Source organism: Calonectris borealis, chromosome Z, assembly GCF_964195595.1.
Source record: "Calonectris borealis chromosome Z, bCalBor7.hap1.2, whole genome shotgun sequence".
Taxonomy (NCBI): domain Eukaryota; kingdom Metazoa; phylum Chordata; class Aves; order Procellariiformes; family Procellariidae; genus Calonectris; species Calonectris borealis.
In genome coordinates this window covers 73,598,668-73,742,846 of record NC_134352.1, presented here as the reverse complement: position 1 = coordinate 73,742,846, position 144,179 = coordinate 73,598,668, and the positions used below count along the sequence as shown (strand labels likewise).

The 144,179-nt window shown below is 41.8% G+C and overlaps 5 protein-coding genes across 11 annotated transcripts; 2 read left to right on the top strand and 3 right to left on the bottom strand.

Moving 5' to 3' along the window:
• Window positions 1–2,802: 2,802 nt before the first annotated feature.
• Window positions 2,803–18,832, top strand: IL7R (interleukin 7 receptor). Of its 2 annotated transcripts, none has more exons than XM_075138059.1 (8): window positions 2,803–2,982; window positions 8,610–8,748; window positions 10,066–10,220; window positions 11,856–12,010; window positions 13,074–13,251; window positions 14,112–14,202; window positions 16,084–16,159; window positions 17,523–18,832. In XM_075138059.1, the coding sequence occupies exons 1-8, from the start codon at window positions 2,892–2,894 to the stop codon at window positions 18,024–18,026; spliced, it is 1,389 nt and encodes a 462-aa protein (XP_074994160.1). In that variant the 5' UTR covers window positions 2,803–2,891; the 3' UTR covers window positions 18,027–18,832. The 2 variants fall into 2 exon arrangements, with proteins under 2 accessions (XP_074994160.1, XP_074994161.1); XM_075138060.1 differs by having other exon boundaries at window positions 2,915–2,982; window positions 8,515–8,748.
• A 916-nt stretch (window positions 18,833–19,748) lies between these two features.
• On the bottom strand, window positions 19,749–37,897 carry CAPSL (calcyphosine like). 3 transcript variants are annotated; one of them, XM_075138064.1, is made up of 5 exons: window positions 37,615–37,897; window positions 33,566–33,702; window positions 32,575–32,752; window positions 31,508–31,717; window positions 19,749–23,190 (listed from the first exon to the last, which is right to left on the bottom strand). In XM_075138064.1, the coding sequence occupies exons 2-5, from the start codon at window positions 33,700–33,702 to the stop codon at window positions 23,089–23,091; spliced, it is 627 nt and encodes a 208-aa protein (XP_074994165.1). In that variant the 5' UTR covers window positions 37,615–37,897; the 3' UTR covers window positions 19,749–23,088. The 3 variants fall into 3 exon arrangements, with proteins under 3 accessions (XP_074994165.1, XP_074994162.1, XP_074994164.1); XM_075138063.1 differs by lacking the exon at window positions 19,749–23,190 and adding an exon at window positions 27,498–29,374 and having other exon boundaries at window positions 37,615–37,892; XM_075138061.1 differs by lacking the exon at window positions 37,615–37,897 and having other exon boundaries at window positions 33,566–33,723.
• Window positions 37,898–58,111: 20,214 nt separating this feature from the next.
• On the bottom strand, window positions 58,112–87,548 carry LMBRD2 (LMBR1 domain containing 2). 4 transcript variants are annotated; one of them, XM_075136874.1, is made up of 19 exons: window positions 87,250–87,547; window positions 86,766–86,846; window positions 79,835–80,064; window positions 79,297–79,376; window positions 77,317–77,412; window positions 76,404–76,571; window positions 75,419–75,629; window positions 72,482–72,556; window positions 72,021–72,134; window positions 71,247–71,430; window positions 70,198–70,379; window positions 69,297–69,430; window positions 68,975–69,080; window positions 68,132–68,229; window positions 66,257–66,360; window positions 65,004–65,050; window positions 63,083–63,185; window positions 61,713–61,842; window positions 58,112–59,784 (listed from the first exon to the last, which is right to left on the bottom strand). In XM_075136874.1, exons 3-19 carry the CDS (start codon window positions 80,006–80,008, stop codon window positions 59,724–59,726), a joined length of 2,067 nt encoding a protein of 688 aa, XP_074992975.1. In that variant the 5' UTR covers window positions 80,009–80,064; window positions 86,766–86,846; window positions 87,250–87,547; the 3' UTR covers window positions 58,112–59,723. The 4 variants fall into 4 exon arrangements, with proteins under 4 accessions (XP_074992975.1, XP_074992974.1, XP_074992977.1 ...); XM_075136873.1 differs by lacking the exon at window positions 86,766–86,846; XM_075136875.1 differs by lacking the exons at window positions 58,112–59,784; window positions 86,766–86,846 and adding an exon at window positions 60,334–61,369 and having other exon boundaries at window positions 87,250–87,548.
• Window positions 87,549–87,602: 54 nt separating this feature from the next.
• Window positions 87,603–100,454, top strand: SKP2 (S-phase kinase associated protein 2). Its single transcript, XM_075136880.1, has 10 exons — window positions 87,603–87,714; window positions 88,689–88,957; window positions 90,557–90,668; window positions 90,952–91,095; window positions 91,644–91,778; window positions 93,100–93,198; window positions 94,774–94,901; window positions 96,541–96,592; window positions 97,288–97,395; window positions 98,603–100,454. Exons 1-10 carry the CDS (start codon window positions 87,707–87,709, stop codon window positions 98,814–98,816), a joined length of 1,269 nt encoding a protein of 422 aa, XP_074992981.1. The 5' UTR covers window positions 87,603–87,706; the 3' UTR covers window positions 98,817–100,454.
• An 861-nt stretch (window positions 100,455–101,315) lies between these two features.
• NADK2 (NAD kinase 2, mitochondrial) lies at window positions 101,316–140,476 on the bottom strand. The gene is given in 13 exon segments (XM_075136879.1): window positions 101,316–104,172; window positions 106,867–106,990; window positions 107,442–107,495; window positions 107,579–107,634; window positions 109,805–109,948; window positions 112,339–112,417; window positions 113,409–113,545; window positions 116,016–116,099; window positions 117,430–117,511; window positions 119,018–119,106; window positions 119,464–119,552; window positions 139,946–140,368; window positions 140,370–140,476. Coding segments are annotated over 13 exon segments (1,590 nt in total). The 5' UTR covers window positions 140,460–140,476; the 3' UTR covers window positions 101,316–104,033.
• Between the last annotated feature and the right edge of the window lie 3,703 nt (window positions 140,477–144,179).

Sequence of the window (144,179 nt, the reverse complement as noted above, 5' to 3'; positions counted from 1 at the left end):
CAAGCAACTTTTGAAGCAGAGACCTAGAAGTAAAACAAAATCCACTTTTGGTTCAGGGTTTTGCTCTATACTAGTTTTTTTTCTTTTCATTGTGGTCCCCCGTTTCCCCACCCAGACAAAATGCAGCTATGACAACATGGAAATCCCCTGAGCAGCACAGCTCTGATAATAAGATTGTTCAGGTTCAACCAAAATATTATGTCTGAAGAGTCTTTTTCTTTTAGTTTGCTCCAGCTGAAACAGGAAAAAAGAAAAAAAAAAGATCAAAGTGATAGCCCACTCAATTATAAACAAGACAAATTTAAAGTGAGAAGGTGTCATTTCCAGATAGCGATCAGTTTGCACAGGAGAGCCCTCCTTTATTGATATTTCTGGCTGAAAATGAGGTAGAAATTAACCTGAGGGTTTCTAGAATAATATGATACTGAATATTATTAAGCCAGGTCCTGAAATCCTTAAATAAACTTTTCTAAAGCAAGCCAGGGGTAGGCGTTAGGGGTGTGAAGTCACTGGGACCCAATCTCATTGATTCAAGTTTGGCTTCAATGAGCTTGAGTCAAGCATAGGAAACTCAGGAGGGAGAGATGAGGACTAACTACTCCTAAAGTTCCACCTGCTGACTCAGATCTCTGAAAGAGAGGATATCATGTGAATGGGGCAGTGACCCAAATAATTCTGTAAGCGAAGTCAAGTTCTTGAGCGAGGGTCAGTCAGGCCATGGTGCTGCTGTCTTCAGTGGCTCCTTGGCCCTGGAACCATGTCCAGCTCCTGCTCTGCTTTGTATGGGTGGTCTCTGTGGCCTGGCAGGTCCTTCTCCTGTTTATGGGTGGGAGGTGTTGTAGAGGTCTGCCAAGCAGAGATCTACCCTCTGCTTCACCTTGTGCTCTTTTTGAATTCAACAGGGAGAAATGAATGTATTTAGGGGTTTAGATTTCATCTTTTGAATGTCAATGTTAGGATGAGATGAATCATGATCTCCGCTGGCTAGGGGGAGCAAAGCATGAAAAGCTCTGACATAGGAGTATACATTGTAAATACCTACATGTTGACCAACGAATCCAAACCCATTTTTCTGTATCTACCTAGGTTTAGTGCACCTTCAGGGAATGCTTTGGTGGGGACCCTCAGGGTCCCACAAGGAGGGACTTGACACAGGTGTGGGAGATGTCCGTCTTCCGGGCAGCCTCGCTGAGCTCTCATGGAAAGGGACCCATTTCTTCTCATTAAAATAGGGCAGGGGAGACCAGAAACACCCCCTTGGCTACTCACTGCCCCCTGCTCAGGGCAGCAAGTGGCACTGGAGGACAGACCCTGATGTTCTCGCAAGAAGGACACTTTTCTAGACACGAGGGCTGAGCTTTCATCATTTTGATGAGTGGTTTAAATTATTTCCTTGCAAACAAAAAAGCTGCTGTGACTTCCATATTGAGTATCCTTATTATAGTGTCCACATTTTTCTGTTTGCTTGGGCATTGTTACCAACTTTGCCCTCGGTTTCCTTTATGCCTCCGACATAAAGCTTTTTTGGTGCAGGCAGGGCTGTGCCAGAGCTTGCTCTTCTCTTTCAGGTCTTCAGCTCACTTATAGTTAGCCACATCAGTCAGCCGTGTACATAACCCTGCATTACGCTCTAGTGTGCGTTGGTGTATACAGCCACAGAAAGTGTGCGAAGGAAATATTTAACACCTCTTTACCTTCCGCTTTCTGCCTCTGCTTTGTCCAAAGCCTGAAAAAAATGTGAGATGTACCACTTTGTTCTCAGGAGCTAGGTTTTGCAGGATTAGTCTTTTAAATCACAGCTTCTCTGGGTCAGCATTGTCTTATGTGGGACTTCATAGAATCACAGAATGGTTTGGGTTGGAACAGACCTTTGAAGATCACCTAGTCCAACCCCTCTGCCATGGGCAGGGACATCTTTCACTAGGTCAGGATGCTCAAAGTCCCGTCCAGGCTGTTCTTGAACACTTCCAGTGATGGGGCACACACAATTTCTCTGGGCAACCTGTTCCAGTGTCTCACCACCCTCATTGTAAAAAATTTCTTCTCTATGTCCAATCTAAATCTATCCTCTTTTAGTTTAAAACTGTTGCCCTTGTCCTGTCACTACAGGCCCTGGTAAAATGTGTCTTTCCATCTTTCTTATAAGTGCCCTTTAGATATTGAAAGGACACAGTAAGTTCTCCCTGAAGCCTTCTCCTCTCCAGGCTGAACAACTCCAACTCTCTCAGCCTGTCCTCATAGGAGAGGTGTTCCAGCCCCCTGATCATTTTCGTGGCCCTCCTCTGGACCTGCTCCAACAGGTCCATGTCTTTCCTGTGCTGAGGGCTCCAGAGCTGGACGCAGCACTGCAGGTGGGGTCTCACCAGAGCAGAGTAGAGGGGCAGAATCACCTCCCTCGACTTGCTGGCCACGCTGCTTTTGATGCCAACACTTAAAGAATAAATAACAGCAATCACACGTAGTGTTTCATAGCTGGAAGATGTTTCTCCCTTGGACCTGTGTACCTCCATTGAGAGGAAAGTGGATGAGAGGACCAAACCATCCTCTCAGGGAAATCAACAGCAAAAATCTGACTAGCCAAACCAGGAGCATGGTCCATGAAACGTGCTCCTGACCCACTGGACTTGACCAGATTTGGCCCAATGAATCAGTGGGCCTGATGCAGAAGGTCCTGAGTTTTGAAGTGGGAAGCACGTTTCAAAGTAAAAGCTCTGCAAATATCTTCACGCTGGCTTCCTGCTCTCTGCCACTAGTCAGCCTCGTCGGCGTGTTTACATTTCCCCTTGCCTGCGGTCTCTTTATCATGCAATGGGTTTGTTCTGCGTCTAGTATAAAGTAAGTGAGCGCAGGTTTCGCACACACATGTACTGCACACATGCAGCGTGCTCAGGATGACACAGATGAGTACAGTATTGAGCATTTTCATCTTGTTTCTCCACACCAGTTTTGGGGAAAGTGGTTGCACCTCAGCAGATGGTGATGGTGAGTCATTTCATCTTCATCTTTCCACTCATGTATGATCTTGAAAAATCTGAGTTAAGAGCTCCAAAATACAACTGCTGGGTTAAATACGTTAGTGTTTTAGCCTCCAGCCTCTTTCTTTCAGTGCCAGTTCCTGAGGCGGATGTGGAGCTGGAGGATACCTATTTAATTGAATTCCTGAGTCTGCTGTCCTTGTAATGTCCAAATTTGTATGAAATGAGGGAGACCATAGCTGTATGCAGAGGACATGCAAGATCAGACCTATTAATTGTCTCTCGTTGTATCTAGTGTTCATGTGAGGAGTTATGCCTGGGAGCGGGGAACCGCTTCGCTCTTCTGCAGTCCGTGGTCACTCTGAGCTGCCAGCAGAGAGGGGTGAGGTTCTGGCTTCTCTTGCTCTTGGCAGTTTCCTCCAAAGAAAATGTTTCAATGGGCCTCAAACTTGGCCCAAATTCTTCCACTTCAAAAGCCAAACTTTTTCTCTTTTTCTTTAAGCAATTGCATCAGGTATATCTGGGGGATAGTCCCAGTCTCCCTCGTAGTAGGGCTGAAGCAGCAACTCAACCAGGGGGTTGAGTTGCCCATCACTAAGAGCATTTCATCCCTTACTCAGCAAATAATTATAAATTAATTCAACAGTTTAAATTTAGGCTTATTTGAGATTTCATTATCTCATCTAGAGAAGTGAAAATTATTTAGCAGTATCAGTTTCAGTCTGCTATTCCTTTTCTCAAAAGGGAGCTGAAAAATTGGATTTACAGATTTAGTCCCACATCTGTTAAACTCTTACTTGTGTAATACTAAACAAACAGCAGTGACAGAGTCTGTTGCACTGTGTCTGAAGGACACGGGCAGTCGCTCAGTTACTGGTAGTTTTAGGGCTCCAAAAGGGAGCAAAAGATTTTTTGGTTTTTAGGAAGGTAATGGCTGTGTTCCTATGCTATCTCACAGATAAGGAATCTCATTTTCCCCAGTGTGTCACGTACACATATATACATACATATACACAGAGATAGGATATGCATGATAAGTTTTTTAGTTAGAAGAAAACAGGGAGTGGCTCAGAACCCCATCTAAGAACCTTGGGTTTTTTATTTGACTTCTATTTATACAAATTGCAGCTGTTTAGAGCCAGCTTTGGCAAGCAGTTACAGTGCTGAATGGTCAATGCTAATGATTTATTGCTGGCGTCACTGAGATCTCAGGGCTTCCCAAAAGCAGATATGACTGGACCTTTCCTTGTTTTGTCACTCACTTCCAGTAAACCATAATTTGCTTAGAATTAAAGACAAACATATTCAGAAAATCCCCACTGAGCAATTAGCAGCTTTTATGATTTCTTTTATGAGTCTTGTGGGTTTGGCCAACAATTTAAACAATTCAGGGTAAAATCACCCATGATGGATATTTGGCTCTCACTCTTCGCCTTTCCGACTCGCCCTGCGTCCTGGCAAAGTGCCGCCAGCCGACACAGGCATGAGCTCACCCCTTCTTATGGGCAGAGGAGGGAAAAGCTCATTGCTGCACTTGCCTTCATCTCCTCCTCTTTTCTGAGTGGCAGACTGCCTCCCAAGCGCTGTCCTCCCACCTGGCAGAAGTGATGGAGATCCCCAAAAGCCCTAAGGGAGCTACAAGCAGAGCTAAGAAGGGGCAGCCGTGGAGGCACAGGAGGGTAGGGGCAGGGGGAGCAGGAGGCAGCAGGTTGCGGGGTCTCATGGGCAGGACGGCTGGCTTCAGTGGTCCTCCTACCCAGACTTGTGTGGTTTGTCCAACCCACATCAAAACTGTTGTGATTAAAACGAGTTCTGCCTGAATCATATCAACACTAGAGATTTCACATTCTCTGTCCACGGAGACAGTCACTTCATTGACTTTGGAAATTCGGTCACTGATCCTGCAGGTGGTTAGCGATGTCTTTGGTTTCATGTGGTGTTGTTAGTCTTGGTGGCTTCAGAGCTTAAAGCTGAAGCATGTCCATAGCCTCTGCTAACACTCTTTTGGTAAAGGCTCATGAGATTCCTGCTGTGATTTGAACCATCCTGCTGGGTGTTGTCCAAACTCAAGAGACAGCCATTTCTGTGAAGGACCTGCGATGGCTGTAGCTACGAGAGCAGTTTTTCTCCTACTAGAATCGCCTCTTCTCAAGCCCTGCCTTGATTTCAGCAGAGCCAGGCTCAGGGATCTGCCTGGTCTGGGCTTCTCAAGGAAAAAATTATAATATTGTAAACTTTTAATTGTGTAAAGAGTCCTTAGCAGTGTGAGTCATGTTGGAGTCATCAGAACCATTTATGTAGCAAACACATTCGTGCATTGTGGTTCTGAGGTTTAGGGAAGAAGTGTAACTGAGACTATATGCATATTTATGTCAGACAAAAAGATTACTGTCAGCCCATGGAGGAACCATACCAGAAAAAGCATTTCAAATTGCTTACTTAACACCATTAACAAGGTTTAATTATCATATATTCTATGGTTAGGATGTTATTTCCATGAATAAGGAACCACATAATCAGAATGTGAAAGTTCAGTGTCAAAAAGGTGAAGACATCTTTCTTTCCAGTGCAGCATCAAAGGCGCACTACACTGGTTAAACATTAAATGGCTGTTTGAACTGCAAGACAAAACCTTTTTCTTTCTTTTCATTTTGCAGTCAGCCTGATAGAGAATGAATTAGAATGTCTGTCACTTTTTAGCAAAGCAGAAGCGGACAGCTGAAAGATTTTTTCTGATATGCCGTTTATTAATATGATTATTTTTTTGTGTGTTTATGCAAAATCTGGTATATGTAGTTTACATATAGAGAGAGCACCAAGCAGTCTCTCTTTCTTATGTAAAGGAAGATCAGTCATCCTAATTCATAAGTTTTAATGCTGTCTTGAGGTAGCTATAGTATAAACAAGCCAGTCTCGTGGTAGTTACAAGTAAAGTCTTAGAGAGGCATAAAATGTCACATACCTGCGCGTGTGAGCTTTGGGTGTATTTATCTATATAAAATATGGGGTTTTTTCCATTTTATGCAAATTCATTTCAGCTTATTTGTTATCCCCTGAATTTTGAATATATTTATATCTATATGCACACACTTTTTACCCACAAATATGTAACTTTATGTAATATATGTTTCTGTACATGTGTATCTGCCCAGATGGCTCAGGGCTGCGTTGGTCAAGACTCTCACCTGTGTGAAACTGCTGCAGGGCTTGTTCTAGGGTTGCGCTGACCTCTGTGTCTCTCTCTTGAATGTGATGGTCAAATAGAGCAGCTTTGTACAGCACCTGCTTTGTCCGTGTCTGTGCTGCACACGCTATCCCCTCAAAGCAGCAGCGCTGGTGGAAGACACCGTATTTCGTTGTCCTTCAGGGAGAGCTGGGCTCCCCTTGGGACAGACTCCACCAGAGCTGTGGTGAGAAGGGAAGACCAGTAATTGCTTCTTAGCACCAGTTGCTCATGGTGGCAAATGGCCAATAAATGTTAGCTCGGGGGATAGATCTGTCTCTGGGTTCTGGATTAGTGCAGCATCAGATGTTCCCGTCCCTTCTGCTGCCCGCCACGGGTGCTGGTAGCAGCAGCCCCCTTCCTAGCCCCTGCCCGCACTGCTCTTGCGTTATTCTGTGCAATCCTGACTGACTTCTGAATTTCTTCTCTTACTCAAAACCTGACTGCAGATGCACCTCAGCTCCGAGGTCAGGCGGAAGCACTGTTGATAGTGACCCTGTGGGGTGATGCTCTTTAATTACATTGTAAAGCAATCAAAAAAACTCTCCCCTGCTTTCTCCCTGTTGTCAAACCATGACATTTTGGATCTTCAGATGTGCTCCCATGCCGGACAAGGTCTCGGCCTCCCTGTACGCTGGCAGGATTGGCCAGGGATCATAGGACATCACCGGCAGGACTACGAATCACGGTATCCACGTAGCTGGTCACCCCTCAGAGATTCGATTCACCTGGGTGACAGCAGAGATGACCATCATTTTCTCTGGGAGGGATTTTCCATTGGAAATGTTTCCACATTGTTTGTGAGTGTGAATCACTGATATCCCTAGAGCAGCCAAGGTCTTGTTCTTGCTGTGGCAGGTGCCCCACACAGCAAGGGCACGTCTGCAGAGTCGGGTGGAGAGGACCACACAAGGCATTGGGAATAGTCCCTGGACATGGGGAATAGGGTTATGTATCATCACAGCTACCCTTAACCACCGATAAAAGGAGACAGAGGCATTCCTGCCCTGAGGATCTGCTCAAGGGGTCATGGCAATAACCCTTTCCCTGTGCGCTCGGCTACGGTGGGTGAGATTTCATGAAACGAAGCTGAACTGGCAGTTTCCGCTGGAGAGGACTCCTCTCAGAAGCATCAGTTTTTGCTTCACTGACCTCATACCTGCCAAGTGTAGGACTTGAGACAGAAGCTCTTAGTCAAATCGTGATTGTTTTATTAATCATTGAAGCAAATTTGCAGGAAGCCACGCGTTCTAGCAGAAAGTCTGAGCTTTCCCTCCTGAGCCCAGATTGGTGACATTTCAGAAAACTTTGCAGTGCAATCAAAGTGGGGCTTAATTGCCTCATGACACCAAAATACTCTTGCTTTCCTAAAACCACTCGTACCATTTTCCAGTCTTCTCAGGAACCTGGTGACAGGCCAGACCTTCACAGCATGGGCAGGGCAGAGCAGGGGAAGGAGGACACTGCTCGGGTGCTCTCGGGCGTCTGCAACACGGCTGGTCCTGATGCAGGTGCAGCAATGGCAACTGCCGAGCATGCATCCTCGGCTGTGGGTCTCTGCTTCGGAGCTACGAGGTCTTTGAGGTACTTTCAGGCTGTCCTGAGTTGAAACTCCCATACAAACAACTCCCGTTGAAACTAGCCCTTGCTCTTGAGCAGACATTAGCCCTGAGCATCAGCCCCAGACACCTCTGGCAGTAACCGCGAGGAGTATACCCCCAGTGCATGTTTCTGTTCTGTTTATTTTCAAGAGTGTTTTAGTCCTTGGCTTGAATATTCTACTTTTCAACAGGCATCATGAACATGTCTTGCTCCCTTTCGCATGCCCAAGGATAGCAGCATTTGGTGGTTCCTAGTAGGAAAACCTGTTTGAGAAAGTTCTGAGATGATTTTCAGATGGAGTAGGTCCTGCATTTACCTTGGTATAAATTTTAGCTGTAACTTTTAAAACGAGAATTCCCCTGTCCCTGACTCAAACTTAGGAGGAATTAAACTGCAGAACAGACGATGTATTTTCTCTGTTTTGCACTTGACACTGGGACTTTTTCACAGAGGTTTCCAGGTCAACATCAGCGACCCTCTTTGCCTATGATTAATAGAAGAGAACAGACATACGGTGTCTCATCTGACCAAACCATCTGTGATGCTGTGTCTTTTTATAGTTCACAGACCGATGATACAGAATGTACCCTTGTGGGTAGGCTGCATTGGCATGCAGAGTGGGCCACCTTGAAGGTGCAAGTGGCTTTTAATTTCATTTTGAACAAGTTTTCTTTGCTTCTTACAAAACAGGTGGGTTAATCTTCTTCCTTTCAGGCAATGCGTAAAGAAACAACCTCCTATACAATGGAGCTGCAAATCAGATACACTCAGGGGTTTGCTTCAGTAACATCCTGTGAATCTCTCCTTAGGGACTTTTGGAGATGACGAACCAGACAGTTTTGACATCGACTGCTTCAGCCAGCTGGAATTTAAGGATTCCTATAGCAGCCTGACCTGCAATTTTACAGAGCTGCCTCCTCACAACATTAACTATACTCTGGCCCTGTGGTAAGTGCTGTCAGTCCGTCCTTTGGTAAACTTCTGGGAAGCGAAATGCTAAGCACCAGTGAATCATGTTGACATATGCTGGGAAACAGGAGCAGCAAAGCTAGACAAAATTCTGTTTCAGAGTGTTTTACGAAGTTTGAATACTATACTCAGCAAAGAAGAAGAGTTTACTGAAACAGAACATAACTTCCTAATAAGAAAAAAAATCAGCTCTAAAGGGCATTATAATGTCTCCAATAGTCCTGATCTTGCCTCTGTTGCTCTGGAACACCTGTAATTAGGGATGCAGCTCAGCATGAACTGAGAGCATTTTTCCTTTAAATTAAATGATATTTAAAAAAAAGTCAAACCTAGCCTTTATCAAGTGAAAAGTAAAAATGTTTTTGAAGAGACAGATCCTTTCCACAGAAAATTCTTTTCCAAGAAGGCTGATTTTCCACTGCAGGGAAAATGCCTTTATCTATGTCAAGACAAAAATTATGCAATTGTCTTCACACGCACAGACATGCAAAACACACACTAGAATGAGTATACAAAAACCCAACAGTTACCAAACACGTCAGTCATCTCCACCTCTCATTGAGGCCTTTTGAAACTCTTTTCCACCTTTTTTTTAACTGATGAACCTAGCTGAAGAAGCTCAGCATACTTCAGCTTTTCCCTTTGCCTGTTTTTCCTGAAGCTGAAAGTTCTGTGGCAGCCAGAAAAAGAAGTGGATATTTTTTTTATCTTGCTATTCTAATCGCTACTTAATTTTTTTCCACCTAGTTTACTAGAATTCTATTTTCATGGGATTTATTCTGGATTTTGACTGAAATTTTATAGCAGTCCTCAAACACAGAAGTCAAATGGAGGAACACACAGACATATTTCCACCTCTGAAACTGTGCCATATGACTCCTTCATGGCCTGGCTGACTGTTAACCCTGTATTTACTACCACTTCAGTCAACAAGCAATTTTTCTTTATCTTCAGTGAGCATCCAAACCTATTGCCCTATATTTAAAAATGGCAGCACTAAGATAATTTTTAAAGATACAAAGGTTTTTAACACATACATCTCCAATTTAATAACTGCATTTTTTTCTTGGAGAGCTCCAGGACTCTTACTGTGACACATGTCATTTGATTATTGTGCTCTAAGACCATGAGGAAAACCACTATCAACCTTTTAAATTCCTTATTTGCATGGCATTTTTTTCTTATTTCACATGGAGTCTCACTTCAGTTAATGTGAAATGAGCAACCAGGATTCGTCGCTTACTATGTTATAGCAAGACTGAGAAAAAATTAACATTGTGTCACTTTGGCCAACAGTACCAAGGAAGACAGCAATTACGTGTGCTTCAATATGGAGAAGCAGGAAGATGCATATTTCTTAAAATTCACTGATATACTCTCAAATAAAGACATTTGCATGGACTCTGAGATGAAGAGAAGGGTCTGCAGGAGTCTGGTTGTAACTGACATTGGTAAGACACTTAACGTTTTGGACATTTTTAAGATATAGGGGTTACTGGGGAATAAAACAGCCCAGCGTAAAGCCTAAGCATCAATCTGGATGACATAGAGGCAGCATAAAATAGTGTCTTAGTCGGGCATGCAGCCTGGACCGGGGTGTTGGCAGAGTGTGATGTTCCCCTTGCTTCAAAGCCAAACATGATTAACCTCCATTCAAAACGTGCAGCTGAATTCTGGCTTATTGTAACACTCTGCCCAGACCTGAACATAGACCGAACCATGCATATGGGCGAAGCAGCTGTTCCTGAGCGTGGGTGAACTGTCAAGCAGGGACGTTTTGTTCATCTCTTACTAGGGATTGTGCAGTTTCAGGACTGACCAGCGCAAATCTAGTGTGAGCTTAGCAGCACAGGGACTGCAAGGTTGCAAGATCTCACTTTTTCATACGTTGCTTCTCGGTGGAGCCTGTTGCCTGAATGACGTGCTCAGGCATCATGCAGCGCAGAAGGGACACCAAGAGCCCATGAATGGGCTCATCAAAGACACGTTGGGGACTTGCCTAAGCCAAGAAATAGGGAACTCGGGGGAAGAGGAGCTCCTTAGGAGTTATCCCTCTTGGGGATAACTTCTCTGTGGCTCTGGTTCCATTCAAGGGCTGCAGAGAAGCCTGTGTAGGGCAGCTCTGTTCTGCTCTGGTGCCACATTGCTTTGCCTTCCTTTGGCAATAGGCACTGAGACATCCCTCTCTTATGAAACATTTCTGCCCCAGTCCAATAGTTCATAACAATCTTACATTACCTCTCAGTTTATGGGCCAGCCTGGACCATCTCTGGTGGTCTCTCCTTTAGAAACTGTGGGTTCTGCATGGAAGGATTAAGTATTTGGGGGTTGCAGAAGGAGTGGGCATAATTCCTGGCTATATGCATTTTCCTGAGAGGAGAGAGGTGGGGGCTTTCTGTTCCTGTGAGGCTGAGGTACTTCACATGGTGCATTGAGGAAGCCTCAGTGGCACGGACACAGGTCCCTGCAGACCTCAGGCACAGCGTGGGGAGAGTCCTGAGGGCTGCATTTTGGACTAGATGTACTTGCACGGATGGTCATTTGACACAGTCTCCTGCAGACCAGGTCAGGTGTGGGTTCATAGCAAGGGCCTGGAGCCACAGCTCCCTCTGCTATATCCGTCATACTTCGTCCCACTGCCCTGATGGCCACCGGCAATTGTACCCCTACCCAGTTCACTCCCCAGTGCCTTCCTCCCAGAGCAGCAATGGGTTTTGCCATGGGGTCTCCACCTCACCCTGGTTAGAGGGACTGAATTTCAGGTCTTCAAGCAGTGCTACTGCAGGGGTGGGCATGCTCAGGAACTGCTTTCCAAGACTAAATGTCACATCCCTAGGAAGCGCCATCCCTGCTGGTCACACTGCTGCTCCAGGAGGTCAAAACCAAGCCCCTCTCAGGACCAAGGTGTAAGGATGAGCTGGGGCTCAGCATGAGGCTCGCCCAGCTCAGGCCAGTCCTCGCTCAAGATAGGTCACCCTGCAAGGGGTGTAACTCCAAGTGGACTATTTTTTTACTTTTCAAACCCTGTTTATTTAGTAGTAACATTGTTCTACTCCTGTTATATCCTGGTTTGTTATCATTTGCAGTTAAACCTGAAGTACCATTCGATATAAACATCACATACCAAAAGGAGGCAAATGAATATCTTATTCATTATAGTACACCACACTCATGGAAGAAATACTTAAAGGACAAATTAATACACCAAATAGCCTATCGGCAGGAAGAACATACTTGGAAGGTAAGTGATGATATATTGGTGAGCTTACACTAATTTCTGAAATTAAACGTTATCAGAAATACCAGTTCCATGTAAAACCCCTAAAATCTGCATTTCTCCATCTGAAAAGTTGGAAAGGTGCAATATTTGGCATTTGGAAATTTTGTCAGTTGAAACAATTCCAGACAGCCAGCACCCATGTCTGTTAGACACTTCTCCGGGCTAACGAAGCTTCCTTCATTTGGGCTTTGCAGTGGGAAGAGAAGACGTAATGTAACAAACCATCCTAAGTGTTTGGATGGCTTGCTCTTCGCTATGGTTTTGCTGTTATTTTCTGTGCTCATCAGTCAGTAAATCGTATGACCCCTTTTCTTCTTTAGCAGCAGTTTCTTCATGTCCCTTTTTCTCTCAGCCTCTCCAGGCTTCGTGTGCAGCCCTGCAGCTCTCCCACCCTCAGACCATGTGCCGGGCTGCAGCTGCCCGTGAACTGGATCTGGTCTGGGCCGCCCAGCTGCTGGGACCTCTGTGTCCCCTGTCACAAGAGCAGCAGTGCAAACACTGGTCCAGATGGGGGGTGTTTGAAAGCGTGGACTATACCTGTATTTTACAGAGGGAACACAGGAGAACTGTAACTAAGAAAAGAAAAGGATTCAGGCAACCAAATACATTGAAATGAAGAGCACCAGAGCTGCACTATGGGATTTCAGCTTCTTTCCTGGAGCTGCTCTTTCAGAACTTATCTTTTTATGCTGCACAAATTTTTTTTTCCCCTCTCTCTTCTAAGCCTTCCCAGGGAAGCATGTATTTCCCACTGCAGTGTTGGCAGTAGCAAAGCACAGTTAATAGTTCCAGCTGTTTTCCAAAGAGCTTTTACCCGGCATCAGTCTCTCTTCTCGATAGTGTCTGGACTACCTGGCTGTTAAACTAGACTGTGATGCCGTGATGACCACCTGTATAATAACCAAAGACTCAGCGCAAACAGCACAGTACTGCAGGGATGCACCTGACCTTGCACATTTTGCTGAAACTTTGCTGATACTTTTCCTGTGTCTTCTAGAAAAATAATTGGATTTTGTGTGTTCAGACAATAGAGTCGCCATACCTTCAGGTAAAATTACTGGGGAAAAACCTTGAAAATGATGCATCGTATGAGGCGAAAGTGCGTTCGCAGCCCAATGGAGATTATTTTAAGGGCATGTGGAGCGAATGGAGCACCTCCAAGAGCTTCAGGACCGCAAGGGAGGAGCACTCCACGGAGAGCTGTAAGGGCAGAAACCACTTTGTTCCACCTGGAAGAAAGCAGAGCTAGGGGTCCTCGGCTCCCTGGCCAGCTCTAGCGGCAGCAGTGACAAGAACAGGGGGAGGGAAGAGCCTGCGGCCACAGCAGGGTCAGCCCTCACAGGCACCGGGCACCCCAGAGGAGATGACCCAGAGAGCGGCTGTATCGCTCTGGTCTGGGGCCGAGTCTCCACGTGAAGTTAAATCTCGCTCAAGGGCAGTAAGATCAGATGAAGTGCCGCTGTAAGGGCATGAGGGGGGTGCAGCGGGAGGTGAAGGCTGAGTCACTGCTGCTTGCTGCCTGCTGGCGTGCAGGGAGAAGGACCAGCTTGCACTGAGCGTTTTAGGTAAGGCGTAAAGAGCGGTGAAACATGACCCATTTTAGGGCCCTGGATTTGTGTGTGAACATGGCACTTCCATCACAAGTACAAGAAGAGATAAAATCTCACCCTTGCACTTGTAAATATGAATAATCCTTCTGATCCTTGGGGTCCTTTCAGTCCCCAGGGGCACTTCGGCATTATGTGTGTTTGAAGTCACTTCAGTGCTGCTGTAAGGACGCAGCGAGTGGTGGCTTCAACGTGCTGGAGATGATAGCAGACTTCCAGCTGCTTTCATCCAACCTGGGAGCCCAGCTTGGAGCTCAGCCAAGTGCTGATGCTCTGGCAGCCTACATCTTTCCTCCTTCAGGGAGACAGGAGAAATGCACCACTGCACCAGTCCGATGATAGGCAAGTGCGATGCTTGGCATTAATTCTTAATTTATTGTCTGAGGAAACATTACAGTTACGGTGGCTTAAAAGTGAGACATTTACATGCATTGGCTGATGTTCTTTTTCTTTAGATAGCAGCGTGGTCATGGTTATACTCTCCATCCTGGGATTCATGCTGTCCATTGTCATGATTGTCCTGATTGTAACTTTTTGGGAAAACAGGTAATCTAAGTCTCTTTGTAACAGAAAAAGTGTTGGAAGCCAATCCTGTTCTGACAGTCCTACTGCTTTCCCTGTTATACTTGTGAACTATTCTCTTTCCATCTCTGGACCTCTATATCAAGCCGAAGGCAGGCAAAGACTAGAAGTGGGCAATACAAGAGAGGATGTTGGCAGGCTTCAGTCATGGGCTCAAAACACTAGGGCCTTTGGGGAGCTGAAGTCATCACGAAACACGGAGTTGGTGTCTCACTGGAGGCAAATTTGACTCAAAAGCTTCAAATAAGATCCAGAAAAGAAAGCAACCTGTGGGTTTTAGTAAAGTCCCAAGACGTGTTGAAATGGTCTACTGGGGAGATTGCCTCTTTCCCTTTCATAGGCTGAGTCAGCAGGATGTTTGCTCTGCAGTGCTTTCGGAAGGGCAGAGCTCTCTGCAACAATGCCTTGATGGCGTCAGCCACCAGCCCAGCTGGGTCCACATCCAGCCAGCCATGTGGCGAAACCAGGCTCTACATCCCCCACCAAAGCAGTCATGGCAGAAGTGGGACTGCAGATAGATTCATTACACAAGCAGTCCTTTGTCTGCATTGGGTTTTTTTCATATATCGGCTACACAGCAGTAGATAGATAGCTGTAAATATATTTTTAAATACGTGGCTATATATGCTTACATAGAATAGATAGTTGACAAATTTAAGAAAATGAACAGATATGTAGATAAATCTGCTGAAATCAGGATCTGAAGTGAAAAAATCCCAAGTTTAACCATAGGAGATCTTCACAAGGTAGAAAGCCCAGGGCTGTTTGGTGGCATTCAGAGCAGCCCATCCATGACATCCAGCTCCAGAGAGACGGCTGCACGCGAGCTGCTTTTTGGGGACAGCGCTTGGGCTGTGCTAACTCCTGAATTACACACGGGGATTGCCTGGGAATGTGCTAGTTGGCCCCAGTCAAACCATGCCAAGAACAATTTTAATAATTAAACATTTTAGACACTGGAATTATCTGCCAGGGAATGCTCCCTGGTGCTATTTTATTTGCAAGTATAGATGTGGCTTGAGATTTCTAGCTCTTGCTTTTTACTGTTGCTGAGCACCTGCAGTTCTCTAACTTAGCTGGAAGTTCTGCTTATGTAAAACTGCTGAAAAACAGGCTTTTAGATGGTGAGACTTTTTGAACTCAGAGATTTCCCTTTTAAAAAGAAGAGGGTTTTATACATGTGTGTATATATACCCACATATACAGACACATACATAAAATATATATTCATATACATTTACAGCTGTATTTAGATCACTGCAACATTGAATGTCAGTCGGGCAATATTCTCTAGATGCATCATAGTTGAAGGTTTCCAGCAGAACAACATGAGGATTTTGCTAATCAAGGCAGTAAAAAGGAGACCTGTGGGGTAAGGCTACAATACAGGTATCTGAAGCACAGATAGCTGGCCAAGGAAGGGGACAATATGCCGTTCTTTGACTTATGTAAACATTCAGAGGCAAGTATCAGCAAATTTGCACTTTAACCACAACATCTTTTTTCACTTGCAGAAATTGGTTTCACCTTGCAAAACCCTGTTAACACAGCTGGATGCAAATGAGCTCTTCACCAGCATAATTTGCTGCTTTTCCAGTACTTGGTGAAGTGTCTTCCTTTAACTGTGACAATTTGTGCGCTCAAAAGAACAATGACTATTTGGTGACCTTCATAACTCCTCTACTGCCTTTGTTTTATTCTGAAACTTCTCTGTCATTATTCCGGGAAATGCACGCCAGGCTTTGTGAGAACTAGTACAAATAATGCAATATGAAGCTCTGATATCTCAACATGTCCCTCTTCTGCTGCTGTTGAACCCCTTTTTGTCTACTGTTGCTGTTTCAGGATCAAGCCTGCTGTGTGGCCAAACCTTCCTGATCATAAAAAAACACTGGAGCAACTATGCAAGAAGCCAAAAAATGTATGTACTTCCACTATTGTTTTCACCTGAGTATAGACTATTGGGAACAAAATTAACACTCATGAGAGACAGTACATGCATTTGCTGCATGAACTGGGACATCTTTCAGAAATGACTTCTACATTTCACCGAAGAGAGCCCACATTTGCACAGGCAGATGCTAGTCAAGGGTGTGGAAATAACAGACGATTCAACTAGGGCCTGAGCTTTGACTTGTGCAAGGTAACTACAGAGGGCTGGAGAACTTGATACATGGAGAAAAGTTGAAGGAATTGAGTTTGTTTATAGAAAAGAGGAAGCTCGGGGTGGGGACTACTAATCACAACCAAGTAGAGAGATGGTGGAGGTACTCTCGTCACAAGGCTGCATGGTGACAGGACCAGAGGCAACAGGCATGTGTTGCTTCAGGGCAAACTTCATCTGGATATAAGGAAAAAATCTTTCTCCGTGAGAGCAATTAAACATTGTGTAGGTTTCCCAGAGAAAAGGTAGGTTCTCCTTTGCTGGAAGTGTTCAAGGCTTGGCTTGATAGGGCTCTGGATAACCCAATCCAGGTCCTGCTTCTGGCAGAATGTTGGCCCAGTTGGACTCCAGAGGTCCTTTCCAACCGAGACGCTTCAGTGATTCTATGAAACTGTGATCGTGGGGCTGGATGGGGACACTTTGCAAACATCCCTGGTGATGCCCATGTACCCTTACACGGCCAGCAGAATTGCTCATACACCATGCAATACATGAACTGCTCTGCCAAATAAAAGCCAGATGGATAAACGTTACAAACCGTAAGGTGTGGAATTAACCTGTTGCCTTAAAACTATGTGTTTAGTGCATTTTTTCACTAAGAAACTCATCAGCACTGTTCTCTCCAGTTGGTACATTATTAGCATGTTCTTAATTTAGTAAGACATCTAAGACGACTCTCCCACCCCCCATGCTCCCCAGTGCAGGGATTCCTAATGTGTTTCAGGAAGTCGTGTTAAACTTTTACTTCCCTCACTGCTAGATTAGGAAGGTAAAACTGAAAGGAACCACCTGGATCGGCACATGCATTCCTGTGAAATGGCAGGCGTGCAACAGATGCCTGACTCAGAAAAGTTCCCACCACACTGCGTAGAGCATAAAACACTTTCCAGTGGCACTGCCTGCAAGAGACCACTGCATAGATTCAGATTAATACGGAAAATGATTTTAAGTCATGTGATCATTTATTCTCTGCTAACCTAATGTTCAGCCTGCTCAGGGTTACTTTCAGAGTTAGAGAAATAATAATTACTCTTCTAAAATCAAATTAATTATCAAAGAACCTTTTCTCTTAACCTAATACCCACTGTTAACTGACTGTGCTGTTCCCTTTGCCATGCAGAATTTTGATATAAGCTTTAACCCAGAGAGTTTTGGTTATGTTCATATCCATAAACTGGACGGCATTCGAGCAAAGGCTGAACTGGAAAATATTCTGCAGCCGTCAACTGCTCCAGAGACAAACCTTCCAGAAAAATTTAGGAGCGGATCAGACCTGAAGATGATCCCTGCGATGACAGACAAAAGCAACCTAAACCTGTCTGTGACTTACGGAGGAAACTGGCCGGCTGAAGCCCTGCACAGGCTCCTGGGCACCAGCCAGTTTGCAGTCACTGAAGGAAACCGCGGCTCCAGCACATACGAGGTGTGCCACAGCAACGGGGTGCTCCTGTGCGATGATGGTTTCAACCTTTCCTCAGCTCCTCCTCCGGATCCCTCTGGCCAGCCCGGACCAGAGCCCCTAAATGCTGACACCGTACCCCAGATGCTGCCTACCAGTGAAATGAGGTCACCAAACAATGAGGAAGCCTATGTCACAATGTCTAGCTTCTACAAAATTCAGTAAACCTTACAGGAATGATAGCGTACTGTTTTTTTCTCTAACACAAGCAGGGCACTGAAGCTTTCTGTTTTGTTTTCCTGCATCCTGTGAGTTCCCACCTGTGCAACACACCCTGCTCGCAGTGCAACGCTATACCTGCAGGGAAGTGGGTTCTCCCACATTTCAGGGATAAGTGGCCTAATCTCGGCTCTCAGTATGCCGGTAGAAATCTCCACCGCAGCAGAAATTAAATTTAATTCAGCTTGACTTTAATCTTCAGATCTGATTAATCCAGAACAATGACACTGCAGTCCTAGCTGAGGACCACAGCACGTATCGTAAAAGTAAATGAACTCTTCTGTTAATCTCTTGGTTGCAGAGTTAAGCTCTTATTAATGCCTAAGCAAGCAATACAGAAACAAATTGAAGTTAAATAGAATCCAATCTCTTTTAAACAGCAGGTCAACAGTAACTCCTCTGCAGTCTGTGGAAATCCACACATTTGCAAAATGCCAGTCAATAAGGATTGCTATCAAGCATTAATTGCCTGGGGATTCAGGAGCTCGGTCACCGCAAAGGGAGTTTGCTGAACCCCAGGAAAAAGGGCACATGGCCTCACTTTAGGAAGATGTTTTTTCAGACGGATTTTTTTTTTTGAGAGACAGACAGATTAAAACAAAGACAACCCTACACGGCGCTACTTTTTGCTGTTGGAAAACATCTGCCCGGGAGCCAATTTTACGATCCACAGGTACTTCTGCTAGTGGTATATATTAGAGATCTTTCATGTATTATTTCATGTACTAGCAATGTTTAGCTAAGAAAACAAAGTCTCATGTCTTCCTATAAACTTCCTATAAAGTCTCATCTGGGGCTCTGAAATGGATGATGCTTGCTTGTGCAAGCATTAGTGCAGCATGTAAGTACTTTCCACGACAGAAAGGCTGAGCACACCATGTTTGTTTACTAGCATTATTCCAAATGGCTGCATGAGAATACTTTGAATTTGGCCAGACAACGTTCTCCTGCAACATCTGACCTAGGAAGATGGATGGAGCATCATGGATCCTGCCAGTGATCAGAAGACCTATATTTTTTTAAAAGTACCTCGTAAATTGCCTGGAGATAGCTTTTTTTTTTTTTTTCTTTTTTTCTTAACATTATGACAGAGAAAGGCATCCTTTCCTTTTCCATTCACCCTTCTCTGGACTCTGGGCCCAGCTCTAAAGGGTTCCACATGTGCTGCCACGCAGAGATGGCTGAGCCACTTCACAGTCCCTCTGGGAAGCTGCACATTGCCGAGCACACATTTGGAGATAAAGCTGCTACAGCCACATGTTTGCGTGACAGCCACTTTGCTGCACTCTGGGATTGGGGTTCACCTCACTGTGCAGGCTCAGTTCCTCTAGCTGCCTGAAATTCTCCTTTACTGAAACGCATTCACATTCCCAGAGTCTAAGGATAAAGAGGTCCTCTCTCATCCTCAGAGCTGCTCGAATTTGTTCTGACTGGTAATAATCACTGAGATGTCGCTACATTTGATGTAGCCTGCTGGAGAAAAACAGCAGTCCCAAGACAGCAGTCCACCTTCACCCGATGCCAGGGAAACCTTCAAACAGGAACAACCTTATGGTCCCTGTATGCAAAGGGGACGAGGATTTGGCTCAAGGCATTGCAGTGACATTTTACAGAATGGTTTTTATTGTTATTTCTCGCCAAAGGAAACATTGATCAATGAAGCAGAAAAAGACAAAAGCACTGAACATTTATTTGCTTTATAATGCTCATATTTCTTTTTAAAAAGAGCTGCTGGTAATGCTCATACTGTGCTGACTTGCACAGTGCGATTCCAGATGCAGACAGACTGTGCTGGAAAGAGATCCTCTTCCAGTAACACAGTGACAAACAAAAAGGGGATAGAGGAAGAAGCAAAAGCGCATCAGATAAATCCTGTACAGTATGTGCTATGCTTGTTTCGAACTCATACAAACATTTTTAAGGATTATCACAAATGTCTATTTGCACTATTTAAGCAGTAAGGAACCACTCTATAATAGTCTTTCTGTTTGTCCAGAAAGGTATAATGCTCTTTAATACGGGAAAAATAGTAGAAGCCTGATGTTTATTTACTTTAACCACTCTGAAATAGTTATATTTTTCCTATGTAGTACTCATATTTTTGCATAGCTGCTAATGTTTAAACATTTATTCTATTTTCTATGTCTTATTATCTTATTTAATTAGATAACATGTAACCTTGGTTTTATAATGTTTTTACTGTATTAAAAGGACGTGGCTATTTGCATGACCTATTTATGCTGCTCTAATTCAGTCTTCTAATACTATTCTGTCAGGATAGGACTTACTCTGCCCTTACTGAGATTTGGATAACTCCATGGGCTCTACCTAACTTCAGGCAGGATAAATCCCAGACAGCTCAGAGGCCTGAAAGCACTCTAGGGTAACAGCAAGCATCACCCTCCTTTCATCGCTGCCACTCTGCGAGCCAGGGAAGCCTCTCTGCAACTCCAGTTCCTATGTTTTGCACTATATGCCTTTGTTCATCCTGACTCCGACTGCCATCCAGCCCTTGTTATCCAGAAAACAGAGAGGTAACAGCTCTGGGAATCGGGCGGGTGAAGCCGATCTCCTGCCAATGGCTCGTACTTGCTCAAGCGAGCCAGCAGCTTTGCCCAAGCCCCCGTGTGCAGCTGTGAGTCCGCACCACGAGCACCAGAAAAGAAAAAAATAACCTCAGGCTTGCGATAGCGTAGGTATGTGTGCAGTAAGGCAAAGTCCCATATAGGCTGTGACCTCAGAGATGGTAGTTTGTTAATACACTGCTGAAAGCTGACAAATACACAACTGATAGAAAACAGAGCAGCTTTTTGTTAATTACGTTCATCCCAATGCAGCTTTTCTTGTGGAGGATATGGGCTAACTCATGCCAGACAGGGGGGTTACTTTCCTCCGGGCGTGCACCTGGGCCTGTGATGAAGCCTGTTCAGAAGAGTATCCTTCCAGGAGAGCAGCGGCGAGCACAGCCAAATGGAGGGGGGTTAAAGGTTAGCATTAAGGTTTCTAAAGGACCCTGGCTCCCAGAAACAGCCGTGAAACCTGTTCATTGAACCACACCCAACTGCCACCAAGCCAATGCCAACAATTGGGTCATTGCAGCGGTGTTCGGTCAAGTTCTGTCAGGCTGAACTTTCACAAGCGCTAAGCTCCTCCGAGGTAACTCTGGGGATTAGGCTGCTCTGAAGCGTGCAGGGGCTGGCAATCTCCTTCAGCTTTGATAATCTGAACTGTGGGAGCTAAATCTTTTGGAAAAATTGGTCCCTGACTATTTTGCAGATGCTGAGTACGAATATTTGAGCAGTCTTAGTATCAGCATCCCTGAACATCATATGCGATTTTATAGCCATCAACATAAATTTGATTGATAGGTGTATACAGATATAAAAACTTCAGGCTTTTTTTTGGAAAAAAAGAAATCCAAATATGCACCAAAGCAAGAAGCACCACAAACGCTTCTGGTCCATGGCCAGTTTTTAGATGCATAGTACATGCATATGAAGATACAGCCACAGCTCTGACAACGCTTCACTGGGCCAGGACCGAGTTCCCCCACAGGTGTTCACAATTCCCACCTGACTCAACATCCACACAGGGGTATGGCTCAGCTTTCACATACTCCATGCACCTTCTTTACTTCAGCATCACTTTCCTCCTCCACGCTTTCTACCTCCTGTGCTCATACTCAGCTGCACACACAAAAAGAGCTTGGTGACCCTGGTTTCTATGTAAGTGCTTTATGACACTGTGCCTGGAGCTGCGTGCTCCTCCCTCCGCACGTAACCATCGGGCTCTGCCAGCTCTTCTGCGCTCGTGGTACACGCAGCCGCTCTCCCCTCTTCATTTCTCCCCTCATCTATGCGCAGCTCATTTGCACTACGCAAACATCTCCTAGCGGCACACAAACACTAATCCGTGAAATAAAGTCAAGTCTTTTGCCAGTTATAACACCGAGTCACAGTCTAATTTTAATGATGCTGAAAAATGTTAATTACCTCCCAAGGCGATACTTATCCCCTGCTGAATTTATTAGTTTGTTTACCAAATCTCCTCCTCTTGTGCATGTTCATTAGGCAGGCTGGTAAAACACACAAAAATGCCGTGTGTGTCAGTGGGGTGGTAGAAGACCAGCTAAGCATGGGGAGGCAGGCGAACTGTTTCTGCCAGGGCGAAGGGATGGTTAAATGCACATGGTGTGCAGTGAAGTCTGGGCCATGAAACAAACGGTGAAGGGGTGGCCCGGCCACCGCTGCCGCAGGGACACGTGGCCGCATTCAGGGCAGTTTTAGGCAGGCACAAGCTGACCATGAAGCCATCCCTTCTGGCAGCAAGGGACCTGGCGATGCTGGCAGGGTATTTCTGCAGGGCAGGATTTCAGCCCCTTCTCGGCTTCTTAGCAGAACTGTTTATTGACTTGAAGGCCTGTATTTATCAGAAGTACTGCAGTGCTGCAGCCCTGAGGGAAACAGCAGCAGGTTTTTAGTCAATATGCTTTTGGCTCAAGCTAGTTATCTCTTTGGTTGTGAAGCTAACCTTTAAAACCAGCTAAAATGTAACATAAAGGAGACTTACCCTCTCTGTGACGAATTATTTTAGGGTCAAACCGTTCCTTATTACTGTGATCATTAAGCCTCCCAAATTAGCACTCCTGTGTGTAACAGAACATTGGCAAAACAAATCTAACGCATAGACACACAAGAAAACAACTGGCGATGCCAGGAAATGCAATTGCTAATTTATACTGACTATCCCCATGCCTTTGCTCACTCGGCAGCTCTAGGTTTCAGTAAGGCTGTCAGTTCCTCGGCTTTTAAGCGCCACCTGTTGAAACGTGAAGCCGCATGTCAAAGTCCAGCACTGGGACACTTGCTGGTGTCATCAAATCATGCAGCTCTGAAAACGTCGCTCAGATGGGAACTGGGAAAAAAACCAAACCCACAACAAACTAAACAGTGTTTCACTTCCTTATAGTCTCTGGTCCCAAAGAAGTTGGGGCAAATGAAAGCAAAAGTCAGAGCTTCCAGGATTTCTTCATCATTAAAATGAAGTAGGCATCACTGTCCACAGAAGCACTCACTCCAGAGTAGTAGTTCAAAAATTCATCTTTTGTAACCTAAGAATGAGAAAAACAGTGTTTACAATGTATGACGGCTATATACTATCCCAAAGCAAGATTGTTATGTAACATATCCCCATATTTTGCAAATAATTTTTTTGCATCTTCCAGAGAAATCTGATTTTTAGGTCAGACTGTCCTAATCTCACATTAGGATGTGTTGCTGCAGCAAGTTCTCACGCAGCGTTTGGCCCAATGACACTGAGGTCAATGGATTGAGCTTTTGGCTTTGGGAGACAGAGCTGTTGCTATGTCCTGGAAAAATGAATAAAAGAAAAGTTATTACGGTTATTGGTAATTATTGACTGCATAACTTAGATGTCACAATTAAATTTGATTAGGTCAACATTAGCACCATCACCAAATAAATGTAAAAAGCTCCAAAGGTCAGCCAAGCAATAAAAAATGAGAAACAAAGCAGAAATGCATTGGTGGAAATAAAGGAATAAATCTATGCCACAAAGTCAGAGCTTCTCTAAAGCTATAGGCTATTTTTTTTCCAGAAAACGTTCATAAGCTGAAAAAAAAAAAAAAATCAGTGTATTTTGAATACTAAAGTATCAGTGGAAAGTGAAAAAAAAAAATTGTAGCTTTTGGCAAAAATAGCATGTTTTCAATGAAAAAATAACAGATTTATCTCTAGAAAATAAACACTGCTCCCATTTTACCACAATCTCTGCTTTTCCACAGAAAACCAGGCTTGTGTTAACTTTCACAAAACATTCCACTTCCTTTCTTTCTCATTTTTGCTGCTTGCCAAGACGTTCAACAAGGTCTAGATCCCATCCCCATTCTTCAGCTGCAGCTCGTGTTGGGGTCAACGGCAACGTTGTAAGCTGGGAGGAAGCCTGGGTCCAGGTTTCGGCAGAGATGGGGCTGCCGTACCTGGGGTCGACTGCAAACCAGCGAGCTGAAGCTTTTGCATCCCACAGTGCTCCCACCTCCTGCAGCCTCTCTTGGCGTGAGAGCTGAAGAGGTGCTGGAGCCAAAACCAATGCTCGCTTTGAAATCGTGGAGACTTCGAACTCAGCTGGGGCAAACCAGTATGGCCGGGGGCTGCTTCAAATACTGAGGCTGCTCTCAGCCTCCTGGGGACTTGGCATTAAATACAACCCACTAGGAAACCTGCTTTGTGCTCATCCCTTCCTCCTGAGCTGGCTATGGGAAAGGAATTCTAGAGAAACAGGATGGGCTATAATCATCACGAAAGTTGCAGAAAGTGGGCAGCTGCCGACAGCGGCACGTTGCTCTCAGCATTATCTATTTTAGCAAGGAAAGCTGAGCATGCTGCTGCTGCTACTCCCGGTGTGGAGGACAGAGGCTGGGAGGCAAAAATAACCGAAATCTCCAGGCTTGCTCCTTCTGCCAGACAGTGACAGCAGAGGCTGGAAGCCCAGCTCGGGGATGGCAAAGCTCCGCTCTGCCCACGCGGCCGCAGAGGTTTGAGGCAGTACGGTGTAAAAGCTGTTACATAAAGGCAAGTTGGCTTTCATACAGCAACGTGCGCAGGTGGTTTCAGCTGCAAAAACCTCAGCTGCTTCCATCTGCCTCTGCCAAGACAGCTTTGTGCCAGAAGACCAACAAAATGAATCAGATCAGTGAATATACCTTGCGGTCTAATTTCAGGAATATAGGCCAGTGAGCGGGGCTTGCATTAAAACTCAGTTGCTTGAACCTTGAAAGAAATTTATGCTGCGGGAGAGAATATGAGCCAAACAACAGTCCTGGACCATATCAAGCCAAAAATTTCCCCCCCCCCCGGACAAAAACACGAAGCCGCAAAAGCACACAAGGGGCAAAACCAAAATGCAGTAAAGCACGCGGCAGGAGTGCCGCCTTTCCCCAGGGAACACACTGGAGGGAGAGGCTGTCCCCCGCCTCTCCGACCCCATGCCTTCTGCTCTTTCAGGAGGGGGTCACAGAGATGCTCTGATGGCTCAGGTAGAGGTCGGAGCAGAGTTTGGGGGAGGTATAAGGGAGACTTTTCGGAGCACGCTCTTGGCACTGCCTGGCAGGGAGGGCAGAGCTCAGCCCTGACAAGGCTCCGTGCCACAGGGCTGGCTGGAGCTCAAGGTGCAGGCAAAACCTTCGCCTCTGGTATTGGCCCACAGCCCTGCAGACTCAGATGTTCCTATGGTTTATGCCATCCTGTTTAGCGTCTGTTGCACAATCAGAAAGAAGAAATAGTGCTTCGAACACGAATCACCGACCAGGATCTGACAATCTTGATGCTAGCACCAGATACGATCGCGTGCATTGCTACCTATCTCCCAGTATCTGCTGTGTGCACTGTGCAACCACAGACTGGCAGGACAGCCTGCACCACCATCTATCTCCAGCATCTGCTGGGTCTGTAACCAGCACACAGCAGCCTGCAGCTGAACACAGGCGCTTGAGCTTCATTTTTGGCTCTCCCAGATCGCAGTGCAGCAGCCCCAGCAAACAGGGATAGTGAAGTGCTAAACGGTGACCCACTCTTAGCCCTGATATTCCTTCAAGTCTGGTTCAAATCCCTTTAACTTACCTTTAACCTCTGCAAAGTTCTTCCACTGAATCTCAGGTGTGTGTGCCCAATGTGTCATTATGGCTGCACATCTGCTAGTAGAAATTTTCTTACCTAGCAGTCAATGCAATGCCTGTGTTTGTTCCGTGAATTTGCACACGTATTAATCAAATGACATTTTTACAGCATAGATGCCAATTTGTGTTCTATGGCGTTGGATTACTTCTTTATCCTGAAAGCACTATTCCTTTTCTGCAGTTACCAGTTTTTACTCAGATTGCTCCAGGAGCAACTCTGTTCCCACAGAAGGGAGAGGAAACTTTGCCACCGACTTTGAAGGAATCTGAAACCAGCCCATGGAAACATGCTCTGTACAAAATTCGAAATGACTACGTTGTGAAAAATGTCCTCCTGATGCTGAGAAACACACCCAGAGAGCAATGAGGTCCACACGCAGGCAGACGCAAGGAGCCGGGAGCCGCTCTGAGGGCACCGGGGGTGCATCGGCTGCGGCTCTCACCTGCAGGGTGAGCGCTGAGCCCTCCCACCGGGACGAGGGTTTGAGCTCTCCTGGCTCACGTCCTTCAGGTCCCCACACAAAACCCCATTAGTCAAGCTCAGTGCAGAAATCTCACCCTGGAGCACTGAGTTTTCCCCAGCCATCACAGGCTCCGGCTCTGGCTCCGGAGGCTGGGGACAAAGCTTCTGCTGGTTTTAAAAAAGCATAGCTGCTTTTGCTACCTCCTGAAAAGGTATATTGCATTTGGGATTAAGTAAAATCAGGAAGTATTAGCACTGAAAAGACAAACTGGTTGCAGTTATTCAGATTAAAACTTCCTCTGCACTTGATTAAATGTCAGCACAACAGATTGCTGTGGGATCTGAAGACATGAGAGAGTGTGTAAGAAGGAAACAGTTTTTTCATTTTGTGATTCCCAAAGTCCATTCATAAAATCATAGAATGGGTTGGGTTGGAAGGGACCTTTAAAGGTCACCTAGTCCAACCACCCTGCCACGGGCAGGGACATTTTCAACTAGATCAGGTTGCTCAGAGCCCCGTCCAACCTCAATGTATCAAGGGATGGGGCATCTACCACCTCTCCGGGCAACCTGTGCCAGTGTTTCACCACCCTCGTTGCAAAAAATTTCTTCCTTATATCTAGTCTGAATCTACCCTCTTTTGGTGTAAAACCATTCCCCCTTCTCCTGTCGCAACAGGCCCTGCTAAAAAATTTGTCCCCATCTTTCTTATAAGCCCCCTTTAAGTGTTGAAAGGCTGCAATAAGGTCTCCCCAGAACCTTCTCTTCTCCAGCCTAAACAACCCCAACTCTCTCAGCCTGTCCTCACAGGAGAGGTGTTCCATCACTCTGATCATTTTTGTGGCCCTCCTCTGGACCCGCTCCAACAGGTCCATGTCTTTCCTGTGCTGAAGGCTCCAGAGCTGGACGCAGCACTGCAGGTGGGGTCTCACCAGAGCAGAGTAGAGGGGCAGAATCACCTCCCTCAACCTGCTGGCCACGCTGCTTTTGATGCAGCCCAGGATACGGTTGGCCTTCTGGGCTGTGAGCACACATTGTCATCTCATGTCCAGCTTTTCATCCACCAGTAGCCCCAAGTCCTTCTCAGCAGGGCTGCTCTCAATCCCTTCTCCCCCCAGACTGTATTGATACCACGGGTTGCCCTGACCCAGGTGCCATGAGGTTCACACAGGCCCACTTCTCGAGCTTGTTCAGGTCCCTCTGGATGGCATCCTGTCCCTCCGGCGTGTCAACTGCACCCCTCAGCTGGTAAATCAGGAAGTAATTCACATTACTTTTTATTTGAAACACAGAAGACAGATAACATGACACCCTGTTGTGGAACCAAGTAATAAATGAGAAATAAATGGATTCTACTCAAGCTGGCAGGACATGTACAGCTTCTATTTGATAGTAAGTTTGTTTTTCATATAAGGTATGTTGGCACTTCAGTAGCATCACAGTAACTAAAGACTCCTCTTATGATCGATGGCAATCATAAAGAGCCTCTTTCCACCAGTTTCCAGTTTCAGCCAGTATGCAAGTTTCTGGAGGTTTACAGATCAAAGAAAATAATTTGAGTTTGCAAAGCCTTTACTAAGGAATTGCGAGCAGCTGTTGCGCATTCTGGGAGCAATGGGATCATGGACAAAACAAGCAGAGTTTGCACAGGACCAGAGCAACAAGCACTCAGGACTTCTGTGTTTGAACCGTTAGCAGCCAGGCTAAGTAAGAGCTGAAACTTCATCAGTCAAGCTCTTTTAAAAGTCCAGTCTATAAGCCTATACTGCTTTAGCTGGCTGCTAGCCTGAAATGGAGCAAATGTCGCCATACATAAGCATCTCAGTCTGGGAAAGCAGCACAACGATGCGAGAGAAGCAGAAGGAAGACAAAAGGACAAGGAATCAAGGCAGGAATAGACAGCGCACACACACCCCCCCTTTTTTTTTTTACAATTTCCTTTGTGTACCATTTCCCCACTCTATATGAGGGAAGGACAGAAGATCTCAGGCAGCCTCAGTGGTGTGACCAGGAGGGTAGGTTTCCATCCTTTTTTCAGCATCAGAAACAGAAGATGACAAGACAAGAAAGTCACACGTTCTTGAGTTCCCAGAAAGTTCCCTGAAGTCATAGCTTGGTCATAAACCAGTATAAGTACAAAAAGTAGTAAGCAACTTTCAGTGTTGGTGTGTACAGGCAACAGCTACCAGACCAGTACATGTTCCAGGAACAGTGAGAAGAAAATACTATAACACATGTATGTCCTTTTAAGAAAAAAAATTAGTGAGATGATCTCACAGTACAAAAAGAAAGAAATCAAAGTGGGGAAAAAAGCTATAAGCAGGCCCACAGAGGTTTGAAACAAGGCAGGCACAGGAAAGATGCCTATATGCTGAGTTGTAAGCAGCAGAGAAAACGGGGCTTTAAAGAGCATTTTGCATTTATTCTGGTCCATGTCTACCCTTCTTGATTTGTTTCTCCCTCCAGCCTCCTGGCACTGGGAACTCACACTTTCCCAGCAGCAAGCTGGGCAGTTGCTCCATCCCACAAGTGAGACCCAAGAAGCCAAGAGATGCTGCAGTGGTACAGGCAAGAGGGCTACGTGACCCTCCTGGGACAGGCTTCCTCATGTTTGTAAGAGTCTGCCCCAGACCACCACCCTTCCAGAACATTTCGGTTTCCTCCTCTTGCATCCTCTATTGAACAGAGCTGTTTCTAACACTGGAGGAGAGGATATGTTCAGGAGCCACACGGACATGTGGATGTCTCAGAAGAAAGGAGCAGCTCATCTCAGAAAATAAAAGACGTGTCAGGGATGCAGGGAGAAAAGGGACAGATCTGCGGAGTGGATGGATGCCAGATCTGCTCTCTGATTATGCTCCGATCCCCTGAGGCTGAGCCTACCGAAGCATCTGGGAATTATTTCTGCAGATTGACTGTAATTGGCACAGTTACTGGAAACTGTTATTATGGAAAATGAGCGTGTTGTTGTGCATACACTTAATCATGGGAACCTACAAAAGGTGGAGGTAAAGTCTTGCTCCTTTAATCATATGATCAGAGTTTCCAAGCATTCTTCATCATGATGATAAAATAGACATCTGTGTCTATGGAAGCGCTGACTCCTGCATAGTAGTTCATGAATTCTTCTGTTGTGACCTGAGGCAGAAGGATTTAAAATAGGAAAATGAACCTTATTTTTTTAATGCTATCAGTCAAAACCACAAATTGAGAAGAACTCTAAATGAAACTTAACACCTGCTATTTCATGTTGTTGCTAGTGAAAAGGAATCCAACAGGAAGAATGGAGACACTGAAAATTTGTGTAAGTTCACTTCTTCTCTAGAAATAAGAGCACTTGTCCTCCAGGAATACTTGGATGGAAATGAAACGTGGAGTTAAACTAACCTTACCAGAATTGAAGTTAAAATCAGTGCTGCCCAAGAAGACAAATCTTTTAAGGCCTTTTTTTCCAGGGATGCTATAATCTGGTTCTTTGCATTATTATTAATAAAAGTGGATGGGGTTTCTGGTGCAACCCAGAGGCAGCTAGGAGCTTTATATCCATTCACTAGAGAGAAAATATCATTGCTCTAAACAGGTCTCACTTAAAGAAGCAAACATTCTTTCGAATACCTAAGGGTTTTAAATATCTTTCATGGGTATTTTGAGGTTGAATCGGTTTTAAAATGACCATTAAAAAAAAAAAATCAGATTAGCAGATACAAACAGTGCACGTTTCTTGTGATGCCTTAACTCTTGAACCGTACAGGTCATTCTTTGAATAAATATCACATAGAAAAATATTTGGTTTGTGCAATTGAGAGCTAAGTAAAATGTGACAATGGGGAGAAGTGAACACTGTAGACTGTCCTACCATCAGGAACCAATTTACAAGCTTTGCTGACCCTGCCTATTTCAGGGGCACCTGGCAAGATCACCGTGAAGAGGACCTTTCTAGCAGATGCTTAGCCTTGAGCCATTTCTGCTGAAAACATTGTAGGCCTTCAGCTCATACCAGTATACTTAGTGATCTCTGATTCAGGCACAGGAAAGTCACAGTCAGTTCCCAGAAGAAACTGCAATCGGGTGGGCTAACGTCAGGATTGCTGAACAAGAGGTGGGTGCTCAGAGTAACTTTTCTATAAGCTCAAACACTGCAGCATTTATGAGGTACAAGGCACTGAACTTGTCGAGGATCATTCTGGGGACTCATTTAGTGTCTTCATGTATGACCTCAGCACAAAAAGCAGGAACATTTTGCTTGAGGTTTGCTAGATGTCACCACTGCTGCAGAGAAGGAAGGGGACAACTCACGCAGCTGGTACCTCTGAGGATGACACAACAGAAAAAGGGACGAAATTCAGCTCTACCAAGTGCAAAGTCATGCCCAAAGGAAATAAACATCACCTCCCTACAAACTGAGAGCCTGCTGTTGGAAACAAAGTGGAGGATTTGGGTGTAGTAGCCCGCCATGAGACAGGTAGGAGCGCAGCCATGAAAACCCAGGTGCAACCTCAAAAGTGCGAAGTGTTAAAAGACATTCCACAGAGTGCTGATGAAACCTTAGCTAGTTTGTTATTACGAACAGCTCGGACTGAGAATATCACCATGTGAACAGCAGAGGTCTACAATTGCTCAGACCAAAGAAGTTTGCAGTTTGGCTCAGAGACGGTTACAAAGTGGATGCATAAGAAGTCCATCAAGAAGGTGCCCAGGCTTCGCACCTGCACTGGAGAGTCGAGGCAGAGGGCAGGAAGGGCTCCCAGCCCTGCCCCAGCTTGTGGCTCCTCAGGGCGGCCCCCCCAACCCCACCCTCCCTCCAACTCACTGTGGATAAATCTATCTCTATTATAGACTGATTTCCAAGTCAAGTGTCTCAGTAATCACACACACTAGAGAAGGAACTTGCTTTTGAACTGGATCCTGGTATTTATCCTCTTAGGAAGTGAAAAATCCTCCAATTTATGTGGATCTTGAAAATCAGCAATCAGGTGGGTGAGTCTGAAGATATACTTAGAGTAACCTATGAAAGTAGAGCATTAAGGCTACGAGCCTGTAAATTCAATCTCAAATTTACCCTTGCACCTCCTGCAGAGCCCCTTTGCCTCCGAATGCATAAGCAAGCTGCGCCAACAGCCCTACGCAGAGGTTACGCATCCATTTTCCTGTCCCCCATAAAAGTGACCCAAATGCATGTTTGGTATTGCGATCACTCTCACATGTAATAATTTAAGTCAAATGATGAGTCAGATGGTGATTTCATGGCTTGACATTAGGTGTTTCACTTACCTTCCCATCTTTGTCATAGGGTGAATCAAAATTATCCAGAAAGGCCCTAAAAACTTCATCTTCTGTCCAGTCTCCATTTTGGTATTTGGGATGATGCTTTGCATTATACACCCCCCGTAAGTCTTCAATTGTTATGACACCATCTCCAGTCTTATCTAATTTCCTAAATGCCTGCATGATGATCTCTTTTCTTGCATTTGACATGGGAGGCTGTAAAGAAATATTAACAGAATCATTTTATTTCTGCCAACTACTCGCCCAGTTCCAAATTCAAGTAAGTGCTGTTCTTAATAGTAAACCTATTTCAAGGCACTTGGGACAACAAACTGCTGACAGTCTACACTGTCCATGAGCTCAGAAGGGCAATATATCACCAAAAAAAAGCAGTGTGATCGAGACTATTCAATGTCTATCAATATGATAGTAAACGGACAATAAGAGAGAAAATGCTGCCTAGAACGCTTTCCTATTCTACTTATTTTAAATATTTCTAACAAAAAATTACTAATTACTCTAAGCAGTAATTATTTTCTTTCTTAATTGTTTAGACTTCAGCAGAGCAAAGAGGCTCCAACCAAATCAGTCATACTGTGGTTAGAGAAAGCCATCACTAGATTAGTTCATGTTATAAGGAGCTGCATCATAAAATGATCGACAAAGAAGTGAGCTTAATGGGCTGAACCACATAGGTACCTGGACTGCAACAGGAATTTAGACACTTAAATCAAGGCAGCAATTCACAAAAAAAATCACAACCATTTATTTGCAACTGTTCTATTCTGTTCTATTTGCAAGGAGCCTTACACCTTGCCAATAAACTGCAGAGATGTGTTGGCTTCTGAGCTCTCTCATCCACAGAGATGTTGTTTAGAATGATTTTCTTCTTTCGCATATTTAGATGGAAATAGAATATTTGCAGTCCTCAAGAGTTACTGACTTTTTAAACAGAGCTGTAGATTTTGCTAATTACCAAGGTGAACAAAAGTGCTGTGTTTCATGTTCAGCTAATGATGAATCAAAGCTTTTTCTCCATTTAATGCAGTAATAACATAAATTTCTAGACTTACTCTCAGTGTAACAAGAAATTCATCAAAATCAATTGTTCCACTGCCATCTTTATCAAATATCCGGAAAATCTCTTGTGCTTCTTCCTTGTCTATCATCATAGCATAATCATTTAATCCTTTCACAAACTCTTTGAAATCAAGGGTCCTGCTGTTGTCATCATCCATAATCCGAAATACTCTGTGGAAAATGTGCAGTTTGAGAAGAATGCATAGGAAAACTTGGAGAATGCTGCAGCGGTTTAGGACAGTGCCGAAGCACAGGGGCACCTTACTGAGAGAACATTTCCCCCTTGTACAGTCTTCTGAGAAAAAAAACAAAAGAGGGAGGAAAAAAAAACAACAAAAAACCCCCACACTTATTGGCAGCAGAGATGACTTGCTTATATTAGGCGCCTGAATATTACACAGCTGAAGTTAAATGAGGTGAAGGCTGCCTTAACTGAAGGAGTCTTCCTATTCATTACACTTTGAGCTGTCTAAAAGGTGGGCATATAGATGAAATTCCAGCTGGTCCAGAATGATCCCTCTGTGGTCTATGGGCCCTGGGAGGGGTTTCAGGGTGTGCAGCAGCTCCCCCTTCCTAGCGGGGGGGTGACCCACACGCTCGGGGTGACTGCAAAAGGACTCTGGATGCCTCCTACAAACGAGACCATTAGACACAAGGGAATCACACCCCGAGGGAAAGGAAGGACAAAATCCCCAGTATTGAGATACTTAAGTTAATGATAGAAAATACCAAAGAGAAAGGTATTTTTTATGTTGCCCCTCTCTCCCCAGCAGGAGTCTCAAGGAAGCACCCTCCTCTGAGGGACTCACAGCCCTTCAACAGGCGAGCAGGTCAGTCTTGTCTCCCAAAACACAGGAGCCCCAAGCCCAGGCTCTGCGGGTTGTGGCATTTGCATTGGAACCAGTTTTGGTCCCTGCTTAGGCCATGAGCCTCTTGCAGCTAAAACTATTAGGCTGAATAATGGATTTGACTTCTTAGACTCACCTGCCAAGTCCTTTGATGCCTGCAGATCCCCTTGCCAAACACTTCAGGCGAAGTCTTTCTACGGGGTCGGTGGTTTTAGACAGGTCTCTTTTGGCCTGAATTGCCATCTCTCGGTCATGCCTTGCGGTACCCGGCATCTGGAAGACCAAAGCGCTCATACGGCGCGGATTCACATAGACAAGACAGAGTGCTGAAACCTGCCTTAGATGGAGCACCCCAAATGCCTCACTTGCAAGGTGCTGGCAACTCTCTCATGAGGACTCGTTTTGACCCGCTATCTCCTTTGCCTTCTATCAGATATCCTTCTACCAGAAGGGGAAATTGCCAATATGGGTCACCAGCCCTGCAAGGAGAGCTCAGCCAACCACCCTGTGATTAACCCAGATGCAAATGTGAAAGTGTGGGTAAGAATTTGCAGCCTACGGTGTACGTACACAGTGAAAACTGATGGACGCAGCCAGGACAGCACTGCTGCCTCCGCATCCCCAGCAGCCCTCCTCAGCCTGGCCAAGTCTGCAGTTAGCATTTGCCCACAGGCAGAACTGTGACAGCAAAAATTGTGCTGGGTGAGGACCTTTTCCTTATGTTTGCTCTTGTTCCACTGTAGTCCTAATCCTCCAGAGCAGGGCTTTCCCCCATTGCACGCCTGAGCAATGGCGATCGCTCTGAGACCTGACCTCGCTTACAGATCACACCTCGTGCTATTTTAACACAACTGCAGAACAAATTAATACCTTAAACTTGCACAGCGTTTAGCACCCCAGGATTTCAGGACTCTGCCAACAGTCACGTAAGCCTTCCAGCTTCCCTCAGAGGAAGACAGCGGAATAAAAAGTGGGCAAACCAGCCCGTGCAAGAGCACCACCACGAGCAGCACGCCCCGGCTGGCAGAGGGTCGCTCCTTCTCCCACAGGGATTATTTGTGCCGAGCGCTAAGAGCACCAGGGCTGCCCATGCCCATACTGACATTTTAGGGGCACGTTGAACCCTGGCCCCTGGGCACATGCTCAGGGCCAGGACTGCCACTCCCTAGCCTGGCTGCTGGATCTGCAGGCCACGAAGGCCCCCAAAATATTTTCCAGTCTTTAAAGCATCACTGGACCAGGGCATGAAAGAGTCACAGAAAGGCTGGGCACGAAAAAAGTCACAGCAGAGCTCTTGACTCGGAGGGCACTTGGTGCTCTGCTGAGGGTGCTCTGGGATGGGGAGATGAAGAAGATGGGCAGCCCTGTGAGGCATCGTCAGTGCATGTTGCACTTCCAACCTCGTTGTCATTGCACGTGATGAAGTGTGAGTTGAAACTGTCAAAGAAACCTTCTGAGAAACACGGAATTAAACTGTTTCATCTCAACTACTCTGCTCCTGTCTACAGAGCATTGGCTACGGCAGCTGGTAATGTCATGTGTGCTGACTTTTGCAACCCCTTCAGACAACACCAGCTGGGCTTGGAAAAACAGAAAAATAAAATGTTTTTGTTCCCTCCAAATGGTTATTGTAGAAGTCTAGCATGGTAGAAAAGAGACCATTTCAGCTTTTGCTTCAGCCAGAATGAGCAAAGTTCTTCTGGGAACTCATTAATGAGTGACCAGAAAGACCTTAGAGCTATGTGAGATCAGCAGTCAAAAATGTTTTCTGCAAAGAATGACCTGTCCTTAAGGGGAGATGTTTAGTTGGCAAGAATATAAAATACAGTGAGGTTACATAAACACAGTGCAAACTGTATTTACATTATATAATTATGTATTATAGCTTTTATATATAAAGCGTATGGACCTATATACAGAGTGCATAACACATGCATAGCACTGTGCAGTATGCCTCTATACTGTGTTATGTATTTATATAGAGCTATAAATACTGAGACCAATGATGACATAATTCGCCTCCACAGCACGCTGCAAAAATCTACACAAACGCACACCATGCAAGGAGTATAGTAGCTCTTTGCCTCGGGTTCAGTGGAGGCATTTCCAGTATACTGCAATGCGCATTAGATAATCATTGCAGCGAGATTAATGAATTGAGGCTAGGGAGGGATCATCTGATACGGTATCTATTACGATCTCCTATACCTCAATAAAAGCCACTGAAACTGGCCAGTTCTCAGTTATCTCTGCAGTAAGTACAAAGTTTGCTTCTGCACCTACAAGCATTTCTAGCTGAGAACTCACCATCTCCAGGCTAAGTTGTTCCAGTGTTGAATCATTTTCTTTTCAAAATACGTTCTTTGTTTCTAGCCTGAATTTCCCCATCATTAGATACTGTTTTACTTTCTTTTACTAGATTAAAGAGCTACCTATTAAAAATTTGTCCAGATGCAAACACTCGAAGGTCCCTTTTAAACCCTCTTTGGCTAGGTAATTAGGCAGAGCTTGGTACTCTTGGCACAAAATTACTTTCCAGATGTTAGATAATTCTGCCATTGTTCCTGAACTTTTCCAGTTTTTTCCAGTGTTCCTTCTGAAGCAGGACAGAGCACTCTAATAATAACTAATGCCATAGGCAGAGATATTCCCATTTTTTTTCCCAAGGTACGATGGTTAAAAACACTAATAGTAAGTATTTCTGCTGCTCTTTGCAAATCTCCATTCTCTGTAATGTTCAGTAACAAAATCACCAACACTATGTTGTTATATAAAACTCAGCAATTAAAGTCTGTTTGTAAAGTGATTGCACTTACACATTACACTAAAGCCTCTTAAACATGACCTGGCTTCCTGTGTCACACAGCAGTAAGCGTTTGAGAATCCCTTCCATACATTCAGTAAACACAGAAAACCAGTTAAATATAAACCTTACTACATGCAAGTCTGGTCCATAGTAACACGTCTACCACTTCCCTATTTCTGTTGGCTGCTGGTTTAAGCTAGAAATAAATCCTTCCCAGGCTATTAAATGACTATATTGCATTGTAAGAAAACAGATTCTGAATCAGAGCAAGGATGGAGGAATCACAGTGGTTCACATGCTCTCTCCTTTCATTTTGCTTTTGCCCCTTTTTGGATAATGTGAAATAATTAAAGATACAGTCAGGATTTGCTGAATATAACAGTTCTCTGTATACCTTACAAATCTGTTATGCATTAATAACCATTACTAAAACAAGACAGGGTAATAACCATAATTTTGCATGTTTTTGATTCTTACATCTCTTCCAAGACCATCAGATGTCTCCCACGGTGAAATGAAAAAGGGGCTGCTTAACTTAATTCTGAACGCCAGAGAGTTTTGTTTTGCGTAACAGCCTGGGCTGTGAGCAATTACAATACCCCATGTCCTCAGCATTGTTTGTTTCTATGGGCAATGTTGTGTTGTGCAGGCTGAACAGAAATGATTGCCTTTCTTCTCAACAAATACAAATTTTGGGTTGGGTTTTTCCAGAAGAACCTTAGGCTGTTCAACAACCAGATCCCTTTACATCCCTCTATGCCTGAGGCTTAAACCTGGAAAGAGTCAGATTTAATCTAAGCTCAGCACCATTCGTTTAGACGTTATCCTTCAGCTGAGCCCAAGAACCTCCTGTGAAAATCCTGAAAAACACCCCAGAGTGGCAGGCAGAAACCCATACCAGCCTCTGGATTACCGTAGGCTCCTGAAAGCCCCTGTCCTGGCCAAACGCATGGGTCGCACACCACCCCTGAGCAACGATCTCAGATTCTGGGAATAGATTAAGTGGCCTAAACCAATTGCACGCACTTGGTTTATTCCTAATAATTTCATTAAATTATTAAGAGCATGAAAACAGTGTGAGTATGTGGCAACTATCTAAACACCTCCTTAAAAAATCTGGCTTCCCAGCCCCACTGACCCCTCTGTAGCAGCCTCCCCTCTGCCTCTCCACATCCCCAGCATCATCCGGCATCCCCTCCCATCTTCTGGCAAGTGGGGCATTACTGCTCTTGCTATTTTGCGTATGTGTGTGTGTATATATATATATATATAAAAAATTATATATGTATATTAAAAAAAAACTACTCTTGGCTGAACTGCAAGCTCAACTGATCAGAGAAGCTCACTGCGACTAGCAAAGAAGAGAGAAAATCCTTTACCTGCAATGCTATCCCCCGCCGGGGGTTTCCAGCCAGGACTTGGGAGGTGTCGGGGGGCTGGGACGGCGTCGTGCCCCTCCTGCCTCCCCACTCCCTGGCTCTCGCCGGGCTCAGGCAGCGAGCGGAGGGGATGCAGGGCCGTGGGCTCACTGCAGAGCTTCCTCGTCCATCTCGTTTTACTTGTTTACACACCCGGCTGCCTCAGCCCCCCCCTTTTTTGGGAGGCCTGGAGTTTACCAGCCGGTCTCCACGGTGACACTGGTGGCTCGGCTGGCCCGACCTGCAATTACACTGCTTCCCTGGGCGATTGCCGCTGGGTTGCAAGAGTCCTTTGATTTAACCTCTTTTTAAGTCAATGCCTTCCTTCTCCTCTCTGCCCACATGGGCTGGGTAGGGGGGGGAGTGGGAGACACCTCGAGCTGCCCCTCACCCAGATGCCCGGGGATGCCTGCAGGAGGGTGCAGCATCGCCGTGCCAGCCTTGGGCATGGCTGTGTTTTGATAACATCTTTCTCCACTCTGTAGTTGATAGGGTTGAAAAAACTTGCTGGTTCAATCGTTTACTCAAAATACAGTAGGAGAAAATAAGTAAAAGCCTGTTGATTGTGTTTCACGAAAAACAAGTTGCCAGCGTATTTTTTTTCCTGCTGATTAATTGCCATTTTGAAAACTTGCTGGCAGTAAGAACCTCTGGGGAGATGCTGAGACTGTGTGTATTTGCAGCAAGAAGAACACTGAAAAGGTTAAACACCCATACAATGAGGAAAAATTGCTCTCCGACTAGACACAGCTATTAACAACTCTGTCTGCAGAAGGTCACAAGCATTATCGGTGACATAGTGTAACACTTGGGGAAGGAATCGGTGTATTGATGGACTCCTTAGGGGTAAAAAACAGCCCATGTTATGCTCCCTGGCCCTCCCCGGCAGCAGCAAGCTGAACACACAGGATCAGCGGTGATGGCAACAGCAGCCCGTACAAGTCGACGTGAGAGTGCATGGGAAATGGAGAGAGAGCCCAGTTCTGATAAAACACTGAGCAAGAATGAATAAGTGCATTGTCTCCTGACGAGCAGAAAATGATTTTAGGCAATTACTAGAGTAATAGCATTTGCATCCTGGCGGGCTGCTTATCTTTCATCGACAGGTACTTCCTGGTACTAAACCAAAGCTTGTGCAAGACTTCGTATGTGCTTTACGTCTCCCATCTGGCAACTGATCGTACATTAATGCAGAAGCAGGAAACAATCCTTATTTAATCATTCAGCGATTTAAAAATATTGGCTTTGTGACAAGGTAACATCCCTCCGTCTGCTATCTTTGTTTTATGAATTGATCTCCAGAGGTCTCCTGGGAATACAGGAGAGATAAGGGGCTCCGAATGCGACCTGGGTGGCCGGCGCAGGAGGAGCAGCCCCTGCCGTCTGCCAGCGCACACTGCAAAGGCAAAACGGAGACACCGAAGACTGGAGAAATAATTTTCACTGAAGAGCAACTGGGCCCTTGAAATTCAGCATCCCACCTGAGTAAAGCAATTCTTCAGATGCAGAATTCGCACTCACTTTCAGAGGGGTGCATGTAGATTGGAACAGCAAGGACAGGCTCTTGAAAGCAAAAGAGTAAGTTAATTCGACATCTGGATAGTCAGCTGCCTTCTGCTGCCGTTCCTGCCCTCTGCCAGGGAGCCCAGGCACACACATACACACACGGACGTTCAGTCTACCGTCCACGCACTCCTCTGAAAACTGGACTGTGCCATGGCTGAGCTGGTTAATGAGTTACGAATTTGAACAATTATTAATGTGCTTTCAGGTGTCTCAGATTGCAGCAGGCTGTGATTAAGTTTATTTGATTGTACCTGCTCTGTTACTGTGCACAAAGCTGTAAGCAGAGCTCAGTGAATTCAGAATTTATCCTAAAGGAGATAGATAGAGCTTTCATCAGAACTCTGATGGAATTTTTCCTCCTCATTTTCTAAGTAGCTCTGAATATATGCCTGTTTGATTTTTGGTTTTGCTCAGTTTGAACAGCCTGAACTGTCTGTTCCGTTTGTGGTTCAGCACTGAACCTACTAAGTTCAGACTGAATCTACTAAGAAAAAAATCTGTGAGATCTAACATGACCTATACACTCATGACAAAGACTGAGAACTTGTCAATTTAAGTTTCCAAAAATTCATATTTCTTGTTGAGACTAGGCAGGAGGGAAGGCATAAGAAATGCCTTATAAGCATTATAAGAAGTGTCTCAAAGAAAAGAGAGAAGCCACTGGGCATTTTGCCAGAGTTAGTTTACATGCACTAGCATTGTTTCTTAATGTGCTACCTGTGACCATCGCTGCTGAGAAGTTCTCCAGCAGGGAGAACTGCAGGTATGAACACGTCCACTTGTACTTGGTAGCGGAATCAGCATGGTGTTTAATTTCCAAAACAACTAAATTAGCAGGTTAAAAAAAAAAAAAAAAAAGGCAAGCATGAAGTATCAGAACACTATACACCAAAGACGACTAATTTTAAAGGATAAACCTTTGGGGTTTTTCCTGCCATTAAAATTGAGGAATTTTCACATACACCAAAAAAGAAACCCCCATGGTAAGTAACATTGTCAAGGGAAAAGTATTCCCATTTTAAACCAAGCTATAATCCAATTAAATTGAACTCCCAATCCAAATAAGATGCTTTTACATCCAAAAATGCTGTCTCCCTGTGTGGTTCGTAGTTATCCAGCTGAAATTAATTGTGCTCATGATTGGTCTCCAGAGCTGAGACCAGCTGGCCTATGCAGACCATGCCCATGCTACCGAACTCCTTCCCAAGAGGGTGATCACATCCAACTTGCCTGCTGGGGACGGTCCCCAGCCCTGCTCGTAACAGAGACGCAGCCCAGTCTCTGCACTGGGTCTGACCCCACAGCAGTGACCCTCAGCTCATCCCTCCGGGCTGAGGAGCCTTTCCAGCCCGGAGAGTGCACGGCGCTGCCCGATGGATCGCTCTGTCCGGCTACGCATCTTCAGCATTCCTCACCTTTACCTTGCCTTACCTTAGCTTTTCCCCTCACATTGGGGAAGCACAAACAGATTTTTTTTTTTTTAATGCCATGTCTGCTGTTAAAGGCATGTGTCGCTTGACAAGTTTTTTAAGGTGATTTGAGATCAGGAGTGTTCCAGAAAAGGGGGTAGTTACTTTGAAATATTTTTTTCTTGCAAAGCTACCACAAATCTGTTTTCAGTTGGAGAATGGAAAAAGCTTTTTAAGAAATTTAGCAACTAATATTTACCAACAATCAGTTATTTTTTATCCGGCAGCTTGAAATAATGAAACTTTAAGTTTTTTAAAGATTTCAGGCAAAGTGGAAAAAACTTCATGTTGTGGGGTTTTGGTTTTTTTTATTCTCTCACATTTCTCAAAAATGTTGACAAGCTTCTGCCAACCACAGTCAAACAATGCAACGGAGGTCTGACATGCATGAGGAACTTGTATGCTCAACCCCCTCTCTCTTTGCTCCAGAGAAGAAAACAAGTTAAATGGACCCCGTGTTTAGTAGGATCAAATCCCTTTTGATGCTTTTGAAAAGCTATGCTTGATCATTGCAGAGGGAGGAGGTACGGCAGAAGAGGAAAGCAGTCTGCAGCTTGCTGCAACAAAACCCAGAACGATCTGTCCTCGGTGAAAAGGGCAAAGAGAAGGGAGCCAAAACCAGAGAGAAGATTTCAGTTAGCTGCTCCTCAAAGAGGCCTCCCTAAAGATGGTCACAAAGTGCTGGAGTAGGCTGGGGAAAGAAGAGTGGTTGTGAAGTCTCTGCTCTTGGCACAGGCACATGCCAAGAGGGGAAGTCTTGATCATTTTTTGTTGTCCCTCCCAGTCCTCTGAAATGTGGATTTTTACAGGTATAGATCATGCAGGCACAATTAGGCAGGAGGGGAAAAGGCGGTAAGGAAGCAACGTCATTAGTTGCACAAAAGAGGGCAGACGCTCTTTCTTCTAGGACATGGGCAAAGCATGGGCTGCAGGAGCGGCTGGAGGCTGCGGGGAGGAGAAGGTGTGTCAGTTGCCAGTGAGGGGAGTGCTTCGCTTGTCAGCCTGTGGAGCCTGTCTGACTGCAGCTGTTACTTCAGTCTGTCTGGTGCCATTTCTAAAATGACCACAAACACGATGTATTTTTTGTTGTTGTTCTCTGGAGCTTCCTCTCCAAATTACCAGGGCCTGTTTGGGTTCACCAGAAACTTGCTGGTGGCGTGTGAGTCAGATGCTTTTCCCTACCAGGGCATGGTTGACATTGCAACACAATTCAGCACAGACCTACCAACCCCAACAGCCACCTTCTCACTCACTCTGCTCATCAACATACTGGTGATACACCATCGGTCTAGGGAGCTGGAGGGTTCCCTTCTCTCCATGGCCTGCTCACTTCAGAAGTGAGTTTTGTCAGCCAGAAGGATTAGCTATTGTCAGGCCCCTCTGCACATGTTGAGCCCTGAGATGGTGCCACTTTGGCATTTGAGTTGCTGTTGTCCCAGTGAAGATCTCGTTTCCCTGGCTGTGAAGAGCAGATTTGTACAGGGATGAGTCAGCAGACTAAAGACCCAGGGCCAGATCTCAAAACAGATTAATGCCAAGTACTGGCATTTATCCTCTCCTAATGCTGCAGTGCCCAAAACCTTGTGGCTTGTGACAACCAGAACCGGAACAAAAACTCCTTCAAAAGTATGGCTGTTCAAAGAGGGTTCCACCCAATTCTAACCTGGTCCCAGAAACAGTGAGAGCCCAACCATATGTACTCAGGGCCATTTTAAGCACCAAGAATACCCCAGGTATCTGCATAAAGCTACACAGGACTTACTGAGCTCTCCTTGGAGAGGAGCTGCAGGGATGGCAGAACACCTAATGGTACCAGATGCTGACATTCCTGAGCTGGAAGTCACATCTATAGAGCTATTCTCCATGAGTTTCTCTAGCCCCTCTTTGAACCCATTAACACATTTGGCCCTTTTGAAAATCTCACAGTAACAAATTCCACAAGCACTGAGTTGTCATATCCTGCAGGTCGCATCTACTGTTGCAAACAGCCATTCAGATTTTGGGTCATCCTCACTGATGAATGAGGATTGGAATGCAGAGGTGATATAGTTGGCAAAGTCCATCAAGAGTGTCTCTGCCAACAGGCTTGCCAACCTCGTGACGAGGGCTTTAATCCAGGTTTGCTGGGACTCATGACCAAAGGAGAGGCATGGGGTGGCTCTAACACTTTCCAGCTGAAAGCAGCACTGCTGGCAACCAACTCAAGTGCTTCATAGCACAGATGCACATGCACAAGAAGAACAGAAGGAATTAAAAGTCTAAGTGCACTCCTCCTGTACTAGTTTCTTCCTGTTTGCCTGGTGTAGGAGTCAGACTTACAGGTTTGTAACTCCAGGCTAGGTCATCAGACATGGCTTTCTGAGGATGCTACTTTTTAGCCTTGGTGGAATTAAATCTGCTTAGCACCTGGTGCACCTTAGTAAGTCTCTAAATTTTAGGTCCCTGGGAAAGTGTCTCTCTTAAAATAAGTGCACGCATTCCCTACCTAAACAGTGGACACGCCCAAGGGAGTTTGGTGTCCATGTCCCCCAAAGTTTCCAAGGGAGCGAGGCTCTCATAGACATTCATAGTGCTCAGCAGAGAGATGGGGGATCTGGCATCAGAGCCTGGAGCGCTGATCTGAGCCCACAGCTCTCAGGGCATGTATATAGGAAAAAGATGAAGACAGATTCCTTCTCCCTTACCTCCTGGCTCTCTACAGTTTGGCTTTTGGATTGTTTTTTCCAGTATCATCTTCCAGCATCCAGTCCACTGAGACAGGAGACTCCAGCTAGAGCTTGTGAACTTCTGTGGCTTTGTGAATGAACCCCCACTTTCTTTGGGGTTTGGCAGCAAAACTAGTGTTTTTCAGATATCAGTGAGTCCTAAATAACAGGCTCAGATGCTGCAGTCCTTGTAGCTCAGAGCTTATTCCTATTTTAGCAAAAATCACATCCCTACGACTCTTTCACTTTGAGGTGATGGAGGGGAGTCTGCTGGCAGGTGAGAAGAAGAGTATCATGGACTTTCCCTTTCAAAGGCAATCCTGTGTTTGCTTTTTGCTGTAAATTAAGGCAAAAACACATTTGAAATTTCTGGTGAAAACGCTTTCCGCAATGCAATTTCAGGTAAATCATAATGTCCAGCTCTGGTAAACTCAAAGTGCTTTGGCTCTGGCATGGATCTTACTGCACATCGCCAGCCAGCCATTGTTGAAATAATGAAACACGAAGATGCTTCTCTTTCCCCTCTAGCTTTTGATATGCAAAACATCTACCCTAGTTTTAAAATTCTGGGGTTTTTTCATGCTTCTTAACATGGAATGAAATACAGAGAGTTCCCTTCAGTAGCTGCACATGATCTCAATCCTACAGGCTTCCTTTCTCCCACACGGCAGTTTTGGAAATCGAATTAGAGATGGCTTTCTGTACTGTTCTGTCTCTTTCTGTTACGAGGCATTAAGGGCTTCAGCCAAATGGATCTTACTTTAAAAGTCCTTTTTTAAAAGAATTCACATGAAGGAATGCATGTAAACTAGTTCCATCTGCTTACTACCCCCTGTGTATTACAAACCACTGAAATGAAAAAAATCGCAGTCCTGAGAGGATTATTTTACGAGGAAGATTTTCTCATGCCTTTGACACAAACGACTCAGACCTTTGACTCCAGTTTGGCAGCATAGTACTAGTGGTAGAAAAGGTCCTGAAATATGTGTTTATGCACTGAAAGCTTAATTCGGTGCAGGATGATAGGGGAGGTGAAAAGAAAACAAGAGCTGTTCCTTGCTTTGCTCCTCCACTCATAGCTACTGATCTCTAAAACTTCCAAAATATGGATAATCTCTTTCATCAGTGAACACTCAACTAGAGACGTATGGACTTGCATTGGACGTACTACATCACAAAAATTTAAAGGAGCCCTCCACACGACAGCATGCCTTATTCCCTGAGAGGCAGGCAAGAAATGCTGGGAGGTGCAGTGGTGTAGCCCTGTAACCTGGCATCGTCTCTGCTAGCAGCAGGCCACCAGCGTCGCAGTGAGTTTGCAGAGCTTCAGGACGAGGGCCTGCCGGGCTTGCTTTGTCTGAACTTTTCTTGATCTGCCTGGAGCTTTGTTTCACTTCCTCCTGTGACAGCAATTTCTCTAACTGACCAGCTGCCTATAGTAATTTGTTTTAAATTTGTTTATCTGTGTATGGTGCAGTTTTATACAGCTAGCAGTAACAAGTAGTCATTCTATGTATAATGAGATGATTACGACTAACACAATACAGGGTTGAGAAATACCAAACTGGCACAATTGCAGAGGCCTTGAGAACTGGAGACACAGGATGCAGTGTAGAGCCGTACAGGCATGAAATGATAAAAGCTGGGGCGCAGGCTTGGCATTGGAGACCACAGCTCCTCATCAATGGTCAATCAGAGAAATGCGGAGCTGGACAAAACTGGGTCTAGGGATAGCAAAGAGAACAAAGAGATAGCTCTTAGCATATGTGAAATACACCACATACAGTAAATTCAGCTGTAACATGGAGCTGCAAACTAGTGGAAAAAAAGAGAAAGGTGTAAATGCATGTTAGGAAACACAGACAAATGACCTCAAGTAGATCCTAGAGCAGCAGCGTGATAATATTCCCGACAAAGGACACCACAAGCTGAAGATTTACAGTGTTAAGTCATTCTGCAGGCTGAAGATGCTGACTTTAAGACCCAGAGGAACAACGCAAGGGTGAGCTTAATCCCAAGAAAATTGATAAAAACTGGGTGTGTGTTATAATTTTAATTGTATTATGTATATAATTTTAACTGCATTATTATTCTTTCTTTTTCTGTAACAATTAGATTTGGATTGGCAATAACAGACTCTTCAGATTTCAATTAACAATAAATTCTTGGCTTGACTTATATGTAAGGTATTCTTTCTTTTTGCCCAAAAACAGGACCTTGAGTGTAACAGAAGGGAGGAAAGGTGAGCATGAGGGCCTCTTCAAACTCAGCTCCTAGCAAGGGGCCAAAATGCACTCTGTAATGTCACTCCTGCTGTTTCTGAGGCACATCACGCATGTTGCCAGCTGCAAACTGCGTCAACGGGAAGTTTGACTGTTATGTTGCGTGTGGTTATTTTCACATCCATAGAGCTGAGGTCTGTCCCAGCAGTGAAATGGCTTTGCCCCTTCCGAGTATTTCTCTTGAAATGGGATGGTGGTTTTTTTCTTAGCTGGGAAGTTAGGCAGGAGATGTCTCCCTCCATGCTGGCTGCAGGGTAGTGATGTCGTTGTGCACACCAGGCACTTGACCCTTGATCCCTGTTTAGCATATAATCAAGAATGATTTTAACCAGAGTTGATACCATGTGTTGGTTGTGCAGCATTTGGCATCGGTTATTCGGATCTTCCAGCAAAGATCCTCCTGTCCAGCCTGGGAGGAAATACGCCCCAGCTGTGACATGCTCTTTCCTTCACACCAGCAAGCTTTGTTCTCCTTCCACCTGCCCTCTATTTTAACAACTGCTGGGAAACAAAAAAATCTATGTTAACTTCTCCTACATGCACACAAGCTTTTCTTCCATAACCCAGGTGCTCTTGTCTAGCTGCAGGTTAGGCATGAGTGCCACCAGGAGTAGGAAACCGTAGCTCCCAGGCAATCGTTCATGACCCCACCTTGCACAGTGCAGTAGACATCTATGTAGCTTGCGTGGGAAGGGACCAAGGAGGGTTGTACGGTGGCACAGTTCTGCAGGGACATGCTGGAGAGGACATCTGACAGGGAAATGCAGAGAAGGAGGCACACCCAATGATGCAGAAATGGTAGCAGGATTCCCAAAACTTTTCTAGCTCCACAGGCCAAGTTACAATATGTTACAGACCCTCCTTTGTTTCGAGACCTTCTCCACTAGTCAAGTCATAATTTCACTCCCAAGCATAGTTCCTGCTGATTTTAGAAGTGCGGCATCTAACGTGCAGTTAGGCCTGAGGCAATTGAGATGGAGTGTCCAGTATCCACACTTCTCCCTGAAGTTAGTCACCTGCGCCATGACCATTTACGCTAGCTATGTTCTTACTCTGCGTCTCACTGTGTAGCTCCACTACAGACACTGGTGTTGATGGGGACCCTGCCGCAGTACAAACCAGTAGCAGGAGCCAGGAAGCAGTCATTTACACAGCATCAAGTCTAGGATACTGGCACAGGCCAGCATTTAAGTGTTTGTAAACTAGTTTTTCTGCCTGAAGACCTGTCCTTTTTAAAACCAAGTTGGTCATATTGTGTCAAATGGATTTACACTACTGAAAAATGTAGTTCAGCCATATCAACAAGCACCCAGACAACAATTCCTGCCATGCTTCTGATACACCATTCCTGCATTTGAGGCCAAATAATGCTAACAAGAATTTGTTAACATTATCTACCCAGAAATTGCATAATCTGGCATGTTTGTTATCTACAGGAGGAAGTCACTATCTTCTGATGGATGAAACCTCACAAGTTTTTGTACAGTCACACGATCCGGATGTCACCAAAGATGGCTGTTTTGATGATGCCAAGCAAAAAAACAAAAAAAACAAAAACCAAAAAACAAACCAGCTCACATGGTAACAACAAAACGTAACAAAAAATTTCTCAGCATAGAATATTACAAGAATACTATGAATCCTAATTCTACTACTACTGTAAATATTGTGTAAGCTTTAGTAACGGTGCGTTTAGTCCACCACCAGTTGCCTCTGCCAAGGACAGAGGCTGCAGTGCTATGCTGCAGTCCATGGCATGCTACTCACCGCGGCTTCCTTGACCGTGAGAGGCTCTGCAGAGCAGCATCTTCAGCGTGCAAGTCCAGCTCCTCCTCTGACGTCGCCTGGTGTCGCTCCCTGCCCGCACTGCCTGACCTGGCACAGCCCTGTCCCGCCATCGCCAACATGGCACGTAGCATCAAGAAAGAAGGTGGAAGCAGAGTCCCGAGACTGCTTTGGCTGCTTTCAGCAATGTTGTGACACAAATATCAAGTAAACACTCCTAACTGCACTCTCACCCCGGTGCCTGGTTGCCTATAAAGAACCTGACCTCCTCTAGCGAAAAGAGAAACAGAGAGCCCCGGACCTTTGGAAGATCTAGGGTTTAAAATTTAAGCTTATCTTGGAGGATTTGTCATTACATGGCAAAATTCAGTGCCTGTTTCTTAGTTAGGGACAACGTGAGTAAATTGGGAGGATGAGGACGCAGAGACTTACCCCGGCCAGTGGACCTTTCCGAGAGGTTGGGTGCCTGACATCTAGCTGTTCCCTGGCTGTCGTCGTCACAACTGGGATCCAAACCAGAATAAACTGTGGACTCTTTGCCTCCTTTTGCCCCAGAGCTGTGAAAAAGCAAGTGTTAGTCATTCCTCATATTTGGAGAAAAGGTTAATCTTAGCCTCCGAAGAGTCCAAAGGAAAAAGAAACGGAGGTTGAGTGAAAGGCAGTATATTAAAAATGTCTTCGCTTTGAAAATGTTGGAAATATCATGTGGGTTAAAATAGGAGTAGTCCAATCCCTGCCAAGGTACCAAGTACTCTGGTGGCCAGGACTGCCCTCATTAATATAATAAAGGGTTTGCCAGCAACACTGACAGGTTTGTAGGGGGCAGGTACACAGTCTTGGTGATTTCTGTGTAGAGTTCCTTAAGCAGCTTGGATTATCTGCAAAGCCCATCAGCATTCCTCAGTCCCAGACAGTGGCTTCTTAAATACTAGGTTTTAAATAATGAAGTAAGGCTGCAAAAGTCGTACAGTGGAAGTTCTCTCTCCCTCCCCCATGCATATACAGTTCTTTACCACATTATTCCTAGGCAAAGGTAATGCTGCAAGATAAAAGACTTTAGGTAAACACATTCATAGAATTAAGTTCTGCAGCTTCAAGTTCTTGTGCTTTGAATAAGATAGAAAACATTTCTAGGCATGAAATTCAGGTCAGTGTAGTTCTCTAATTATCACCGACACTTCAGTGTAGGGCTGTTACCCAAACTGAGACATGTGGAAACAAAAGGAAGCACAAAATGCAATGCATCTCTTATTTAAGTGGTGTGACATTTTCTCTCAAGGTTTGGGATTTTTGGCTGGGACATCCCTGATCATCACTGTCAGAATCTTCTGTGCGTGGCATGGGTAAGGCATCAATCCCCTACCTTAATGTTTAACTCAGAAGTCAGAGAGTGCACTGGAGGAACTCTTGGGTGGTTTCTTTTGCAAAGTTTACAAAGCACTTAAATTCATCAACTCTCTAGCCCAGTGACTTTCCCAGTAGAGAAGTTTCCTGGAAAGAGACGATGTGTTGAGTTAGGGGCTCCTGACATCTGGCTCTTCTGAACTGTCACAACTCGGATCCAAACCAGAACAAACACTGAACTCCTGCCCATGCTAAGAGCTCAATCCAGTCCTTCACTCTTGCAAGGTAAGGGGAATCCTCTTGATGAATTCTGCTCTAGTCTTCCCCAGATCTTGTTCCAGAGTCAGTGGAAAATCTGGGAGACTAATCTGGGGACAGTTTCTTCAGTTAGTGAGGAGGATGAAAGGATCGTTACACCGAGCTCAGGGATTTGATGCGTTTGGAGCTGTGGTGAACAAGCTTCTCATTAAGTGCTTTGGCTGGTGTCAATAGCTAACTAGCTAGATGCATAGATAGATACTTAAATAACTTTTGCCTGTTGGCATAATCTGTTGTCTAGAAGTTTTCAACACTGCCCATGGTTTCCTGGGAGGCAGGACTTGGCCTTACTTGAATGTTGAGGCTATTTCAGGCAGTGCAATACTTATCTTAACTCTGGTCTCTTGAAAAGCAACCCATGGTTTCCTGTCCTCGCGAGCAAAGCACACGAGAAGAGTGTGCTGTGGTGCAGAATCGGAAGAGGCAGCTTTCAAGTGGGACAGTCATACATATAGCTGACAGGGATGCTGCTGAAACAACGTACATGCTGCTTCTATTTAAGGATGCCCTGAAAGTGAGCCAATCTTACAGGTATGGATTTCAGTGGCACAAGCAGAAAGGGTTTTTTTTCAATCCAGAAGTATTAGTGTGTGAGTGATTTTTTAATACACTTTGCTATTCTTTTCAACAGGATTAATTAAGAAGTTAACAAATTTGTAAACTTCTAAACCATTAAAACTTAAAGAATTCACAATCTGTAGTCCTGATGAGGAAGTAGCAATTGGAATGCTCCAAAACAGTACCACCCAGTTAGAGTCTTGCTTTTCCTCCCATACAGATAGATGATGTTCAGCCCTTACCTGAGTTTCATGAATCAACTGGCATACCAATATTATACTCAAAGACCTCAATTCCTTGAAGGAGAAATTTGGCATAACATGGTTGCTGCTTTTAACCCTTCCTGCTCTACTGTAGAAAAATAAGGTGTGCTCTGTAGCAGAGTTCCCAGCTGCTAGCAGGTCGCAAGCTGGGATGGACAGTCCTATGTCTTGTGTCTCAGTTTTCACTCCCACTTAGCCGTGGACTTCTGGAGTTCAGTGAAGAAGAGTTTTGTGCCTCTCTGATCAGTAATAGCAGAAAGTTGGGAACAGATCAAATTTGAAAATATCAGCAAAGAAGGTAAAATCAAATCGAATGCAAATCTGAGTTTCTATATATATATATTTTTTTTAAAAAAAGGCTTTAACAATTCTCTGAATCTAAGTAGGGTAACATTTGCTATCCTGTCCTTCCTGATTGTTTGGCAGGAGTCAAGGTGGCAGATAGCAGAGACTTTTGGAGCTCTTGTTTTCAAAGTAATAGAGATACGAAAAAAGTGTAAGTGTCCAAGGAAATAGCTTGCATCCAACATTGGTACTGTTAGAACCAAAGAATTGTTTCACTGACTGTCATATTTTATTGCTCTCTGCAAGTGCTAAAAGACTTCACAGCAAAAAATCAAATGCTCAGGTTTTTTTAATTGTGACATTGGGCCAGTTACTCTCAGCCTTGTTGCTGAACACACTCTTCTGGAGGAATACTAGTTTGGCCTATCTGGCCCAAAGTAAATGGAAGTGTCACCTTGCCCTGTGGTTGATGAGCTCAAATTGCCACACTGTGAAAATTACAGCTTGGATCCCTCAGGAGGATTGACTAGCTATGGACTTCAATAGCTAGAATATAGCTAATCTAAAGATCGGTTTCATATTTGTTCCTTATTCAAATACACTAGTGCATTCAGACAATCTCTCTAACAGTTCCCAGAGAAATAACCACGTAAGACATGGTCTGGTACTGCTAGTGGCAAAGGTCGTCTTCATTTCAACAAGAGTAGAATCAAGCTCTTAACTCCTAAGGCTCAACAGTAATTATTGTTCCTGATGAATCGTAACTGAACTTCTGATTATATGGCTGCAGCATTTCAACAGATGTCTACTTAAACAGGAAGCAAGTCCATCCCATTTTCTGGAAGTGTTTTTAAGGTTTCTAGCTCTAAATTTGTTCCAAATCACTTAGAACCAACAAGAGGAGGCACTGTCCAAAGTTCTTCCTGTTGCCCCCTTTAGTAGGGGGCTCCCACCTCTGTGGGTACCTGGGACAGACCCTGCCTACCCACCCACCCCCCTGAGCCTGCAGATCCCAGCCCTGTTCTGCACCGGCTTGGCTATCGCTTTACAGCACATCAGCGTTCAAGCCTGCTCAAGCCTGCAGCCACAGTCTCTGCAATGTTTATGGTTCACAGCTGACAAGTTTCGGCTGATATGGAAAGATGTCTTAAGCATTAGTCCAGACAGCCTGACTCCAACTGTCTATGTCTTCTCAACCCACCACTGAACCGTCTCTGAGAGGCAGTAACACAAAATAATGTCTTTGTTTTATTTTGGTGCTCTGAATTGCACCACGCTTGCTCACGTTCTCAATCTCTCTCCCAACTCACTCCCTCCTTTACCCTTCGTGTGGGGACTCTCAACTTCAAGCCGTGGGTTGTGCTCGGGTTAGATACATGAAATAAGAGAGGCAAAAGCTACAGCGTGCTTGCACAGTACTGAGCCCAAGACAGGCTTTTATCGCTGCTCTGCAGTCAAAGCTACGTATTCATAGACCTTGCGGGCCAGCCGTCAGCATGTTGTTATCAGATTTCCCACAGAAAATTTGAGGTGAGGCTGTGAGCAGCAAAAGGTGTAAACTTACCCCAGTTTAAACTTACCTCTGAGCAGGCAGAGATCACACCTTCCTTGTCACCACCACTCAAATACTCTCCCATGCTTTGCTTTGCCTCTCAACCCACTTCCTTTGTCCCGTCTCTCTCTGCCCTGGGTTCACTTTGCCTCATTCCTTTCCACAGGCTGTGCGACACGCAAGCCACCTACGTGCACTCTGAAGGGGGTGATGCTGTGTCACAGTGGCTGCTACGAGTGCTAGCCTCTTGCAGTAGAGTTGCTAGTTATTTGTGAAACCTGGGCTTGAAAGCTGTTGCTTGCTCACTGAAACATGTTGGAGTAGTACACCACTTCTGCATCTTCTTCTCAATTCCCATACATTTGAAAACAGCAAAACCTTCCAAAATAAAAAGCATGATGTTTTTACAGGGGTACTAGTGCTTATGGAAGGAGCCAGCCTCTGGGGGACAAGAACACACAAGAAAAATTCCCACCAGCATCCGGCCTTTGTGAAGTTTACTCAAAATAAATGACCTTTCCTGAGCTTTGGAAACGATTTCGTTTGACAGTGACTTGTTTAACTGTAAGTGTTCATGTGGATTTCAAAGGCTTAGCAGGTGTCCACAGAGCATGTCTAGGCACTGCCTCAGTTACACCTTTGCTTTGACGTTGACTGAGCGACTCAAAACACACACCTTTAACCAGATAGGCTGTTTCTGTGGAAGGAACCTGAAAGCTTTTCTTGTGTTTGCGCATAACCCACATTCATAAACCACTCCAATACCTGACCTCTGTTTATGACCTGAATCTTTCTTTGCAGCTCAGGTCACATTCCCTGAGAAGGGGAGAAAATTGTGTCTTCTGTCCAAGTTGGGCCCTGATCAACTTTCGCTTCTCGATAAAGCTCTCAAAAAATCCTGAGGGCAGTGGTGTCTAATGAACCAACACGGAACAAGGTGATGCAAAAGATAGGATGTTTATGAAGAGAAAGGGTTAAGATCTTTATGTAATATGTATGCAGAGCAGAGACTAGGATGAACAAGCAATACACCCTGGCAGGCGCACCATGGCACTGTGCAGGCAGAGGTGAAGTGAGAAAGGCAGAGCAAAGTTAATTCAAATCCCTGACAATTCATAGTCAGTCAAATGCTATTTCAGAAGACTTAAAATTCACTGAGCACGCAAGGTAGTTTCATTAGCAACAGAATTTATATTGCTCTCTGAGCAAATAAAAATCTGACAATGAATAATGGAAAGTTAGTATTTAATACAGAACAACTCATCCTCTAACCTATATATTGTTAGGCTTAAAGTAGCTACTTATCAGAGTAAGTCTGCAGGAAGAGTGTGGCTGGTTAACCATGTTGAGAGTGATTCACTTCAACATCCAAACCGTCTCTGGAAAAAAATTAAAAACATACACAGAAGATCATTCTGCTACTCCTACCTCTTCTCCCATGAATAGAGAAAATGCCATCTCCACTGGATTATGATAGATGGCTCAGTTTGGTCCACTGAACCTTCTGTTACTAGTCTTTCTTAACATCTACACGCATCATTCATTTACATTGTTATTCTGAACCCACAATGCCTAACAAAAAGATTCGGAAAAGACACTTGGTCGTGCAGCAGAACAGGGGTGACAGTCCTGGAAGGGTTGTGACAGAAGAAGTCTTTACTAACTGTGCCAAGACATTCCCATGCAGTGATGGCACAGACTGGTCTTGAGCGTGCAAAATGTTTCCTGCAACTTAAAACAGCAGTTGCAGTTTAAGTATAGGAGATAACAAATAATCAAATACAGGAATCAACCAGTCTTAGTTGTTATAAATATTCTGATGTGCTAAAAAGATGAAAAATTACTCGCTCCAGGGTATGGCTTTTCGATTTACTATATCCAGAAGATACTTCTGTACCTCACAAGAAAAATGCCACTTCATCAGAATGAAAAAAGAAACCTAAAAACATACTCTGCCACTGTAGCTGTATAGAGACAATAAAATATTGAATTTTTAACAAAAATTCTCTCTTCATTCCTTCACCTTCACCAATTCCTTCACCTTATATTTGACTTTTTTTTTTTAAGGTAGGGAAGACAAAAGTGATAAATATGTAAGCAGTGAAAGAAGAGATAGAGTTAACTCCTCCTTCACTTTGCCTGTCTCTTTACAGCTGTAGTGAAAACAGTCTCTTGCCTCCATTCTCACCAATGGCCAGGGACACCTAGAAGGAGTTATGTCCTAGTTTGACTGCTTACGGAAAGGAGGGAGAGGTGTAGGAGCCCTACCTTCCATCCCACCTTATGTCCCACAAAAATACCCAGTGCCCCGCCAGCCCCAGGAGCATACAGGGTCCTCACAAGCTTCCTCCAGGCGCTGCAGGAAGCTTACATCTTCAGCTAGCCTGGCTGCACTTCTCCGTCTGCCTGCGTTTGCAGAAGCTGCTTGTGCTTCCGCAGTTGGGGTGAGCTGTCAGTGAAGGTACCAGCCCAAAGTGTGGGTCCCAGTCTCATCCCCGGACTCCGACAATGACACATCCAGGTATGCAAGCTTCTTCTCAATTTCCTTTTTAAATCTGCTTTAAAGAAGATGCAAAAAGATGACCAAACCAAGTTGATTGTCTTCTAAAGTAAACTTAATTTCTACCTGGAAAAAAGAAATAGGTCAAATTTCTCTAAAAGATCACTATGAAAAACACTTCAGAGAAGTATGAATATCTAAAATACACCAGGAAAAATGTATTGCAGAAATGATTTATTTCATGCCAACTTAACTCTTTGACTAGATATTTTAACACACATTTCAAAAATATATCCAGTACAACAATAATTTAGAACACTACAGAGAAAAATTTGTAACTCAGTGAATTTCAAAACAAGGTATTATGCATACATACTTGTAACATAAGGCAAAAGAAGATAGTCTATCCATAAGCAGCACTCCTACAGCCTATCTTGATATACACTGGAGAATGAAGATCTTCCATTACTAAACCTGTACTTACAAATTCATTCCCTTATCTTCCAGATACCTCTATAGAAATATAAGGTATTTCTATAGAAAATAATTTCTACAATGATAGCTAAGCTATCACTCTGAAATTACTCTAATTCACAGGAGTATGTCAACTATAACATTATCCTGAAGAAATAACTGAAGTTGCGTATTATTATTGCCTGCCAATTACAATTAAAACACACACATGCACACAAAAGCATGCTAAGGAATACATTCCAGTGCATTTTAATAGAAAAAAAGAATAAACCTGATTGGGCTTACAATATGACTGAAACAGAAGATACCAAATGTAATGCAACATAATCAATGACAGCAATTAATGTATTAGAAAGGGATCTAGTTCAAGGTGCTTTTTTGCTAGGAATGCTGAATTTCTGTTAACATGGTCAAATGGTGTAGGAGTGTCTCAGCTTCAGACTAGACTATTTAATTAGAGGCACAGCTAGTATTAGAGAACTGCCATGAAACAGTACATATTCCTGTGAAGCCCATTAGGGAAAAGGAATGTAAAAGTTTCAGAAAATTTACAAGATTCACAAATAAGTTGCTTTGAAAAAATTAACTGTTTTCTGAATTTTAAAGAAAAATTAAAAGCTAGGAGACAATATATACCCTAAGTAGTGTTTTTGTTAATAACTAAGATGCACATATTTGTTTGCCATTAATAAGTCAGATTTCTTTAAGAAGCCTCATAAAAAGTTCTCCTTCATAACATGATCTCTATTCAGTATTGTAAATGCCCCTTAGATTGCAAGTAATTACAGCAATAATGAAAATTGGAACAAAATATTGTATTTTTCACATAACACTTAAGTATTCCAAGATAAATTTAATAAAGTACAAATTATCATAATTACAGAAAATCAGAGTAATCACTTTTTTAATACTTCATATGTAAGAATCATTGCCATGATTATGTTTTAAAATAGCAAGAATAAATATTGAAAAGATAGCAGCTTTCCACCATTCCCATTAATACTGTTAATGACTATTTTACAAGTGCTTGATTGCAAAATAAAGGCAGATTATATACCAGATTTTTCCAGTAGTGTAAGTTACAGTAGTATAAAGTTTGTTTTTTCTTAACATGTTATCATACCTAAATAATAAAATATATCATAGTTTGCCCAAAGTGTCACTATTAGCACGCACTAGAAGTTGCATATCCTTTACCTTTCCTCATAAAAAGATTCCCTCACTTCACTGCTAAGAGACGCACCTTTCTTAAGCCAAGTGCAGAGGACTCATTTCCCAATATAGATATCAGCATATGTGTATTTTTAAATCCCTGAAAAAGCAGAATTACACATCTAGTAGGAGTAGTAAGTTTGACTAGAGCTTTTTGCTATCCATACTTTTAAAGAAATCCAACACTGACACAGTATTAAAGTAGCTACTGTTTTCACTCCCGCTTTTTGAAGTTCATTACAACTTGCATGGATTCTTTTCACTGGTTTAAATCTTTGACATGAAGATAGTAAAACATTTGTACATAACTTAGGTGGGTTTTTTGGTGTTTCGGATTTTTTTTGGTGTTCACAGATGAAGAGGAAACTGTGGAAATGGTAATGAAATGGAAGTATACCCTAACTGCTCAGTAATTCAGAAAGTGAAATAATAAACATATACATAATTGACATTCTTTAGCTGCAAATAAATATGACTATATACTGACAGAATAAATATGCCAACATTCAGTTCCCAAAAGCACAGTTTGCAAGGCAGTTGTATTTTAAATCACCTAATCTGGAGCATCAAATGTGATGCAAGAACACCATTAGCCTGTAGTACAGTCACTGCTTAAACATATCAAAGCTAGTTTTAACTTTTTTTAGCTGTGGTACTGCTAGGACTAGAGTTATAGTGGCAAAGAACTCATCAAGAGTTGCCGCACTCTGGCTAGGAATCATCATAGAATAGTTTGGGTTGGAAGGGACCTTTAAAGGTCATCTAGCCCAACCCCCCCCAATAAGCAATAAGCAGGGACATCTTCAACTAGATCAGGTTGCTCAGAGCTCCGTCCAACCTGACCTTGAATGCTTCCAGGGATGGGGCATTGACCACCTCTCTGGAGTGGGGTAAATCCTTAGGCACGTAGCCCCCAAGCAAGGTCTGCATTATTAACCAAACTAGTTTACAACTAGCTCAAGAACACAGCAAATGCTGTGCAGGCATATCCCTTATTTCTACAATGTTCTTTTATAGTTGTACTCGGTATTTCTTTGTTGAAAGTCTTCCGGATTTAGTCATATGAATTCATAACTACTTTTCAAAACACACTTTAGATTAACTGGCCTACAAATTGCACATAATTAGAGCAAAAGTAACTGTTGGTTAGCAATGAACACTATAGATGAAACCTGACATATCAACTCCTTACTTAAACACCCAGCATCCAGGGAGCATGTGACACCAGGGATCTCCAAGCGCAACCCAGAGGAGAACTCCTGAGAGTTTTCAGAGCTCTAATTCCCATGCTTTCAAAAAGCAGCCACTGGTTACTCCATTACTCCACTGCAACATCAAAAAAAGGTCAGTAGATTCCCACCCCAATGAGCTCAGAATTTCTATGTTAGCATCTAAAATCCCACTGCCATTTATTTATACAGTTAACTCCTCAAATTGTTGTATCCTAACACAAACTGCACAGAGGGCTTAGACTAGGGATTAGTTAGCTTTTGTATATAAAGTCCTGACCAAGTTTCCACTGAAAATTCTGTTTGCAGCCATTCCACTGATTTCTGAGAGGGGAAAAATCAGGCCCCAAGAAGGCTGGATCCAACACTCTGAAGTCAACAGGGGCTAGGTAAGGATATTTCACAAGCATTCAGAAAAACAAACATTCCTTCTCTGATTTTTCCATTAGCACTGAATTAGATCCCTTTGTAGTGACATTTCAAGAGTTAAACAAAGAACTTGAACCTTATTTCATCCAAAGATTTTTACAAATAAAATTTTGGGCAATTAAATGAGATACAAATTTTAAAAATAGAAATATCAAGTCTAAGAACATTCATGTGGATGGATGTCCAAGAATATATACAACCCCTTTCATATAAGGCTGAATTCAGGATAGCATTTCTAAGTAGATCTAAAATAAATCAAATAGGTGCTAACATAAAGTTGCTAAAGATCCAGCTGAATAAAAAGTGTCTCATTTTCTCAGCTTCCAGGCCCTGATACAGCTGTAAGATTTTGATCAAGCTTTTACAATACACAAAGTATCCAGACTAAAAAAGTGCCCTCTTACAGGTAATCTGGAAATTGCATGAGCTTGAATACATGTGGGCCTGACTATCGTTCAGTGTATTCACCTAAGAACAGAAATGATGATTATTTTCTGTCTGCCAATTTATTCATATTATCATTTCTATACAAATAGAGTATTTCTTCTCCTTCATAGTAACAATTCAGTGTTTTAAAATAGGCAGATCAATATATTACAAATACCATTACTGTTAGAACGCACGATGTACTAAATCACAGGAGGTAGTTAAGATTTTCATTCACAATTACTTCAGAAAATAAAGACTATTTTTAAAAATTAGTAGAACACCTCATTCATGAAAATTTACTTTTCAGAATAACTCATTCCTAGCTGCTTTAAGGGATGTCTGTTTTTTAAGCATGATAAAGCATTTATGACAGAAACATGTTCTCTTTCAGTTTTCCACATAACTTTGCAATAAGCACATAAGAAAACTCCCAAGTGGTAAAGACTTAAGACAAACTGCAATAAAGTAACATTTTAAATTAATCAAATTTGCAAAGATGTCATGAATTTGACCACATCTTTTACCTTATGATTACATTTGAAAATTCATTCAACTAACTACAGTTTAAAAATATATCTACACCAATGAAATTAATGTTAAGCTTTTTTACACTGTTAATAATTGGCATTTTTGAGTGGCATTCAAATGAATAAGCATTATTCTTTTTGCAACAACTGACTGCAAAATACAGGCACCTTAAAAACAGATACATAATGCAACCAGGGCATTTGGGACATTAAATGTGTTTACCATTATCTAGTCATGCTATGTATTTCCCCTCTTTTAAAGAAATACTCTACAATTTGAAGCTGTGCCTGAGGTGTGTGCAAATTATAATGTTTCAGCATTTAAACTCAATTCTCACATTATATTTCTTTTACAGCTGCAAAAACATTAGTGTGCCAAGATTTTCAACCATTACAACTGTAAAAATCTTGAACAGACATCGTATCTTCGATAACGTATTCCTGCTATTGCACATATGCTCATATGACAGTGAAACTCTGGTCCATATTCAATTTCAACTATTTACACATGCTAAAATCATTTATGTGCATATAATGTTGGAAAAGAAAAAATATAGCCTTTCTTGACCAATACACCCTGGTCCAAAATTTATGCCACCCAATTTCTGCTTATACAGGGTCTGATTCAAAAACCACTAAAGCCAAAAGAAGCCTTAATTTAATTCAGTAGATTTTGGACTAGGCATAAAGTTCAAATAGAAAAATTACAGAAAGTGTTTACTATAGTAATTGATATAACTGCACTTTGGATGCATTAAGATGCTCTCACAGCATCTGTTAAAATACAAAAAAATTCCTTCCAAAAAATCCCCTTCCTAAAACTTACAATGTTACAGTTCAAGTTGAGCCCTAGGTATATTTATGAAGTTTACCCTCTATTAACTTAATTAATAGTTTTCTCCTTTTGGTCATGACACAAAAGCCCACACTGATGCACAACAATATCTACAATAGAAGAAGCATATTCTTGTCATAAGTAGTAAAGTTATCATACAGCTGCATTTCCAAAATAGTTGTTCCTTCATATTCTTTTTTTAAACAAAAATGGTCTTTTCTGGTTCAGTGATATATCATAAGTACAGTGTTTTCCAAGCAATGAGTAGGAAATAGATTTCCACTGAATTTTCTTTAGCTTTGAGGAGTTTAGACATCATCAAATATTTTGCTTCGAGACATTGACAGGTATCTTCCACCAGGCTGGTACCTGCAGAATCAATTTTAAATACGAAAAAGTATCACAGGAAATAGAAAAATAAAGATCCATGAAATCATATAACTCCCACTGCACTCTTACTCCTTAAATCGCAATGAATGATAGGATCTGAAGTTCTACTGAATTACTGTTTCCATGAGAATGTGATAGGCAGTCATTAAATTAAATCTGATGTGACCTGGAATCTGATATGAATACTGGAAGTCTTAAATAACTTTGTTTCCTGATACAAAGGAAAGAAGTTGCATGTTTTTGTTTAACAGAACCTTCTTCTTTTTTAAAAACAAACAAACAAGCAAACAACAATAAAAAACCACACCAGCATCCAAAAGTAGTTTTGGTGATTAACAGCTAGGAGAAATACAGTATCAAAGATAATGAAAACAAATGGCTGCACACTTAGTGGGAAAAAAGAAGCTTCACAAATTGTGGGTCAAATATATTTTAAAAGCGGTTTAAAAGCACAAATAAGTTCCAATGCAAGCACAATGTATTTCCTCTCCGCAGTACTTACCAAAACCTGAACAGACACAAAGCCAGAACCTAGTGTCCCTAGTGTTCTTACTGTCCTAGAATGCAATGTAACTATTGCAGGAGCCACAGTTTTAAAAAGCAGCATTACACAAGCTATTTTTAAGTGAATTGAAATTTCATATGCAATTATTCTTGATTTATTACCTCTATGAAATGAAATGCAGGTTACTAGAAGAAAGCTCAACTAAGCTCTGTGGCTCCAGATTTCCTTTTTAAAGAAAAAGTTCAGAATGCTCCACTCTCAAAGTCCGTATAGGTGCCCGAAGACTTCAGATATTGTACTTGAAAAGTATTTGCTCCAAAAGAATTATATATGCATATTCCTATTTTTGTAGACTATTATCCCTTTCACGCTGTACAGAAGTCAACAGCTGACAGAACTGCTAGGCTAGTTCCTCTTTAAACTCTTGTGCTTAAAAAGAACCCACTTTTGAAATGTGGTGACATTAGACCAGACAAGTTATTTGTTGATACAAACTAACATTATTGAATCAATCTGTAAAACCGGGCAGTGTCATTTAACAGCATTCTTTGGATGTTTTTGAACTGACATTTATTTGTTGACGCTATAGATATAAACCAACTGAAACCATTTATGATTTTTGGTTGGATTGGGTATGCCAGTTTTAGCTGAAAAATAATGTAAACTGTAACTTTTTATACGGGAATTTAAAATTATTTATCATTAAATGGTTCTACATCATAACTAGCTAGATTGAAAAAGCACCCTAAAACGTATTACTTGTTTCTTACATATGAGCAGAGCTTAGCAGTTACATAAGATACTCTATTTCATGACTAAGGAAATTTGGTGTTGCAGTCGCACCCACAGAATCACAGAATTCTCTGTTATAGACAGAGCTACACTTTGCAGTCTGGGACTTTTTGTCAATAAGTTCAGATTTTAATTTTCTCCAGTAGTTCCAAGATCCGGTGCCCAGGTGTATTCCTGCAACTACTGGTCCTGTAATACTCAGTTTTCTTTCTTGCAGCCCTTTATGACGTTTTTTATACAGGGAAATCAAATGAGCTTTCTAAAGTCCTGTAGGAAATTAGAGAAAACCTTATATTGTACATATGCAAGTCATTCTCCAGTTTTGTGGGTTTATATGCAGTATTTTTGAGATTATGTCAATATACAAAATTATATTCAACTCAAACCTTACTCAGACATTTCTAAAAAACTGAAAAACCTTCAGGTTGCAATTGGTTTTAAACCAAGTCCCATATCATGGGGGAGAAGGAAGAAAGGAAAAAAGCTAGGTGAGATGATAAATTTTGTTTACAAAACTATTATTATGAAACCGTCTGATATAGCTGTCATAGGTCAGAAGACAGAAGACATTAGTATCTTTTAATTGTAAATAACACAGAAAATTCCTCACCTTCCCGAGTCCGATTCAAGAGGGTCATCATTAATTGAGTCTGCATTAAAATCCAAAGGTTCTGCATCCTGGAGGAGTTCTATTCTATCTCTTTCAGTCCTACCATTTGATCGGGTATACTTTGATAGTGCTGAATAGGAAGGAAAGACACTCATTCGCTCTATGAACATCTTGGAGTGTGTGGAGACATCAAACTCACAAGGCCAGAACAATAATTTCCTAGTATCTCATACAAAGTGTAAGTGTGATGATTTAGAGTAAAACAAATCTGGCTACATGCTCAAATTTGTACTGTTTCATTTTTGTATCTCCATAGCAATGTAACAACAACTTTTCTTTTGCCGCTCAAGTAGGATGAGATCTACTTTGCAAAGAATCAAAGAAAATGAGAAGTTATATCCAAACTTTACTTTTAAATCAATCAATCATCCATTCATTTTCCCAACTTCCCACTTTAACTAAGCCAAGCTGGAGGTTTTTTTGGTTTGGTTTTCTTTGTTTTTAAAGAGGCAATCTCATGAATTAATGAAATATAGCTGTTTTGCAGTTCTCTCTGCCACCTTCACTAGGCCACTACCTATGACTTGTTTTGGTGTCGGAATGCTGCATATTCATATGCCTAAATTAAATGATATTAAAATATCATTTCATATAATTTCAGTTAGTCTACCACTGAAATTCTGGGTTTCCAACTTCATAAAGAGGAGGGGGAAATCTACTAGAGTTGTCTCAAAAGCATGTTCAAAGCTTCCCTCCTCCTCCCCCTTTTTCTTTCTTTTTTCACTTTCATTTCTCACTTGTTGTTAGCTTACAGCGCACATAAAATACACAAAACACATTAACACTGTGACAAATAAACTTTTTGGAAGTTTAGTGCATCCACAAAAAAAGTTTTTTGCTAACAGACATGTATAAAATGAACATGTATCCACTTGTGTTATTGGCTTTACATTTTTTGGTAATTTATTTGATTATTCCATTATTCCAGTCTGAGAGAGTTCACTTACAACTAGAAGAGGTAAATTTTAAGATTTAAAACTCCCAACTTCAAGACATATCCTAAATAAAGTCTCTTTGTTGACAACTGCTACTCTAATTGCAATCATTGTATGTCCCATGTAATTGAGAAGACCAAGTAATTGAGACTAGCCAGACTCTCCAACCTCAACTAGTTGAAGAAATACAGCACTCTTTTCAGGTGTCTTTAACAGGCAAGATGGCACTGTGCCACAGAAGGGAATATATCAGCACATCATCTAAGACAAAAAGCAATCTATTTGAATCTACTCACACAGCCAGTGTTGTGCAGACAAGGTATTAAAAAAAAAACAAACCCAAAACAAACTCCCTCCAAAACCCACAAAGCTTACGTCTATTGGTATTGGTCTCTGAAAAGCTGGATTCTTTTTGGTCTGTGTGGACAACTCTGTTTCTAGTGGAATCATCTCTATTTCCATACCGCTCCTTCCACTCCTGGAAAAAAGACAAAAAAAATGAAACACAAGCTGTGAGGAAAAAGTAACATAACAGAAGCATACGTAAGATCAAGAAATATTCCAGACCCACAATTTAGAGCTAATTGGTCTATCTCATCAGACTAATATCAAATTAATACTTTGAAAATGTTCCTGTTTAGTATCTTGATATAGGAAGAATTTTTGTTTTGTTTTAAACTCAAGGTATGTCCCTTCACTAAACCAGTTACCATAACTGTTCTTTAGAAAAAAAGACTTGCAGAAAACAAACGACATATTAAATCTGCACTCAAAGTTCACTCAACTGCTCTAAGTTACGGTGGGAACATTCCTTTTTTTAATTTCTACTTCCATCTAGTGGTAGAATGGTAAAATAACCAGATGCAGATAGCACAAAAAAACCATTTGGACAGGCCATGTTTACTAAGCTTGTTGTTCTGGTGTGTTTCCATTTCATCATGTTTTACTATATAAAATGAGTATGAAGTATAATGAAATGTTAAAGAAGAAAATGTCTCATGCTTTTATTAGGAGACAACTTCATGTCTCAGTAGAAACTTTTCCAATTGCTCCAATAATTTTAATAAGTTTCAGCTTCATATCTAGATCCCAGATTATGGACTGGTAGGAACTGGTATACTCAAATTTACTGTGCTAATTTATGCCATATGTTACAGTTCTAAGCTGCAGAAGGATCAAACATTTAATCATGATCCAGTAAAAGATAACACTCTCAGAAACTCCAAAAGTTTCAAGAATGAATGTGCTACAGTATTTAACGCAAACTCAAAAAACAGGTAAGATATGAAATTGAGTTTGCTGTTGAACTAAAATTGTTGCTTAACGTCAGATCATTTCAGTGTATACTAAATGCATCATGCATTTGCTACTATTTGGTTTCACAATAAGTTCAAGTTCTAAAATTATGAGATGGGAGCAAGAGGATCAGGAGGTCTATGCAGTATTGGCTGTCATCCACAACTGAAGTATCCCTGAGCTTGAAAAGCCAAGAGGCTTTTTCCCAGTATTATCTTGCCTTTCTGCAGAAAATATTTTTCCCTTCCTTTAGTCAGTTCATTTTTTGCATGCATTCTTTCCATTTATCTCTTTGATTGTGACTCTCTATACTAGATTCCAAATGTTAGAAATTAATGAAAAACTAAAGCTATAGTTGTTTGAAGCTCCCTAAAATGAAGCTGCCTGAATTATTTTTTTATTCAGATTGACTGCCTTCACAAATCTTTCAATTCAGTATGCACTCAAAGTATGATTTGAATCAAACATTCTGTTTGTTACTCAGTGGTAACAGTATTAATTCTGTTTTAAATGTAATTCCCTCCTCTGGTGGGGGGTGGGGGTGGGGAATCTGTGCCAATTACTTTCCATTGAGCACACAAAGCAATGCCTAAGTTTGGGAGGAGCATACAGTCCATATGATGACACTGCAACTGCAGTTGTTCCAAGCAGAGCAGTATCAACATAAAAGACTGATAATAAGCCATTTCAGATTATTCTGCATCCTAGAAATCAGGACTCTTTTTAATGCTTGTTACACCTATTGGCATACACCGTTCTCACAGTACATTGAGTAAACAAAATTTCCAAGCAGTGTGACCACAATTGCCCTCTTATCCTTTAAAATGAAAATATAAATTATTTTTTCCCCCAGCCAAGACTGTTCTGTGAGATTAAACTGACTCCATCAAGTATTGGAGACTTACTTTTTGTGAAATAGATCATGCTGAATTAAACAGCAATGGCAAATCCTATCAGATATTGTAGTATATTAATATAATTAGCTAAAACAATCTCATACCCTTCTTCTGTTTTCACCTTCTTCCTGCCTTTGTCGTTTTCTTTTCTCTATAAATAAAAAAAAAAAATTGTCTGAGCTGCATACAAGAAAAACCATTACCAGTATTTTTTTTTTCAACAAACAATGAAAATCCGAAGTTAACTAGCAAAGATTCTTATTGAAATAGATGGCTCATATAATTAAACAGAAACAAAAGACAAAGCTGCTTGTCTATCATTATGGAATTTCCCATTAAAATCAATTCATCATGATGATATCTTGGGTCAAGGCATGACATTTGGATACCAGCTGGCAAAGCGAAAAAAACCCTCTTAGAAATAATTGGGAAAAGTATGACATTAAGAAGAGACTTGAGCATTATTGAATCAAAATCTTGCTGAAATTCTGTGAGGCCCAAAGTATGACCCAAATAGTTTGTGTTCTTATCTGCTATTAAGCTGGAGTGTATACATAACAGTATCAAAGAAATAGTAACCTCTTGTTTAAGGGAATCAGAGACGTTCCTATTTCTCCAAAAAAAAGAAATACTACTACTCTTAAGTAAATCTAGGTTTTGTTTTTCATAAACTATGAAAGGAGAATGAAAGTATTCCATAATATAACATTGTATCCAGGGATTTTAATTTCTAAACAGTTACTCAAGAACCACAACAGCTTTTAACAACTTTTAAGAAACACTTTCAATAAAAATTAACATTAAAAAAATTAAAAACCTCTCCAAAACAGCAGATAATTACAGCTCTACAGAACAATGTGCTTTGTGTGATAAAACACAGTTGAAACAGCAAAAAATCCTAAAGGAAATGACAGTATTTGCGCAGCTCAATCAACATACTTACACAAACAAAGATTAAAATGAGTTTGTTGATGATAAAGGCCATTTGAGTGCTAACTATCCTTTATGACAGGTTACACAAGCACCTGCTCAGGTATTATTAGATCAGTAATGACTTCACAGGAGCACCACTTAACTGAACTGTAAAATATATAGAAATATCTACAATTCAGATACTGGATGAGTAAAGCTGATACTTTACTTCAGATGTCAATATGTTTATATAGCAACCAGACGGTTTATTTAGCAACCACAATGCTGTAAGTCTATTGCATTTTGTGCAGTACACTGCCTCAGAACAGTTTTCAAAATATTGACAAGCTATATACTTTTTTTTTTGTGTGTAACATTTCAGACAGGTTTAATGCAACAACGTATTATATTTTGCATGAAGACTAGGATAGAGGAACTAACTTACCTCTTCTGATTAGCTCTTTTCCTTCATCAATCAAGTCAGAGGTCATTTCACTATCCCCCATGAACTGCTGGAATCCCAAAAGATTCAAACAACGAGTTCCTAAACTGGTAAAAGCAGAAGGACAAGCGATTTCCTGTGTTAATTTACAATTAATAGTTTAGATATATTACACTGCAAAATGTAAAACAAATTATTCAGAAATTTATGGACAATTCAAGTAAAAAAGCAATATAGAAGACAGATCGTTATACTAGCTGAGAAATCGGAAAATTCAGAACAGTGAGATGTTCCTAAATCCAGTTGAAAGTGATGGAATAATCCTATTAAAATAGAGACATAAAACTGTTTATGGTCTGAGAGTAGAGCAAATGATTTAAAGTAAGACAATTGCTTAAAATGTTTTCAGATATAATAGAATTTATACCCATGATACCTCATTAACTCTTCTTTGCCAGAAGACAATTACTATAAAAATTCTGCCTATTATGATTTCTGTTTTTTTGAAACAGTAATAACATAGGAAAGCCACCTTCATCTCAGGTTTTAGTCAGGAGAAATGTGTGGCATACTCTTAAGCTGTAGGGATGCTGGCTGCCATTTTGGATACCCATTAGACAGCAGTCAGGTAATAAACTTGCTCCATATTTTTTAAGCTAGTCCTGGAACTAGATAGCATGAAACCACTTTCACCTTTTCAACTTCACACCACAGAACACAACTGCTAGTTCTATTGTTGTTTTCCTCTCTCCAAACTGGAGCATCAGTATCATGTTCAAAGTTGGCTTCATTGTATATTTATGCTGAAAAGTTTTTTTCCTATACTATCTGAACTTTAATACTGCTGGATTAAACAAGGGAGATGGCTTTCCTTGATAGATTTTAATTACACCTTCAGTTTTGCATGTATCTGAATTATTAGAGGGCATTAAAGTTCAAGCAAAGCAACTTCCTCTCCTTTAGTTTCTTTTCTTCCTTTTCAGTATGGCATTCAAGACCCAGGATCATCATGGACAAGAAGTCACAAAACTATTTTCTTGTCATTGGCTTTCCTGTTTGCTTTTCATGTTTGTTTTTTTTTTGCCTCCACCACCACTTTGTCACCTGATCTAAAGGTAAGCTGGGAAAACCTAGGACTGGATCTTCATTGTCTTACTATCTACAGATGCACATAGGGTATTAATAGACATTCAAGGTATTTAACTACATTCTACACGACTCAAAACATACACATTGCTTCTGACTGAATGGTAATGCAAAATTGAAGAAGTGAACATAAATGGAGCTGAGCAACGTCAGATCAAAAGTGGTCAAAAGAAGACATTTTGAAATGTAAGGATAAAGGAAGCATGTAACAGTATTTTCTGCAATTACCCTTCCAGCCTCCAACAAATTGCTGCTTAGGGAAACAAGATCAAATGATTTAAATCACTATGCTTTCAAACGGAAGTCTAGTAACGGATCAGAAATTTGTTATGAGTCTGTAAGAAAGTTCATTATCTAAAGTTTCTGCTAACGCTTCTTAGTTTATTAGAAAACCTTGCTGAAAACATAGCTTCCTCATGGTAATTTTAATCTCAAAAGCAGAATCTAAATGTTTATAGGCTCCAAAGTTTGAACAGATCAGACCTCAAAATCTAGGAATGAAGTTTAATGGGGAAAAAAACCCACAACTCAGTTATGAGTTAATACAATCAATATTCTTAAAATGTACACATTTCACATATAGAAATAGCAATTTATTGGTTTAATTTTTGCATTTTTATAAATATGTCACAACTCAACTGCTGGAAGAGGAGAACTGAATCTCTTCCTCACTGCTGAACTAATATTATTAATGTAAAGAAACACGGAGGATCTGTCTTGCAAATCACTTACCTAAAGTATGTGGCAATACAGAGAATGACAACAAGCATTGGGTAATATATATAGAATCCATCTGCAATGAAGGACAGCACTTTCATGGATCCCATTATCTAGGAGAAAAAAATCCACAAGAACAAGCTCTAATGAGATATATTCTACATATATCCATAAGGATTGTGCCATCTCACTGTTTTCAGTCCACAACACACAAACACACAATCCTTTACAGTTACTGAAACATAGGTAATTATTATCACAGATCTGATTCAGACAGTTGACCCAGAAAGCCCAGATATAAAGGCCGCCTCTAACAGGGTATCCACTTAGAGGTTTCTAACACGCTAGGATTTGTTGTGTCACCTAATCCAGAACCAGTTCAAATCTGGTGGATCTTTTCATCTGCTGTGAAAAGAGTCTCTAGACAATGCTAAGAATCTACTTGCTAGCAACAAAGACGTCAGATGTAACTTGCTGTCCTACAGAAATTGGTTGTTCAGTAAAACCAAACTCACTGGTTTTCACTGGCAAGTTAGGTTTGGTCCCCAATCTATAAAGATGTCCCATGCGCTAAAGCCAGTGGAAGCTAAAGCTATTAGTAAGTGAAGAACAGTCTGAACTCTTCAGCATAATACTTTACCTTAGGATAAAGAGACCGAGACAGAAAAATTGAGCTATTCATGACTCCCGTGTAGCTAACGATCATTACCAAACTCCTGGTCTGTAAGTAAGTATTTCTACCCTGTTTAAGACTAGTGAAAAGATTTGAATATCTGAATCTTACTAGAAGTATTTAAAAATATTTTGCCTATTCTCCAAACCATATAGAAGCCTCAAAACCACATTTTCTGTACTTACAGACGTATAAGCAGTTGGCTGAGTGTTTTTGTGAGAGATTGTTGCATCCATATGGGTCAAGCCCAAGAAGTTCAAGCATAATGGTGGAGTAAGACGGCAAAATAACCTGCACAAAATGCAAGAGGCAACAGCATTTAAAACAAGTTCTTGCACTAAAAATATTAAGAAATCATAACTGGATATATCACAGAACCACAATGTACAGCCTATTAGGATTTATACCCATATGATTATAAATGAAAGAATATAAATGAAAGTTTCATGGACATTTTCAATTGAGTATTTGACAGAAAATCTGCAAAAATATATGCCACATACTTACATGCCACTGAAAAGGAGACTGTACGCATCTGTCTGATGATGTGAAGCTAAGTAGTAATAGTTAAAAACACGGATCCTGAAGACAGTAGAGTAAACACAGATACTTAGGAAAAAGATGGTAAGAAAACAGGCCATCTGGGGGAAAAAAAAGGTTGTGTGAATGTAGAACTCTTGCTAAAGGTTTTGATGCACTCAGCACATAGTCTGTGCATGCAAGAGGCTGACTAATTTTTCATTTTGAGATGGGACAATAACACCAGCTCTGAGAAAGAGTTTCAGGAGTTTTTTTGAATAATTTAAATTGAGCATACTTGTAACACTCTGCACTTCATATAAGCTAACACAACTGACCCTAGGAACATTTAGTCTACTTTTCGTTATGTAAATGAAATTACTGTAATTGCCTCAATAATTACTATGACTGATTTGACATTTATTCCCACAAAAAGTGATAAAACCAAGTGTTTTCAATTCAACCTATTTTGTTAGTATACCGGAATTTTTCAGCTCAGTTCCTTTACTGATAAATTTGTGCATATATATGCTAGCCACACCTGTGTCTGGATTTCTGGTTAGCAGCAAATTCATGTTTAGGAAAGAGAGGTCACACACACAGTGGATTAGACACGAAGTCTAAACACCTAAGCTCCAAGCTAATGTTTCACAAATTACTCTACACATGATATTCAACTGGGTCACACCTTCACCCCATATTAGAGAGTTGTAAGAAACGGCAGAAGGCAGACTCCCTCCACAGAAACAAAGTTTGGTATTATATTTTAGAAACCTTCTGAAAGCTGACAGATTATTCAGAGACTTATTTTTAAATCAATCTGATCTACTATTATTGTAATGACAATCTATCTGAAAATATTTGTATTGAGTGATTATCTCAAACTTACCTCTATGTATATATAATTGTATGTCTTTTCTGCCAGCTGTATGAAAACTGCAAATAGCGATAAAACTGGTTTTGTGCTGAAAAATGTGCACTCTGACCACACAACAATTACAGAGAACGTGGCCAGAACAATTGCAAGCACCCTGTAAAACCACGGTCGTAGAAGACATTCCCAGTACCACTCTGGAAAAAACAAACACACACATCCAGAATGGGTTAATGAAAATTACACAACCAGAAATGGAAGCCCCTCACAAAAACTGTTAGGAACTTCTTGCACGCACGTCCTTAAAATCAAGGCTGTAATCTGTGGGGTCACACACTTAATTTCAGGGTTTTTCCAATGCCTAGAGATCTGGTTCAGCCCTAAGGAATCATATGCTGGGAAATACACACAATACACAACTGGGGAAAACAGGGTGGGATTTGGGAGGCAAATTTTGCAAATAGATTGGAGGAGTTGGGGGTATAGAACAGAACTTTTCACTTTTGGCCCAGATACTATGGGGGATCCATTTTTTGTTTGTTCATCTGTTACTCTCTCAGAAACAAAGCTTAGGCTGTAAAATTATATTGTCCTACCCTGGAAGTAACTCATTGCTAGTGCACAACAAATTAGAAGTTAAAACGTGATTAGGAGAAGACACTTTCTAAAAAATGCACAAGCAGCCACATGTCCCAGTGTTTGGTACATGACAGATGAAGAGTCCTTTCCTCTTTACTTTAGGGGAAGACCGGTGCCACCTCAATAATATCCCACAAACGTAGAAGGTAGCCATGATCCAATAATTTAAAGTTGCTATTCTTCTTTCTTCTTCTAAGGCTTCAAAGTTTGCTATTGCTATTACAACTGCTATTAAATTTGTAAAAAAATGTAAGCTTATGGTCAAGAGCATAAATCAATACCTGATGGCTATTCCATTACATAAATGCATTAAGATGCACACTTGCTTCCCTCTACTGTAACTGAACTTTTTACATAAAACAATCGGTTCTTCTTAGAAAACAGTTACTTCTTTACATATTCAAAATCTGCATGACAGCACTTACCAACAGTTGGTGTATAGAAATATTGAATAATTTTATTCTCTGGTTCTTGAGAATGAAAGGTATGAACAAACTGTCGAGTTGCACTGGTTTCATTTTTTGCCACATCTTCTAGGTAAAAAGCTTGTTCTAAAAGAATTTGCCACTGGACCTGTGTACGACGATGTCTCTGTACTGAATAGATTACCTATAATAAATGCCAAGAAATTATGGTTACAACATACTTGTTTCAAGAAACAAGAGAAAAGCTTTGCAAAAGCCCTTAAAAATGTCTACATTACAGAATTGCAAAGATTAATTCTGTATCCTCACAAAAGCAGGCAGTTAATTCTCTAAATATATAAATCATAAGAGGACTACATACATCATTCCTGAGTTTTGCAGTTCTTTCACCACAATCTATCTGTAGCAATAACAGCCTAGTTTTTCCAACATTCCACTTTAGTTTTGCATCTTAGTGAATACCAAGCTTTTACTACAATTTCTTTTTTAGAATGCACTGTCCATCAACCATTACAAGGTTTATCCACAGACAGTTAAAACACTGTCAAGATATAACACAACAAGAACACTTTTTAGACATCCAGAAATTTGATCTGGATGTCACTTGGGATATTAAACTTACATGTTTTCTTTCACTGAGAAAAGCTTGTGTTAAGTAGCAATCTGAAAACCCACTATACTCAAAAATTCAGGTAAAGTGCATGAAAATCTTTGACTAGCATTTATTCTCATTACATTAGCATAAATGAGGCATTCTTTCCATTATTAATATACCTGCTTGTGAAGTTTGACCAAACTTTTTTCACTTGGATAACTGTTCTGTCTTTCATCAAAATCTTCATAATCATCCATGTTCCTACCCATTCTTTCCTGGTACTCCGCAGGACACTGGAAGGAAAAGGGAAAATTAACTGGAAGATGAAGGAGTAGCAAGTGCTCTTTGTTAATTATTTGTAAATGTTTGGGGCATTTCATGCAACTGCAAAGCTCACTCTAAACATAGATTTTTCCGTTTCTAAAATACTACATATGTCAAAATACAGCAGATAATTACATGTATCATAAGAAAGCATTCCACAAAGAATTTCAACTTAAAGTCTGGTCAGAAACTCACAAGATGTCAATTAGAGATTTTATGTTATGCGGAAAAGCAAATAATGTACAAGTATTCTGTAGGTGCAGGAAGCACCCCCTCCCAATTGAACAATTACGGCTGAAGCTGAGCGATTTGTTACCTTTTTCAATATTGTATCAACACATTTTCTCAAAGGGTGGTTATACTTGATACTCTCACTTACTTTACGGACCTCCTGTTGAGGAAAAAAAATAAAAAGTTGTTTCATTATGTTAAACAGATCAAAAAAATTTACAGGGTCAGAGAAGAGTTCCAGCTCTCCCAATGGAAAAGATAACCATCAGAGCTTAAAACCAATAGAACTTCCTAAAAGCCACAGCTTTACTAGACATCTAATAAAAGGTAATTGAAGGAGTATTTATAAAGAACATACATGTATTTTTAAAAAAAGCCCACGACATCAGTGTGCAAACATTACTCTGTGAATGTGTGGAGGATTGGTTTCTATGCATGAATGTTGAAATGAAAATACTTTCTTGTTTTAGTCATAGGTAAAGAGGAGTTTCTATCTTACCTGGTTTAGTTTCACTTTTATTATTTTAAGCAGCTTGATGAGTATCATTTTACACTACTTCATTTCATATCTTCCTCACATTTATCTCCACATGGCTCACTTCTGAGACCATTTGGCATTTATCAGTAATAAAAAGATGCTACCTAACAGCTAGATAAACTGCTGAAGCCAGATCTGACACAATTTATCAGGCTTAGCGAGAACTAGATTTTATTCTTCATCCTATTGGCAATCCAGAGATAACATTTTGATGCTTTTTTGTTGTTGTTACAAACAGCACTTTAAAAAAAAGATGTAAGTTCTAGAGTCTGGAGGACAGAAATAATTGTAAAGGCTTAGAAATCTTGCCGAACAGGATGATTAGCAGATAGAATTGTATTAGTTTAGTGTGACAAGGGAGGCTAAATGGATATAAATAGTTCTTTGACACATAACGGCTGTTCTAACAGATGACTGTCAGTAATTTTGGATTCTCTCTGAATCTCCTGAGGGAATGATCACAAGAGATCTGATTAGTCTGTGGCAAAGAATTTTTCATTATGTAGTGGGATTATGAAAAACAAACAAACAAACAAAATCTCTCAAGAATGTCTGTAAGGGTCAATCCTAGCATATTCAGCCCTGGCATTCTTAGAATTTTAAAGTATTTTCACACACTTCAGTGTTCCTATTAAGGCTGAAAATAAAATATTGGCCAATATTTCTAAGGTATAGTGCAATTGTTTCTAGACTGAAAGAAAAAAAAAAGCGGGAAAAAAAAGTGACGTGCCAAACCCCGAAACAAGGTTTTATCATGCATTAACAATATAATATATTTTATGTTGTGTATGACATAACCTCAGAATCTGTCAGTCATCCTACCTGATTTAAAGGACAATCTAGTACAAGACAGCAGCCTAGTACAAAACTCTTGTTTCAGGGATGTTTGCTGCCTCGCTGGGGCCCGAATTAGGGACATCACCACAAAACTGAAGAGCTTAGTACAGCCTTCAGCATACTATCCATTCCTGCTCTGTCACGTGAGTACTAATGGTGTCGCAACAAAAAGTCTGAGGTTGATTAAAAGAGATTTCAGCACCCTGGGAAGAACGCTAAAAAATTCAGGAGCACAGGTAGTGTTTTCCTCAATCCTCCCAGTAATGGGGGGAGACTGTGGAAGAAACAGGCGAGCCCATGATATCAATACCTGGCTCCAGAACTGGTGCCTCCGCCAAAACTTTGGGGTTTTAAACCATGGAAAAGCCTTTGAGGCACAAGGTGTGCTGTGTTTAAGGGAACAGAATATTTTCAGTTGGAAGGGACCTACAATGATCATCTTAGTCCAAGTGCCTGATCACTTCAGGGCCGACCAAAAGTTAAAGCATGTTATTAAGGGCATTGTGCAAATGCCTCAAACACTGACAGGCTTAGGGCACTGACCACCTCTCTAGGAAGCCTGTTTGTGTTTGACCACCCTCTTGGTAAAGAAATGCTTCCTAATGTCCAGTCTAAACCTCCCCTGGCGCAGCTTTGAAACATTCCCACGTGTCCTGTCACTGGATACCAGGGAGAAGAGATCAGTACCTCCCTCTCCAGGCGTTTGGACAATGCTCTTAATAATTTGTTTTAACTTCTGGTCAGCCCTGAAGTAGTCAGGCAGTTCGACTAGATGATCACTGTAGGTACCTTCCAACTGAAACATTCTGTTCTATTCTGTTCTATTCTACGTGTTAGTCTGGTAAACAAAGTTTTTGTTGCTCATTTTCTAGTAAGTTTTGTAGTTATGTCCCACTCAGATGTTTTTAGCAATTTCTTCAAAATGCCATTACTGAAGAATGAAGATTCCACTATTTTATGTTGACGTATCACAGAAGAAGTTACTACCCTACCTTACAACTCTTCAGAAGTATTATTTCCAAGCCATGATATCAAAGCAGTAGAACAGGGAATAGCTATTCAATGGGTTGCACTTTCATTCTATTTTTGAACTACATTAGAGCCTACTGCTCACTCACAAATAACAATAAATATAGTTTCAAAAAAAACTTTTTGAAAAAAAACAATGATCTCTATATTCTCTTCTCCAAAGGCACATAGCATGGTCCTGCAAATCCAACTTGGAAACCCAAGATTCCAGAAATATACTGACAGCAAAGCATAAAAGCAGACACACACAATTTGCATGAACACTAGTGAAATATCTGTACGCTATACTTGCAGGTTCACTCTGGAATGTTATTCATTAGTGACCAATATTACTCCAAAAGGGTCAATAAAAGAATAAAACCAACAAATAATGGCTATCAAGTTGCCATGACTATCAAGTTGCCAAGTTCTTCACATCAGGGACTATTCCTCTTTCGATTTTTACACAGGATCGCATGTCATCAAGTGGCACATTATGATGGATTTTCTTAATTTACTGATATTTCACAGTAAGTTCATGCTACTTATGTTTTCTTGCCACAAGTGCCCAACACCAGGAAATTCAGAGATGATTAACACCAGCCCTCACTTACTTCATAGCGAAACCTAGTTACTTACCTCCATGATATCCTCTAAATTCTCCTCTGCATCTGCTTTTTCAGTCATCAGTTTGGCAGCTTTGAAATAGGTCTTCATGAGTAGATAACCCCTCTTGGCCCCATTCCAGTGAGAACGGGGAATTTCCACCAAACCATAACCCAAAAGCAACACAAGAAGAAAGAGACCCCATGTGTTTGCAGCGGCTATCCCAATAGTCTGAAGCTGGTTCCTAAGGAAAAAAATAATAGCAAAAACAAAAAAGAAAACGAACAAACAAACAACATCCTCCTACCCCACCCGCAAGAAAGCAACCTTGAAGTACCTATGCACCAATATGGCTTTCCAGTTTACAGGAACAGACTTAGCATCATCTGTAATTCTTGCCTAGGGCCAGTCTGCTACTTGGCCATATTTAAAGCTGCCATGATTTTTCTGTATCTCCCCATGTTTCTTCCCTCTCTGGAGGGAAGACAAAAATGTTTGTTCTCAAAGGAGTATGTTCCTTTAGGAAACAAGGACTTAGCAAACTTACTGAAAGTGAGGTACATGACAGTGTTTACTACTGTATATAGTATGGAAGACCATTAGCAATGTTATACATACCAATTATTTTAACTTACCTTATGGCCTTTAAATAGAATCTACAGTAGACAGAAGCACTACACAGGAAATAGTGACACAGACTTTTTGAAAGATGTTATTCTGAAAACACTGAGAAAGTTTCTGCACTAACTTTGCAAGTGCATTTGCAGGGAGGAAAAAACACCATTGCACATACAAGAGGATTCCTCTGCTGTACATAACAAAATCAGAAACCCAAAAGACAAATTTCTATAAAGTCAAAAAATCCCTTTCCATAAAAAAAGTTGACAAAACTTTCCAACTGCCTAGCAAAAATCAGATCAACTAAAATTTTTTTTTAAAAAAGATCCATTTCATCTACAGAAGAGATTACCTGTGACAATTTCGTAAGAACTCATGCAAGTGCTTACATTATTCTTACCATTGTAAATTGAAGTTTGGGTTTACAGCCACATATATTAAAAATGCTCCAAAAATCAGCAAGTAAGTGCCATAATAGATTGCATTCTCAATCAATGCAGTTTTAATCTTTCCAGTAATGGAGAACCCTCCTGATCTAGCATATGACTGCATGAAAGGTAGCAGAATCCTAGAAGGAAAGCAAACAAAACCAAACCACATCAGCCAACCAGAAAAAAAAAGTTAGTTTAGCAGTGGCAGGATACTGAGACTGGGGTGTTTAAGCTAAAGACTCCCAAGCTTCTAACAAAATCAGCTAGTTGTATTTTTTTATTCTAGATGTATTGGTCTGATGGCAAACCTTAAACAGACAAAAACAATACAGTTAGCTTTATCATGAAAAATTTGTGTTAACTGAGAACTCACTATCAACCCTGACATTCTTGACTGAGCTACAAAAATAATTATTTGATGATAGGTTGGTCAGAAACCATACATCTAACTCAAAAGCACAGACAATCTCTTTGCTGTAGCTACATCTATAGATTTATACAGTATATCCAATAAAACCAAATAATTTACAGTATTACTCAAAAATTACCCAACTTATTAATCGGGGTTCTGTGGCCTAAAATCCATTTTTTTCAGACAATCTATCCTTAAACACCTCAATGTGTAAATTGCTCAGTTTCAACTATAAAAATGAACTAAGGGTAAATGGCTACCACCTGAAAAGGAGCAAAAAAAAAAAAAGTATGCTCAATTTAGTACAATAATTATTAGAGAAATTTCACTGCTAGCAAATAGTATATGATTAGATAGCTCTGTGGAATAATGATATATATTCTTAAAGAGTATGCTACGACTGTTAAGATGTTGCATTTAGAAATTATACCTATGTCATAGTCTTTGTCATATTCTTTTACCTTACTTACCATGTTAAAAACTGCGACGTCCAATATACAACACGCCAGAAAATTGGCATAATTCCATTAGGAATATAACTCCATGGTTTGAAACATTTTTGCTTGCTGTAACAATGTAAAGAAGCTTATTGTTAGCTGTAGGGCCAAGAGTATAAAAAAAAAATTTCTATAAATTCCGCTATAAAGAAAGGTCTTTGAATATAGCATAGACGTAATACACTACTATTTGAGAGTGTAGTCAACCATCAACCATCTCAGAAGAAAATAAACTGAATGACCACTTAAAAACATTTATCATTCTCCTCACTGCAAATAACATAACTGGACAATACAGCTTTCTTAGAGAAAATAACAGTAGCTCAAAGACTGAAGAGAAATAAGCAATTAAGCACTTTAAGGTTACAATTTTTCTTTTTGGGCAGGAAGTACTTTCTTCATGCAAAGGAAAAAACATTTCTGTAGACAGAAGACCATTCAACTTTAATTAGTTCAGCAGGTTTTTAAAAAATACCTAGGGACCCCATCACCCAGCCCTACTACTTAGAGCACTTAGTGGTAAAAAAAGTGTATTAGTTGTTCCTTCTGTCACCCAGCTCGATTTAGTCAGGCTTATATGAACTTTGACTTGTTGAGCCAATACTTTTCTGACAGGTAGCGTCTGCTTCAGAAGACCAGAAAAGCCGTGAAAGCCTTTTAGTAAAAGAGCAAAAGACAAAGTGCCCATCCACACTAAGAGACTTTGTTTTTTTCCCCACACCTGTCTGGGTAATAAAGCAATAGTGAGTCAAGGGACAATACAGTCAATTTAATAGGAGTATCTATTGAGAAATAATTGGTGTTTTCCAGGGTCAAAATAGTTAAGACTGAGTTGTGAGTTTTTATGTAGACAGCCTAAATATTTTCGAAACTATCAAATTACCATTGAATGACAGGTAGTGTGACTAAGGGTTTCAAAGTTTTAAGATCTGAGCTGCACCAACACAGTATCTGCTCAATTACTACTTAAGTTAATATTTCTATTTGATATACTCAAGTCATATACTATAGTATAACATCCACCAGCATTTTCTGAAACTATAGGTAAACTAAAAGGCTACTGAATAGTTTCCAAATTGTGTATTTACCTAACTACGTTTAATTAACGTACACTGGGTGGTCTTAAATAAAGGGTAAAATGTTGTGCCACTAAGTCTGGCATTTTACTGTGCGTCCACGGATATACAACATCCAGATAGCCTCTGCTTTGGGGCCACAAAACTGGCAATAAGTTGCATGGATGTATCAACTGACATCTTAAATGCTCTAATCATCTTACATACAACTACACTGCACTGGCACTACAAGATGTGGAAATAGCCAATGGAGGCTAAAGAACGAGCAGCCAGGGAAAGAGCCCACATTTGCCTACATTCCCCATGTTTTAGGGATTACTTCCTTCCTGCCAGAAGACAGCGAGCAGGCTATCGTTAATTTGGTAGAATATAGTACATTTCAGATAACTCCAATTACTATATATATGCAATTATAATAAGCAATTAGATATGCTGCTTATATATGAGACAAGCCTCCTGATTTCATTCATAAGATATAAAATTAGATTTTCAGGTCTAAAGTCTTTAAGATTATGAAGGAAAGATAAGCATTCACCAAGGCCTCTCCTCATAGATAACCAAGGTTGCTTGAAAAGCTTAGTTCTATTGCTTCAACAACAAAATAGAAGAAATCTAGCATTAAATTAAAAAAAAAAAAGACGACATATTTAGGTAAGTTAGAACTACTGTATGAATTACTACCAACAGATGCAGATGCACTTTTCTTCACTTCTTCCCTCACACTCCTGTATGCTTACAAACTTCAAATGTCATATCACACAGGTAACAGATAACTTGTTTGTTAGTCTTAAAAACACAGCACACTCCTATCATTTAAAAAAAGATCATAAAATTCTTATTTAAAAACAGTCTCATGAAGAAAACATACAACTGATACCTTGGAGCAAGAGTAACGTAAGAGCCATTACTTTCTGCAGGGCTGGAGTTAACAGCAAGTTTGCACCGATTATAAATAGTCTAGAAGACAATTAATTTCATATCAGTGACCGGAAAAAGGTACAACATTTATTTAAAAATAGTAAGTCCTACTTTTAAAGACATTTCCTGTCCTCCAGGTTTACATTTGGGAGCAATTATACTAATAAACCCTCAAAACAACATGCAATCTGCAGGACAAGTAAGTAAAAAAATGAAAGTGTTTTTATGTTGCCTAAGCAGATAAAAAAATTGCTATAAACAAATAATGAAATTTTAAAACATTTGAAAAGTTTTTTTATCTGATGAGATCAACAAAAAATAAAATTAATTGTAAACACAGACACTGTCATGCAAAAAGGTAGTAAGTGTTTTGTTTCATAAGATACTATTTGGAAAATTTATTTGCTGTTTAAGATATTGTCTTCTGAAATTATGATTAAAAAAGGATACCATACACATTTTATGCAACCAAGCAGAAAATCTCCCAAGTTTCTTACCGTACTGACATCCAGAGGCAGTATAAATACAATGAGAAAGCAAAGATACCAAGCCAATAATGTTGCTATGATCACGAGCCTATGCTGTTTCTTGAAGTCTCCATACCGATGAAGTAGGAATAAGGCCAGAAAAAAGACAAATACTATCTCAAGGCCCAACGCTGCACCACTCATTATTGAAAGTTCACTCCAGCCACACAGCGCAGCTCACTTAAGAAAGCAGATCAGAACTGTAAGACAAAAAGACATTTTAATTACATTAAAATCTCTGGAAGATATTTATGCAGAAAAGAGTTAACAGACATTTTTAAACATATTAATAGACTTTTCTTATTTCACGACAAGAACTCTGATCAGATGAAGAACAAGATTCTCAGCAAGCTGCTTTGAAGTCCTCTGTAGAAATCAAAATACCATGTCATTCCAATTTTGTCATTTCTAGGAACATATTAGGACAACTCCTCTTCATCTTCTTGATATACAATAGATCCAAAAGTCAAATCTCTGTCCTTGAATATGACTATGAAGTCCAGTATAAGTTCAAAAGAAAATCTATTCTGCTCTTTTTTTTCTTTTAGAAGAAATCAACTAATTTGGGCAAAGAGTTACATGTTTAAATTGAATGTTTCTGGAAAGCTTCGTTAATGGACCGTTCCTCAACTATGCATTTAAATTCTGCACTCAGAGTTAATAGCGCATAAAAATACAGCAAAGTGTAAGTTAGTCTACTTGTGACGTACCTCTTTCAGGTTTGGAATTTCATGTTATAAGAGGTAACGTGCTAGCTAATTCACCTTCCTACCCCTCTTCTGTTCTTCCTCAGAGAAACAAAGGTCTCAATTCATTCGTTATTAGTCTTGCCATAATATATTTTTGCTTTGCTCATCCTTTGTATTTAGTTACTCTGTATTATAGTCAGAACTGCTAGAAATGCCTAGAAAGTTCATACATCTTCATATAGACATGCTATTATGCAAAGGGCCAGTAAGCTGCACAAATCTATTAGGGAAAATTTCACTGACTTGTTACATCATAGTTAAACTGTTTCTGATCTTTTTAATAAGCATCGTTTTACCACAGGCACATCACACATTTAAAAAAAAAAAAAAAGTTTATTACTCTGGTCAGGTTGACTTCCTTCTCCATCAAGATTACCATTCTGGCTGGTTTGATTTAACTGAAATAGTTTTTGCTATGGCTTCCCCACTGTTGAATTTTCAGTGCTTTCATTTTTCACTGGAACTTTGGAGATTTAAAAGAAATGCTACTACTAAAATTTCCCTCAATTTACTTTTAAATCCCTTCATAATTTGTTAAAGTGAATTATTTCCTTTACTAATCTCTCAGTATACTGCTTAAGCATATCTGTTATGTATGTGGGCACTAAGCAGTGAAAATTGTCCTATTTCCACCAAAAATTCCGAAGTTTGTGTTGTCAGTATTTCCTTGAGGACACACACAAAAATTATTCTGTGATTTTTCCCCAAAGATTTCTTTCCTCTCATTTCGCTACTTTCATATTTAATTTCCAAATAGTGAGAGCAGTCTGTTTACTCCTTATCAGCTGTTATACACAGAGCATCCCATATTCTGAAAATAGCTCGAGTTACCTTGCTGATTCTTATCAAAGATGCACACGCTTACTTTTTATCTTCTGCCTTTCATCTAATGTGTTTCTCAAATTATTAGCATTTCTGTTAGGTCAAAGCATCCCCTTACTATCTGCCTGTACTACATTTTGGCTAGATCATTTGTAAATCATGAATGCAGGATATCTAACCTATTTCTCAATCACTTATTCTAAGCAAGTACTTGTCTATTCTATCGTGCCATTCTTGTTTCCTCAGAAAACAGTGTCTTTTGTACTGATAGTATAGTAGCAAATTCCACCAAAAAAAGAATGGAAAAGAAATACTATATATCAACTTTATTAAGGCAGTTCTATCTGACATATGTGGCTTTGGGTGCCCCTTACAGCCACACCTTATGCTTTGTAAACAAAAAAAAATTATACAGCATACCCTCCATTAGTCACACCCATACAATTTTTTACTACAGTCACACCTAAAAAGCTGCTATCAAAACAGAAGGTGAAAAGTTTTTGTGCAAGATGCTGCACTCAGTTACTAGCATGAGGGAACTTCCAAAAAGATTATAAACATGTAATGAATATGCTAAAACAGACAGGGAATTGAGTCCTACCACAACTTAATTCACTTTCAAAGCCAAAAGCAACTTTGCAGTTACCAAACTACATTTTTCTGTTCTTCACCTGGTTCCTATTTTAATCACAAAATACAAAATGAAAGGCCTATTTTTTACAAGAGTGCAACTGATGACAAATAGAGTTGTTCTGAAGTAAATGTATACACATTTTCAAAATTACAATTCAAAATTTTTAGAGAGAAACTGCTTAAAACTAATTCTCAGCACAAATAGTTTAAATGGAAAAAAATCCATAAGGTGAGAAATGCAACACTTGAGAGGAGCACTGACTGTGAACTAAATCCTGCCTAACAGGACAGCCGTATTTGGGACCCATGCTACTAGAATTATTTGGGTAAGACCTTAAAATATATTACTGCAGGCTATAAGGCCATGCCTTCCTGTGGCAAGCAGCATTTGCCTCTGAACCTGGCTGTTAGCTCAAAGAAAGGTAAGCTCCTCATCCATAACTCTGTTTCTTCATTTTATTGAGATGGGCTTCTCATTATTAGCACACTCCCTAGAATCAGCTGGCTGAAATTCCTGAACCCCTGAAGAATGTTCTCCTGAGATCAATGAACTACTTCAGAAGAGTTCTCTCGTACTGCACAACTTTCAACTGCTTAGAAGATGCTCCTATTAAACAACGCCAAAAAGTAACAAAATTCCTTACTCTGAAGGGAAAAGTATCTATTAGCATAGAGAGTTTCTGGAGAGTAAGGCAGCTACGGATTAATACAAATAAGATCAAAAGCGAAACACTGGCACTAGAAATGCAACTTAACCAATAAAAGACAAGGACATGCTCTTGTGTAGGCTTAGGATTTTCTTGCTTTGTTTCAGACATAGACAAAATCAGTAAGTTTTTAATTTTGTGAATGGAAGAGTTTGGTTACCCCCATATAGGGCATACATTTCAAAATTCTGACATGAAATCTTCTAGAGTCCAAACCCAGCTAATAACTCTTTGCAAGCACCATAAAGGGCTCAGTTCACACTTAATTCCCTTGGAGACTCCCTACTACCAACAGTATTAAATTACCTTGCCAACCTCAAGACTAACCACACTCATGACCATCTACATTACAGATGAACTAACTACTCTGCCTGGTACAGAAATACTCAAGTTACTAAATGAAACAGCAGAGAATGAAAAAAACCACACTTTCTTAGAGCTTTTATATAGCACCAAATTTAACAACAAAGACACTCCAATATCATATTCTTAAAGAAGGTCTAAAAAGGGTGGAGCATACCTGTGAAGAAAGTACCTTGGTCTCACTAAGATGGACTCCAATACCCTTTTAATCAGAAATCCCAGATCAGCCTGTACCACAGTTTTGTTCTTTTCAAACTTTGCAGGAAAGCACTGTACGAGCAGATTGTTCATTTTGCAGACTAATGTAAGTGGTACTTAAACCTTCCCAGTCAGTCTAGTATCACACTTTCTGCAGATTTCTCACTGCTGCCCTTGACACTCTCCCCAGCTTACTCACTTCCTCTGCACTGAGCTGGAACCCACGCAGTATCCCAGCTAATGCCTGAAGGCCTGAACCGAGGGTAAACACTGCTTCCCATGCCTTACTGAAATGTATACATAGAAGTATAACCCACATGATGTTCCCTTCCTGTATTCAGCTCATTATGCCCCCCAAATTCTTTCCCTCTAAGAAACACAACACTCTTCTCTATCCTGTATTTGTGTAGTTGATTGCTCCTGCTTAAGCGCAGGCACAAACTCTACTCATTTTTACCCTTTCCCCTCCCACAGCCTTCTGAATCTTCAAGGCATTTTGATTTCCACCACTACACTCAAAAAGGTCTGCGATTCCTCCTAGCTTTGTGCCTTATTAAGTTTTAACAATCGCATCATTTCATCACAGGAACTCTTAGTGAAAATACTGCAGTAGTTGACACGGGACTGGCCTCCTTAACCACAACAGTAGCTGTTCCCAACTGTTCTTCCCCAGCAAAAACATCTTGAGAGACAGAATCAAAAGTCCTATTAAAGACCAAACACAAGACATCAACTGATCCTCTCACATACAGTAGGCCTATCAGTGAAATAAGTTAGATTACTTCAACAATTTGTCCTTGACAAACTGATGCTGTCGTTTACTCAGCTATTATATTCCAGATGCTTACAAATAGCTTTTGGTCCAGAATTTTTTTCAGGAATTCAGAAGGAAGCAGACTAGTCTACCAATCTGTAGTTCTCCCTGTCCTTCAAAAATTAGTAATAAAAGACAGACACCATGCTTCTGGTTTTCATATCTTTGGTACCTCAGTCATTTTTAGAATACTACATCCTTTTTTTGTTGTTGTTCTTGAAGCATTCTCAGGTAAAGATCATCAAACAGATTTGGAAAACTTGCATTTCTAGAAATCCTGCCTATTTGAGTTAAAACACTTGAAGAACCAAGCAGCTAGAGATTTCCTTGCCTTAGTCTGTATTTTAAACAGCATAATTACATCGGAAAAAAAAATATCACCAAGAAAGTTATCAAACTATGAAAGAGATATCAAAGACAGTAATGGACAAAACTGAGTGAGAGCCACAGCACACCGAAAGAAACATCTGTGCACCGCCCACCTCAAGCTGAATTCACAACTCAGAGGCAAGTATGAACTGAAAGCTGCCATATCCAGCAAAATATCAATGGCCAGTTCAATAATGACATTTTGCCTTTCTGTCAGGGAATAATCTGCTGGTTCCTACTGAGTTTCTTCCAGCATGTTTCACTTGGCAAAAGAAAAATGGTATGCCACAACACCTGTGATAGGTTTCTGAAGTCTGCCCTACCCTGCAAAACTATGCTGTTACGAATCCTAAAGTAAGACTTCACTTTAAAGACATGATTAAACCTTTTGGACTGATAGAACTGCCCCACACGAAGCCTTTGTCACTTCATCTTTAAACAACAAAATGGGCTAACTTCATATTTTAGAAATCCTAAAAAGAGGAGAACAAGAGATCAAGCAACAATAAAAATAATCCCTTCAGCCATTTTCATATCCAAGTCTGCTTAGTGTGTTTTTGGGGTTTCTTTTTTTGTTTGGTTTTGGGGTTTTTTTGCTTGTTTTGTTTTTTTTTTTTACTTCCTTATTACACATTGACCCTTGCAGCTTGGGGAAACAGTAAGTATTTATAAGCAGATAACAGATAGACGAAGAGCTTCTTAATCTCAGCGCAGTGAGAAAAGTATCTAAAGGAAGAAAATAGCCATGAACTGCCCATGAAAACTGACCAGAGAAGTTATCTGACTGCACTATTTGGGAGAAATAACCTCTGAGATGAATCATGAAAACATAATTTGCATAGCTTTGTTTTTCTAAGAAACACTACTCAGTCTATGTACCGATTGATATTTTATTAGTACCTGTAATTTCAATGATCTTGCAATGAAGAAAAGATTTTAAATTGATTAAACGTTTAATTGCTTGTATATCAATATTTAGGGAAACAAATTTTGTATCTGCTAATGACAAGAAAAAAATAATAAAATGCTGCGCTGACTCCATTCAGAACAGCAGTATTCTCCAATATGGTAAGAGACTAGATTCTCCACAGAAGGACTTAATAAAAGACAAATGCTTTAGCAAGGAACATAGAGATTTTTGTGTTCAAAAGCAAGCATGGGCCATCAGTACAAAACCACAGGAAGTTTATTTGCTTTACATGGCGCTGTCTTGTCCTCTAATAAAGGATATTAAGTATCACAGAGGCTGATGCTTTCACAGGGTTTAGGGGAACACTCTGGAAATAACACATTGAAGAGAACAACTTGATTGGAGGAACTAAAATAGAATCAGATACAAAAGCTGAACAGTTGCAATAAGAATCTAAAAAAAGAATAGAAATTGCTACCTGGGCTGCCAGACTAATGCACTCACACAAAACAGGTGTCAGTAAGGCAATCAATCACACAATTACAACCTTAACATCGCATTAAGACAAACTTAGACTATGGAGTAATCCAGAGCTTTTTAAAAAATAATTTGATTTTACCCCTTTCAGCAAATTCTTCTTTTAATTTCTCACGCATTAATACAGAAAAGTGAAAAGATTGACAAAAAAAGGGGCTGCTGAACACGTTAAATATAATCAGCTTATTTTTTTAAACTAAAAAAATCACCTCTTTCATTTTATTATCCTCAAATAACCTTCAAACAACTGTTCCATTACTTTAATTAAAACTGGAAATGGTTAACACAAATTCTTACTTAAGATTATACAAATGCCAATTTGAGTGACATCATTGCCTGTATCTGACTTAATAGTTGTGTACAATTTGCCACGCGTTCCATTACCATCTTCAGTTTTATACGCACATCTCTCCATCGTTACACAGTAAACAAAGGACAGCATTTACAAGCAAGTGCCTGACTAAGAGCGCAGTGGTAGGTGTGTTCAGAATTAGTTTTCCATCACCACCAATTTCAAAACAAGTAGTCTGGAGAAAAAGCATGAAAAGCTGCATTACTTCAAGAAAGTCTGGCATAAATCTGAAACATGGTGTGAAAAGATTGCAGAGTTTAAACTACTGTGGTTAGGGATAGGACCAGAATACATTGGCAGTCACTCAATTTCAGGCCTTCACAGTGAAGGCGTTTCCAAAACGCAGGAAAACCTTTCACAGTAAAATGCCACTGTCAGCGCGATTCTGGTCTTCCAAACCAGATACCGCCACTGCACATGAAAGCTGATGGCTATATATCCACTGACCTGTAAGGAGCACAGAATCAAAGTCTACAGACACTTAGCAAACATCAACATTCATGCCTTAAACGTACGTGCTCGGGGTCCCTGAAGGAAGGAAAAAATTAGGGACTAAGAGCAGAAAAACGAACACGCCGATTCCTCCCGTCCACCTCGCCCCTCCCGGACGGCCCCAGACACTGCCCCCACCCACTCTCGCTCCACTTCCTACTCAAAGCCAGCCCGGGACGTGCCCAGGCCCTCCCCGCTCCCCACCCAGGTCACGCACGCCGCTCGTAGCGCCCCGGCAGGGAGCGGGACGCGGCTGCACCCCCCCCACCCCCGCCGCCGCCGCCGCCGCGCCCGGCCCGGTGCAGGCCCCCGCCCCCCCGCACCGTGACTCGGCGCTGCGGCACCCCCGCGGCCGCGGCGCCCCGAACCGACCCTCTCGCCCGCCCGCCCCAGGCCCGCGCCCCCCCTGCCGGTGCCCTGGGCGGCGCCGCTCCCTCACCGCAGGCCCCCTGCTCAGCAGCCGGTCCCTCGCGGGGCACCGCCGCCCTCCATCCTGGCTGCCGCCGGCCTCCACACGAGGGCTCAGATCGCCACGCAGAAAGCGGCGGCCGCGCCCGGCTCCTTCCGCGTCAGGGCGACCGGGGCCGCTGCCGCCGACATCTGCCCCTCGCCAACCGCCCTCCGGCCCCAGCGGCGCTGACGTCGTCATCGCCCCCGCCCCGGAGGCGGGCGCAAAGTACTGTGGGTACGGCCCCTCCGCGCTGGGGCGGTCGGTGGGTGGATGGGTGGTTGGGGGAAGGCGTGCGGGCGGCGAACTACAACTCCCGACAGGCTTTGCGGTGGGCGCCGACCGGCTTCCGGCCGGCTCGGGGAGCCCCGCGCGCGCGGCGGGACGGCGCGGTGCTGAAAAGCGCGGGGCGCGCGGAACCGCCGCCGATGCACCCGTCCCCGCCGCCATGCACAGGTACGGGGGCGGGTGCCGCGCCGCACCGCGGCAGCACTTGCCGCCCAAAACGGCGTCCGCGCTGGTGGGGTGGGAGAGAGCCGCGTGGTGCCCGGGCTGTGCGGGAGCCCTCGCGGGGGTGGTGTGCACGGGTCCCCCCCTCTGCCCGGGGGTGGTGGGCTGTCCGTGGGAGCCCCGGGAGTCGGGAGCGCGCAGGGGTCGCGGGGGAGCATGCGTGGGTTCTTGGGGTCCCGCGAGTGTTCGGGGGGGGGGGAGGTGCATGGCTCCCCGAGGTGCCTGGATGTGAGACGTGCGTGGGTCCCTGGCGTGCGTGCCTCAGGCTGGTGGGGGGTGGGGGATACAGCATGCGCGGGTCCCCGGGGTCCCCGGACCGCTTCTGTCCCGCCCCGCGGCGGGCGGCAGCCGGAGGTGGAAACCCCCCCCCCGCCTCCGAGCATCCCGCAGGGCGGCGGCGCTCGGGCTGCCCGCGCGGGACGGGCGGGGCGGTCCCACGCGCTGAGGTGCGCTGCTGGCGCCCAACGGCCGCCCCGCGCGCCTCCCGTGCGAGGGGCCCCCGCCGCGCCTGCCCCGGGCCTTCCCGCCGTCCCGCCCGCACCCTGCCAGCAGCAGGGTGCCGGCCCCGGCCCTTCCTCGGCCGCGCTCGGATCCCCGGCGCGGTGGAGGCTGTGCCGTGGCACCCCTGCTCGATCGGCTCCTTTGGCCAGTCCCCCCCGCTCGCCCCCTCACTCCGCCCGGGAACGGGGAGCGCTTAATCCCCGGAGGGTTGTGGGCGTGCGTCTGCCTGACCGAGCACGTGCCTCCGCTGTGGCCCCTGCTTGTGCTGTCCGCGCCCGCAGCTTAATGCCAGTTACTGCCCTGCGTGGGGATGTGGGTTACGTGTGACTGTGAAACGCTTCTGTACGAGGAGCCCCATCTCGTGTTTGGCGCCTGTCTGGCGGTACCTTCAGAGCCCGCGGGTTTTGCTGTGCCTGCAGGAAACACCTCCAGGAGATCCCATCCTCCAGCAGCAATGTTTCCAGCAGCTTTACCTGGGACTGGGACTGGGACTCCAGCAAGACCTCAGAGTTTCTCTCGGGCATGGGAGTGTCTGTCCTTAAGAAGGACAAGCTGGGCAATGAAAACACGCCGCAGGACCTGCTGGTGTCATCGCCCTGTCCTCCTCAGAAACGGCAGAAGGTGAAGGAGAAGGAGAAGGACTTTGTCATTGTGCGCCGGCCTCGGCTGCTCCGAGAGGCAGAGTCAGGTACCGTCACCCCGGTCCAGGTTTATTCGCCCTTCAGTAGAGATGGAGAGTGGGCATCACAAGTCATTTGTACTTTATTCTTTGCTTTTTTTTGCTCTTTCCCAGCAGAATATCACTTCTAGATCTAGTGGCTTTCAGGCTTGGGCTGATAGGTCTGGTTTTATGTAAGCCTTTAAGCAGAGGTGTGAGTCTGGCTCCAGAACTGTGGCCCACGTAAGCCGTGGTTGGCTCCTGCCTAGCCCTGCCAGCCCCTGTCTGTGTGCCAGGGGTTTGTTCTGTGCGTCCCTGTGTCTGTCTGCTCTTGCTGCTTGGGACTTGGGTGGCACCTTAGCCCATCAGGGCCCTGAGCTGCATCTGTTGTGCTGCCCAAGGCACCCCTTCCAGGAAATATTTCACCATTTCATACCAAGCGGGGCCAGGCTCCTCACAAAATACAGCTGTGGCTGCCAGATGAATACAGACTATTGGCGCTGCTGTCCCCAATATAATTTTGAAACTCAGGGGGACTTGATTTTTTTTTGTTGTTGTTGTTTTTAAACTTAAACATCTAAGAAGTAAGATACTTGGTCCTCGAGACCAAAGGGATCCAGATCCACATCTCTTGCAGTGCAGGCTGTGGGATGCTAGAGGGGCAACATGTCTGCTCCTGTTGGAGCTGAGCTGTGAGTAATGCAAGGGACCCTGCCAGAGAACGACAGGGAAGGTGCATCAAAGGGTGTAAAGCTCCTGGGCTGGAAAGAGACTGGCAGGGAAAGAGCAGGGCTGTAACCTGAGGACTTGGGGCAGTTAAAGAAGGGGTCATAGGATGCTGGGGTTCTTTCCCCTGTATCAAAACATGTTTCCAGTCTGCACCGACTGCAGAATGCAAAATAAACAGCTCGCTCCAGACACCAGGCTGTCCTATGAAAGGTGGGAATGCCCTCAGACAACCCTGCTTTTAAATAAGACAGAGTGCAGGGTCATAGTCAGCTGTTTTTGAGCTCCACCACCCAGAAATCTCCCATGTGAATGGCAACACCTTCTGGAGCCCTGTATCTACTCATGAGAAGTTGAGATCACACCACATCCTTTCAGGTAATTCTTGGGGGGGTGATAGTTAGCGTGCATGTTTTAAGGAGCAGTTTGCAGTACCTGCTTTTCTCTGTGTACCATGCAAAAGCATAGCTCACCTTGGGTTCCCTTCTGGGATCCTGACGTGCATAGGAAGGATGGGCATTTCAGCAGGAGAAACAAAAAAAAGAGGACTGTACAAGCCTTAGAATACAAAGGAAGTAACTGAGCTGCTCGTTTCCAAAATGTGAGTATGTGAATGAAGATTATTGTCTTTTTTTTCAGGGAGATTGTTTTTCCATAGCTTTATTATATATACTGGCTTGATGTTATGGAAAGCTTTGCATTTGCCAGTCATACCTAGGCAAAGATGGTAGTAATATCTTCCTACTATGAAGAGCTGGAAGGGGGGTGAGTAGTGGGCTGATGTCTGTATAGCCTAGAGAGAGACTGTAGAGGTGCTTTTAACAACCAAGCCAAACAAGGCATCTGATCAGCAGGCAAAAATGAACCAGCTTTAACTAGAATATGTTTGCTCTTTCCCTAAAGGTGTTTCTTGGGATGCACTTCCAGATGAATTGCTTTTGGCAATCTTTGCATATTTGCCCCTAAATGACTTGCTAAAGGTTTCCCTGATTTGCAAGAGATGGCATCGTCTTTCGTAAGTACTACTTTTCATTATTTAGTACTAAGAAAACCTTTGCTTCCATAGATTGTTAAATGATCTGGTTCTCATCTTGTTTATTCATGTATAATTCAGTTTATGCTTTATGTGGGTTATATGTATGTATAATCAAAAGATGGCTCACATATTTTAACATTAGTAAATTCTGTTAAATAGCTTTCCCTCTTCTCAGTCTTTTGTGACACCGAAAGCTTTCTGTGGTTGTACTCATAGTTCTGACCCTTTCTAACTCACTAACAAGTAAAATTCTGTGCCTTAGGTTTGATGAATCTCTCTGGCAGACTCTCGATCTGACTGGTAGAAATCTGCTGCCAGGAGTGATTGGACAGTTGCTGCCTGCAGGTGTTACTGTATTCCGCTGCCCAAGATCCTGTATTGGAAATCCGTTGTTTAAAACAAGCAAGTAAGGCTTTTTCTGCATGTTCTGGATCTGAAACCACGTCTCAAATATTCACAGTTTCTCTGTGTATTTTCGCTTTTAAGGTGTCCACCAGTAGTAGCATTTGTGCTGTCTCTGGAGTGTGGAAGAGCTGATCAATGGTTAGGCATGTGTTGAAGTAAGAGAATCTGCATTCACCTGTCAGTTATTTAAAACCAAGTTAATGTGATTTTTGAAAGTATCAAGCACCATCATCCACTTCCAACCAAGAATTGTCAGCATCTCCAGCATTTTTATATGGGAAGCGCAAAAAAATTATTTAACTCCAGCAGGATAGACTTTCAGGTGTTATGACGAATCCTGTAAATGCCTTGAGGATACAAGTTCTGCAGTTTTGACTGCTAGCTTAGCAGTAGGCCCAGTGAGACATAGTATGTGCAGCTGAATACAATAGTATAATTATTTTCTGCAAGCTTTGCACAGTTTTAGTGTATGGGGTATATTTATTGTATGGGGAATTTGCGGAGCAGGTTTTAATGCAATTTTAGTAACCAGCCTTTCTCCTTTTTTAGACCTCTCAGAGTTCAACATATGGATTTGTCGAACTGCACAGTGTCTGTTGCAGATCTCCAGAGTATTCTTTGTCTGTGTGAAAGGCTGCACAACCTCAGCTTGGAGGGACTAGTGCTTTCTGATGACATTATCAAGTGAGTGACATGTTTGGGAATATTCAGTAAATACCTTCTCTTTGGTGCTATCATTTTGTGCAGGCTAGCAAAAGAATGCAGTTGGGAGTTGTTCATTGTGGGAGTCTTTTGAAATGGCCAGTTTTAGGCACCTCACAGAGCTAGCTGGCAGGCTAGATGAGCTGCCTCTTTCTCCTCTATCCTCCAAGAGGTGAAGTGAGGAGGAAACACCCCTCTGCAAGAGTGTTTCTTCGTGGCTTTTTTTTTCATTCCCCAGAGTAGGAGGAGCCTGGAGAAACTGCTAATCTCTCTAGGGTTTATGTGTCAATTGGCTGTTCCTGCAGCCAAGCTGTACAGCAGAGCTAGTTTTATTTTCCCATTTCTGTGCTCCCAAGGGAACTTTGCCTTTGGCATACAGGTTCTTTTCTATTTTACGGGGTCTCAGCAGCTCTCCGACCAGATGCTCCTTGTGTTTCTGCACTATTTCTCACTCCGAGTGTCTGGAAAATTACAGATTCTGTCAAGCAGATGAACTGTTGCTTGGTTAAACTGGAAATACACTAATGGGTGTGCAGTCAATCACATCAGGTGACTGTGGAGGTGCCAGGGACCATAGGCCAGATGGCAGAGACTCTGGGCATCCTGCTTTCTACTTTTGAGCTTTCTGATGCCTTCCTCACACTAGAGGGGGAAAAAAGTAAAAAAGAGCACAAATAATCCAATATAATTTGGCTTTTGATACCAGATAAAAAATATCTGAAAATTGGGTACTAATTAGGCATCATGATGGAATTTTATTGCCTTGTGTACAAATGTAGATAGGTGGTATAAGGGTTTTTCCAGGTTTTGCCAACTGCACGTCTGCTCTAGTCCTGCAAACAGATGCATTCAGGGGGATGCTATTTGGACATGTGTGTTATTCTGGAATAATCTCCATCTTGCAGAGGGGTGACTTCAGAAATGGGATGATTGCTTTGTCTTCTGTAGAGGTATAGTCATCTCTAATAAGCTGTGGTGTGTGTTTAATGGCATACAACAGGATAAGGTGAAAAGAAATTGTTTCCTTTTAGACGTAGCAGTTTATAAATATGCAGACTTGTCAGGAATGTCAGATAAATAAGCAAGTATCCCTTTCGAAGTTGTACCGTGATGCAGCAAGTACAGAGTTACCCTTAGTGACTCTTAGGTTGGTCAGTTTACTGAAGATGCATTGCTGCATGTTTAACGAATAATTCTGTGCCTGGGATCTTAACTCTTGTTAAAAACAATCACACATCCTACCAATGCAAGCAATGTTCCAACATATAAATTTTATCAGACTTTTCTTTTTTCTTCTCTACAGGAGCATTGCTAAGAATCCCAGTTTGATGCGACTAAACCTCTGTGGGTGCTCAGGGTTTTCTGCAGAAGCCTTGGAGCTGATGTTGAGCAGCTGTTCTATGTAAGAAGAATAGTTTTTGCTATTCCTGCTTATTGCTATTCCTGAGAAAAAAGATCCTTTTTATTTTTTTCCATAGGCATCCCAATTGTACTTGTCTCTATCTTTTTTTATGAGTCTGTTTCTGTTCCTAAATGCCTAGCAGTTGATTTATTAGCTGAATAGTCAGATAGTTTCTTTCCATCAAGCTATTTTCTTCTTTAATAGCAAAGATGTACTTCAGTAGTTTTTCATGAGTTTCCTTAATCATCCTTAAAGGAAGTCTTGTTTGTGGGTAAGCCCCATTTATGTTCCTTTGATTATCATGTAAATTTGATTTTCTTAATGAAAGCAGTATGTGATCCTCACAAAGTGAAAGTGTGTGTTTTGAAACTGGTTGCAAAGGGAGCTCTGGGACTCCACTTTTCAGAGTACAGCATGAATAGCAGAAAACATTGTGCCTTTCAATCCATGATAGAATAATCCTTCAGTAACCTTCTACTTTATGAAGCACTGTGTTCAGATTGACAGCTCCAGTGATTAAACCATCTGTTGGCAGGAAGTCACTGAACTGAGCCCCAGTCAGTCTGGGATTTATATCCTGATCTTTCTGCTGAGTTCCTGTGAGATGCTAGACAATCTACTTAATCTTTGCTTTTGCAAAAGCATGTTTTTAATCAAACTGCAAGTTAATGGACAGGCAAAGCCTTAATCTTTCTCTGCCTCTCATGGGTAGATAATGCTTTCTATTGCTTTGTCTGATTACTTGGATCATGAGCTCTTTAGAGAATGGCAGTCTGTACAGTGCACAGTGAATAGCAGATGGCAAACCTGATCCTAGGAATGCTAGTAGTAATTTAACTGTTTTTTTTCATTTACATGGAGATTGCCAGCTAAATGCTCTAGTTGTGCTCTTCACTGTGTCTTTGTCCTCTGGTTACGTCTACACCACCTGCACACAAAACAAATAACTTTGTCCAAGCCCCAAATCGTGATAGGCTATAGGTAATCAAGCATGTAAAGAGAGTTAAGGTCACAGTAGGGCCAATGCTTATATAAAACTATGAAGTATTTTATGCTAATTAGGATTAATTGGTCATCTGACCAATGCTAATAATGGATAGCCTTTTTTCCTCTCAATGTGAACATCTGTTCAGTAGTAACAGATTCAGGTCACAAACCCAGAAGCAAGATGAAAAGACGGTGTCTCCCTGTGGCAGTCCCCAGAGAGAACCCTTTCACTTCCTAAGATACTATTGAATCATTCCAGTTGGAAGCGGCATTGGGAAGTCAGTTTAACCTCTTGCCCAGAGCAGGGTCTAAATTCAGCACTGGCCAGGTTTGTGAGGACTTTCTCTGGTTAGATCTTGAAAACCTCCAAAGACACATTCCACAGCCTCGCTGGGCAACCTGCTCCAATGCTTAATTATTGTCATAGTGAAATTTATGAATGTCATGAGTAAGTTATGAATACACGAAGTTGGTAGTAGGTGTGTTACACGTTTTTGCCTTAAAAGTATCAACTGTAATAGATAACATCAGAACTCAAACTGTATCTCAGTCATTCTTCCAAACAACTGTTTATTCATTTGTGTGTAGGTTGGAGGAGCTTAACTTGTCCTGGTGTGACTTCACAGCCACCCATGTCAAAGCAGCAGTCAATCATGTTACTTCAAAAGTAACTCAATTAAATTTAAGTGGATACAGACAGAATCTACAAATACCAGGTAAACAGCAGCATGGCAAACCTTTATCCCACTATGGGATAAAGCAGCAGGCTTTATATTTTCTTCTGGTTGGCATCCGCTGTGTGTATAGAAAAATCGTGCACTAACACTGATTTTGTGCTCTGTGTAGCTTGATGTTCTTTGCTGTCAGAGAATCTTACTCATGTCTCTGGCTCAGCCATGAAGGGTGAGACGATTTGTCTTCTGAACTTAAAAATAGTCAGGTGAAAGCTCATTTCATCTTCAGTTGAAAGGTATAGTCCTTACTTCTGAAGTACATCCTGGAAGCAGGATACACTGGATCCCATGTTCCACTGTGAACTGTAAATTAGCCTTCCAGATACTGTTCTTGGAGCCTTCTTAAGGCTTCTGCTATTGTGGCTGCTTGAAGGCATCTTCCAAAAGAGAACAGTCATAGTAACTACTTGAGTTTCAGCCTGATGTGATGTCCTACAGATACCAGTTAATTTGGAAGGCAAATAATCTCAGTAATCAACGTTAACTATTTACTTGCTAATAGTTCTAGGAGGGAAGGTTGGGTAAAATTGCAGGGTAATAAAAAATGCAGAGAAATCTAGGTCTGGGGACAGGGCACAACAAAGTGGACAAGAGCATAGATAAAAGGTGAAAAGGCTTCGGTGGTAAAGAGAAAATAATTTTCTCAATGAGCAAATGTGACGATAGGGCATTGGCTGACAAGCAGGTAGGTGATACACAAGCTGTGACCTCCCTTTTTTCTGTTTAAACGTCACAGAGACCTCGGCATGCATTCCCTTGTGGGGAAATACACCAGTCGTCTTTTTATCTCGGCCCAAAACCTGTAAATAAACATGCTACTAATGTCCTTCAGATCAGGAATTTGAACCTTCTGTTGATCTGACCATTAGAGAGAATGTGCGGAGCTCTTCTGTTTGCAAAACACTTTCTATGAGTAATTTTACTCTGTTTCAATGCAATTTATAAGGCATAAGATTTGAATAGTTCATAGTCATTGTAATTTAGGTATTGTTTTCTTTAGTTTTGCGCGTGAATTCTGAAATTCCAAAATCCACCTTATTAGCATCTTGCTAATAATAGTGGCCTTTTAGGTGATATCTGAGCCACACGTGATTCTATGTTATTTGCAGACAATGAAAAGATGGTCTCAAGAATTTGCAGTTTAAATCAGGAAATCCATAACTTTCATGAGGAAAGAACTTTCTATGAGTAAAAACAGATGCCTGAAGAACTGGATGTTCTGAAAGGGTATTTCATGTGTGAAAAATTTTTGGTATTTTTTCATTACATGTAAGAATTTCGGGCATCTCACCATTACTGTGTCTCAGTAGATTTCTACAGCAATATCACTTGAATGATTCACTTGCTAAGTTGCTCGCACAACTGACTTTTAGGGACACTTCTTTGGACTAAATGGATCTGTTTTGCTGAGGATTAAAAAGATGTCCCTGTAAGGTATCTTGATAGGCAGACTATATGCTGTAAGTCTTAAGTGTGAATCTTTTTACAAAAAGTTGTGCTTCCAATTGTGGGGTTCCAGTAGAGAGGATACAGATCAACATATATGGAAGTGAGTAGGCTGTGTAAAGCATGTTCGTCTTGTTACTGAAAGATGGACTGACTGTGTGTGACCTCTTTTCAGACATTAAAACACTGGTGGAAAGATGTCCTTTTCTCGTCCATTTAGATCTAAGGTAAGAAGACCTGTGCAGCCAGTCCTTAAATCCTGATGGTTCAGGGGATTGCCAATTCTATTATATATCAATAGTGCATGATCGTGTAGGATTGCACAACCAGAAAATACTTTCTGTGCTAAACCTACAAAAAATTTGCTATCTGGCATGACCTAATCTGGAGCAGGTAACTAACTTGAAGATTTCTTTGTTACCTCAGCATAAATTTTACATACATACAGATTTGTTAACTAACAAGTGATCATAGTCGATAGGTAGAGTGGAAGGAAGCATTTAGATCCATACAGTTTATGATCCTAGCATCCTAGAGAGGGTTTAGTTCAGCTCTGATACAAATTTGTTACTTGGCCATACAACTGTAAAAAAAAAAAAGTGTATTTTGGTTTTGACCTAGTCAGTTAAAATATTTTGAAATCTTGATGCGTAAAGTAATTGCCTTTTCATGGCATGAGTTCTGCTGCAGAATATCTGCCTGCAGAGAAGCTTCTGCTTCATTTGCCCTTCAGTGAAAATCAAAATGCCTCCCCCACAACACGCACACTAGAAATGGGTTACTTCCATATTGAGGAAAAAAAATACCTCAGTGGTAGAAAAAGAAGTTGATATTCATGAAATTTTTCAACCTGAATTTTGGAAACACCAAATTTACTGCTGCTTTATACTTAAACCCCTATTTCGTGTGCTCTCATGTACAGTGACAGCGTGATGTTAAAGCCTGAGTGCTTCCAGTATTTTCGTCAACTCAACTTTCTACAAGATCTGTGTCTTAGCCGATGTTATCAGATATCACCAGCTGCCTTAGTGTAAGTAATCTCTAAATGGCTTTGGTTTGCTATTCATACAGAGGATAAGTTAATTTAAACTTGCTTTATTTTAGGTTTAGAATTGCAAGAACTGTTTTGAAAAACTTATTGGTGTGAGGAATTATTGGTATGAGGAACTGAGATAAAATAACCTGACTGCTAGAGCATGTACCTTTGAGAATCCAGGCTGGAACCAAAGGTATCTGAGATAATCTTTCCGTGATGTCAGTCTGTACCCATGGAACTTGCTGCTCAGTACATACATCATGTCTTCCCTTAATGGCGTTATGCTACTGGTGCTCATTACTGCGAGGTACAGCTGGAGGTTCCAGTCCTGCCAATGATCAGTATTGGTGTCAATATTAGGCTTTCAATTACGCAGCAAGGAAGGTATAGTCCTTTGGAAAAGCTAATAGAGTTGACAGTACTTGATGACTAGCTAATCTGTTTATATTCCTTTGCTTTTGTGTGCACCTGTATCAGTTATTGGTTGCCACTGAAACACAGCGTAGAGTTACCTGCTTGTGCGTTTTTTCTGCCTTTTATTAGTATAGCAGCTATCCATTTCAATTCTCTCAGGAAGGATGTCAATCCTAAGGATATGATCAACCACAAGAAAAAGGTTGTGAGAGGAACAGGACTATCAAAATGGGAATCTGAAGAACCCTTTCTGTAGCAGTGTGTGCTGTCATGATGATAGATTCCAATTTTGTCCAATACTTGCTTATAGATACACAGTTCACATGATGACTGGGCAAACGTGAAGCAATCAAGAAGCCAGGCTGGCTACTCACCAAAACGTCGTAACAAATTGGAGACTGATAGTACCTAGGGGCTTGTGTCCTCTGAGCCACATCCTGAAACTTCATCTGGGGCAATTCCTTCCACTTGTTCTAAATATTTAAGTCCAGGGAAATGAAAGGGGAGGAACCAGTTTGTTTTCACTATGTGTGAGAGAGAGAACAGCAAGAAGCAATTTATTCAGCTGGTTTCCTGAATTATTGGTACAGAGAACTAGTTTCAATTAAATATGTGCTTTTAAAAAGTAGGAAGGGGAATTTAGCTTAAGTAGTTACCTCACTTCTAAAAAAAAAAAAAATAAAAATAATAAAAAAAAAAAGTAGAAAAACAGTTACCTAGTTTGGGTACAGACTGCAAAAAAAAAAATTTCACGTTCATGATTAATTTCGTATTTTTCTCTTTCTAGAGAACTTGGTGAAATTCCAACATTAAAGACTCTTCAGGTATTTGGAATAGTGACTGATAGCTCCCTACAGCTCCTCCAGGAAACGCTTCCTGACATGAAAATCAATTGTTCACACTTTACAAGTATCGCAAGGCCAACTATTGGCAGTAAAAAGAACCATGAGATTTGGGGCATCAAATGCAGATTGACGCTGAGAAATCCTAGTGGCTTATGATCACGTACAACGCACTGGATGCGATGGACACACTGTGTGTAGTGAAGCTCCTTAAGAAGCAGAGTGCTGGAGCACCTTTAATCACAGTACTGTTATTGTAAAAAGCCTTCTAACTTGCTCTTACGCCTTAATGTAGTTTCATAAATATTTTTACAGTATTTTTTTTTACTTAAAGCCTTTAGAAATCTGATGATCTGTGAGCAATTGTAGAATTTTTCTCTAAGTCTTTTTTTTTACAGGGGAGCTTTTTTTAAAAAAATATTACGAAACAATTGTAATTAAACAATGTCAGCCTCTAGCAACTGTTGCAGGTTCTGATGCAGCTTTTGTTGCTCTAAGGTGTTCTAAAGGTGCTTTTGATTAACTCTTCCAGCTCTACAACTCTCGAAATGGCTTGTAGAGGTGCTAGATATTTTAATAAGGCTTATTAAGGAATTGTCTTCGTCTAAGTTTGCAGAACTCAAAATGAATAATGGTATTAAACCTATTCAAATCCTTAATTGAACAAGATGTACTGTAAGATGAGAAGCTGTTTGAGAGGGACAGAGGACTGAGTCTGAATTCACCAAATCTGAAAACAGTAGATAGGGGATGTCTACACAAAAGCAACTAAGAGACAGCTCAATACTGTACAAGTTAAGAAGCAGTATAAAGGAGCTACAATGAAGTTTTTCTTTAGCAGGCCACAAAGGTAACATCTGTTTTTAGTATTCTTCATTGTTAGCAAAATACAGCCTGAACAGCCCATTCAGAATAAGCATCTGTAAAGTAGATGCTGGTTATCAATTGTTTCATGTTGTGGTGCTAGGTTTTCTGATTAAATATTACAGAACCTGAATGTAGCTTCTGTAAGCTTGATCTCAGATAAAACTTCTTTAAAACGTTCTCTTACTTCCTTTAAAGAGTAAGATGCTTCAACTGCAACTGATAAATTGGCAGAAATCTTGCAGGAGGAGGGCTCAAATGGTTCTAGATCTCAGACCAAAAACAAAACCTGGGACTGCAGCATAAGAGTGCTGAAAGGAAGAGATGCTTTGGTGCTATTAAGACATAAATTTTTCTTTTATAATAGCTTATGTTTGTAGTATCATTTCACTTCTTGTATCTGTAACACTAACTACTACTGTCTAGTGTTGGGTTTTTTTTTGAAATCACATGAAAAGCTGAGTAACTGTCCAAAACAAACCAACCAAAAAAAAAAAAAAACAAAAACCAAGCCCAGACTAATGATAGGGACAGGTAATAACTTTAAAATTTAAACGTTGATCTCGGTTTATCATCACGTCCTCGTGCATAAGCCTGCAATGTCCCAGCAGGTATAAGCGTTGGCTGAGAAGTCCTAGGGCAAAGCGCACCTTGTGTAGGGCATCAATATGCTGCTGTTGTTCCCATAAATGCAGTAAGCAAGCAGGTGGTGAATTTATTCATGGATGTTTAAGGTTGGCCTACAGTATTACTGTAGGGCTGTTACATAGGTGTAGTGTTTCCCATCTCAATCTGAAAAAAAGAGTTCAGGAATAAATACCTGGTAGTACAGAACAGATTAATTACTGTGGAAAGATTGTATGTGTACTAGAATTTGATATTTAACTTTACTTTCTACTGTATAGCAAATACAGCATTATCTTGTTAATCTGTTCTAAGTTGTTTTGGTTTTTATTAAATTTAAGAGTGTCAGTAGCACTTGCATCACTAATGGGCTTGTTCCCCTTACAAAGGAGTTAATGGGCAACATACATATCTTGTGAAAGCTGGAGTGGAGAAGTGATGGGAGGTTGGAGGACACTGGATATTCTACTACTTCACAGTTTGCAGCCTTAGGTTTATGCCTTAAATTACTTCAAGAAAAAAAGTTGCAGTACAGCACTATTGTAAATTCTTCTCCGTATGCACAATGTAACCCCATACAACTTCTCTTGCATTTAATAAAGATCTAAGAATTGCTATATTGTACAAAATGACTGATGGATGGGAGAACGCTTTCGCTGACTTCTCACCAACTTTGCGTCATGGGTAAAAAAACAAAAGAGAAATTTGTCCAAGCAATGTCTAAACAAGGGTGGCTTAGAGGACAGGATGTTATAACCAATATATTCAATATTTAACAGACCGTGCTTTAAAACTGTGTACAGAATTGGGATAGTAGTATGGCTTTAGCTAGAAGGAATAGTCCTGCATTTGTGGGTTTTTTTTAAGTCCCAGGTTTGGAAGAGGACAAACATTTCTGTTGCATGTCTATTGGTTACGATGGCGGCTGTAGCAGACACATAACGGAAGCCCTCTGGGTAGGGTGCACCACTGACCTTTTCCTAAGTGAAAAGAAGTTATTTGTTAGCTCCAAGCAATCCATGTCAAAAACTGCTACCTAGATGAATCTTTGCATTTCACCTAAACCATGAAGGCTTAGAAACCATTATTTAAAACAAACTGCACAGTAAGTGTAGAAGCTAAGCCCATGAAACACTTTTGACAGTTGAAATAAGGCACAGGACAGCTTCATGTATCTATTAAGTTTTTAATTTTTATTACATAATGTATAAACACCACTTTTTTTTAAAAAAAGCAAAGAATGACAGGCCTAGTTTAGCAGAACACAGTGTTCTGGCACTAAATGAAAAGACCATGGATTTGATTCAGCAGGTAGAAGAGGTGCAGAGTTCACTGCCAGTCCAGGCAGATTAAATCAATGTTAAACCAATACTCAGTCCTGCCACAGAATACCATCTACCAGGTAAGTTGTCTGTACTGCAATCCTTTGTAATAAAGGATCCTTAAAAAGGATTCTCTAATTCTTCAATAAAAAAAGCTAGCTGCTTACTGTTTATCTATTATAGATCTCTGAATCATCCTAGTTATTTAAATCAAGCATCCACCAGTAAATGCTTCAACAGAAGTGCAATTAAATACAGACAAAACCAGTAGAGGCCACTCATGAGTAGGTCAGGTTTCCATTTTGCTAAGTTAGGAATTTGACTGTGGAATTTCTTACTAAGCCCTCAATCAGATCATACGTTGGGTCTGAGGGCCTGAAAACACTGCCTTTTAGTCTCAGCATTCATAATAAGGAATGACAGGCATCTTTAAGAGGTATGCCCCCTGATCAGACTGATCAGTCTCCATTAAAATATTACAGCACACAAATTCTCTAAGTAGGGGATAGGGTTTCTGCCGTAAATTAATTTATGCAGGTATTCAAGGACACTTTCAGTACCTAAACCTCTGATCTAACACAGTGGTAAAGTCATAGGAAGTCATAAATTAGTGTTAATGGAATTGGTGGGTTGGGGTTTTTTTGAATCTTAACAGCATATTGACTAGCGTACTAGACAGAGGCACATAAACCATCCTTAACTGGTTTCAGATGGATTAGGAATAACAAAAAGAGCCTAGCCTCTGTGCACCCAACTTTCTAAAGAAGGAATAGTCTTTTGCATCTTTATCTTTAGACCTGTTTTGCAGATTATTTTAGACATTAAGAGCCCTATTCTAATAGTTCCTGAACTTACCAAGTTTTGAAAGAGTATTTGGCTACTTTGATTTTCCCCTTCTGGTCTGCAATCCTGGTAACTCAAGCAGATAGTGTAAATAACTCAATCTGCAGCACATTTAAAAGGTGAAATGTACACCAACATGATAGCTTATTCAAAAAGCTCCATCAGTATCACATTTGCCTAGAATTGAATGGTCTGGTAAAATCCAATTTCCTCTAAATTCTGGTTTACAGTGAATACAAACACTTAAGTAGTAGAAGGAAAAAATCCTTTATCCACCTCCACCTATAAAGATCAGTTTACATTTTGTGAGTAGCAATAAATACACTGATTGGCCACACTGGAGAACACTTCCATTAGACCTGAGAACATCTGTTACAGAATTCACTTTATTCAAAAGTATTTTGAAGAAAACTCACTTTTGGAAATAGATCTGTGGTAGACAGGACCAAACACGTTTGTTTCAAGCCATGTAGCAGAAGAGTTCCTGCTGTAGGAATCCTCATTTTGTCAATTCCACCCTCTCATCTATGCAATTATCAGCACAGACTTTCAAAGGCAGTCATAGTTCACAGTTTCTCTAAAACATTATCTGAAAAGTCACTTCCTCTTCTATAATCAGAGCTTTTTTCCTATTATCAACTTGCTTACTTAACACATGATCAGAGGCATGTAAAATTAAAATTAATTTGTTGCCAATTAAATATCAGTAGAATTCAGCATAGGATTGGAAATTTAAGTTTTCTGGGGAAGTTAAAAACATACACTTGGAAAATTGGGTGACATATAGGTATTAACTTGTGCTCCAACTACTAGCACCCAGCGCATCTCATTCTTCTTCAATTATAAAGAAACTCAGAAAAATTCCAAACCATTCAACTTAGTAAGGCCAAATATCTTTCTAAATGATAGCCACCTACATACACTACTGTGACTGAACACCTGCTAGCCAGCTAATCCATTCAATGAAGGAGTATATCTTACTTCAACGTTTCCTATGGTTTGTATATTTCTATTAAAGGGCGCAAGAAAACCCTTGGGTTTCAAGTCCCTCTCTAGTCAAAGAAAAAAGGTAAGAGCTACCTCATTCAAGATGTGGTTAAACCAGACTTTTACTTTTCATGTAAATCTACAAAGTAGAAAAAATACTAGAAGAGCAAAAAAAAAAAATTGTCACAAGTTGTATGAAACTACAAAGTTGTAAAATTTTTGAAAAGCATACAAAAGGTTTGTATTTCCATTTCCGTTACATCAACATTAGGATTTACCAAAATTTATATATCCTGGCACCAAATTGCTAGATTGACAGTCAACTTTTCTACAAAAGTATATGTATGAAGGTGTTTAGTTTCATCAGTCCCAGACTGTTACCACAAAACTGTACATCTGAATATTTAATGCTATTGACTTAATACTTGAACCCATCTACCTGTGTTTGAAAAGATGTTCTTTCGTGTTTGCCTTACAGGTTAAAATGTCAATTTGCACTGAAGTTAGAGGTAAGACTTCAGATATATTTCTTTTACACCAGATGCAAGAAGAGCTTAAATATCAGGCTAAGTTTTCTCCAACTCGAAGGAATTAAAAGCATCTCAAGCTTTCTCCAAATGCTCTTGCATCCAAAAAGACCGACTTCCAACTTAATGCAGCGTTGTGATGTGCTGTCTATCTCCAGGAGTTCCCTCTCTGGATCCAGAATTGTTTCAGCAGAAGACACTAGGGTTCTTCATTCTTCCAGCAGTACAGTGCACAGTGCATCCTCTGTATCGATCATTATTGAAGCTATCGCTCCATCATTGAACTCAAAAGATGTTCCTCCATCTACAACCATACATGCATCCCAACAACGGGAACGGACACAGACTCTGCAAAAACCCAAAAAATAAGTTTTCACAAAATAGCTTAAAAATTTTAACTATTTCACACAAACACTTACCTGAACACTAAGACTGGTTCTTGGACATTCCTTTGAGTGGGTTAGTAAATGCTTAATCACATGGGAGCATACTTAAGAGAAGAATTTAGCATGGTACTAAGCACTAGAATCCCCCAACCTATCAGTACTCTGTATAGACATAGCAAAGAGTCCAGAGAGGACTGAAGGACTTCTTCAGATGGTGACTATTGCTCCAAGAGTCTGAGAACAGCCTATAACATAACACTTGATATTGAAAGCTGCATTTCAGGTGTATTTTTTAAAGAAAGCTACTGACAATCCTATTTAATAGTGATTTGCTTTATCTTTCACAGAAAAGTTTTAAATTAATTATGATTCTAATGTATGGTCTTCATGTTAAATGGAACATGCAGTTCCAATTAGCAATGCTTGAGATTCAAATAATTTAGATATTAATACAGTCTAATTTGTAATGAATCATTCAGAGAGAGAAGGGAAAGTAATTTCAAGCACAAAGTTGAAGGTCAGAATGCTTGCCCGGCAACATCATAAATAGGTATTGCAGCATATTACTGTCAATATTACAGTTTGACTACTATATCTTTAAGCCAATAAATTTAAATTTAAGCTTATAAAATTTAAGGCAGCTCTTTTAGAGCTGGACAAGACAGAATAAAGCTACTAACCATCTTCCTCTTAACTTACCCTTAAAAGGAAAATGAACTCAACCATTGGAATTTATCCTTTCATGTATGTAGCAAGCGAGAACACTATTAAATAAAGAGTTCTCCAAACTTTTTTCATATTGCTAGATGGGAACCAATAGTTATGCAGCAGTCTCACATGGATGTGCTTGATTGTTTCTGACTTAGGCCTTGGTCTAGAAATGGTCTGATCTCCAAAATTTAATCAATAATTATCTAGTGACTTAAATTATCAGGAAGACACATCTTTCACAAATATGAAAAGCTTGGAAGCACAGCCACAGTGTCAAAGCTTAATTGGCCTGTGCACCACTAAAACACAGCCAAGTCTGGACACTGCAGAAGAATGTGGAGGCACGTTGCACTCCTCCATTTCACTCTGAGCAGCTACTGTGTCAAAAAAGACAAAGAACAGCCATGGGGAGATGTCTAGTATCAAGAGCTAAAGATCAACTGTGACAGGCAGCAAATTCTACTTAAAAAAAAGGAAAAATGGGCAGATATCTCTCATAGGTATTGCAGACATTTGTAGCTCCAGTATAGTTTTTATAGTATATCCCATGCTGAGGACTCTAAATAAGACAAGACTTAGTCCTATAGAACGCATGGATGAAAATGCAGTTATTTGCTCCTATTTTAACCTCTCCTCTTACCATCTCTTAACTCCCAGATCGAAATGACTAAGAAGCAGTAAACATTGAAAGACACGACACATACACAGTGGGCATCTAATATTGTTAATATTTAGTCTCAGTAGCCAGAGATGTCCTTTATTACTAGGTCATCAAATGTTGTAACACTGAAGTGTCTTAAAAGGAGCAGAATTTGGGTCTCCTTCGAGTCAGAGGTCCTTTAGACATTTGTTTTGATATAAAAGGTTGAATTAACATTTAATTAATACTGAGATATTGTATTATTCTCAACATAGTTATTCTGAACATAGAACTAACAGTTGCATGTGTTTATATTTAATTGTGGCAAGCTCCAGAAAAATCATAGAATCATTTAGGTTAGAAAAGATCTTTAAGATCATCGAGTCCAACCGTTAACCTAACACTACCAAGTCCACCACTAAACCATGTCCCGAAGCACCACCTCTACCCGTCTTTTAAATACCTCCAGGGATGGTGACTCAACCACTTCCCTGGGCAGCCTGTTCCAGTGCTTGACAACCCTTTCAGTGAAGAAATTTTTCCCAAGATCTAATCTAAACCTCTCCTGGCGCGAATGCCCTAAGCTAAAATGACTGAATAATTTAGTTTGGAAGGGCATCTAGCCCATCCTTCCACTCAAAGCAGGGCTTACTTCAATGACAGATTAGGTTGCTTAGGTCCTTGCCCAGTGAAGTTTTGAGTATCTCCAAGGACAGTGATAGCACAATCTCTGGGCAACCTGTTCTACTGCCTGACCATTCTCACTGTGAAAAATTTTTCCTTTTTTTATCGGAATGTTACATCCTATAAAATCATGGCTGTTGCCTCATATTCTGCTCTGAAAAGAGTTTCACTCAGTCTCCTCTGTAACCATCCATTGGTAGCTGAAGACAGCAACTGGATCCACCCTGCTTAGTCCTGTCTCCTCCAGGCTAAACAAAAGCACCATTTGAGTCTCTCCCTTATACTCCACGTGTTTTAGCCCCCTGATCATCTCAGTGGTCCTTTCCTGAATTCACTCCAGTTTGTCAATACCCGTGTCTCACACTGCGGGAAATGGCATGTACCCAAAACTGGGCACAGTGAGATTCTTTTATTCTGTAAGAGCGTGCATGGATCAAACATTAAGAAGGCATAACACAACTTGGAAACATTTTCTTCCTGTTGTTATGAGAACAATACTCAAGCCCCTCAAAACACAAACTGGATGTTGAAACACTTCAAGGGAAACTCCTGGATTACTCAAACTTTGACAAATACACAGAATGAAATAACTCTTCAGTGACTGCTACAGCCAACACTTACTTTGAAGAGAAGCCACGCTGCCGGCTACTTGAGAAAACTCTATTTACAATAGGTTCTCGAATACTGAAAAACATCTTTGGTTCTTCTGGACTGTAGAGCAGGGACTCATTGTAATCATTTGTTACTGTAAATGGAGAAATCAGCCATTAGTTTTTCCAGAGAAAATTAGTTATTCTCGGAAACACACATTCCTCCAGGAAAGAGCAGCTTGCCCACCGAGAGGGAATATTGAGTCTTGCTAGATGTTTAATAGCCTTCACCTGCAAAAAAAGTTAATTTTACAGAAGAGTCCTTTCGGTTCTATTGCATGATGAACACTCAACAGCTCTCTTCAGGTGATTAAATACCTTAGGAGAACTGAAATTCTCCTGAAGATCTATACATACAAAAGTTTAAATAAGTGCTTTCATTCAAGTCACACATTTTTCACCAAATATGCCTAAATAATGTTTGTAAGAAAGACTAATATTGTAAGAGCGCTAAAATACTGAAAGCAGTGCTGAGTATTAAGAGTACAAACAAAATGAACCAGTCAAAGGTAAGATACCTTAAAAAATTTTGCCTTTTTCACTAACCTTTTTGTATTAGTTCCATGTTCAATGGCATATTCAAACTTCCATGCTTTTTAGCTGTTGAGTCAAAAGAAAGAGCCCCAATTAGATAGGTGTATCTTTACATAAACTTGGCCAGTAATGCCACACTGTTCACTCACCGATCTTAAGGATCTCTTCAACAGCTTGATGTGCTACCTTGTTAATATTATAGGACCTAGACAGAGGAAGTAGAAGTCTTGTTTGCTAAGCAATACAACTTGGGAGAAAAACAAAACAAAACAAAACCAAAAAATCTTGCATACAGATGAAGAACTATGTTCACCATCAGGAAGAAAAAAAATAAAGAATGCTATTAAGTGAGCTGACATCAGCTTCTTCAAAAAAATGCCTTAAAGTTAACTCTTGGTTTGACATCTACCTGTGGCTTTGTAAACCTTAATAATCCATTAAGCGAAGTCTTCAGGAAAGAAGAGCATGATACACAGGATGTAGTCTCCTTATCAATAATCCTCCTGCCTCAAAACCCCAATAATGATAATTGCTGATTTAAGTCTGCATTAAAAAACCTGAAGCATGACAGTTTTACAGATTGTATGTGTTCTTATCCCTTCTATCCATCTCTTGCTAATTAATTCCTTCTGTTAGTTCTTATTTATGGGACCCAACACTTCTTTACAAATATTATGCCTCTCTGTCCGTACCCTAAGCTGTGAGCTTGAATCTCACAAGAATTGGTGTATATAGAAAAGGAACAGTTAGATCAGACACTTTTGCATTTGCCACATTTGGATGCACAAGTCAACATAAAGCCGCAGTCTGAACCAAGTCTAAACTCCAATAGAAGTCTCCCTCCTGTGCCCAGGCTCAAAAGGGATTAGGTACTAATCACAGCCTCCGTGCAGCAGTACTGTGAACATCTCAGTTGCCCAGCTCTCAATGCAGCTTAAAATCCTCAGTCCCCCACTTCTGTCATGGCAGTAAAACACCTCAGACTGCAACATACATCTACTATGCATCTAACAGACTACAGAGCCGCTGAGGGTGGTTGTCCCAGGCTCGCTCTCTTAGGCCTGTTGCCTACCGACAAGCCTGAGCAGATGCTAGCAAGAAGCTGAGATGCACAGTTTGAAATTGTTCTCTCTCTCAACTAGATATCCTTTTATGCAAGTTTTGGCAGGACATTTAAATGCCTCTCAGTCCAAGGAGGTCTGAAATCCCAGGAGAGCCCCTAAACCACAGGCTAAGGAAGATCACTCCACTAAGGCTTGGCCTCAGTTTAGAGAAGTCCAGCAGTACACACTGATTACAGCAATGGAGATGGGCAAGCCTGGAATTTGGTCCCTGGTTCTGGGATTGCTCAGTACAGAGTGTATAAGCAAATGAAATGCAGACGAACAGCTTTGAACTAAGACTGTACATTCCCAAGATACTGAACACTAGGAAAGTTCCCCTTGCAGTCTGCCAATTTCATCCTTGGCAGCCTCCAGGACTAAGTTACGCTGACTGAATACAAAATTCTGAATTACAATGAAGAGTAAAACCCAGTAACCATGGTTACAGCATGAATATTCATTTTTTAATTTCATTAAAAGCTCCAGTTTTAGTTCATCTTAGCCTGCCACATAAATCCAGGGCCTGTTGTACAACTTTAAACTATAAGCACAGCCAACTATAAGCACATCTCAAAACTAAATTGATTAGACTTACATGCAGTACTGCAGCTTGTTTAAACTGAAGTTGAGATAATTTACCCCTTTGATAAAGCTAGCACAGCTCTGCTTAGATATGCCCGTCTTTAAGGGGAATATTTTGGCAAAGAGACTATGCCCTTTCAATTAAGTTTGAAAGAGGCAAGAGGCTTGGAAGGAGAATGGACAGTAGATGTGCCAGAGAACACTTAACACTGTTTCCAAGTATGTGTTTTCCCATTCTTGTTAGAGCTTAGATTTTTGTAAATTTTTTGAACTACTTCATCTAAGCATTTTAATTTTAGCCAACAAGAGCAGTTCAGAGATGCTCCTAACATGCTCTGCAAGTCAGAGCAGAATGTCTTTCCCTTGCCACCCCCAACCATTCATCTCCACGTGTGGCATGCAACCTCTTTCACCAAAATTACACTTAAGGTAAACTTCTGTCTCAATGCCTCAGCTTCTCACCCTTTCAACTCTTCTCTCTGTACCTGCACGTGAGAGGTGCTCTGCTCTTCTCATACACCTGAGACAGCTTTGAACCATACTGACAGTGAGAACATTTGGACATAACTGACATGCACTGACTTACCCATAGCCCAAGAGAGTCTCAGTATGGACAAAATGCTTAAGCAAAATAGGTCCATCTAGCTTATCTGAAGCAATATTTTTATCAAAGCAGCAACAGGTACTTACCATGCTTTTGATCCTGTTCCAGTACACACATTAAGCCCTGAACTCTTCTGTTTTTCCCAAGGACCATCATCAACTGATATCTCATAATAGGAGGCCCTATGAAGCGAGAATTTAAAACTGGGTTTGCAGGACTTAAAGTTCTCCCTGAATAAGACAGAACACACAGCCTTATCAGGCACATAAAAATTTAGAGTGGCTCGTTTCAAATCTGGATGACAATTTCATAGGCTTTGCACAGTGCTTCTGCTTTGGCAGCCACTTTTGATTCACTGTTTTATAGCAGTTTTTATAATGGACAAAAGTGACTTGCAGCATGAACTTTTAGGCAGTTTTTCTGCAATCACTTTTCATATTAAATTATGCACAAAGAACCACAGAGTTCCTGGGGATAGCTTCGTTTACAAGCAGGGTTTGCTGGACTTAAAATGAAATTACAAATACATTACCTTCCTTGCATAATTGTTGAACTACCGAAAAACTGTGTTTATGCTGTGATTGGGTCTCCTAAAATTACATCAGGGAACACTAAGAGGTAAGGCACTCCAATGTCAGTAAGTAATAGCATGGCTTCACGCTGAATTCTTGATCACTTCAGTAATTAAAAATCCACTGTGATTCTTCACAAACAGTTTTAGTTTTACAACAGTCAGCAGGTTTACGTTTCTGTCCAGGGCGAATTTTTCCTAAAACTCAAATGTAGTAAGTCTTGCGGCACAATCATCATTCTGCATCGTATTTTTCATACGTCGGGGGATTCCTAATGTTAGGCCTAGAGAGACCAGACAGTCTCTCTCTGTAAGCTTCAGAACATCCAGGGGTATATTTATGAATTAATGTTGTTGATGTTCATAGTGCCTAATTCAAACGGTATAGTATGATATAGTATTCAGATTAATAGATACCCTCTTAGAAAAACACCACATTCACTGTGTTCAGCATGACAGAGTTTCACCTTTCTTAGCAAAAGGAGCTTACTGAACTGTTTTAGGTGATGACTGTTTCAGTCTGGATCAACTAGGAATACAGCTCTTGAATATCTGGTGTCAAACAGTTTGGACTCTTAGTAACTAAGGGCATTTTGTGTACTCACTCTTGAGAACATGGGAAGATGAAAGAACTGGAAGCAAATTAAGAACACAGGTGCACGGTTTGATTCAGTTTAAGATAATTTTTGCAAGCTGGGTATGAAAGGTTTTTTTTTTTTTCTTCAATTTCCTTGTTTTCTTAACTGACACGCAGAATAAGACCTTGGAAGAAGCACCTAGAGTCATTTTGTCTTATTAGACGGCAGACTTGCGTATTTGAACCTTACAGAAGATTCATCTGTGTGACATCATTATTTAAATCTCCAAGTGTAAGGTCCTATTATTTATTACTACAGATTTGTTGCTACAGGCATTGTGTTCCTCAATGCTTCTCAAATATACTGGAACTAAAGAGCACAATGTATTTGTGACACTCAGAAGTACAGGACTATTATGAAGTGTTGGAAAGCAGCTTTGTGTTCCTCTATCACTGTATGTTAAAGAAAGTTTTTAGAATCTTGATAAAATTAGGTTTGATTTAGTAGAGAGCAAAAATTGTATCTCTTTGAGACTAACTCCTTCTGCCAGTCTGAGGCTGCAGTCCAGATGGAAGATAAAGCACCCATGGAACATTTATACTGTTTCCAGCAGCAATCACAGTGTCCCAGGCACTGTACAAACACAAGAAGATGTTACACTCTAAAGTTTTTTTTTAAAAAAAAAAATATATAGAATAAAGGGAAAAGGGATATAAAATACAAGTAAAAGTTTGGCCAAATCCTGAGCAAGGATCACGTTTTAACTCCTTTCCCGCAGCCCCAGTAACATTCCCCACATCCTTCTTGTTATCGTTTGGCTGGCAGAAATGCATTGATCTTCAGGACAGAAAGGACAGTCAAAGGTATCCTGGATAACACCGTACCAGGATTTGATACAAACTCGTTTCTTAAAACAAGGAAATAAGTGTTTTCCCACAATAACAAACCTTTTGCCAAAGGCAGGCTGATACCTTTGCCTCTAATGACAGAGAGGCAGAGAAAGGAGTACTTGGTCATGCAAAAAGCTATTTCTGCTTGGTCATGCTAAAAGTTATTTCTGTTTGGTCATGCTAAAAGCTTGAAAATATATTTAAGAAGAGATGCAGGAGAGGAAGCAGTTTAAGGACAGATATTTAAATCTTCAATCCACTGTAAAGATAGTAAATAAAGGCATTTGATTACATAAGAACTAACCAGGAAAGGAATAAAACAACGAAGAGGAAAGAAAACAGTCAGGAATAATGAAAGAATGGCCAGACAGGAAGGTGGAAAACCAGAAATAAACATTACTGCACTTACATCTCTGAAAATACACTTTGTAATCAGCAACAACACAATCAGCGTTACATATTCATGGACTAGAATTGAAATTTGACTGCAAAGACATCCCATCACTGATTGTCCATTGCAATGTCATAAAAAGAAATTAAGTCAATTGTGCCTCGCTGCAACTACAAACAATTAAACATACCTGGATGAAAGAGATTCCCCAATGAAGACTTCATTGAGTGCTCTCACTGGTAAAAGATGTGGACCAGAAATGTCAGATCCTGCAGATATTGAATATAACAGCTTTGAATCACGCCTCTACAACCCAAATTTTCAAAAACAATTCACAACTCATTGGAGGACACACTCTGCTGCCTGCGTTTGTATTCTAGACCTCGTGCTCCATTTTCTTCAGGGACTCAGTTTTTCACTGATTTAGTCTATAGCCAGTAACTGTCTTTTACTGGAGACTACAAATATTTGAACCAAGGTCAATAAGGCAATGACGCTTACGTTCAGACATTGCTTTCCCTGAAAACTCATGGGCAACGAGACAGATTGAAGTCTTCTCTTCTGTCAGTCACCCTTCCAGCATAGTTAAATTCACTGACAGTGACTTAACAGACATTTCTGATAAAGTTCAAAGAATTAGACTTAGAATTAGAATTGTTCATGTTGACTAAGGACTTCTCAGTGAGAAAATGCAGTGCTAGACACAGGTTAAGGATAGAATCATGCATCTTCAAACCATCATAAAGAAAACAGTCAAAGGTGTCTGATGACCGAAGAATTACCCAGGGAGAGATTCTCACTTCTAATTTCTCGCTTGCTGGCAGTGTGTGACCAGCTTTTTCAATTGGGAAGTAACCTACCTCAAATTTAGCGCAAGTTAAGAGCGCGCACGCACATACACACACACATGGTTTTAGTGCGGAGCAGCTAAACACATGATAAAATGTTCGTGTGTTAACCCCAAGTGTCTATAGTAACCCTAAGAGACAACATTTTAAAAAAGCTCAGGTATTTGGCCAGCAGATAATGCTATTTAAAAACATCTCTAAATTAACTGTAAATACTGAAAACTGGTTCTAAGTGTACAGTCCAGAATAAACATATAGAAACAAAAAGTACTCCCTTCTAAAAAACCGTAATCTGGGTCTTCAGCCTCTCAAATACAGCAACCAGACTTCAAATACTTCAACTCTTACAAATCTTTATCTCTTATTCCAAGTTATCATATAAAGTGATTACATTCTTCAGATTTTAACCTACTTTGATCCTGAAATCTTTCATTTATGTGAGCCCTGCTGTGTTGCTCTTGGCTTAGCTGCTGTTCATGTAAATCTACAGGGGTTGGGTTAATACCAGTTCCTTCAAGATACAGTCGAATTCTTTGCCGCCACTGCCACCTTAGAGAGGAGAAAGAAGTTGGTATCAGTAGCTGAAATATTCATCACAGAATTAGATAGGATCAAAGAGTCTTCACTCTCAAAGCAGAGCATCTGAAGATTAAAAGTCAAATACATTCAAAGTCACATTTCAAGTTTTATAGCTTCCTCTATAATTTCTAAATGTAGAAAGTTAATCATACTAAAATGTAAATACTTTACACTTACCAATTTACTACCTAATGTTTTTGTATGTGTAAAATAAGAGGACACTGGCCAAAAGTAGTCTATAAACATTATAGACAACAACTCATCTTTTTTTTATCCTAACTTACGAATTCATGATGGATGCAATGATTTTGAGAACAAGAAGCTCTCAGGAATTTACACAGCAATACATGCTGTATTTTTACCATCTTTTGTTTGTATTTGTAGGTGTCCAGAAAAGCAGCTCTATCCACTCCTTTACACGTAAGGGCCACAAGTATCCTCTCATTTTAAGAATCTCTCCTAGCCTAGGAACTTCAGGATGCTTAAGAGGAATTCAAATGAAGAAAGAGAAAGATATAAAAGGCATTCTTCCTTAAGCTGTTACAACATTCAGATTTTCTATTTTTTCCTAGAGGAGCTATCAATTCCTTCTTCCTCTTACAATTTAGAGAGTATATAAAACAAAATAGTAATAGTAGTTTTGATTAAGAAAGCAAATCACAAGGGAGTGATATGAGCACATCTTTTCCCCGTTCATACTGTTGATATCCGGGTGCCAGTAACCATCTTACATGTTTCCTGAAATTACAGCAAGGAAGACTTACACTTTATATGACTACATTACTAGGTTTTCCTCATTGTCATCCTTGTAGAGCCTCATTCAACACATCCTTAGTATAATTACCTACCTGCCCCTAAATTCCAAGTATAGTTTTAGGTAGTCAGGCAGGCAGCATGCAATGAGTATCATTATGCTAGCCTCCTTACAATACTCGTGCTAGAACTTGTCAAAACCCATACAAAATTAGAAAATGGGACTGTACCCCTATTATACCCCTATTCTGAGATCCTGTTACACAACTGACCATCAAAAAAAGAAACATGGGTAGTTTGATATAGTTTGTCCTTTATAAATCAGTAATCTCGGTTGTTTCATGGGACTACAAGGTAAGTGCTTACACAGATTGTTGCACTAAAGTGGCTGGCAGTTCAAGTATAAGGAGAAAAGACAACCCCTCTTTTCCAGTCTCTGGCACCTCACCATCCTTATGCAACTCTGAGCTACCAGAAGCTCTTCCAGATGGGCTGATCCAGTTACCCACCTATTTTAAAGTTTCCTTAGGGCCAAATAAATCTGAGAACTGCTAAGTGAAACACCCGCTCAGGCCCTTGCTTAGGAATATCTGTTCCTACTGTTCTGGAAAAATAACCAGGGAGATCCTTTCTGTTTCACTCTGGTGAAGCTTCAGCTCCATAATAAGCAACAACAGGAGTGTCAGCAACAAGAGTATAACATGGCATGCAAAAAAACATTAGAGGTGCCTAGATTATCAAAGGAGGTTACCTGCATTAGCACTATCAGCTTTACTTAAGCAACTTAGCATGAAGGAGTTAAAAGCTTTTGTTTTCTAAGTCTCAGAATATGTGGGTTGAAAGTACCTTTTCATTTAGCAATACCTATTGAAATCCCTTCAGTTATTTATAATCAATCCTGATGACTGTATTCACGTCATTTCAGAACTTTTCTATGGCACAAACACAGTTAAACTTCAAGCTACAAACTAAATATGCTAAATTATAAACAAAACCCAATTGCAATATATTTTTACGTGAATGACTTATTTCTGTTTGATGGTTTACCATCATAAAAGTATTCTGGAATGTTAATACACCACAGAACAATGTCTCTTTTTAGATAGTTATTAAAAAACTCTTCCCTAGTCTGTCCTTTAAAATTCAGCTTGCTTCCTTCTTAATTCAAGTGAGATTCTTCTATTTTAAGAATATCTAGTATTGAAAACATCAAGTTATCTTCAGCATAAAGAAAAGCTTTGCCTTAACTAATCCGTTAATAAAATTTAAGCTACTCTACCTTAATCACCAAAACCCCAGAGGCAACACACTGACCATCTCCTAACTGTATAGGCTTCATTAGCTTCTATTAGTATGGCCCATCACTGTACTACATATGCTTTCAAGTGTAAAAATATGCAAACCAATACACCCTTTACAAGAATGCAGTTCTTCGCTTATGAATTTTCTAAGTCAGAAAAGAAAATCAATTATTGAAGGTCATAACGAAAGTCTTTTTGCTGGAACTGGCAGTCAATTTTATCCTTTGTATTCCAATCTTCCTCTTGACAACAAACCCATTTTTCAACATGGTAAAAATCTACACAGAATTCACGATTCGAGGCATTAAGGTTTTAATAAGCATCTTCTGTTCCTTAGGAATTGCATTAAGTATTTTCCAATCATAACATGTTTATGTGAATCCTACCTGAACTCACCACGATAAAGCTTCTGCAGGGCTTCAGGAAACGAGTGCGTGTATCTCACAGGCAAGCACAAGTGACCCTCCGATCTGGTGGCAAAAAAGGACAATGAAAATGACAGTATAACTATTAAGATTTGGTACCTTTAAAAAACAAAACAAACTAAAACAAACACCTTTTTCTGTTACATAAAGCAAAGCTACACTTTGACCTTTATGAACCTATACTATTCTTACATAAACAGCACATGAGCAACAATACACCTCTTTCAGCTCCTGGGGTGTTCGTGTGTGAGACACAGGATATGTCTGCCACATTTCCCCTAAAAACTGGCTGTTCAGCTAGTAATTTTGCAGGAATATGTGGGCACTAATATAGTTCCTGTCACCACAGTTCTAGACAAGCTTAAGGAATTCAAGCTTAATAAACCTTGCAAGTTACAAAGAAAATTTCCTCCACTTACACACAAGTTAGGGATACGAGACAGGTAAGCAACATACCTAAGATCAAAAGAATCGCATGTCAAAGTCAGAAGACTAAACACCGCTCCCCTTTCATGAGTGATATTTGATAACTTGAAGGCACTTGTTATTTGAACCCTGCTATTCAGGTTTGATACTGTAGAATATCTATTCACAGCATTTGAAAAGTTTTGGAAGAGGAGTAAGGTATGGACGGAATTTAAACTTTTGGCCACTACTTTCTTATCTACGAAGATTAAATTAACTGGTAATATCAGAAGCAGAAACCTCAACCTGGAAATGTCAGCAGACAGCCTTGGTGAATTCTGAGTTTTCTTGCCATCCATTTGAAGGTTATACCAACCAGGAAGTACTAATACACTGCATCCACCTGCCCAAATCAATCTTATGGCTAGGTGGATGCAACTTGTGTGGAGTTTTTAATAGGACAACTAAATGCCGTTAAATGGCTGAGGAAGTATGGCATGGTTTACATGAAGAAACCAGAACAAACTTCTTCATGTGAAGCCCTATCGGTTTTCCAATAGCATTCGCCTTCTTCATAAAGAAACCAAGTTTCTGTGTGTTCAGGCAGCACACTTACATCCTTTTGTTAAGTCCCTTTTCCTGTCTCTGTTCTATACTGCCATCTCTAGCCTGAAACTTCTGGTTAGCAATACCAGTTAACTAGCTGCAAGTGCTGTTACGCTGGCCTGTGAAAACAGCTATGGCAGTTTAACACAGTCATGCTTACCCTACTTAACGTCCTCTCAGATGAGACAGGATAACTCACTGTGGAAGCTTTTCTAATAAAACAACACGTTCACTTGGTATCTACAGTCTACTAAATCAGACATTTACGCTGCCAAATGCTACAGGCATGCCTCATGCATCATGAAAACAGATGCATATTGTGCCTGACATTAGATAAAGCATTGCTTTCCAAATGTGTTTTTACCTTTCAGGATCAGTATTTACTCCAATAACTGGTTTAAATTTATCAAAGACCTTACTGGCTGCCAACAACATTGTACCATCACCTACAGAAAAAGCAAAACAAGTTAGTTTCACTTCATATTCTAGAATCCCAAACAAAATAGTCTCACATGTTCTGCAGCATTACCACTACATGCTTTTGTATCAACAACCAATCAGGTAAGCTGCACAAAAATAAAATGGGACCACAAAACTACTGACACCTTTCAAAGCAGAGTAGTGACAATTGAATTCAAAATGGCAAAGGTGATTAGAAAATGTACGACTTATCTGACAGCTATACACGCGCAGGCTACTGAATTTGGCAGAAGCAAGTTTGAAAAGAGATTTATGGAAATTTCTGTATGTTTATCAGCTGGTAACAGAAATTCTTTAAGAAAATAAATTTAGAAAGTATCGCTAATCAAAGCCACAGGAGACAGGAAACAATACCAATCACATGAAAACAATAACTTTAGTTCCATCTCAGTTGTCCTCCTAGAAGGCACAATTTAAAGGTCTTATTAGGCCCGAAATAGGCATGCTTGGAAAAGAAGTCTTAGATAAAACTGTTGAAATAGAAATCTTTAAGTGTCACTGGTTTCTTCAGATATTGATATTCTTTCCTGTCTGTTAAACAGAAGGACAACTATACCCTGAATCAGTCTTTGCACCAAGATACAAGCTCGGAAAACCTCGGATGATGTATCACTTCCCAGCTGCTTGCCTCATAACCATGAGAAATGTTGCCACAGCCAAACTGGCACTTTAAGCTTAGAGGAGTTCTTTGAGATCTACAGCAGTATATTAGGATTCTTCAGGAGTGTACACATATCCCTTTCTACCCATTCTGCGTGGTAACCAGCAGCTAAGGGCAAAGTGGGGAGGAAAGAAAGGCAGAGCAGTGGTCAAGTCTAACTGCCACAGATGACTGAACGTTATGTCAGAGCCCAGCAACACACTGCAGTATTTGCAGCAAATCACAAAAATAACACTGAATGAACTGCTGCGATCTTAAAAAGAAACAATCAGGTTAGTTACTCTGTTGGTTCACTTAAAAGGCTCTGATCAGTGGCAGAGGCTGCTCACAAGTTGCATACTTTAACCTATAGCATCCAACTAGATATTCCAGTCACTGGAATTAAGAGTGAAAGCAAGAAAGACAGTGTGAGCAAGGGGAGGGAAAGGTAGTATGTTAGTGTCCACCTACATACCAAAAACCAAAGAGTAGGGTTTAGGGCTATGTATAATCACATGACAGCAAACATTTTATCCTCTTTAGCTGAAAACTATAGTAAATTCCACAGCTTATACTGTTTTACACGAGACGATTAAGCATTTCCAAAGTGGCCATGCACTGGGATTTAATTCCTAGAGCTACAATTTTAGATACTAGAGGTAGAGAGGATGGTCACAATTACTGCATTTTGTCATATTTTCTGATAATTAGAAAAGCAATTTGTTTTCAAAATGAGCATACCTCCAGATGCTTGACACAGTGCAAAATATTTTTGAAAAATGTATCTATGAAAACATACTGAAACAAATACTTCCCTTCCGTAAAGTCGTACCTCCTGCTGATATAATAGCATCTGCCCACCGAACTGTCTCTTCATTATATTCTCGACGTTTAACAAGACGAACTTCTATCCTCTCGTTCCTATAAAGTGCAGAAAAAGCCTGAATGTGTCCTAAATCGTTCCTTGTCACATCCTTCTGAAAAACTGACATGTAATTAAGGACTAATTACAGTGGTATTTGACTTACTAGCATTTTGACACACAAATCCTTTAAATCTTTTTCACTTGTTTTCAAGATAGTAACGCAGTGTGTTAGTTAACTGAATTGAGCTAGTTCACATTATGATTGTTTCAGGAATGACTGTTCATCTGCATCATCCTGTTTTCAGTATTCCTATTTTATTAGAGCTTGTAAGACAAAGCTTCCTTTTGTTGTTTTACACAATCCATGGATATTTGCAATGTGTCTGAAATTCTCAACATCCATACATTCTTACCGTAAACTGCCTACAACATGCTCCACGTTTTTTGTATGAATGCGATGCCGCTCCAGCAGACCAGCATAGTTAGATCCCTTCAAGGCAAGCTGTAAGACATAAATTGATTTTGTAGAAGTTAATCACTACAGTAAGTCCTCTTGAGTAATACAAATAGAAGCTATAAAAAAGTATGTATTTTCTCTCAGTAGAGACACGTGCTTTTATAAGCATTCCATTATTCCATATATATATTCCATTATATACCAGTCAGCTTACCTTGACTAGTTCATTAAATGAGTTACATGGCCACAGCAACCAAGAATCACAAACCTTTTAAGGGCTCCACACAAATGCAAACAAGTATGCTACACTGGCTTCTATGCCACTTCAGACACTTTGCTCTCCCTGAATCTGCTAAGCAATTTAAACCCTAGGTAAATCTACATAAAATAGTTACACTAACTATACTCCTGTCATGTGCTAAAAGCACCCAGACAAACAGTTAGCTAATTACTTTAAGAGTTATAAACATTGTGCTATCAAGAAAGAGGACAACAGAAAAAGCAACAGGAATGATAATTAAGAAAACAGGAATCTTTGAAATACCAAGAGCATTAACCTTCAAATTGTATTTGAGCTAAAATGGAAGACTGCCAAGTGCTGACAAAGGTGACATTTCCCCTGCATCAAAAAAAGCTTAAGGACAATCCACCTACTACCTTTGATACTGTCCCCTGGATTACAGACCAGGTTTTTCAAACAAATTCACATCAACAACAAGACAAACAGTATTTAGCAGTTGTATTCTAGCATCGTTCCTTCTTTGAAGCAGGAGCATTTAAATAGTTAATCTTGACACACTCTTTAGACCATGGCAACATTTTGCAGTTCATATAGATAGACTCTTATGAGCAGGCAGGTGAGACTGCCGGCTGAAGATTAGGTTTTTTTGCAACAGGTTTCTGTACGAGTAATTCAGTCACCATCTGTATGCGTTCATTCTTCACCTCACCTAGCGTGCTCATCTGGGTCTGATAGTGCCAAATACGTGTTTGCATGGAAATTAAGCAAGTAGAAGAAAGAGGGTGAAAAGGATGTTAAGCAAAAGGAGTTTATAAATACATTCATAACGATGACATGATCCTGCTTTGAGCAGCAGGCTAGACTAGAGGACCTCCTGAGGCTCCTTCGAGCCTGAATTATTCTACAATTATACTGTCATTGCTTTCTGTCCCTGACCAGTTAGAACCAATTTACCAGCACAGAAACAGAACTTCTCCTAGCACTTGTGTAGAGAAATTCATCTGTGCCAGAAGCTTTGAACAGGCATTTCCAGCAATTTATTCAAGCGTCTTTACTCAAAGTTGCACACCCTTCCAAGAGAAAGTGGTGCCAGACAGCTACATCTAATCCCATTTCCATAGAGACTCCCACACCACAGAACTCCACAGCAAAGGGGAAAGGACTGGCAGGATATGAAAACTACAGTTAACTGCAATCCAATACCCAACAAATGCAATCTTTTTTTCATCTGACACCCGCTGATGTCAAGAAATCAAACCATAAGCACAAAGACAGACTCGGTGCTGAAGAAATTACAGAAAAGAATGGAATTGGCCACTCTAGTACTGCATCGCTGACCTGCTCAGTGTGTTTACTATCCGCGATTAACTTGCAGGAATTAAATCTTCAGGTGGTCTTACAGCTGGGATCAGGAAACCACCTCCAACAGAGGGGCTCCCAGACTTTGCCTGGATGCCACCAACAGCACTACCCGCAGACAGCGGGAGCAGCTGCCAGTTGTGCTTGGTCACACGCACAGATAAGCACGTGAGTGATCAGAAAATATCCAGAGCTCTCAGGTCATTTTTACAAAGCTTGTTAGTACTGGTTTACTGGGCTATGGGGTGTTATGTCCCACCAACTGCCTCACACACTTAAACCCTTCGTTTTCTACCCCCCAGCTACAATGCTTACACACTCCCATACACCTCTTGCTCCTCCAGAGCCCATGGTGTTGCCCTGGGAACTTGGACGGTGCCGTTGTGCTGCTGTGGGGAGGGAAAGTGTACACAAGGCTATGGCCAGTTACAGCACTGCCCATTGCTAGGTCTGCTGTCAGCCTCTCATGATCCATTTGGAGCAGAAAGGAGAAAGTGGAAAGAAGAAACGAAAAAGGTATTCACCTCCCACAGACAATATCTGCCGCTAAGCACCACAGGTCTAATTTGCTAGAAGAGAGATTTTCAGTTGCACGTTTGAAGCACAAATTGACCTTGCTTTACTACCAGAAAGAAGAAGAAATCCACTGCAAATAACCTCAAAAAAATCAACTGTGTTACTAAAATCAGGGTTCCCATTCACACTTCCTCTAGAAATACATGCCGTGAATGAAACACGAGCACCTGACAAGCAGACTGCTGCTGTAACATGCATTTTTCAGGCTGCTATTTCCATAGGCTATTACTTCCACACACAACAAACTCCATCTTGCAATTTTATGTACCTCATTTATTTGGCTAATTTGTCAACATGCTATCTTTCAACGTGGTCGAAGAGAGCTTTTATCTCAGAACGATGACAGTGTAATGAATCTCTGTATGATCATTTTCAGGCTTTTAAGCCACCAACATCAGTGGCGAGCCTACAGCTAACATTTCGTTGGTGTTACTAGCATGGAGAGGTATGGGTAGTGTCATCGCTGTGGAATGGAGTCTGTTCTGTAACTTAGGTTTGCCTTAGGTGTGTTAAATTATTTCATCAGCAGCTTCAGAAAACAGAAGAGGATGCTCAGCAAATAAGCTCTCAGTATCCTGACGAATGGCTGAACCATTTCCGTGGATACTTCTACTCTTGCTAGGAGCAGCACTGCAGAACAGGTATCTAATGCGTAGAGGTCTCTTCTTTGAATTTAGCTCTAGAACATAAGCAGGTGTCACTAAGCAACATGATAAATTAAAAGTTAGGGCCTTCCGTTTAAATGGCTGAACTACATCTACGGAGTTAATGAATCGTCCTAATTTGCAAAAGCCTCCAGAGATTAAAACAGTCTGCTCATCTCTAGCCTCATCCCTCTAGCTCAGAGATAAATAACTCACAAGTTCATTCATCTAAGAACTCACAAAGGGACAGCCTGTCTGAGCCTAACCACAGTCAGTATATCAGCAGGAATGCTAATCATCAGCTGCTTTTCATGTAACTACTCCAAAGAACCAGAGAAGTGCCTACAGCCCTTGTGGGCAGAGGCCACAAAATCACAGAGTGGTTGAGGTGCGAAGGGACCTCTGGAGATCATCTGGTCCAACCCCACTGCTCAAGCAGGGCCACCTGGAGCCACTTGCCCAGGACCATGTCCAGACGGCTTTAGAAGATCTTCACAGATGGAGTCTCTACCACCTCTCTGGGCAACGTGTCCCTGTGTTCAGTCACCCTCACAGTGAAAAAGTGTCTCCCAATGTTCAGACAGACCTTCCTGTATTTCAGTTTGTGCCTGCTGTCTCTGATCTGCCTCATATCCAGGACCTGAATGCCATACTAAAACTATGACAAACGCTGCTTCTTAAAAGAGCTCTGCACCGAGGATAAAGAATAAGACAAACTGAGACCAACACCTCCTTTTTACTTTAAAAGAGCTGAAGACAAAGATCAGACAGCCCAGTAGCTGTGTGCACGATCACCTCCCCAAAGAGCCTGGGAGGAACTTGTGACATACAGAAATCCCCAGACTGCAGGACAGCCTGGATCCCGAGCCCACTGATCAGACAGGCACACGAACCCACGCCAGGCTTGGGTGCTACCAACCGACCCCTCGAAAAGGCCCATAGTTTTAGCTTCTACATAAAGACAACTTGCAAATTCTTCTTCCTTTGGAGGAAGCTCTGATTTACAATTGTCGCGGTCGTCCTTCCAAAAGGAAAGGGTTTGACAGCCCACTCTCCACTTTCAACATCCAAGAGCAAGTCTGACAGTCTTACAGAACAGGTATCTTTATACCAAGTATTGACATTCTTGGCTAAAATGTGAAAAAACGACTATTATGACAGACCCATGTTGCGTTTATTTGGTATTTCAAGCTGTACGGCGTAGCAATTTCGTCTGAGTCTACCTGAAGAAAAATGGAGTTATACAAAACATCTAATAACATTTATGTAAGTAACCTTGTATAAGGTAGTTTCTTCAGGTTTTCTTTTTTAAAATCCTCATTAAGACTTAAATGAAGTAAAACAATAGAACTCTGATGTTTTACAGAAAAAAGTTGTCATCCAAAGGAACCCTTCTACTTCATTTTACCACTAACCTTTTTATGAAAAGTCACTTCCTCTGAGGGAATAAACGGCTATGTTTGGCCCATGAAACTGAAGAAAACCCCATAAAATTGAAAAAAACCTAAGTGTCGTGGGGCAATAGTATATACTCCTGCAAAACTTACCCATACTAACACAGAAAACCTAAAAAATTCCAAAGAACGTTAAGAAGCCTGCCAGTAGAGTACAAGGAGTATAATGCAAAATACAAAACATTTAAACTTAGCGATAGTCTTCCAGAAATTGCCAGACTGCAGACTGACTTTCTAGACATGGGCTAGAAAATAAACACGCTATTCCTACAGAGCTCAGGATATTCAAACTGGAGTATGCTTGGCAGTTCTTGGTGCTGAAGTTGTAAAAGCCTACGTGAGGGGCCACACGCAGGTCTGGAGCCTTGCACTGCAGGTTAAGTAATTTCTTCCAGTGGTTATCTGGAAAGATCAATAAGAGCAAAGGAAACGGGGGAGTACTGATGAATAGAGGTTATCGGCTGTGGGTCTATAAACACACAGGAAACATGGCGTTTACTGAGTCCCACCTGCTGAGGCTCCTGGAACAGGAAAAACTAAGGGTAAAACATAGAGGAAATGTCGCATCAGAGCACAAGGGTAGTCAGCTACGGGTGGCATTAGAGGAAGTACCCAAAAGCAGAAGTATTCATGGAGAGTGGGAAGAAACAACAAGTAGGCCTATTAATCTGACCTAATAGCATGCAAGATTGTAAAATAAAATGCATGAATATACACACGATGGCTATTCTAGCTAAAAGTGCATTAGCATATGAAAACAGGGACAAACTGGCCAAAAATACATTCAGGCATAGCTTCAGTAGTGTTCTTAAACCTCCCAGCAGAGATGCAATGCAAAGCAGGCTTCCAGAAGAGCTTTCATTGGAAAACACACTCGGGTGAGCAGAACGTGTTCTATGATGGAATTATTTTTCCTCAGGAGCCTGAAGGAGGACAGGTCTAGACCAAATGCCTAAAAAAAAGCTCTTCTCGTATCTTCTGGCCTGATCCTTTATTAATGAAAGGATAATTTTTCACAGAGCTCCTTTAACAGTTATTTAGGCAAGAGACATTTGCTTGACTGCCTTCCTTCTGGAGTCTTAGCTCTCACCTCTGGCAAGTCTCACCCCACTCGGTTTGAACGGTGGGTCTGCTGTCCTTGAGTAATGCTGGCCTCCAGGAACAACGCTGCGCAACAAGGACATGGCTTGTAGCCACAAATACAGAACCAACGCGATGCCAAGCAACATCCAAACACCCACTGTTGTCTACATACGTGGATTATGATCCTTGATTTAGAGCATGGGGAAAAGAAAAGCCATAGCCAAGTCTTACTGACATTGCTAACCTAAGCATTAGGATAAAATAGTGTGCTCTCTCAAAACAGTAATGTGAATGCTGTCCAGAGTGAAATTGTGAATCAAGCACCTTCTACATCTCATCCTAGTACACTAAGATTAATAGGAACTTTTCAGATGCATTTTGGCTATATATGAATATATATATATTACATATTCATATTCTCATTACTAGAGATTCATCAATTGTGAATGAACAGCACGAACCTTCACGTTGCCTTAAACTGCTACTGTACCAAGATGGAGTTAATGCCTTGGTGTACCAATCAGTTGTTTTATGACCGTTGCTCATTCAGGAGTTAAACCAAACGTCTAAATAGAACCAAAAAAAAAACCCACACCACAAAGATCTAAACGATTACTGTCTCAAATTTCCGCAATGAACTTGCCCACACACACACCCCAGCAGGAAACTGAGAACAGATCGCTGCTTTCCGATCTACTTAATTTCTACAGAAAGAACCACCAAACAAATGGATTTAGAGAGCCACAGCTAAACACAGAAGTTTGAATTTTAACCTGAAGAGGAGAATACTGACCATTATAGGTATAATCATCTAACAATTTCTAAGCAGAGTACAGCACTATTAAAAGTCCTGTATTTTCAGAAATCGTCTCTCTAGATTAACCACATCTCCCAAGTACAGACAAAGGTAGTACTCTTGGTTTTGCTCTCGGTTTTAAAAGAAACAAGCATTTATTTTGACAGGAGATTGGAAGAAAACATTTTTCCAAAAGTGTTACACTTTGGACTAGAAACAGCTTTGAATATAGCACGTGCTTCAAATAATACACTCCTCTTAGCTTCACTGACAAATAAGGAACACTCAAAATTTGCTTGAGCACTAACATCAAAGATTGGCAATCTATAGTTGCATGCAAGTGATTTTCTTATGTTCTAGTATTAACTACTAGTTAAGTTAAATCTTCATCTATCATGCTAAAAACAAATCAGTTTTCCTCACAGGTCAGGCAGACACTGAACTTTCTGATTTCTTAAGAGCTCCAATCACATATTAAGCTTTCCTATTTCATAATGTAAAAATAATCCACATACAAATAAGTAGGATTAAAGCATGATTCAGCTTCTGAAGCACAACCCTGAACCTTCAGTGGGTTTTCCAGCATCAGCTGGAGCTGATGGGGAAGTTGAATTTGGTGGTTGTATGCAACAGATGTCCAGGTTTCGATATGACACCAACTTTCACAGTAAGTATAGGACAGCATGCCCATCCTCAATTTCTTCTAACTAGAGAACAATTATCAAGATAAGTATCATTTATGAGCTTCAATTGCTGTACTTATACTAATGACAGCAAGTTTGCGGATGACACCAAGCTGAGTGGTGTGGCTGATACTCTTACAGGGAAGGGATGCCATCCAGAGGCACCTGGACAGGCTAAAGAGGTGAGCCCATGTGAACCTCATGAGGTTCAACAAGGCCAAGTGCAAGGTCCTGCACCTGGGTCAGGGCAACCCCCAGTATCAATACAGGCTGGGGGATGAAGGGATTGAGAGCAGCCCTGCTGAGAAGGACTTGGGAGTACCAGTGCATGAAATCTGGACATGAGCCCAGAAGGCCAACTGTATGCTGGGCTGCATCAAAAGCAGCGTGGCCAGCAGGTCGAGGGAGGAGATTCTGCCCCTCTACTCTGCCCTGGTGAGACCCCACCTGCAGTGCTGCGTCCAGCTCTGGCGCCCTCAGCACAGGAAAGACATGGACCTGTTGGAGCGGGTCCAGAGGTGGGCCACGAAAATGACCACAGGGATGGAACACCTCTCCCATGAGGACAGGCTGAGACAGTTGGGGTTGTTCAGTCTGGGGAAGAGAAGGCTCCGGGGAGACCTTACTGCGGCCTTTCAATTCTTAAAGGGGCCTTATAATAAAGATGGGGAGACTTTTTAGCAGGGCCTGTTGCGATAGAACAAGGAGTAATGGTTTTAAACTAAAAGAGGGTAGATTTAGACTAGCTATAAGAAAGAATTTTTTACGATTAAGGTGGTGAGGCACTGGAACAGGTTGTCCAGCAAAGTTGTGGATGCCCCCTCCCTAGAAGTGTTCAAGGCCAGGTGGGATGGGGCTTTAAGCAACCAGGTCTAGTGGAAGATGTCCCTTCCGATGGCAGGGGGACTGGAACCAGATGATCTTTAAGGTCCCTTCCAACCCAAACCATTCTATGATTCTGTGACTCTGCTTTCACACAAGTTGCTTGACTTAAACCTCTCACACTTCTTAAAAGAGGAAGTGTGTTCCCCTACTTGCTATTGCACTAGAAACACCAAATGCATCAAGTCTGATCTTACATGGTTTTACTAGAGAAAAAATGAGATGGTAGGGTCACCACATTTGGAAAAAAAACTAGTCAAACTTAAGCCTTTATTGAAAAATCACAGGCTCACTGAATTGATACTTTGATAAGTCTCTGGCTCAACCTTTTATTAACAACAGGGCAGGTTTCAGCAGAATCCTGCTTGTGGTACTAGTGGATTAACCCATTTTGGGACACCCAGTTCTTTCAGGTACCTGCAGTCCAGCTCATTCAGACTAGCAGAGTTCTCTGAAGCCCTCTCTGAAGTGAACCTGAGAACCAGTTTCATTGAGCAGCTGCAGGTCCTGGGTGAACTTAAAATGCATTGGTTTCAGAAATTTAATAGTTAAAAAATGCAATCCACAAACTCAATGCATTGTTTACAGGATGGCTTTAATAATGAGCATTTGCCTTAGCTAAAGTAGCAGAGAAACCACGCAGCTTCCCGCAACAAAGTCTTACTGAGAATCAACATTACCTAGGTGTGCTGGTTTTGGCTGGGATAGAGTTAATTTTTTCTACAGCAGCTAGTATGGGGCTATGTTTTGGATTTGTGCTGGAAACAGTGTTGATAACACAGGGATGTTTTCGTTACTGCTGAGCAGTGCTGACACAGAGTCAAGGCCTTTTCTGCTCCTCACCCCACCCCACCAGCGAGTAGGCTGGGGGTGCACGAGAAGCTGGGAGGGGACACAGCTGGGACAGCTGACCCCAACTGACCAAAGGGGTATTCCATACCATATGACGTCATGCTCAGCATATAAAGCTGGGGGAAGAAGAAGGAAGGGGGGGACGTTCAGAGTGATGGCGTTTGTCTTCCCAAGTAACCGTTATGCATGATGGAGCCCTGCTTTCCTGGGGATGGCTGAACACCTGCCTGCCCATGGGAAGTAGGCAATGAATTCCTTGTTTTGCTTTGCTTGTGTGTGTGGCTTTTGCTTTACCTATTGAACTGTCTTTATCTCAACCCACGAGTTTTCTCACTTTTACCCTTCTGACTCTCTCCCCCATCCCACCAGAGGGGAGTGAGTGAGCGGCTGTGTGCTGCTTAGTTGCCAGCTGGGCTTAAACCAAGACACTACGCTCAAGTTTAAGTTCTCTATAAAGCTTTAAACATGAATCAAGTCTTCAATTACAAACTACTGCTGAGTTGCAAGCCACACGCATTAAGCCCAGTTCCTCCTCCCTTCCCAGTCTGGATTATTAGGTATTATACAGGCCATTAACTACTTGCTTATAAAAAAATATGGTAGGTTAACCAATGCACTAGGTCAGTACCCACCATAAAAGAAAGGTAGTAGGCTGGTCCTCCCTGACCAGCACTCTTGCCTGTCTGTTGACTGATGTGCTAACCAGCTGTCAATTGTTCAGAACTGTTCCTGATATTGTTCCTGGCCACTTGCTAGGTTTCTACCAGTTTCCTACATCACCCCTCATCCTGTAGAAGCCCAGTGGGCTGCTTTAGCTAGGAAATTTTTTTTCCTTACACTTTCCTGTTTTCTTCAGCAGCTTAGATCCCTCACTTTCATTACCTAGTCACAGCAGCCTTTCAAATGCTGCCTTTACATCTGCTATAGAGTAACGATTATGAAGTGTTTTGCATATTGTAGCATTTTGTATGCCATTACTTCTGTAGTAGCTGACTTCAATAATTTCTTCATTTGGTAAGTGAAACTGGCAACATTATGTTCCTGAAGCTTTACAGAAATGCTGCTTTGGGGCAAGGGTTTGCCTATACATACACAAAAGTAAAAATACCATAAACTGTTTTCTAATTCTTCATCTACCACATTAAAGTAATATTGCCATTTTAACCACAACTGAAGAATACACAGTGGTTTGTAACTCAAAGGCTAATGCAGAGCAAATTGTTGTGTTAACTACAAACAGAGCAGTAACGACTTTCTGCACGAACAGGATTCTAGAAACCCAGTGCAATCCAGGCAATTCAATCATTCAGTTCTCATTAATTCAGCAGGACACCAACATAATGTCATAAATCACAACCAGCTAAGTCCTTAAAAGCAATATTAAAGTCACTTCCCAAAAGCAGCCTTTTTCGGCTGTATAAAGTATCAGATGCTTGGTGAGATAGCTCATGTTGTTTAATTTAGGTACACTGAAATGCCCTACTTTTCCATCTATTTGCTATATATGACTGAGTATACTTGAACGGCATGCAAGGAAAAAAAAAATGCTATGGAAAAAGGAATGAATACATCCCATTTATTTGTTTCCATAATTTTCCAGACTCCTCTTATGACAGAAAAACCACCTAGAAGGAACTTTTTAATAAAGCAGATGCAACTGCAGTTACTTAACATTGATGCAAGTATATCAAATTTCAGAGGTAAACAAATGCACACTGTGGTTGTGTAACTTGAAAAACATTTACACTCTTCTCAATTTCCAGTGGACTAGAACTGAAAATTTTATTTCGGAAAAAAGTGTCTTTAGCGTTACATAATCTTGGTGTGCTACAACCTGTGTCCTGAGTTCTGTATGCTTCAAATTCAGTAGATGGAGATTATTTTATTCCCCTCTTTTCAAGGTGAGGTAGAGCCAAGTATAGTCCTATCAGTTTTTAAACATTTCATGTGCTCCCTAGAAGAACAACTACTGAAATAATTCACATTACAAAATAAGCAGAGATAGGTAGTCTGAATTCAACAGAACAATTAAAAGTTTCACAGTATACCACTTCATTCATTAAATAAATTTATATTTAAATATACTACCTTCAAACGTACCACTGTACATTTGGATCCACAAGAGAACACAGGGGTAAATACCCTAATACTTACTGCTTTATAGAATAGCTCAACTTTTTTTTTTCCAAGGAACAAATTAAAACATGGTTTTTGAAGAAAAAATACTCTGCTGAATTATCTGATTATATTTTAAAATTATAATTCAGTTGCACTTTGAAGTTTGCATATTACTTTTTCCTTCTGCTATTTTCCTTGCATCTGTAAAACTCTAGTATTTTGAAAATATTTGAATAACATTTTCTAAATAGAGTTCTAGTGGATCATAGGCATCTGAATTGAAGTGCAGTTCTCTAAAACAGAAACTAAGAATGAAATACCTGGCTAGTTTCCAAAAGCCTACCTTGGGGTGGTAATTTGACATTCACAAATCTGAAACACCAGTACTTAGGAAAGGTAATTCAAAAGTGATACTAAAAATGTATCTTTCACCATTTAGTGTAAAAGAAGATAAAGAATTTTATTCTGTAATTAAAAAAAACAACCTTCTATCAAGTTACAGGTAAAATAGTGCATTTCCCCCAAGAGAGAATTTTCTAAGAAACACGAAAACTTTAATGTGCAGATTAATAACAGTTGGTGCTGTAAGCATCTAAATTAGTGTTGTGATATAACCTAGCAGGCAGATAAACACCACACAGCCGTTTGCTCCTTTCCCTCCCACAGTGGGATGGGGGAGAAAATCAGAAAAAAAATGTATAATTTGTGGGTTGAGATAAAGACAGTTTAATAAGACAGAAAAGGAAGGGAAAATAATAATAATATTATTAATAATAATAAAAGAATATACAAAATAAGTGATGCACAACTATCGTGGTTTAACCCCAGCCGACAACTAAGCACCACGCAGCCGCTCGCTCACTCCCCCCACAATGGGATGGGGAAGAGAATCAGAAGGGAAAAAGTGAGAAAACTCGTGGGTTGAGACAAAGACAATTTAACAGGTAAAGCCGCACACACAAGCAAAGCAAAACAAGGAATTCATTGCCTACTTCCCATGGGCAGGCAGGTGTTCAGCCATCCCCAGGAAAGCAGTGGTCTATCACGCATAACGGTTACTCGGGAAGACAAACGCCATCACTCCGAACATCCCCCCTTCTTCTTCTTCCCCCAGCTTTATATGCTAAGCATGACGTCATATGGTATGGAATAGCCCATTGGCCAGCTGGGCCAGCTGTCCTGGCCACGCTCCCTCCCAGCCCCCCACGCACCTGGCAGGCACGGGAAGATGATAAGTCCTTGACTAGCGTAAACTTTACTTAGCAACAACTAAAACATCAGTGTGTTATCAACATTATTTTCATACTACATCCAAAACACAGCACTATACCAGTTAATAGGAAGAAAATCTACTCTATCCCAGCCGAAACCAGGACAGTATCCACCCCTAGACTCTAACACACAATTGCGCATCACCCATCGACCAATGCCCAGCCAGTTCCTGAGCAGCAGCAGTCCCCCCCCGCCCAGCCAACTCCCCCCCAGTTCATATAGCGAGCATGACGTCATATGGTATGGAATACCCCGTTGGCCAGTTTGGGTCAGCTATCCTGGCTGTGCCCCCTCTCAGCTTCTCACTGGCAGGGCATGAGAAGCTGAAAAGTCCTTGACTATGTAAGCACTACTTAGCAACAACTAAAACATCAGTGTGTTATCAACATTATTCTCATACTGAATCCAAAATACAGCACTATACCAGCTACTAGGAAAAAAACTGATTCTACACCAGGACAGTATATACCCGTTATTCCATACCATCTATGTCATGCCGAGGTCCCACACTTTCCAATACATTCCGACTAATCACCACCACCTTTCCTGTCTTTTGATATATACACACAGATATCATTCCCTTAGTCTATGCGCCATCCCTATAAAATGTTCGTTGAGTTCATTTAGTCCATGACTTTGGGCTCCATCTGTCAGAACAGTCCTTCAGGGCAGGAGAGATGGTGCATGGTGTTGGACTGTTGCATCCTGAAGCCAGTTCTGGTTCCATTATCACTGTGCTTATCTGGTTCTATCATCGCTGCACCTTTGCTCGGTTTCATCAGAGTTCATTCTTCATTAATCTGGGTGATTCTTACTGTAATACCATGGATATGGCATATAGCCACCACAGAAGTGATGATATACAGTATTATATAGCAATTACCATTATACAATTCAAATAATTGGTATTCTCACCAAAATCAAATCCCCTTGAGGTACTCATTGGGCTTCCCCATCCTCCCGCATCACCCATCCTCCTGCATCACCCACCAAGTGCACCCAGGTCCTTGAGCAAAAGCAATCCCACGAATGGGTTTTCCCTTGCCAGAGGCAGGAGTAACCCAGACTGTCTTCCCCAGCATTTTTTTTTATGTGCACGACAGGGACTTTATCTTCATCTACAGTACATAAGAGTTTTGACTGGGCAGGGCCAGCTCGATTGGCAGATCCCCTGGTGTTACTAACCAGGTGGCTTTTGCTAAATGTGTATCCCAATGTTTGAATGTCCCACCACCCATTGCTCTCAGTGTCTTTTTTAACAGTCCACTGTATCATTCGATTTTCCCAGGGGCTGGTGCGTGGTAGGGGATGTGATAGACCCACTCAATGCCATGCTCTTTGGCCCAGGTGTCTATGAGGGCGTTTCGGAAATGAGTCCCATTGTCTGACTCAATTCTTTCTGGGGTGCCATGTCGCCATAGGACTTGCTTTTCAAGGCCCCGGATGGTGTTCCCGGCAGTGGCATGGCGCACAGGATACGTTTCCAACCATCCGGTGGTTGCTTCCACCATGGTGAGCACATAGCGTTTCCCTTAGCGAGTTTGTGGGAGTGTGATATAATCCATCTATCTGTCAGGTCACCCCATACTTATGTTTCAACCATCACTCCCCATACCAGAGAGGCTTTACTTGCTTGGCTTGCTTGATTGCAGCACATGTTTTACATTCATGGATAACCTATGCAATAGCATCCCTGGTCAAGTCCACCCCTCGATCACGAGCCCATCTATATGTTGCATCTCTTCCTTGATGGCCTGAGGTGTCATGGGCCCATTGAGCTATAAATAATTCACCCTTATGTTGCCAGTCCAGACCCACCAATCTTAGCAGCCTGGTCCACCTGCTAGTTGTTTTGGTGTTCTTCAGTAGCCAACTCTTGGGTACGTGAGCATCTACGTGACGCACTTTTATAGCCAGGTTCTCTACTTGGGCAGCGCTATCTTGCCACAATGCGGCAGACCAGATGGGTTTACCTCTGCGCTGCCAGTTGTTCTGCTTCCGCTGCTGCAGCCACCCCCACAGGGCATTTGCCACCATCCATGATAAAAGTATAAAGATAAAGTACTGGCCATTTTCTTCATTCAGCAATACCCAAGGCCAGCTGGACGGCTTTCACCTCTGCAAACCAGCTCGATTCACCTTCTCCTTCAGCAGTTTCTGCAACTTGTTGTGTAGGACTCCATACAGCAGCTTTCCACCTCCGATGTTTTCCACAATATGACAGGATCCATCTGTAAACAGGACATACTGCTTTTCATTTCACGGTAGTTTATTATACAGTGGGGCCTCTTCAGCACACGTCACCTCCTCCTCTGGGGATATACTGAAATCTTTACCTTCCGGCCAGTCTGTGATCTCCTGGGCGACTGGGGTTTCCTGTTCGGGCCCGTTGTGTGATCAGTGCGACCCACTTACTCCATATAGCATCGGTTGCATGATGTGTAGAGGGGACCCTCCCTTTGAACATCCAGCCCAGCACCGGCAGTCGGGGTGCCAGGAGGAGCTGTGCTTCAGATCCAGCCACTTCCAAAGCAGCTTGAACCCCTTCATATGCTGCCAATATCTCCTTCTCAGTTGGAGTGTAGCGGGCCTCGGATCCTCTGTATCCCCAACTCCAGAACCCTAAGGGTCGACCTCGAGTCTCCCCTGGTGCTTTCTGCCAGAGGCTCCAGGTAGGGCCATTCTTCCCGGCTGCGGTGTAGAGCACATTCTTTACATCTTGTCCTGCCCGGACTGGCCCAAGGGCTACTGCCTGAACTATCTCCTGTTTAATTTGTTCAAAGGCTTGTTGTTGCTCAGGGGCCCATTTGAAATTGTTCTCCTTCCTGGTCACGTGATAGAGAGGCCTTACGATTTGACTGTAATTTGGAATATGCATTTTCCAAAAACCCACAACGCCTAAGCAAGCTTGTGTTTCCTTTTTGCTAGTTGGTGGAGACATGGCTGTTATTTTGTTGATCACATCCATTGGGATCTGACGATGTCCATCTTGCCATTTTATTCCTAAAAACTGGATCTCCTGTGCAGGTCCCTTGACCTTACTTCGTTTTATGGCAAAGTCAGCCTTCAGAAGGATTTGGACTATTCTCTCCCCTTTCTCAAAAACTTCTTCTGCTGTGTTGCCCCACACGATGATGCCATCAATGTACTGCAGGTGCTCTGGAGCCTCACCCTGTTCCAGCGCAGTGTGGATCAGTCCATGGCAAATGGTAGGGCTGTGTTTCCACCCCTGGGGCAGTCGGTTCCAGGTGCACTGGACGCCCCTCCAAGTGAAAGCAAACTGTGGCCTGCACTCTGCCGCCAAAGGGATTGAGAAGAACGCATTAGCGATATCAATGGTGGCGTACCGCTTGGCTGCCTTTGACTCCAGTTCGTATTGGAGTTCCAGCATGTCTGGCACAGCAGCACTCAGTGGCGTGTGACTTCGTTCAGGCCATGGTAGTCTGCTGTTAGTCTCCACTCTCCATTGGACTTTCGCACTGGCCATATGGGACTGTTAAAGGGTGAGCGAGTCTTGCTGATCACTCCTTGGCTCTCCAGTCGATGAATCAGCTCATGGATGGGGATCAGGGAGCCTCGGTTGGTGCGGTATTGCCGCTGGTGCACTGTTGTGGTAGCGATTGGTACCTGCTGTTCTTCAACCCTCAGCAACCCCACAACAGAGGGGTCTTCCAAGACACCAGGCAAGGTGGACAGCTGTTTAATTTCCTCCATCTCGAGGGCAGCTACACCAAAAGCCCACCGATACCCTTTTGGGTCCTTGAAATACCCTCTCCTGAGGTAGTCTATGCCAAGGATGCAGGGAGCCTCTGGGCCAGTCGCAATGGGGTGCTTCTGCCACTCATTCCCAGTTAGGCTCACTTCGGCCTCCAGTACAGTTAACTCTTGGGATCCCCCTGTCACTCCAGAAATACAGATGGGTTCTGCCCCTTTATAGCTTGATGGCATCAGGGTACGCTGTGCACCTTCCATCTGACAAGACGTTTTCAAAGGTAACTAAAACTGCATATGAAACATATTTGGACAGCTAAATTGTTGATCTTCCCTCAATACCTTCTAGCAGTGAGAAGTTAGCAGCTGCATCTCAGCTGCGCTATCAAACAAAAAAAACAGGACTCAGGAAATTAGCTTTATCTACTACTGGAATATTAAGTTCTTTTAGTTTACATGAGGACAACAGCAATGGTTGATCTGCACGGGTTTGCAGAGAGTGAAATAAAGAGTCAGGACATAGAGTAGCCTTCAGCATTAGTTGACTGGATCATTCATTTTTGTAAACAGCCATATTTAGATGCCAATCCCAATAACCAGGTCCAAAGAAATTCAAATTGCTATAATTTCTTGTAAGCAAACTGTTTGTTGGGACTTAGGAAAATGACTAGTAATTTTATTTAACTTAAAGCTGGCAACAGCAAGTGTTAGAAATCCAATAGTCTCTTTAAATCTCATGAAGGCAAACAAAATTATTCCTTGTGTGATTCAATGCACAAAATTTACTGATGCAACACTTTAAAAAAGCGCTGGGTCATTTTGGGGCATTTTTCTTTCCTGGTATTAGAAGAGAAATCTCTCATTTTTACAGGTCTCTAATCTCCCTTCTGAACTAAAGACTCTGAAAACCTCCCCTGTACAACAGTGTTCAGAGCACTTAATTACGCTTTTCAGAGTAGTTCAAAATTAGAATACTAATTATGATAGTCAGATGTGTTTAGGTACAATTACAGACAGATTTAAAAGACTAATTTTTAAGTGTGTAAGAGAATCTGCCACAAGATACGTAGAAACAACCACCTGGAGCAAGCATGCATAACATGTATGTAGAGATGCAATGAAAAATTTAATCTTTCACAGATCTACTAAACACTCTTTCAACTGTTTGCCCTTGCTCTCCATCTCTCCCCCGTCTGCTCTGCTCTTCTGCTGTCTGGACTGCTTCTTCACCTCTCCCGTTTCTGTTTGCACAGAGAAAGAATTCGGGAATCGTGACCTTGCAGCTTTGACTCTGCAACACTTAATAGCGTTTGTATAGTACAACTCACTTGGTGTGTCCAAAAGAAAGGCCACAGAAGTATTTAGACCACAGCTGCTCAGGGCCTCTATTACCTATCAGAAGCGTCAGCCAGCCAGCTTCGATACTGGGACATTCTGCTTCTTGGAGTATACTGTGATTTACCCAATATATCATATATATGATACATGCTATGATCTGTATCATATTTTAATATATACTGGTGTATGCCAATGATTCATCTTCAGCCTCCTTAAATATGGAACAAATGCCATCTAATTAGGATGTGTACCCAAAGGCATACATGCAGTGTCACTTCTGTATTAAGTGACTTACTGCATTTTCTGCCTTAATACATAAACTGATTGCAACAGCTAAGTTCAGGTCTGCTCTCCTGTCTCAATGATCAGGCACAACTGCTTACGCCCACAATGACTGTTATTTGTGCTATACTAAAATCTGAAGCTTCCAAGTAGAGATGTCAGTCATCTACTAGGAACTTGCAAACACCTCTTCTGCCCACAACTGGTAGGCAAACAAGCCCAGGTACAGCTTCTCAAATCTAAGACTCCAACATTGCCTTGAAATTGAGTTTCTGTATTTCAGATAGTCAGTACCTGGACGTCTGAAGATCCGTGACAGACAACAGCAGCACCGTGCTCCTCCGCTGGTACGGGCTCCCTCACGCCGCGACACTGCCACACCACAAGCCAGCTCTAGGGTCACCTGAACTTGAGCCCGTGCAATGTAACACAATCCCCCCCCCCACACACCGCCCGTCTGGGTTAGCTAACAGCTTGCAGCATCAGGTGAGCCAAACGCTTCCCATGCGCTTTTGCTTTCACTCTCTGCCTCTAGCCCAACAGCAGGCTTCCATGTAAGCCTCAACTCCCACCCTGCCCCCTGTGCGGCGGGACTGAGCTCCCAGGTCAGATTCGTGACCGCTTCAATTTGCAACCTTCAGGATAAACTGAGCATCACCCTGGGTAGCAGCAGCAGGGACTCATCGCACATCCAAGGGCAGCGTCTGGCCTCATTTCTCGGAGACCAGCAGCCTTGGGATCAGCTTCTGAAGTCTCCCCAGGAGAAGCAGGAACACGGGGAGCACAGAGTGCAGCTAACCTCAGGAAGCAAAACGCATCATGTTCCCAAGCTGCCCGCAAGCTTCACGGCACAGAGGGGGAAGGACACTTTGCAGCAATCACTCTGCTAAGAAGTGATCTCTGTCCACAACAGAGAGGGCAAGAGTCTCCTGAACCTTCACCTAACATATTTACTGAAGCTGCCATTAGCTCAGAAAGTTTGAGGAGACAATCTGAGACCAGAGTCACAGCAGAATGTAAATACAGAATTTTACAGGTCAGCTAAAAATTTTGAGAAACAGGCAGTAAGGATAACTCCTTCACTCTCTCATCTCCTACTTCAAAAACATAATTCTGGAAGGGCTTTTCAGTGTGTTCTTGCACAGATCTTTGTATTCCCACCCATACAGCAGGAGCCCAACTTAATATTGCTACATGCATAGTTACGCAATTTAGGCTTTGTCTACCTGGTGACATTGTAAGTTTTATTGCTGCAATTCCTCACTTCGGAGGTATTTTCAGGGGAAAGCTAGATTTAAAAAAAGCACCAGTCCTAGCATAAAAATTCTAGAATTCTCCCAAATATGGATAATTATCTTATACCTGTAAGTTTCTCCAAAAGGAGAAACTCTAAGGTGTTTCTGCAACTACTACAATCAGACATTGTGCATTCACAGTTATTTTTTTTAAAATGCATCTTCAAACTGATACAGGTTACTGATCATGCAAAACATGCATTCTTGTGAGAAGAGAAACTGCAGCTGTCGCTACATTCAGGTGAGAGCACCTTTAGGGATGTCCAACGCTAACAACACTGCTCACCAACTGATTCACTGTCCCAGTCCTGCCTGTACACAAGCAGCTAGGAAAGGTGACCAAGCACACCATTTTGTTTTTCTTAGTTTTAGCTGCGCACTGAGAACGACCTGATTCTCTATACTTAACAGCAAGAAATGCTTCATCAAGAGAAGCTTACGCGAAGACAGAAAAGCAGTCTTACAGATGAGTTGTGAGAGACATTGCTTTTCCACAGCCACCATATGAAAGGAAGTACGGGGACATTTCAGCCACAGGAACCTACATGTACAGGTGAGAATAAGTACACAGGCTGTTTCCACATTAAACTTGGTACCATATGAAATCTGACTAGAGAGCTTTACAAAATATGTAAAAATGTTTGGACAGGACTTCCATAGGAGGTGGATGACCAACTGAAGTACGTAAGAACTATCTTGCTTTAGACACAGTACTTTTTATCCTAGTGCTTCACAAAGCAAGGCTATGCAACCATAGCATTTGTCCCTGCTACATGTTAGGCACATCTGCAAGTTTAACCGAAACGTTGCAAAAGAGTAGAGGTCTAAAATATTTCTAGTTGTAAGAGACCAAAGACTAGACAGACCCAAATTAATGGTCTTATTCAGAATAAAGACAATAATATGAGCTCAGTACTTGGTCTGCACAGACTGCCGGCAACCCAAGTAACCCGAGCAGGTACCATCCTTTAGCCCACCGGTGGCAGATGAGCACTGGAAGCAGACAGTCGCAGGCTATGGAGGATAAGATGGGGTCACTGAGCTTGGGGGAAATAAAGACACTAGACACTGGGTGCACGTATCAATTTAGAGATACCCGCCTTCCTTAGTATACCTTCATTAATGGAACAGCCACCTGTTTTTGTACTGAATGTTTCTTAAAGACCAAAGAAAAAGGCTTTTCTAAAAACTGTAGCAAGATAGATGGATGCGAATGAGAGATGTGGCTGTTTAGCTGGCAGAATTGTTAGAAAAATACCTAAAGTGAGGAAGCAAGGCAAGGATACAGAGCAAAGGAGCAGGAGGAAATGAGATTGAGTCCTCCCTAAGTGTCAGAGAGGACTTTCACAACATAGTGCTTTCCTCAGCACGCACTTCTCTAAATATAGTCTTTATACTACACATCGCAAGAAAAAACCTGCGACTCGCTGAAGACTGCTGGAATCCGAGGTAAAACCCAAACACGCTTAGTACACAAATCCCTCGGTAATTTGCAATCGATGAACGAAGGGCAGTTCAGAGGCGCTGCTCGCATCCCTCTCCCAGGCTACCGGGGCGGGCGGCGCCGCTCGCCAGCCCAGAGTCGGGCTCACGGGCCTGGGGAGGCGGCGGGACGGGCAGCGGCCGAGCGCGGAGAGAGCGGCCGCGCCCCCGCTCACCCGCCCCGGCCGCCGGCACCGCCCCGCGCACCAGGGCGAGGGGAAGCGCCAGGCCCGCTCCGGACACCCGGCCCGCCCCGGAGCCCGGGCATCGCCTTGGTAACTCCTCACCGCCTCCCCACAGCCCGGCCCCGCCGCCACCCCGGCGGCAGCGCCCGGGGAGGCCGGGACCGCCACCGCCTCTCGCCGCTCACCAGCTGCTTGAGGTCCTCCTCGGAGAGCCCGGCGTAGCGGTACCGCTGCTGCTCGAACTCATATCGCGTCGTCTTCACTACCACCGCCACCCGCGACGGCCGGAACCCGCCGCCCGCCGCCCCCAGCCCGCCGCAGCTCCGCCGCCGCGGCGCGCGCGGCCCGGCCCCCGCCGCCGCCGCCCCCCGCCCTGCCGCCGCGCAGAGGGCGGCGGGGCTCAGCCCACGGAGGGCGAGGAGGCGCCGGCGAGCGCCGCCGAGCAGCGGCAGCGCCAGCAGGGCGGAGGGAGCCCCCGCCGCCCGCTGGCAGAGCAGCGGGGAACGGCGGGTGGCCGCCCGGCTGGCGAGGCAGAAGGAGCCGTAGAGGAAGCCCCGCGCGGAGGACATCGCCCGGGCTCGCTCCCCCCCGGGGCGGGAGCCGGCGGCCGGCGGACGGGAGGGCGAGCGCAGCGCTGCCCGGCGGCGGCTGCCCCCGCTCTGAGGCGGCCTCCGCGCCCGGGCAGCGCTCGGCACACATGGCACGGCCGCGCCGCGGCGCCCCGCCCCTCCCCGCGCGCAGGCGCCGCCTCCACCAACACTGAAGGGCGCCGCTGGACGCCCACCCTTGGCGGGGGCGGGGCAGGAGCGGTGGGGAGCGCTCCCGAGGCGGGCCCGGCGCCGCGTGCGCACGCGCCCTTCTCGACCAACTGCGCCGGCCCGAAGACGGGAAGGCGGGGACAGCGCGCGGCGCGTGCTCGCCCTCCCGCGCCTGAGAGCACGAACGGCGCGTGCGCCCGGCGCGCGGCACCCTTACCTGCCCCCCTCTCTGCGGCCCCGGCGGGAGGTACGGGGCTCGAGGCACGTAGGCTGGCGCGCGCACGTGGCGCCACCGGCGCTGTGAGGGCCTGGCTCCCCTCAGGCGGGCTGCGTCCTCTCAGGCGGCTGCCTCCTGTGTCCCCCCGCGGCCTTCTGCTCAGCCTCCTTCTGCGCTAACCGTTTGTACAATAAAGCCAGTTGCCTCCGCTGTGTTGGCTGATGGGGACAGGAGTTGGTACTAAGCAGACTGCAAATCCTGAGCTGAGCCTCGGTGAGGTGCCTCGCTGGGAAGCTGGCTTGCTTCCGTGTTAAACCGGTCTGAGGAAAAGGACTTTGAAAGGTAGAAAAACACAATAGGTTCTGTGTTTTAGAAAGACTAAATACTGCATCTTATGAAGCTCTGATGAGAAACGTAGTTTGAGAAGTCCATCTCTTATTCATGACTATTCTGGTCCTTATTATATTTATGGCAATATCTGAGGAAGAGCAGAAAAAGGCAACACGGTGAAAGCAAGCTTGGGAAAAGATCTGTGCAGCACCTGTGTGAGTGCACGTGAGTCTGCGTTTTGCAAGTCCAGGTAAAAAAAAAAAGAGAAATCGATCCTGAGTTACTTTTTAATATTGTAAGCAAGCTATCTAGAAATACTGTGGGGTTTTTACATCATTAATATCTGCCTTCTTAGGCGTTGACTTTCACAGACAGTACTTCTGCACTGAAAGCCTCATTTACGCACGTTTTTCTCATTACTCACCTTGTGCCTGTTTTTTCCCTGGGGGAAGTCACGGATTCTCGCTGTGGGGAGGGATTGAAGCAGCAGCTTTTTCCTGTCAGTGCAACACCCTTCTACAGTGCTTTGCTAAGAGAGTCTTAGGAAATGAGAGTAGCTAAAGCCATTCAGCCCTTCCCTACTCTTCTATAGCAATACAAAAGCTCCATGCAGTCTTTACTGACGGGTAGGAGGATTTTCTATCTACTGATTAGCTTAGCCTTGAAGGAAACTACCACAAACCAGATTACCAGGAGAGTAATTAAAACATAACTAATTCCCTTGCTAACCAGAAAATGCCTCATTTTGTATAACCATTAACTTTTGGATTGTACATAGCAGTAGGGTAATACAAGATCCTGGAGACCAAAAGGATATAAGAGGTTTTGAAAATTTACAGCTCTGTTCTGAATGGTATCTATTTTATAACTTATTTGACCATTGAGCTGCTCCTCTGGGATTCTGTGCTTCATGCATTACCTATTTATATTGAACTGTTTTGATCTTTGTTTGAAAACCAAATCAGCTTCAAGCACTAAAGCAAGCTTGAATATGGAAGAGTATTTTACTCTGAGGATCATGTTATGGTCTTTTGAATTAATGCCCACAGCAAGCATTATAAGCATAAAATATGAAATATTTTAAAATGTATTTTAAAATGTAAATTCACAACAGTAGATGATAATCTTAATGTTCTGGAAGCAGAGCTGAGGCACGGAGCATGAAGTGATTCATCCAGGGTTCCCAGAAGGAACTCTGACAACTAGCTGAAGGGTACACAGATCGTCTGACACACCATTGTGGAAAAAGGTTTAAACCTTTCATAACACATAAAGTAGAGTTTGTGGAATGCTACTTACAGTTTGCATTTCGCTTTGTAAATGGACCTACTTACAAAATGTTCAACAGACACTACTTAATCTCTCCCTTACCACACCTTTTGATTTGAACATACCTGGTACACAGGAACAAGACACAAGTATCTGTCAAAAAACACTTTACTTATTTTGAAATATATTCACAGTTTGTGACATACAACATGTCTTCATGCCCCTTCTTCAGTGACTTCAGAGCAATATACCCAGGACATTAAGAGACACATTTGTTCACACAGAATTAAATTAATAAGCATAGCCATTTTAGCCTGGTATTCTTACAGGCTAAAGTGATGGAGTATGGAGCCGAGTGAATTCCCACTGCAATAACTTTTTAAACCCTTCACTGACCACAACCAACTTTGTTTTGGGCACAGAGTACTTAAAAATTCCTTATGGAAATGGACACCTCAAAACTGCCTGCAGTAACGAAAATGCTTCAGAGTAATGCCCATTTTAGACACCACGGAGTTATAATACATGAGGTAAATTTCAAAGCAAAATCCATAGAAAACCAAGCATCCTTAGCACTACATTCTTCAAGTTATATAGTGGACTTTAAAAAATCCCTATGTAATGAACTTTTAATCTATTCTGTAATGTAACTGGAAAAATTTCTATGTAAACACTAAATTATTCCTAAGTCATTACACTAGCTGCAAAACTGGCAATGCACGACTGTACCAGCAGTTTTACATAAGAAGGTCTCCAAATACAGCCTTTTTTCATGCAAAGAAATGTACATATTGCTTCTAGTGCAGTTACAATCTAGGACAACTGTTCATTTCTCCTCCTCATTGAAGTCTGAGAGTAATGCCTTCTTGTGGTCATTTAATTAATAGCCAGTTATATAATTAACTAATCCGATCATTTACATTCTCTAGACTTTCTTTATACGCCCCTAAGTACTACTGATACCTGAAAATGATAGTGCTATCTTTGTGTTGAAAATGATAATGCTATCAGTGTTAGTTGCATTCACAGAGGAGGAGATAAACAGACCATCACGGTAACATTTCACAAAACTGAGTCCTCAGATTTTGAGCCCAGCTGACCACAGCTGTTAATTATGATTATTCAGAGGAAAACTCCAGACTAATGCTTAGAGAACACGTCACTGGTGCGACACATCAGAATCTTACAAGGCAGGCAGATGAACACGTTAGCAGGTGTAGTCTGATTGAATTTCTGATCCCAGATTCTACCCTTGTGTGCTTGCATTTTGATTGCAATGTATGTACTCTCATCAATGATGACATAGCTGGCTCATATAATTTGCTTCATAAATTCCAAAATAGAGGAGGATGCTTCAGAAAAAGCAAAATAAATGCATGTTATGAAACCAAATTTCTGAAACAAAACTAATGAGAAGGGGCAAGCTTTCTTGCCCACACTTTCGTTAGAATATGTTTTAATTAACAGAAATTTACTTTTCTTCCCAGTCTTTGTTTATGCAAAGGAAACTACATCATCCCTGAAGTGGACTTACACAGCTATCTACAACATTTCAGATACAATTTGAATACCCTCAAACAGCTGCAGACACATTGTTTCGTAAGAGTAACTTTAGTGTTTGTGAAAGATGACTCAGGAATCTGAACTCTACTTTTTAGACAGACAAGTGCTATAGAACAGCCAATGTATGCTTTTTCTGCATGCTCCCGTTGCAGGTCCCCTAAAACTCAGCTAGGGAAAAGAGGATGCTCCTTCCCTCCCTGTCCTGTTGTATAGCTATCAGAAGCGCTAAAGGTTTTCCATGTATTCATTCATTCAATAGAGACATTACCAAACTCTTAACTT

Coding starts and splice junctions, on each gene's coding strand:
- SKP2 (XM_075136880.1), top strand. Junction 88,958..90,556: donor GCTCCGAGAGGCAGAGTCAG/GTACCGTCACCC, acceptor CTTTCCCTAAAG/GTGTTTCTTGGGATGCACTT. Junction 91,096..91,643: donor CCGTTGTTTAAAACAAGCAA/GTAAGGCTTTTT, acceptor CTCCTTTTTTAG/ACCTCTCAGAGTTCAACATA.
- LMBRD2 (XM_075136874.1), bottom strand. CDS start 80,008: ATGAGTGGTGCAGCGTTGGGCCTTGAGATAGTATTTGTCTTTTTTCTG. Junction 66,361..68,131: donor TGTATTGCCACATACTTTAG/GTAAGTGATTTG, acceptor TGCTTTTACCAG/TTTAGGAACTCGTTGTTTGA. Junction 65,051..66,256: donor AAAAGAGCTAATCAGAAGAG/GTAAGTTAGTTC, acceptor TTTTATTTATAG/AGAAAAGAAAACGACAAAGG.
- CAPSL (XM_075138061.1), bottom strand. CDS start 33,723: ATGAGCGCTTTGGTCTTCCAGATGCCGGGTACCGCAAGGCATGACCGA. Junction 32,753..33,565: donor GGCATCAAAGGACTTGGCAG/GTGAGTCTAAGA, acceptor CATTTTCCACAG/AGTATTTCGGATTATGGATG. Junction 23,191..31,507: donor CCTATGACAAAGATGGGAAG/GTAAGTGAAACA, acceptor TCTCATTCTTAG/GTTACAAAAGATGAATTTTT.
- IL7R (XM_075138059.1), top strand. CDS start 2,892: ATGACACAGATGAGTACAGTATTGAGCATTTTCATCTTGTTTCTCCAC. Junction 10,221..11,855: donor TCTGGTTGTAACTGACATTG/GTAAGACACTTA, acceptor TATCATTTGCAG/TTAAACCTGAAGTACCATTC. Junction 16,160..17,522: donor TATGCAAGAAGCCAAAAAAT/GTATGTACTTCC, acceptor TTTGCCATGCAG/AATTTTGATATAAGCTTTAA.